Source organism: Mytilus californianus, unplaced genomic scaffold, assembly GCF_021869535.1.
Source record: "Mytilus californianus isolate M0D057914Y unplaced genomic scaffold, xbMytCali1.0.p SCAF_6, whole genome shotgun sequence".
Lineage (NCBI taxonomy): Eukaryota > Metazoa > Mollusca > Bivalvia > Mytilida > Mytilidae > Mytilus > Mytilus californianus.
In genome coordinates this window covers 110,770,325-110,914,503 of record NW_026262712.1, presented here as the reverse complement: position 1 = coordinate 110,914,503, position 144,179 = coordinate 110,770,325, and the positions used below count along the sequence as shown (strand labels likewise).

Sequence of the window (144,179 nt, the reverse complement as noted above, 5' to 3'; positions counted from 1 at the left end):
CGGAAGGGTGTCAGCAAGACTAAAGTTACTCCACAAATATTCATAATTTTGACACCTTTTAAATGAAACGGGTCTCCTAAGTATACTTCTGGTAATTTTGGGCACTACATTTGCACTTAATTTCATTCTAGTCCCATCGGCTAATTTTATCTGAAGTGTGACCTTTTCTGTTTTCACTAATTTCGGCTTATCGGACCCAAAGTTAATAACGGATACTTCTTCGACGGATTCAACTTTCAATTTAAGTTTTCTAGCTAACGTTTCAGAAACATATGTGCGTTGACTTCCGGAGTCCAGCAACAGTCTTATTTCCTCGTTACAAGTGTCTGACGTATTGGTTATTATGGTTTTCGCAGTCTGCATTAACACAATATCGCCCGACGAAAGAAAGGAGGATTCAGTAGTAAGGTTAACGGATTCTGTTGTTTCGGCAGATTCGTCTGCTAAATTAGACATTTCGGTTCTACTCGTGGAAAATTTCTTCAAACACAAACTTCTGTGGTGTTTTTTCGTTTTACCACAATAAACACATTTACGGTCACTAGTACAATCACGTAATCTATGTCCAGACTTCAAACATATATAGCACAATCCATTCAGTTGGGCCTTTCGATCTTCAACGGTTTTGTACATACTGCACTCGTCTGACCAGTGGCTGCCTTTGCAGTATATACACAATTTCTTCACTTCAGTTCGGTTCAATGTAAACGGCCTATCGTTTGTTGCGGAAAATAATGCTTCACCGGAGGTTCTTACATATTGGGGTTTACCATATGACGGTTTATATCTAGGTTGCACGTATGCATTTGACGGCTGTTGCGGTTTAACATCCTTTGTTTTTTCCGTCGACTGACTTTCTGCGGCTTCACGTGCGGCTATGTAGGATTTAAGTAAATCACGCAGTTTTTCAACTGTCCATTTATCAGAACCTTTCTGGATTTCAAGCTGAACTAACACCGGTTCGGGAAGTTTTGTTGTTATCATTGAAATGAAAACATCTTGATCTATATTCTGATTAAGCGCTTCAAGACTTCTCAAGTTACGTTCAATTTTGTCGTAAATAGATCTTAGATCTGATGTACGGTTTGACGCGCATGATAAATTAATAAGTTCAACGTAGTGTGCATTAACTGCATTCTGCACATCACCAAATCTGTCTTTAAGAATGTCTATCGCAACCTCATAGTTTTCATTCGACAACTGTAACCCGGATATTGCACTTTGAGCTGAACCATGTAGTTTACTTTTCAAGTATGTGAATTTTTCAACATTTGACAGTTTAGTGTTTTTGTGAACAGTTACTTCAAATTGGTCCCAAAATTCTTTAAACTTCTGTTTATCTCCATTATAACCCATTATTTCTAGTTTTGGTAATTTTACAGCGGCTTGGTTTTGTTCATCATGTTGAGGTTTAGTATTTTGTAATTGCATTTGTTGCATCATTTGCATTTGAATTTCTATCAATTGTTCAAGTTTGGTATCTGGTACTGGTTTTGAAAAGTTTTTAAATTTTTCTTGTAGGAAATTATCAATTAATTTGAGTTCTTCCTTGCGGGTTGTTACTTCTGTTGTTAAATTAAAGTAGACTTCACTTTCTTTTTGAAATGTTTTCAGATCTTCTTCGGCTTTAGCACTTTCAAGTGCGAGTGATAACCTTTCTATTGTCTCTTCAAATTTTGGGCCAAATTCATCGAATCTGCGATATGATTTGTTAACCTTTCTGATTTGCGATTCAAGATCATAATCGGACACTTCCCTTGTCAATAGTTCCTCAGATTTACCTAGTTCAACGTCTAATAAGTTTTTATATCGTGTTTTTAGACCTTTCAGATATGCGAGAGACATTTTGAATGTTTACGTTTTGTCGTTTGTATGTATCAGGAATTATCGTCAGTTTTTATCACTTACTCCCGGGTTCCGGCACCATTCAATGTGGCGAAAGAATAAACCATTCGTTTCTAATCTATGTTCTATTAATAATATAGATATTACAACAATACAGTCCACATTGATACTGATTTAAAGTTCTATTTGTTTTTGTTCGGCCCACGTTTTCAGGGGAGATAATTTTCAATCTTAAAAAACTTGCTAAAATAAGTATCACAAATATTCGATAATAAATGTAAAGTTAAACTGAATTGAATTATAAAAAAGATTGAAATTGAGTTAATTGTCCATAAAGAAAAATATTGTTCACAGAATGTCAGTTAATAAAATAAACTCGCGTCCTTCGCGACAGGATAAATGTGGTTGTAAGAAGGTTGAACTCGTCACATACTTCTTTGAACAGGCACCACCCTGTCCGATTCTAACGATTTCAGCCTTAAATAGTAGCTACATAATCGGGAATAAGTATAACAAAACTTTGAATGTCAGCAAAAGGTAGAATATAATGAAAATAAGAATAATTTGACCTTACCTGACTTAACAATCGGGGGTACCTATATTCAGTGGTGAAGCTTCACAGTTTCACTTGTTAGCTTTAAATCGCAAAATACTTCTAATACCGGTTTTTCTTTTAAAAAATTTAATGGCTGTCTTTCGAATGTAGCAGAAAAACGAAAGATACCAAAGGGACATTCAAACTCATAAGTCGAAAATAAACTAACAACACCATGGATAAGACAGAAAAAGACCGACAGACAAAAAATAGTACACAAAACACATCATGGAAAACTAAAGACTGAGATACACGAACCACACCAAAAACTGGGGTCCGTATAGGTCCGCTTCGAAAGAGTTAAAAAAAACATCTAAATTTTACTCTTTGTAGAAGGCCATGCAGCGCCCCTAAGTTGATTACATTTAAGTCATTTGATTGTTAGAAGAAAGTTGTCTCATTGGCAATCATTCAACATCTTACATAGAATATGACAAAGTTTCAACTATTTTTAGACTTGAGGTAAAGAATTTACACCATCTGAAATAAAAAAAGGTATTCACAAAAAATGCTGACATTTACGGAAGCGCATAAGCGCCACACAAACTTTTCTTTTGATATTTCTTCATATGTTTGCGTTAACACAAACCTTTGCGAGATCACGCACATTTTTACGTTATAACGCTAACTTTTGCAATATAGCACAAACCTGTACAAGATCACGCAAAACTTTGCGATTTAACACAAGCCTTTGCGAGATAACGCAAACGTTTGCGTTATAAAGTTAACCTTTGCGAGATAATACAACCTATATTTTGCAAACATAGGGAAAAATAAAAAAAAGTGTGTGGCGCTGAAACTCTTTCGTTGACAATCCTGAATAAAATGTGTTTCTAACTTTTTAATTGTCCACGTCTTATATTGTTTGAAGAAGAATTAACACGTAGTTGTATAACATATGAAAAACCCGTCACCGAAACTTTTCATGAAAGTGCTTCTTATGTTTAAAAGGTAATTCTAAAAACATCATCCCGAAATAGTAAGGTACTTTTTATAGAAAGTAGTTTTTGATTGTGTATGCTTCATTAACATCAGATGGTTATTAATATGTCTTAGTATCTATAGTTACATTGCTTTAATGGGAATCAATTTTTAAAAATATAAACCTTATTTTTGTAAATGTTTATGTTTGCAACTTAAAATATATTTCAAATATTATCTTTGGGAACTTGTATTTTTTGCAAAGATTCAGATTTCAAAGATTTTTAAAGTCTCACCTCGTGTTATACATATAATACACAATTATCATAATACATACATTGTTTAAAACAGAATTTGATAAGTTTAAATACAAATGTTATTCTATAAAGAATTATGAGAGACTGTAGAAATTTAATTCAATTAAAACTATATATTTATCATGTCTATAAAGCATTTCAATTCTATAACATTACTTTCAGTCAAGCATATAAAAAACTATTTCTTTTACTTAGAATATTAAAACAGATCTTGGCAACCATATCATAACGCTCGGTATTTTTATTATATCAAAATTCCGTCTTTGGAAATTCATAGTTTTACCATAACAACTAGTTGCTATAGCAAAATTGTGAATTGACAAAGATAAAATTTAAATATTATACTTTTAAAAAGATACATAAACTTCTCATCATCAGATAAAATACAAATATCAGCATTACTTCTTTTAGTTTCATAAAAATAAACTTTTACGTCAATTTGCATACGAAGGGCAATCTTATAATTATATAAAATATGTTTCTCATCTTCAATCTAATCTATACATATAAAGCAATATTTCCATTTACAGTTTTGTTTCATAAAGACCTGTTTATGATCGTCAAGGAGCGACACAACACAAAAAGTTAGCAAATGCACTTCTGTTTCAACTTCAAATGTTCTTACTCATCCAAAAACTTCTCTGTTTCAAAACATCTTTAAACAATTTATAAGTTCGTAATTTCTTCCCACATTTTGGGACAATATTTTATTGCCAATTTATTTTATACTTTACAAACAAAATATCTTCTAACTGTGTTATAACATTTTAATGCAAAATTTTATCTGAAAATCAGCATATATTCTAAATTTTGTCATAAGTCTTTTACAGTAGTTTTTTTATTATTTTGATAGCATATCTTAAAGCCCATTCTTCTTCATATTTTTCTGTGGCATGATTGTAAAGAAAATAAGATTGTGAAGTGACTTTACCATTGACTTGTATTTGTCTTATAATTTCAAAATAATTAACTGATTAATTATGACTTTTTGTTTTTGACTTTTTTACCTTTCATCTTTGTGACTTTCTATCTGACCTACCACTGTCTGTCCCGCCGCTTTACGTTTGCTCGAGAGCAATTTCCACGTTTGTGCGAGCAATTTTCCACTTTTGCGCGACACAATGCTAAAACGTGTTTGTGCGAAATTAACGTGTTGAAAAGTTGCTACGATAGCGCGTATAATTAGAATTTTAAAAAAGTAACTAAAAATTCGTCAGTTGAAATTGAAAATGTTTAGTGTGATTGTCAGTTCTTTCAGCAAGGCTGAGCAGAGAAAGTTGATAGCAGTTGCGCAAAATGAAAGCCGAAAAAACATTTTACCAACTGCTTAATTGAAAATTTCGTCACCAGTGCGTCTATAACAAGAATATGGACGACTGTCCATAATGAAAGCACAAAACGTACCGTTTTATTTTTGAATATGGTTTATAAAACTTAGAATGTTCTTTTTGCATTGTATTTAATTTAAGACTGTTCCTTAAAAGGTTTAGGGGACAACCCTTTTTATATTGAGGGGGGGGGGGGGGGGGGGGGAGCAGGAGGATTTGTTTGGTATTGAATTAATCAGTAGTGTTCATTTTTATCTGTTGCTTCGCATGTTCATTATTTTTTTTCCCACGGCTTCGTGTTGCATAATATTCATTTTTAATCCATTCTTTGTCAAAATTATTATTGTATTCAGTTCTTTCTAGGCCATATTATTCATTTTCAAGATCCTCCTCCTCCTGTCACACACCCTAAAAAATCGTAATTATGGTTATCCTCTGATATAAACGAATAAAGACTTCTTTGATTATATAAATTGTTTATCAATTTCATAAATTTTCAACAAAAGTTCCATGAAGTTCAAGTTATTCTCTGGATAAAAACACAAATAAAAACCCAGATAATATACTTTGTTGATAGTTGATTCGAGCAAAGAATATACCATTTGTTCCCGCAAACGTAATACCTGTCTAAATTCAAATTCGCGCAAACGTAGTAGCCCGTCTGACCGTATATGCGACATAGGTAAACGTAAAAAATTGTCACAGAAAAAAGTCACAACTGTGTTAGGAAAAAGGAACACATTTGATTAATGTAGGGAAAAAGGAACAAATCTGATACAAAAAAAAAAACGGGGAAATTTTTTTTTTTGTCATGTAGTCAAAACGATTTATATGTAAAATTGTAAATTCTATGTCTCTGTAATAAAGCAAAACGTCACAGGACAATTATTTGAAATAAACTGACAATTTGTGTCATATATACGTTAATATGTTTGGACAGCGTAACAAAATTTTTCAACATAGTAAATGAGCAGAAAATTGAAAAAAAAATAAATTGCATTAAATTTATCATAAGTTTTAAGAATCTTATGCTTTTTATACTACATTTAGTTGTAATTAAAGCCCTTTTGTTTCTCTGTATGAACTAATAAAGTGAGAAAAGAGGGATGTACTATTTCAATGTTTGTGATTGATTGATTGGTTGATTGGTGTTTAATGCCACTTTCAACACTATTGTGCTATTTCGTGGCGTTCAGCTTTTATTGGGGAGGAAGCCAGAGTGCCCGTCACAGTATACATATGAATTTACAATTTCTAGCTCCTGGTTGTCAAAGAAAAAGCGGTTATGAACAGGTTGCCAACCATTTCTGAAAACGACTACTTTTGTCTTGTCGGTATTAACAGTAATATTCCACTTTTTACAATAGAATGAAAGTTTTTCTAGTTAGACTTGTAATGTTTCGGCAGATTTTCCGAACAGGACGGTATCGTCTGCAAACAAAATTAAATACATCAGATATCCATTGATATTAAAAACTCCGTTATCATTGTCCATAGGAATATCTTGAATAATGTCATTCACGAAGAATAAAAACAACAGAGGTGATAATGGTTCACCTTGTTTCACTCCCAAGAAATTATCAAAAGCCTCTGAAAATTCACCCACAGTGCGAATTCGTAGACGAACAGTTTCATAGACTGCCTTTATGATTGAAACAAATTTCGTGCTTGTACCACTCTTTAATAGTTTGTACGATAGAATTCTCCTGATAACCTTGTCGAATGCCTTACGAAAATCGACGAATGCGCAATATAATTTTGATTTCTGTTGTAGAATATGTGTTATAATACCATGTAGTACAAATATAGCGTCTACAGTAGATCGGCCAGGTCGAAATCCAAACTGGTTATCGATAAGTTTTTCCTCATCCTCAGCCCAGCTGAGTAATCGTTCGGTTAATATCGATGTAAACAGTTTTGATAAAATACTAACTAAGATGATAGGTCGATAATTATTCGGGTCTGTTAAGTTACCACTTTTTGGAACCGCTATTACAATGCCTTCCGACCACATATCAGGAAAAAAGCCATTTTCAAACATAAAGTTGAAGAGAGTTTTAAAAATAGGAGCGAAGAAAACTGGATTCGATGACAACATTTCGGTGATAATGGAATCATTCCCAGCAGACTTTCCAGATTTAAGTTTATTAATAGCACGTATAATTTCATCTTCCAAGATTTCATTATCTAAAGAGTCTATTGTAATAGTGTCTAAAAATGAGCTATTTTCAATCAGATCAATGACTTCTTCACATATATCTGAAGGGTCTCCCCCTAGCAATTGTTCAAAATGACGCAACAACAAATCACTATCAGCTAAACATTTTGATTTTTTTCGCGGCTTAACTGCAGACCAAAATTTACGTGGGTTCGTTTTAGCTATTTTGCAAAGTTCAAGTCCTTTGGCACGTTTGAAACTGGCTCGGGCTACACGTTTAGCCTTATTGTAACTTTTCCGGGCTAAGATATATAATTGTCGATTTGCGCCCGTAGAATGACGCTGAGACAAATTGCGAGATGAATTAAATTTTCGACGTTCAAGGGCACAGTTTGCATTAAACCATTCGTTGTTATGTCTTTTCACATTTGTAGAATTGTTCACCAATATGGTTTTCCCAAAAACTTTAAATGCATTGTCATATAGAACACAACTTATCTCCCTTACAGCATCGTTGACATCGTCTGCGCTGGATAAGTTATTTACAAGAGTCAACAGTGATTCACTGTGTTGTAAAAGAAGTTGATTATACTCGTGACTCTTACTTGAGTCCCACTTTATAATGTTGTGTGTCTTAGGAAAATTGTTTGTTAGCAAACGGGGGGATAGACGAAGTTCATAAAAAATCGGTGCATGATCGGAAAATGCATTAAATTACAAAACGTTGAAGTCTGCGATTCTATTGTAATTTTCTGGAAAAACAAGAACATAGTCATTAACACTTTGACCTTTAGAAGAGCAAAACGTAAATTTTCCGTCGCCATCGTCACTCAGGCGACCATTCGCAATCGTGAGGCCCGTATTGTAGCACATCTGTAGCAACTTTCGTCCAAATACGTTTGTAACTTTGTCCATAGAGCGCCTATTAGAAATACTGGGGATATCATCGGACTCAACACCATATATTAACCTGTCTAAATTATCAGTTTCTAAAATATCATATAATTCGCCTGTACGGCTGTTCAGATCACAACAAACAATAACTGAACCTTTGCTTTTATACTCAAGGACAAAATTTTCAATAATGTCATGGAAATCATGTTCACAAATTTGGTAAAAATTTGATTTCTCATGTGGAATATAAGCAAAACAAATAAAAGTATCATCAAATGAATTGAAAAATAATTTATCAAGTTTAATAATAACTATACCATATTCAAACTTTTTTTTCTACAAATATACCATCAACTATATAATTTTTACAAAAAACAGCTATACCTCCTTCTGATCTAACACCAATATTTTGTTTACGATTAACACATGATACTTTGGCAAACCCATCAATTTCTATTAAATTGTTGTCTTTTAACCAACTTCCACAAAGAAAAAGAATATCGTATTTACAAACAATATCTAAAAATTCATTGTCATCATAACATGACTCTAGACCATTTACATTCCATGACAAACATTTCAAGCTTTGGGTTTGTTCTCTGGGTAACCTCTATGGTTGAATGTATTCTTTTCCACCAACATAAATTTTGTCTTTCACAAAATAGGCTTTAGTACCTTTATCGCGCAATTCTTTCATAAGGAGAAGTAATTCTTTCCTGCGGTTCTGTATTTCAGTGGGTAGTTGTTCCGAAATGCCAAAATCGGAACCTTTCAGATTTTTTGCGTTTCTACGTACGACTTCACGATGATCGTAACACTGGAACTTTGCTAATACAGGTCTTATTTTAAGACTTTTTTTTCCAAGACGATGAGCATCAATAACATGGATGCGTTCGGGATTTTCAATTTTCATGGTATCTGCACAAAATCGTTGGATAACCTCTGAACATACTTCAGTTTCAGCTTCGGGTATATTATAAAAGATTAAATTGTTACTCGTGGACTTCATTTGGATATCCAAAATACTGTCTTTCAATTTACCACACTCGTTTCGTAAGTCAGAAACAGACGAAGTAAGCTTTTTATCTATTTTATTAACTTCAGAAGTACTAGATTTCATAGCTTTAGAAATATTAATAAGTTCAGATTTCATATCCGCGAACTTCACTTTCTGCCCGTCGTAATCATCGCTAATGAGTTGGGTGCATTTTTCTTTCCTGCGGTTCTGTATTTCAGTGGGTAGTTGTTCCGAAATGCCAAAATCGGAATCTTTCAGATTTTTTGCGTTTCTACGTACGACTTCACGATGATCGTAACACTGGAACTTTGCTAATACAGGTCTTATTTTAAGACTTTTTTTTTCCAAGACGATGAGCATCAATAACATGGATGCGTTCGGGATTTTCAATTTTCATGGTATCTGCACGATATCGTTGGATAACCTCTGAACATACTTCAGTTTCAGCTTCGGGTATATTATAAAAGATTAAATTGTTACTCGTGGACTTCATTTGGATATCCAAAATACTTTCATTCAATTTACCACACTCGTTTCGTAAGTCAGAAACAGACGAAGTAAGCTTTTTATCTATTTTATTAACTTCAGAAGTACTAGATTTCATAGCTTTAGAAATATTAATAAGTTCAGATTTCATATCCGCGAACTTCACTTTCTGCCCGTCGTAATCATCGCTAATGAGTTGGGTGCATTTCTCTACATGCTCTTAACGTTCATCCAGAGAATTTGTACCTTGTTCGAGACGAATAACTTTAGCGTTTATTGTGGTTACTAGATTATCGATTTGGTCAAGTTTATTTAATTTAGATTCAAATTTGTCCATACGTTTGAACATCTCGTCTACCCAAGGTGGTCTTTGTTGTGAATATGTTATGGGCGAAACATGTTGCATTGGAGGAGGATATACTCCAGTCGTCGGGCTAGAACAAAACTGCTGTTGTTGTGGAAATGGAAACATTGGACCTTGTTGGTACATTAATTGTGTATCAGTCTGATTGAACTGCGACTGGTTCATTTTGTTGGTATTGTTATTGTTTATATTTACACCCGTGTTTACTCTACCGGTACAATGTGGAACCGCTGATTTGTTTTCACCTGTATTAATGTCACCTGTATTGTTAGTATTATTGTTATTTTCAGATGAATTTATACTTTTACCCTTCTTCTTAGACTTCTTTTTTGTCGGTTTTTTGCTTTCAGAATCATTTAGTAAACTAATGTCCTTACGTTTAGCACTTTGTCCAGGCATTATAAATCATTATAAATCATATTTTTCCAAGAAAATCACATAAGGTAGCGGACAATCAAAAAATACGTCTGTCACCTGCCATATTGTCTAGTGATTATGGTATTTCAAATTGTTCTGGGTTTTTTTCGTTTGTTTGTTAATGCCGTATTTATTTTGTATTTTTGTCTGTTATATTGTTTTGCTTCTATGTAATAGTGTATTTTCTACCCTTTTTTTTTATTTTTGTTCCTTTTAATTTCGTTTGCTTCTTTGTTAAGTTCATTTTTTGTTGTTCTCTAGTAAATCTATATGAGATATTTTAAAATAGTAAAAAAATGTATATATTTGTTTACCAACACATAAGGATAATAATTTTCAAAATATAATAGTTTATTACATTTTTAAAATATAACAGTTTATTACATTTTTAAAATATAACAGTTTATAACATAGTTTTTAAGTTAATTTATATTGATATACATATATAGATACACCATGTAACAGTAAAGTACAATCATTTGGCAAACCGCGGCATTGTTCTTGCAGCTGCACTTTTTGGTCTATGTCGTTGACCTGGCTTCCGAGCTAGACGCTTCACATTGGGAATGACGAGTTTCCCATTTGATGAGGAAACCATTTTGTCTGTTAAGGTTTTGTTTGCTAGTAGCTTTCTGAACATTTTATCTTTTTCCTCGGTTTTTTTGTGCGTATTACAAGTTCGTTTTTGTTTTTCTTTGTGCTGCCCCCTCTCCAACATCAACTTAATCAACATACATTGTATACTGAATATCATATTTCATTTGATATAATTATACAAAGGTTGACAAGTGTTTTTTGTTTGTTTTGTCAAGTCTAATATCTTGGCGGCCGATATCTATTTGCAAAAAAGGAATCATTTGCGCCACAACTTATTTGCGCCAATGCTACTTCTGCGCCACTTATAATAAAATGAATAAACTATACATTTCATCTGCGCCAATAAAACAATCATACCATTGTTTTTAATTTTATAAATTTATTTATGTTTACTTAAATATATCTACTTAATGATTGACTTTCCTTTTCCTTTACCCGGCTAGGGATCGGCAGTTTATCGACAAAATAGTCATTTTGATATAAAAAAAAAATATGCTGAATTTAAAACTTCACTCATATATACACAGTTACAACTATTATAAGTCTCTGTTCAACATTAAGCCAAATGCTGGTACGTGTATTTGTAACTTAAAAAAGTAACATATGCCTCTCAGTTCACTTTTCCTCACTAGTCTTTGGTACTAGTCTTTTGTACTTTTCTTTAGCAAAATATTTTTTCGCGTCGTTTCGACTTCTCGCAGCTTTTAAGCCAGCACTTCGAATTTCAATAGATGTAAGAAGATGTGGTATAAGTGCCAATGAGACAACTCTCCATCCAAGTAACAATTTGTAAAAGTAAACCATTATAGTCATGGCCTGAACCTTTGTGAGAGTATCCAAAGACACAAACATTGACGGATATAAAGCATAATTTTTTCGTTATAATGAGAGTGAAATGCTTCAGGTCCGTCATTTTTTCTTCTAGAATTTTAGAATTTGAAGGATATCACTACATACTGAAGGCGGAAACAACGCAATACCCTCAATGTATGTTCATAACACGTTGTCAGCAAAGATAGTGCATGATATATCAATGCATTACATTTGCGCGCATTACCATTACATTTGCGCGCATAATATAGGTAAAAATATATACAGGTAATTGTGGTTTATTTGATTCCATTTATTTGCGCAATTTGTACCAACAGAAAAAAAAAGAGTGACGCAATTGACACTTTTTTAAATGATAACACGTAGCCAGCGAAGATAGTACATGTAAATGCATAATATAGATACAAAAAATATATACAGGTAATTGTGGCGCAATTTGATTCCATTTATTTGCACAATTAACATCATAAAATAAAAGAGAGTGGCGCAATTGAGACCTTTTCAAAACTGTAATTAAAACGATTCTGATCATCTTGGTTGAGTACGTGCTGTCCTTGGTCTCTTTCTTTGGTTTGGCTCGGGCAAGTTTATGGGGGTGTATGCACTTTAAATTTCTTTTACATGTAGGCTATCGCAATAAAAATAAAAGCTTAAAAAAGATATTATTTCGCAATTTCACTCGTTCAAGAAATGTATTACTGGACAAAAATGACTTTTATTGGCTAAATCTATCTTTTTTTAAAATAAAAATTTGACAAATTAAAGCTGTCTATGAATAATGTTTTAACTATATGAGAAACTTTAAAAAAAAAAAAAAGGAAAACACCAAACGACAATGTCTTGTATATATGTAGACACACTCTCAATAGACAAAACGTGTTAATTATTGAAATGAATCTTAATAACAAGAAATTAGAACAAAACACTCACATATTTAAATAAATATACAAGTATTTCGGTAAATTGTTTTTTTTTTTTAATGTTTAAGGCGATTTATTGATGTCTTATTCGTTATTCTATTTTTTTATTATTTTAAACAAAATCAATGTTGATAAATGAGGCAACTTTCCATTATATGAATAATAATTTTGCTTATGTTTTTCCCGAATAATTAAAATTAAAACACAATGATACGACGAGAAAATTGAAATATGAAAGTATTCTAAAACTATATATTTTAGTAAGTGAAAAGGTTAAACATCGTTGAAAGCTTCAAAGTAATGATGTTTCGCCGAATTGTTTGATTATAGAACAGTACAATTAAAGACCTATTGTAATATGAAAATATAAAAAAAACGCCACATTTTGCAATGAATATGCTCTACATCCGACTTTACCTGGATGGCTGCACGCGCTTGATGAAGCTATTCTTTTAGCGAAATATTGCGTGAATACATAAAATGTAACAACTATTTTTATAGCACTCATTAGCGTGTTAAAGTAAAATCAATATGCATTTATATATATATATATATAAGTGCCTATAAATAGCAGCACATGACATACAAATCTATGGGAGTGTGGATTAATCAGTACAGAGATTAATTCAATTACACAAATAAAAGTATAGATTGCCTAACAATGTAATTTACATCCGATTTCACCTGGATAGATGCACGCTTGATAAAGCTAGTTAGTTTAGCGAAATATAGCGTTTATTTTCATCATTTTGTAAATATTTTAAACATTCTTATATTTACATACTAAATAGTGTGTTAAAATTACATTGTTAAGCAATCTATATATATAATATATATATATATATAATATAGAATGTCAAAGAAAAGTCCTAAATATCTACTGAGATTTCGACAACTTCCATATATAGACAGTAATGAAATTCAGTCTAGTTGTATTTAAAAAAACTTTCAAGGATAACAGGCTAATAATTTAATAAGTAAGAAACGCGTTTCAATTACAAAAGACTCGTCATTTGCGCTCGAATCAAAACAGTCAGAAGGCTAATCAACGTAAAGTTGATGAACATTAAAAAAAAGTAAAATCCAAAAACAGCTTAGGCGGTAGAAAACCCTTAATATTTTGAATAATTCAACATTTTGTAAATAGTAAATTAACGGATATTGAAAACGATGATATTTCATGTCAACACAAAAGTGCTGGTGTTCGTAGACGAAACGTCGATAATGAAATTTATCTTACTTCGTATACACTTCTAGGAATATCATTGGTTAAAAACGAACACGTAGAGACCCTACATATTTTATATGGCGTTATTGGGCGTGTTTTATCTTGCTATACGGTTAGTAGCACTTGATGTTACGTCCCTTTATAAAATTTATAAAAACAACATGGCATTGAGGAAAAAACTAAAACGTTTCGCCCGGACAATATATGAAGAAATTGATGATGAACGATTGAAAATAAATGCAAAAAACACGTTAAAAGCTAACAAGTTGTTATTGTTGGCATTTGTTTTTTTTTTTTTTTTTTTTCTTTTTTTTTTTTTGTATAGACCAATAGAAGTAGGTTCTTAATATCGAGACTTGACCACTTTGATAGGCAACTAGTCTAAATGCGACATGTTAAGATAGTCGATAAGATAAATTCGTTACACAATAATGACACACATGAATTTTATGATTGGTAAATGTTTCTTAACATACAATAAATACATGAAAATGCCACTTACAGAAGACAATGCTAAACATCGTGCAACCAAATATCACGAACAGTCAAGTTGTACCCATAAACAAGTAAAAATGCAAGTACTTGAATTTAAAACAATGTTTTTATATATTTGAATTCGTTTACAAAAGCATTCTTAGTTGTTCAATTAAAGGTCTAGAGAATTTGTGGGCAGGCGTTTCAAAGATTCTGAAATTAAAAAAAAAATCAGAGAAAAGCGACAAATAAATGTAAGCATAAAATAAATACCTCAACTCTACTCACTAGCGACATGTTTTCACGGCCTAAAACTTTTACATACCTGTACAGTCTTCTAATCTGTATATTTAACAACTGTGCCCTTTTCGCGATTGTGACATTTATCCTGAGTGTGAATTCTTACGGCGAGTGATGCAAACATAGCAAGAAACGCTAAACCTGTAGATTCACCCAGACTCGCGTCTTTTTGGACTTTATACAATTCCCAATTTTGTTTGTTACAAAAATTTGTCTTTCCCTTGCCGACTTACGAGATTTGAACATCGGTACACTACAGTCGCCTACATAAACTTCATAATTGATGCACAATTTACAAAAAGGCAGCGTTATTGTAGGTTATATTTTAAACTACAAAAACATATATAATCACATAAATGTGGCATCTCTTCACCAGAAATCTCGAGCAGAAAATAATTACCTTAATATGTGTGTAAACTCATCACAAATACCAGGATTATAACTTCTTACGCCAGACGAGTTTTGTGTACATACAAGGGCGCTCGAATGAAAACATTTGGAAGACCATATCAAGTATAAAGATGAAAAGATTTACAAACCGACAATATTTGCCTGGGTATATATAGAAAAACTAAAGTGTTTTGAATAATTGAACATTTTTAAAACAGTACATTTAAAGAAAACGAACATAGCCACGTTATATTATGTCATATCAAAAGTGCTGACGACTAATGAATACGGTAGGTATTAATTTTCCTTGGGGAAGAAAGTGTAAACCTGTCAGAAGAACTCGACTGACCGCAATTCAAAAATATTCAACACGTTCACAATAATAATATGTTTCTTTAGATGCGTTTTAACATATGTGAACAAAACTCAGACCAAACGTGAATACGTATGAAGGCGAATCGCAAAATTATGTGCAATAGAAAATAAGACTTCTATTATAATTCATTGTTCTTGACCCCAACCTACATGTTTGACTTCAAATAAATCTATATAAAACATTTATAAGTCTACCAGGATCATGACACTTATTACAAACGCTTCAAAACTTTCAAACGTTTGCATAACGGACGAAAAACCTGAAGACAAAAACATATTTATCTAATTTAAAAAGTTATGCAATACAATTTTACTCTAAAACAATAATATTTAAATTCCTCAAACTCGTAATTGATTTTGCTTTTTAATTGTTTTGATTCGAGCGCCACTGCTGAGTCGGATGTACATGAAACGTGAGTTTGGTGTATAAAATTATAAGACTGGTATATTTGTTGGCTTTTTAAGCGTCTATAATGCGATACTAATGTTTAACGTCTGTGTAGCATATGTTTACCCTTCGTTAAACATCCTGATTGATCCTTCTTTTTTCATCTGTGGTACTAAACATCAGTTTGAAGTAAGTTTAATTACATAAGTGAAATGTCTGTAGCTGTTTTACCTGTGTAGCTTTATACTATTGGTTAAGCTTCAGACAAATACACAGCATTGTTTCAGTTATGGTTTTTGTCATCGCATATTAAAAATAAAAACATCAGAATAAGAAACGTATATATAGATCTTATGATGACATGGTAGTGTATTAAAATGGAATTTTTGGAAGAAATGTTAAGCATATTATTAACACAATTCAAACAATAAAGCACCTATTTGCACATATTTGAATGATATCATTCTTTGCAACATTTTTTGTTCACAATGCACAAAGAATATAGGAGCAGTAAATGTAATCAAACCATTCCATACCTATCACGAGTTTATATTGTAATATGTGACGAACATAATAAAATATCTTACATTAAAAATATGCCAACTATATGTTAAATGCGTTTTACACCAATATTAAAAAAAAAAGAAACATTCAATGTAAGTATCTATAAATATTTCGGATAACAGATATCCTTTATCAGTATGATTATGATGTACAATGAATCCTATCAAACCTATTCTGATTTAACTTTAACAATATTTAAATTTATACAATATTCGAAATTCCGAAATTTCAAAAATGACGTATGTTAAGTATTTACAACAGACTGCATAGATATGCTTCTTACAAAAATAGTAATGTGCGATATGAACTGGTAAATTTCCAAAATTTCACAGGTGACGAAAGTTGAGTTATTACGACTAAGACTGCATAGAAATACATTCCCAGTGAATAGCACTGACCGATTTGAGCTGGTATCATACTCAAATTTCAAATTTGACGAAGGTAAAATAATTACAACAGAGGCTGCGTATTTACACATCCCAAATAAATAGCAGTTTGATCATTTTTAAAATTTTTAATTTTGACAAAGATTAAGTAATTCACCGTGGTTACACAGTCTTTGTTGTTATAACTCAACTTTCGTCACCAGTCTGTTGTAAATACCTAACCAACGTCATTTTTGAAATATTTGAATTGTACAAGCGTTGGTCGGTTTTAATTGTATAAATTTAAAGATTGTTATAGTTAAATCAGAATAGATAGACATAATTCATTTTACATCATAATCATACTGATGAAGGATATCTGTTATCAGAAATATTTACAGATATTTACATTTAATGTTTCCTTTTTTTTAATATTGGTGTTGTTTTTTTACCCTTTTTAGGCGTTTATGGAATTTGTTTATTGTGTACAGGTATCGTTATACGTAACGATCCAGCGCCCTCGTAAGAAAGATCGTTGACTAATATCTAGACGTTTTATAAGGTAACACCCGGCCACCGAAAGCTTTATATTTTATAGAGCCTAGGTGGTCGAGTGGTCTAGCGCGTCGGGCATAGGGCAAGGCGATTTAGTGCCACGATATCTCAGTAGCATGAGTTCGAATCCCGGCCAGGGAAGAACAACAAATTTGCTTCCGCAAATTTACAGATCTAACATTGTTGGGCTGTTGTTTAGACGAATTTTATATACAGAATGTATTTTCAGCCTTGTATCACCATCACTGCTGGTGATCCGATGGATAAAATCTATTGTAGAGTCGTCACTGGTTCAGACGTTCTTATAATATAATTATTTCTGTGACTGCATCTTACATTAATTTGTAGGATCCTTTACAATAGATAATTCAGCTGATCTGTAACAATTCCATCTTCATGCCTTATATCTCATGTACTGTGTTACGACGCTAGATAAAAACTGACGAGGAAAGGTAACACCCGAAAGCTTTATTATTGTGAAGCATAGGTGGTCGTGTGGTCTAGTGCGTCGGATACAGTGCAGGCGATTTGGTGTCACGATATCTCAGTAGCATGAGTTCGAATCCCGGCGAGGATATATACAAGTCTAAATTGAAAACAACGTCCAAACCTATGATTGCGTTGGATAAAAACCGCAATTTTTATACGTGTGCATGTAAAACAAATTGCTTGGTAGAGGGGTCTAAATACAGCACAAACAACATTTTCCAAAAGACCAACAAAGTGAAAAGTATATTTTAACAAATCGCATTTGACTAACAGGTCAAACAAGTGATGTTCTTAAACCCTGCTGACTGCCATTGACGATTGCCAAATAAATTGAGATGTAACATGAATCTTAATTAGTAATTCAATACCAAACAGAAAACAATAAACTTGCGGAGAAGATGGTATACCGCAAACATGAGGTGCAAAAATTGGTACACTATATCCGGATTTCGACAACTAATGTCTCTTCAGTGATGTAAGGGATCGAAACGGTATTTGGAAGGACATATGATTTACCTGAATTAAGGATAGACTCTTGAATTTTAAAGAGTCGAAATAGGATGAACGGATCATATAAACCAGAAGGAAAATATAATACAAGCCCAAACGAAAAATATAAACAAGTCTAAATTGAAAACAACGTTCAAACCTACGATTGTTCTATATATATTTCGACTCTTCAAAATTCAAGAGTCAATCCCAAATTGAGGTAAATTATATGGCCTTCCAAATACCGTTTCGATTCCTAACATCACTGAAGAGACATTAATTGTCGAAATCCGGATATGGTGTACAAATTTTTGCACCTCATGTTTGCGATATACCATCTTTTCCGCAAGTTTATTGTTTTCTGTTTGGTATTAAATTAATATAATTAAGATCCATTGTGTTACATCTGTGATCCGTTTATTTGGCAATCGCCATGGCAGTCAGCAGGGTTTAAAAACATCCGTTGTTCGACCTGCTAGTCAAATGCGTTTTGTTAAAATATACTTTTTCACTTTTTTGGTCTTTTGGAAAATGTTGTTTGTGTTGTATTTAGACCCCTCTACAAAGAAATTTGTTTTGCATGCACACGTATAAAAATTGCGGTTTTTATCCAACGCAATCATAGGTTTGAACGTTGTTTTCAATTTAGACTTGTATATAAATATATATAAACAAATCTGAATTGAAAACAACGTTCAAACATATGATTGCGTTAGGTAAAAACCGCAATTTTTATACGTGTGCATGCAAAACAAATTTTTTGGTAAAGGGGTCTAAATACAGCACAAACAACATTTTTCAAAAGACCAAAAAGGTGACAAAGTATATTTTTACAAAACGCATTTGACCTGTAGGTCGAAAAACGGATGTTCCTAAACCCTGCTGACTGCCATTGGCGATTGCCAAATAAAATGATCACCAGATATAAAAAAAATGGATCTTAAATATTAATTTAATATCAAACAGAAAACAATAAACTTGCGGAAAAGATGGTTAACAAAAGGTACAAAAATTAGTACACCATTTCCGGATTTCGACAATTAATGTCTCTTCAGTGATATAAGGAATCGAAACGGTATTTGGAAAGCCATATAATTTACCTCAATTTAGGATAGACTCTTGAATTTTGAAGAGTCGAAATAGGATGAACGGACCATATAAACCCGAAAGCAAATATAATACAAGCCCAAACGAAAAAATATAAACAAGTCTAAATTGAAAACAACGTTAAAACCTATGATTGCGTTGGATAAAAACCGCAATTTGTATACGTGTGCATGCAAAACAAATTTCTTGGTAGAGGGGTCTAATTATAGCACAAATAACATTTTCCAAAAGACCAAAAAAGTGAAAAAGTATATTTTAACAAAACGCATTTGACTAGCAGGTCGAACACCAGATGTTGTAAAACCCTGCTGACTGCCATGGCGATTGCCAAATAAACGGATCATCAGATGTAACAAAATGAATCTTAATTATTAATTTAATACCAAACCGAAAACAATAAACTTGCGGAAAAGATGGTATACCGCAAACATAAGGTGCAAAAATTAGTACACCATATCCGGATTTAGACAATTAATGTCTCTACAGTGATATTAGGAATCGAAACGGTATTTGGATGGCCATATAAATGACCTCAATTTAGGATTGACTCTTGAATTTTAAAGAGTCGAAATAGGATGAACGGATTATGTAAACCCGAAGGCAAATATAATACATGCCCAAACGAAAAAATATGAACAAGTCTAAATTGAAAACAACGTTGAAACCTATGATTGCGTTTGATAAAAACCGCAATTTTTATACGTGTGCATGCAAAACAAATATATATGCATATTTAATTACAAAACTTTATTAGATATCATGCTTTGACTTCGAACTGGTATTTATCCAAATCAATACAAGAACTGTCGTATTATATGCAGTATTGCAACCTGATACAAATGTTAATATAAAGCTTAATAATTTAATGCAAACAGTTAAATCCATTACAGAGTGATGATTGATAGGAAGAATACAAAGAATAATTTTAATTTCGTTTATAATACACATAAGAGAAGCATTGAGAAGATCAAAAGACAAATGAAACCGAATCGTTTATAATTCATAATATTACAACGGTGGTGAAGAAAATATTTGGTGACAACCGCATTCGTCTGAGTCGTCGGAAATAATGGGATGTTATCATCATTTGACTTTTTCATTTACTCATTTACTAATCTGACTTCTTGTTGCTCCTTAATATGAAGTTCCGCTGATCTACTATTTAAGATTTTGCATTGGGTATCCAAATTACGATTTTTTTTAGAATTATATCTATGCAGTCTCTGTTGTTAATACTTAACCTACGTCATTTATGGAAATTTAGAATTATACAAGAGTTTTTCGGTTTTTAATTGTATAACTGTACAGATTGCTTTAGTTAAATCAGAATAGATTGACATAATTCATTTTACATCATCGTAATCAAACTGATGAAGGATATCTGTTCTCCGAAATATTTATAAATACTTACATTTTTCCTTTTTTTTAATATATGTGTTGTTTTGTACACTTTTTCAGGCGTATATATTAAGATATATATATAAACAAGTCTATATATAAGAAACCCCGTGAAGTCCGTTATAAGTAAATCCTTGTTTGCTCTTAATATACTTATGGTAAATACCTTTTAAAAAGATTTTATTACTGTAATTTAATATTTCATCATATATGATGTCATAGTGTGTCTACACAAGAAATCTATGTAAAGGATAGAACAGCTGTATACTTTAAAAGACTTTTCAAAGCACCACCATTTTGAAAATAATGTTCTCGGTTTCGTAAAATCGATTGGATTATCAGTACATTTCCCCGCTACATCTCCGCCCCTTTTTGGAAAATTCTGTTTAATTTCAAGATTCTATTTTAAGGATGTTGAACAACAATAAGTAGTTAGGGTTTTGATGATTTGTAACGTAAACAGCAGGGCTCAATATGCAATTTAGTGGTCATTATGTTGGTAATAGGGCTGCACATGTTTTTGTGTCGTCATAACTTTGTTCACAAATTCAGACTGTCAATTGATCACCCAGTAACAGTTAATGTTTTATATCTGCAACTACAAGATAACAAAATAAAAATTTAAGACTGGTTGTGTATCCTACTTGTTTTATTGAAATTTTTTATACTTGGTACATTGTATGGATTTTGATAAACAGTTCTAGCGAATCAGCTAGATGATTAATAATGATATTGTTGATTAAAATACATGTAACATCGGTGATCACTCAGCCAATATGCTGTATTGGACGCTCGTTACTCGCCTCATCATCAAGTCGCTCCAGACGAGGTACACGGACAGGAACGCGTGTGATACGATAAAATTCCAGCTTGGGCAGTTAAAAGATACCATGAGTAAAATAACTATAGTCAAAGTGACATAAACCTTACTAACATCATAAATCTGAACAAATGTGACACACATTATGTTATATCAAGCACAACTGCCGATAGAGTCAAAAAGTTATTTCATGACATGAGTTGCTCATAGATCTGTTAGGGCATACAGGGTAATAAATTCTGCTCGCCCGATAACTCTTGCATCCAGGTTTGTTCTAACGTTGATGAAGGTGTTTTTCAAGAGCTATAACCATCCGGATACAGATTTATACATCACAGTCGTAGTGATCGTCGTGGAGGTCGTTTAGCACTTTTTTTCAAAGGGGGTATTGGCATAAAACGATTGAACATCAATGATAATTATTTTACCCACTTTGAGCATATGGTCATCTCCGTACATTCTAGGGATCTACATGTTCGGCTGTGTGTGATATACAAACCCCCACCATCCAAATCTAGTGGTTTGCGCAAAACTGTTTTCTTTGATGAATGGGAACCATACCTTGATCAAAATACTATCCTGGTACCCGCGCATAACATTCTTTTCACTGGAGATTTCAATGTTAACCTAGATAATCTCAACGATCAAGACGCACTGCCCTTCTATCAGGGTCTTGAAGAAAGTAACCTGACACAACATGTCAAAGAAGCCACACACGAACGTGGGCATATCATTAACCTTCTTATAACGAAAAAGGTCAGTCAGATACTATACGGAGTTCCAAACGTTCATCACCCAAACATTAGCTACGCTCAAGGTTACCTAGTGTGTGACCATTTTTCTGTTCATACAACGTTAGCATTTCCAAAACCGAAGAGTATGCGCAATGATATATCTTTGAGAAAATGTAAAGAGATCGACATATTGGAACTTAAGAAGGACATTTCAGAGTCTTTTTCGTGTTCTTAAATTGATAGTTCTGAAGGGCAACTAGTCGAACATTATCAAACTAATTTAACCAATATATTTGATAAACACGCCCCAGTCACGAAAAATCAGTACTAATAAGATTTATTGATTGATTGAATGGTGTTTAACGCCAGTTTCAACATTATTGTGCTATTTCGTGGCGGTCAGATTTATTGGTGGAGGAAGCCCGGAGAGAACAACCGACCTTCGGTAGGAAAACTGGCAATCCTAGTCAATTAAGATTGGAGTCGAGTGCACCTGCCCCGTGCGGGATTCGAACTCACAACATCAGTGTTGACTGGCTAGTAATACAGTAATTGGACTACTTAGACCACTTGGCCACCGAGGCCCCAGTACTAATAAGACCTTATACAGAATGGTATTCATATGATCTTAGAGCTGCCAAAAGGGAAAAGCAAAATGCGGATAGAAAATGGCAGTTTTCGATCTTGGAAGTCCATCGACAAATTTTTAAGGGAAATGTGTAGAACTGTTGTTAAACTGTTGTATATTGCCAAGGAAACTTTCTTTTTTTTTTATTTTATCAGAAAAAACTACAACTATTGAGATACATAGATATATAAATAATTTACGATTTAAGTATTAATATTAAATTTTTTAATAGCAGTCTAAAGCTAAGATGTTAGGTACGCTTATTTTATGCATATATATGGTAATTATCTGCTAGATCATACTCATCTTTTATCACTCTGGAATAAATTACATGAATACGTTGAAAAGGTTAATGATTGAATTGGCCTTCTCCTCTCACAACATGCATCTCTGTCAATACTATGATGTCGAAAATGAGAGGCCACCAGGAGAGGCCACCAGGAGAGGCCACCAGAGATTATTAACATATAAGGGTCAGACATGACATGTTGGACAGAATTACAAAGTAAATAACAAGCAAAGTCAGGAGGAGTCAATTCAAATACAATAAAACAAAATCAAGCATATCTATATATATAACAATATCAATAAACATCATAGATAGCAATTTTCTGATGCACACAACTCACTGTCCAATTGTGATGTACATCAACATCTTATTTATTCTACATGAATTATTATAAAGCCTTAAATGAGTACAAAAAAGATAGATCTCCCCTCACATATACACTAAGTTTTTAATCAATTCCCATTTACTATCAAATTTCTCTCTAGCTTTAGGCGAACTGTAAAAGGAGGTAGATATATTTTCTATTTGGTAGGTATTTTTAATCATAGCTATCGCACCTATAAGAGTTGGTAATGAAGTGTTAAAGCGACATGTATATATGTAATACTTAATCAGAACAGTGAATAAGTTTAGGGAAACATCCCATGACTCTGACCACGAACAATATTGTTTGCATTTAATATTAAAGTTAAATTACATTTAAGTTGAAAAACAGCTGAAATTACTATCCATAAATTTCTAACTTGAGTACATTCAAAGAAAAGATGACTTATAGTCTCTTTAGTTTCATTAAAGAAACTACATAAATTGGTTTCTGTTAACCCATATTTCTGCCATTATGCATTTATAGCGAGAGTTCTATGCAAAATCTTAAACTGGAACATACTAATTTTTTTGTTTTGTTTTTAGTACAACAAAAGGATAAACTATAAATGAAATCCAAATTTTCTATATGAGTGCACAGATTTTTACACATTTTGTCTTCTTGTTTTGTAGGACGTTCTGTATACCTTGACAAGATTTTTTTATAAAAGAATTGACATGATTTTTTATTGTTTTTAAAAAATAAAATTTTTCATTTGATATGCACATTATTTTCTCTGAGGCAGTGATTAGATCTTTCCAAGCTTTTGGTATCATATGAAGTATAGAATGTTATTCCAGGAAATTAGTATTAAGATTATATTTTCTGAGGAATTTCTTCAAAGTAAAAAATGCACTGTTCTAATCAAGTAAATCACCTACAAAGAAAACTCCTGATTCGCACCAACTCTGGTAAAAGACAGTTTTATTATTTATCGTCAAACTTTTGTTTAGACATATGGATTGTTTCATGATCCCTTCAGCAGTGTCATTAGTGATAGTGTTTAGGATATTCCAAAAATTTTTAAAATTGGTTGAAATCTTTTGGATACCATCACGGGTCATCAGCCACATTTTGTCTGCTCCAAATCTGTTGTATTGATCTATTATCAGTGTTTTCCATGGATGGGGATATATTCAAGGAGTCTAAAAGTTCATTTATCCATGTCATCTTTAGTCAAAAAAAAAAATTCTATATCTGGCATTTTCAACAGCCCCCCCCCCCTTTTCATACAACCTTAACATAACTTTTCTTTTAATCTTATCTGGTTTTCCTGACCACAGGAAACTAAAGAAAATATTTTTAACTAGTTTTATTTTATCCGCAGGTGGGTTTGGCAAAACTGTCAATGACTGAATAAGAAAAGGTAGAGCTAATGATTTAATAACAGTTATCTTTCCCGTATAGGTTAAATCTCTATATACCCAGGAATTAAGTAAGCTCTGTATTTTTTTTATTTTTTCCTCAAAATTAACAAGCGTTTTATTTTCACTGAACAGATCAAATTTTGTTCATAAAAGTTAAAATTTTCCTGAATAATTCTAGTTCAAGTTTCTTGTAGTTGTTAGTTTATCCCTCGAGTGAATCTTTGAACCAATCCATATGGCTTCAGTTTATCAAAATTAGCCCTTAGTCCCCCACACTCAGAGAATTTTTCTAAAGTATATAAGCATTTTTCTACAGATTGTTCATTCTCATCTAATAAAAGACACGAGTCATCTGCATACTGGCTTAGTAGATATTCAGAGTCATGTATTTTCATACCATTTATCTCTGGGTTGTTTTTAAGTGCAGCACTCAGTTCTAACGATAATATAAAGAGATAAGGAGATCCTTGTCTAACACCACGACCAATATTAAAAAATTGAGAGCAGTGTCCATTGTTTATAATACAGCTTTGAGAATCTGAATATAAGGTCTTGACCCATTCACAAAAAATAGGACCAAAACCCAAAAAAGACAAAGCCAAGTCAATAAATGACCATTCAAGAGTATCAAATGCTTTCTCAAAGTCGAATAAAAGTAAAAGACCTGGAAAATTATCTTCTTCTGCCTTTTCCATAATGTAAAAAATAAGCTTAGTACATTCTCCAATATACCTTCCCTTTATGAAACCTTGTTGTGTTTCACTGATTATATCCCCAAGAAAAGGTTTTATTCTATTTGCTAAAGCAGCTGATGCAATTTTTGTATCAATATTTAATAAAGTGATTTGTCTCCAGTTTTTAAATTGAAATTTTGATTTGCCTTCTTTTGGGATGCAGGTTATTACTCCTTGTTTCTGACATACAGAAAATGTTCCAGTTTCTAAGCTATAATTAAAAGATTTTATAATAAATTCATGGAGGTCTATCCAAAAGAATTTATAAAATTCAGTTGTAAATCCATCCATCCCTGGAGATTTAACATTTTTCATATTTTTCAATGTATTTAAGCATTCATTGGCATTCAAGTTACCCTCTGCTTGTAACCACTGTTCATCAGAGAATTTCGGATGAAAGGATTATTTTCATCAAAAAATAGATTTTTATGTTCTTGATGTAAAATAGGATTTGTTGAAGTGTACAATTTTTCATAAAATGATTTTTGTTCTCCTAAAATTTCATCTTGATTAAGAATTTCCTCTACATTATCCTTAATTAATTTTGTTAGTATTTTCTCATTATAATTTCTTTTTTTCTAGATTACAAAAATAGTTTGTACATTTTTCACCTTCTGCTACCCATCTTGTCTTTGCTCTTGCCATTATACCTGTTGTTTTTTCTCTCTGTGTTGAACAAGTTCATCTTCTAAAATATTAATTTCTGTATTTAATAATTCAGAGGGAACTATATCATAATTTTCACGTAATCCAGCTAACTTAAGTTCTAAATCATTTTCAGCTTTTGTGTTTTTCTTTTTTATATAACTGACATATGATATTGTTTTTCCTCTTATCATACATTTCAAGAGTTCCCAAAACATTGTGGGTTTACTGATAATTCCGTTTCTAGTTCATTTCTAGGCAGAGAGTATTGATTTATAGTTTCCCTAATGCAATTATTTACTTCAGTTACATAGACCATATCATGTAGTAAGCTATTATCAAATTTCCATGTGCCTTTACCTTTAATTTGATTGTAAAACTGTAAGGTCAGGTGCACTGGAGAATGATCAGACCTATAACTTATATCCATGTCTATATTTTTTACAAATGGTTCAAGGTCAGAAGAAATCAAAGAGTAATCCAATCGGCTTTGCCTAAGCCCAGGTCCACGCCATGTAAATCTTTTAGTGTCCGGATTTTGAACTCTCCATATATCAACAAGGTCCAGGGACTCTTATCATATCTAAAATTTTTATCATGTACTTTTATATTGTTTTTAGCACTTTAGTTTGAGGTGTAACTTTTAATATCTTGCACCACATTCCAGTCTCCAGCCATTATTATGAAGCTATTTTTTATATTAGATATTAGACTTTTTATATTTTCAAAAAAAGTTGGAGAGTCCCCATTAGGACCATATAATGCCACAAGAGACATTCGATAATCTTGAATGGTCATATCTAGAATGATAAAATTGCCTTCCTGGTCCTTTTTTTCTTGATGAATAATAAATGTAAAACTATTTTTTATTAAGATTGCTACCCTTCTTGTGTGGCTGGAGCAAGAGCTAAAATATGCCTTATACACCCACTCATGTGCCCACTGTTTTTCTTTATCTTTAGTACAATGTGTATCTGTTAATATAATTATATCATATTTCTTCCTATATCTTGAATAAAAATCTCTTCTTTTAATATCCTCTGACAGACCCCTACCGGTAAGAGCACCTATTTTCAAACTAGTCATTTATCTGAAATGTTCAATAGATGTATTATGTAATTCTATTCAACAGTCAAACGTTTTCAAAAGTATATCATGATGGTATGTTATCCTTGACTTTTTTAAAATACTGACAAATATATAAATTATCATACCTTTCGACATCTGTTAAAAATATATAGAGTATATAAGATCACACTGGGCTTGGTAGCAATTCAGGATTTTCAATACAATATTTCCCAACCCTTTTGAATTCCCTCCCTTTTCAATCCCCCTTTTCCGAGTCAAACTATGTAGTAACCAAATTTGGAAGACCACGAATAAGATGTTTAAATTTGTTGAATTGTTTGGTCCTGGTATGATAAAAATTTGAAAACAGATCTGCAAATAAATCATTTTCTCCTCATAAACTATAGAAAACTTTAACCAAAATTACATACAATTTCCCTGAATCCCAAATATTGTGGGTACAACATGGTACAAAATTCTCTTTAAATGTGCAAAGTTTACAAGCCACTAAACTCTGAGGAGCATTTGAAATACTTATAACTATACAGTGCATTTTAGACAAAACAATACATGTAAAACACGGACTATACATGTGCACACATACAAACCTTTACTACTACACATGCATGAGTGACAATAAAAAAAAGAAAAGAAAAAGAAATAAATAATTATAAGCATAATAGTGCAGCAAGCGAGTAAACATATCAAGCAGAATGCTGTCACAACATTAAAGCTTACAATAAATCATCAAAAACATAATGCAGTAAGCAGATCAGCATTTCAATCAACATGATAACACAAAATAAATAATGCAATTAAGCACCAAAACTATCAGCATGCACAACTTTGGCCTAAGCTGCCATACAATGTAGGAATTAATTTTGAAAAAGTTCTAAATGTTTCTAGTTACTTATCTTTAATGGTTTGGCAGCTCACTCCAAAATCGGAGGCGTAATGTGTAAATAAATAAAGATCATACCTTGTAAGTCTAAATTAAGTTATATCCACAGTATGATTGTATCTAGAAGAATAGATATTTGTCCATAATATTTACTTTGATTCTTGTTAACTCAAATCTACCTACTGCTACTTTCTATTTTTCCAAGTATTTGAAACATAAATAAATAAATATATACTATGACGAGGCTTATGATTAACTGCATGTGTTTTTAAACGGAGGCTTTCATTTTCTTATGTTTGTAGCAGAAAAAAACTCTAGATAGATTCCGAGTATCTCAATGTTTACATTATGGATACACAAGACTCCGTCTACAGGAATGTGAAATATACAGATATGCCACACCTACTATTCACGTTAAGAAAAACAACAAATGAGAGGAGAACTCACGAATAACACAAATATTGTTATATAAAACTTAATCAGACGAAATACGAAATAGAGTTACGAGAAAATATACATTTAGATAAGTATACAAACAAACAAACAAAAAAGTAAATGAAGGAGAAAAAATGTAAAAGATTTGTATTTCAATGTTCGTGTAAATCAAGCGAAAATTAATTCGATTTTCACAGCGATCGCTGTAATGCACATAGGTTTAGGATCTTTTCTTTACAAGTTGGACAAAAGGTGGCTCTCTCAAATACACTAGTCGGCATCTTTTTTTCTCGTCACTAGACATCTTACTCTTTTCTGCTAGAAGTTCACCGCGACGAACTGCAAGTGATGGTGGAAGGTCCGGGACTACGCCTAGGCAGCTTTGTGGCAGCAGTAAGGATGTCATCTCGATCTATCAAGTTTGATAGCCTTAGGATAATATTGCGTTTCTGTTCAGGACCATTTGGCAGTATATGAACTGCTGTAAATAGCATACCTATCACCAGCTCAGAATCAATCCCAAGCCCCTTTTTAGTCATTCCATTTTCTTCCCACACCTCCTATTGAAGACGTTCATTTGCCTCCTCGGCTATTTTTTCCTCTATGTTATGGATTTGAGAGTTATGAATGTCATGCAGCTCTCCGTTAGCCAACTCAAGTTTTCAAGTATTTTGACGCGATCGTCAATTTGTTTTTGTTTTACTTTAAGTTTTTCAACTTCAGTGTTTATATATACATGTAATTTCTGAAAACATTTTCCAATGTCGGCAAAATCTTTACACTCGTAGTCAGCCATTGTTATTGTTTGACACCAGGTATAGACCCAGGCGGGAATCGCCGATTGAAGACTGGTTAATACAAGAGAAAATTAAATGAAAGTCACCTCATTCAGTATATAAATGTAATACTAGATGATCCTGACCCTTGTTGTACTACTCTGTTTAAGTGAAATGTTAGATATTAAGCAGATATAATCAATTTACCAGGACCAATTTTCTTCACCTTTTTCACAACATGGCTGTCAACAAGGAAACTTTCTACTCTTCTTAGATTGTGAATTGTGGAAACCACCACAAAAAGTTATCTAAACTAACAAAACATCGTATGGGTCAACAAAAACAAACCCCATTGCCAACTTAATCCTCGGATGTTGAACTGTCAAAATCATTTGCTGGCTTTTTCGTCAATAAAGTTGTAACAAAAAGAGATAGGATAAGAGACCAAAATGAAGTGAATGCTGACAATATCGCATTTCTACATGATAATCTTGAATTCACTGCCACACCTTTGTTGTCATTTAAACACAAAACCAATGATGAGATACGAACTATCATTCAAAAGGAACCGAGCAAGTACTGCGAGTTTGATCCCATTCCGAACCTATTGAAGCAGTGTTCTGATTTTGTCGTGCCATTACTTTCAGATATGTGACCAGTGTCAAATTTACCTTTCATTTCAAAAGTTCACGAAAAGGTAGTTGATAAGATACTCGATGTTCATTTGGACTCTTAACTCATTGTGTGATCCACTTCAGTCTTTGCATTAGCTAGAGTACTTCGCGATAAAAATGCGACTTAGATAAACAGTCATCAGCGGTATTGGTACTCTTGGACGTTTCTGTTGCATTCGATGTCATAGATCGCAGAATTCTTCTGGAACGTCTGTCATTTGCGTATGCCATAACTGGTTGTGCTCTTTAGTGGACTAAGTCGTATTTTACGGATAGATATCACCATGTAGCGATTGGAGCAACTACATATAGGAAATGTCATATGACGTTCGGTGTTCGGTTAAATGAACTGCTCAAAGGTTCCGTGCTCAAAGTCGGCAATACTGTGATAAGCAGTGTATCCTGCGTGAAAAAACCTATAAGTATACTTGATAAACATCTTACGATGAAACGGCAAGTATCTGACATAGTATAATTTTGAAATTTCCACGTAAGTAATATTGGACGCTTTCGCAGCTTTATAACAACAGCCGCATGTATGACACTCGTGAACTGTCTTGTAACATCCAAACTTGATTACGGGGATATTCTGCTGTACAGTATAACAAAGAATACAATGACCAGATTAAACGAGTACAAAATACAGCAGCTCGTCTTATCACCAAGACAAGGAAACATGAACGCCGATACTTGCCGATTTTAATTGGATACCCGTCCAATACAGACAACAATACAAAATACTCATTTATGTGTACTGTGTATGATTTTTAGACGACATGACTGTTAAATTCTATAATTTTGTTTTAATATGTATTTCCGTATTGACCTTCTGCATAGTAGAAATGTTTGTTGTATTTTTATTTCAGTAGTTGCAACTGATATATATATATATATATATATATATATATCAGTTGCGAATACTGAAGAAAAAATACAACATAAATAAATATATATATTGTATGTTTTGTGTTTTTGTATTTGATTTGTTATAATTACCAGGCTGCATGTACAGCGCCTTACGGTAATTTTTCTTCTTTATATATGGCACATTATAAATTTTTATCATTATTAATTTAAATCATTACATATATAATCATTTGTAATCATACACTGTATTCTCTAAACCACTCTTATCTTCATTGTCATTTGACAATTTTACGACAGTATTGAGATTTATTTGGACCATTGTAGCACAGTGACACCTTGAGAAGGAAGTTTTTCTAAGATCGCATGAACGAAAGCTTTTGTACTTGGTAGGAATGTTTCTCATCGTGTGCAGTTGACCATACTTTGCGATTATTTTGATATAAAATTGAGAATGGAAATGGGGAATGTGTCAAATAGACAACAACCAGACCAAAGAGCAGAAAACAGCCAAAGGCCACTAATAGGTCTTTAACACAGCGGGACAATCCCGCACCCGGAGGCGGGCTTCAGCTGGCCCCTAAACAAAAAAGTGTACTAGTTCAGTGAAAATGGACGTCACACTAAACTCCAAAACATATGAATGAACTAAAATGACAAAACATACCAGACTAACAAAGGGTAGACGCTCCTGACTTGGGACAGGCGCACAAATGCGGCTGGGTTGTTTTGTGAGATCTCAACCCTCCCCCTATACCTCTAGCCAATGTAGAATAAACAAACACATAGCAATACGCACAGTAAAACTCAGTTTAAAAGAAGTCCGAGTCCAATGTCAGAATAGGTAACAAAAAGAAACTAAGAAAAATGACAATGATACATAAATTAACAAAGGACTACTAGCAGTTACTGACATGTCAGCTCAAGACCTCAATTAAACTGATTGAAAGATTATGTCTTCATCATATGCAAATCAAGCACAATCCCTCCAGTTAGGAGTTTAGTATCGTACAATCATAAAATATATGAGAAGAGCATAACCCGTATCATGCCAACAACTGGTTTTAGAATGAATGTGTTTATTTCCGATGCAAAGACCCTATGAGTGAATCAATATTAATACCAAAATATGCCATCTTTAATGACATGACAACAGTATCGTAACTATATCCCTTCTGAATAAGTCTGTTTAAAGGGTTGGTTAGCTTTTGAGGTGAATGCCGACATGTTTGTGCTTTGTATAGAATATTACCATAAAAGATTAGATGTGAACGTATAAGATGTCTGCATGTTGATTTATATTTACGAATGATGTCCTTGTACCGATGATAAAATTTAGTAAATGGTTTGACAAGTTTGTGATATCGAAAACCCTGGTGTAATAATTTTTCAGTAATACAGAGATTTCTTTCGTTAAAATCAAATACGTTGTTACATACACGAGAGAATCGAACAAGTTGAGATATATAAACACCATAAGATGGTGACAAGGGAACGTCACCATCTAAAAATGGATAATTAACAATGAGAAATAAAAAATCATCTCTTTTATCATAAATGTTGGTATTAAACTTCCCTTTAAAGATATAAATATCAGGATCCAGAAAAAGGCAGTGTTCATTGTTAGTATTAGCTTTGTTTAAAGTCAGTTCAGCAGGATAAATGAATTTTTACCATAGTTATTTGACTCTGAAATTTTGTAGTTAAACATTGATATCTTGTGAATGCAACTCCTTTAGCAAAGCCTACATACTTACTAGACTTGTTTGTTTACATGTCCCAAAACGACAATTCGGTTTGCAATTTTCTTCATGAGTTATTGCACTTTGTCTATGCTAAACATATTGAAACATTCTCACACCTAGTGACTGTATTCCATAGTACACAACAAAGACGAAAATTTCGTTAAAACGTAGCAATCTTGGTAGGACTATGATCTGAAATCTTTAACAAGTGCAAGGCAATGCGGTTACTATTCTGCTAGCTGTTAGGTTTCGTGTATTAATGCTATTTTTATGCTGTAACATTCGGACTTTTTTGTCAGAAAAAAGACTAACTTCGATCATCTCCTTGTTAAACCATGTGTGAATATATCTTTTGATCAAAAGAATAACAAAACCAAATAGGGCGAAGACACAATAAAACCACCAATAAAATAATGAGGTTTCAATTTGGGGTAAAACTTTAATATATGACAAACTTTTACACATATTTATGTAATGAAACAGGCATAATGATGAACAGTTTCCATATTCATGTTTTCCACACCCTTTAGACAATCAGGGTTATTATGGTTGATATTGTAAGATGTTTTTTATTACTTATTACCAGAACGTTATTTTTCAAGTAATTTACAATACTTGAAAGTCTTCCGGTGCCATTACTCATCAAGTCTCATACCAGCAACTTGGACATCTAAACTTAAAACAATATGATGGGTAGGGTCCTTTCAATATTTGTGACATGGGTTTAGAACAACAAAAAGGCAAAACTGAAGGTATCTGATAACCTACAATATAAAACAGTTACAAGCATGTTTCACTTCCCTACATTTTTAATGTACTTTGAACTAGATAATTGTACTTCTGTTATTGTCCCGTTGACTTCTGTAATAATTTTTGTTTTGTTTGATGTCAGTTTGACTTAAAAAGTGCCATTTGATGTTTTTGTTTTTACTATTGTTATACTTTCATTTTCCGTTTTGAATTTCAATGGTGTTCGATATTTTAGTTATTTAACTTTTTTCATACTGGATAATAAAATACGTTTCATGGACCTTTTCTTGATCAGTGGTCCTCAATTCTTTCATAAATACATAGAATTGGTTAAAAAGATCGGCTGTGAAAAAACGGAATATCTCATCCTAATATTTACAGTTATGTTGTTTTCAGGGGCCGTTAATTTAGATATGAACCAAGTAAACTAATTGATCCTTTGAAGAAATATATTCTTAAAAGTTATTAATAAAACACAGTAGTAAAATCTTTAAATATTGTTTTATCGGTACTAACATTGATTTTGTTTTTCAAAAATTAAAACATATATAAATTATACTGCTGTGTATGTACAGTTATGAGAACTCATGATCCTACATCCTGTCGATGCTGTTACAAAATTATAGAATTTTTTGTAAATTAAGGAATATATCTCCCTCAATCAACCCTCTCATTCCCACTGATATTTATTGTCGAAATGCGCATCTTGTGCAGCAAATGTGGTACCGTTAATGTTGTTACTACCACTGGGTCGATCCCTTTGCTGGTGGACTGTTAGTCACCGAGGGTATTACGAGCCCAGTAGCCAGCACTTCGGTACTGGTATGAAAATACGGATATTGTGTTAAAATATGCACTGTTACAAAATTTTTGAAATTATTTAAAATTAGAGAATGTATCTCCCTCATCCGTAGCTCTGATTACTTGTCCGGCTTGGCAATACTTTTGGTCCTTTTTCGGTTTATAAGATCTTCATTTTTTAATACGTTTTGGATTTTCAAATATTTTGGCATCGAACATCACTTAAGAGACTTGTACTGTCAAAATTCGCATCTGGTGCAGTAAATTCTGTACCCCGTAAATGTTATTATTTACTTATATTTTGGCATTGCTGAAGTTCATGCGTTCCTCAGACTGTTCATGACGTCTTTACACTAAATCTGTGGGATGTGAAGTGATTGATTCTTCAGTCTGGGAGAACATGATTTATTGATTAGTTGTAATTGGCTTTAAACTAGCTTTCAGTAACTGCGAGTACTCATCTATCGGTGCTTTGTGTCAATTGTTTTTAAGTTAGTTGTTTTTGTTTCGCGAACCAATCTTTCAAGTCGGAAGCCTGTAGTTTATTGGTTGTCTTGCTTCATGTCTGTCATATTTATTTTTTCGTAAATTGTTTTGTTATATAATAGGCCGTTAATTTTCTCGTTTGAATTGTTTCACATTTTTTCATGTCGGGGCTTTTTATAGCCGACTATACGGTATGTGTTTTTCTCATTTTTGAAGGCTGTACGGCGGCAATTAATTGCTTATATGAACTTCCTTTGAACTCTGGTGGATAGTTGTCTCATTGGGAATCATACCACATCTCCTTATATTTTTTTTTAATTGATTGTTATACCTTTACTCTTCGATTAGAAGGTTCTCCTTAATAATGATAACACATTCGTATTTGTATTGGCAAAAAGAACAAACTGTTCGAATTAACCTTAGGAGAATAGAATTGGCAATTGTAAGTACAATATGCCTCAGATATTTTGATAGTATGTATGAATCGCATTTTTTTTATTTACTAGTCTGAGACTTCATTGAACATTCCTTTCAAATATGGTCCGTGAGGAATTTAAAGACACAACATTTTTGACTACAGTTTTATGTTTTATGAAATGAAAACTGACTGGTTACTCTAAACAAGAATCTATGAAATCCAGATTGATTTAGTTATCGAAGCATCTGGTCTGGCTTTGCTTGGGGCTCATATGGTAAAGTTTTGTCTGTTTTATAACTAGACATCAGTCAACCCATATGCATATATAGCCTTACCTAGATTTGGTTTTAGAACATGGAATTTATTAGTGTCATTTGTGACTTCTTATATTTATTTCTTAAAACACTTCTTGGATAAGAATTTCGAAGAAGAAAAGAATGACCATATACCGAACATATTTTTTTGTAACAGCTGACAGGGAAAACCATGTAAACAAACGTTTAATAATATTCAATATTGCAGGGAATGAAAATAACACTTTATAAATGTCGTTCGTCCGAAGCGCTTTATTTCTGGATTAAACTACATCAGGAACGCTCAAACCCAAACAACCACTTGAAAGTTAGGGATGTATAGTTAGGATCACCCCCAGTTTTTGGTGGGGTTCGTGTTGCTCAGTCTTCAGTTTACTCTGTTGTGTTTTGTGTACTGTTGTTTGTCTGTTGGTCTTTTGCTTTTTTAACCATGGCGTTGTCAGTTTATTTTCGACTTATGAGTTTGAATGTTCCTTTAGTATCGCCTCTCTTTTGTGAGATATATGACGAAAAGGAACCTAAACCGAATACCCAAATTGAGCTGAGGTCAACTTTACCTGAAGGAGTTGGAATCTTAGTTTCTCAGTAATTTCTTAGTTTATCAACGAGGAATTTGTGAAAAAAAATAAATGAATTATGTCAGAACCTGTGCATCTACTGAGAACGAGAAACACTTCATACTCAAAGAACTGAGACGCCTCAAGATTAGCGAAAATAATATTTAAAAAACCTTGTTGTTCTACATACTATTGCATTGGATTGTTTATGTTAAAAAAATATTTAAACGTAAAACATATATTTATATAAATATAATTATGATTGACATGGAGACATTTGATAAAAATATATGTATCGGCACTAAAATTTAATAAATCTATGTAACAATGTCAGTAATCCGGTGATAGTGTACGTAGTGAAGTAATACGATCCAATAGCTGCCACAGTCTTTGATTAGGATTGATATAATATCTGGTTGTCAACATCCGCAGACAGTTTACACAAAACCACTGCATTTTTTCTACCTCTTCTGGATCACACAAATCTACTCGGTCTATTCAACAAAAAAAGATAATTTTAAACAATATATCACGTACAATATTCAGGTTGTATCTGCAATTTCAATTATAAGTGACCCTATATTGTCGGTTGGCATTTTTATTTAAGTCAGCAAGGTTTATGTAAAGATTTATAACTAATTGATCTTTTGGAACTTTTCATTTCATTAAAAAAATCATAAGAATATATCTTTTTGGGAGCCATTTTTATTACAAAAACAACAAATATTTTGATTGGTTTCAATTTTTCAAAAATATACTGTATGAAAGAAGATACCATCCTTATTGGACATGCTGAATTGCGTTATAGATTTTACAATGTGCTCTTGTGTTTCAAACTAGAATAGCATGTACAAGTTTGGATTTACATTCAACATAGTATATCGTATTATAGTGTTATACATTACAACCAGTAATCACACCGTTATATATCTGGTATATTTCCGTAGTTCTTTTAATAATTAGCAATATAATTATTACTATACCTGTTGATAGCACTGCAATAGCACGTAGTAACGTTGATTCTTCCTTTGAAATTGAAAGTTCTTGAGATTTTGAAATGAATTTATAAACATCTTGAAGTTTCGACTTTGAATATAAATGTTGAACAGGCCATTTAGAGATGTTGTGTATTCCTTTGTGCTCTCGATTAAACATTGGATTATATATTTCTCCTAAAAGGAAAAAGTCCGAATGACTGCCTGTAGAAAAGAAGAAAAGAATTTCATCTATGTATTGAACATATATTGAAGTATAAATACATAGCGAGTACATTTTCTAAAATAATAACAGGCATGATGCCACCAGGTCAACGTTTACAAACATATTCAAGATATGTGTCAAGCAAACAGATGTCAAACTTTGAGGTGCAACTGAATAATTGGTTATGCAGCTATCCTCCAAGAACGTTTTAACTTTCGAAATTATTTTGTGAAAAAGCAATATAAAAATGCTACATGATAGAGCTTTAAAAGAGTTTTGATAGGTTATGATAGGATGTGACATACCTTTCAAAAGCTCTGATTGGTCATTTATTTGAAGCTGGGGAAATCCTGAAATACACCTCATGAATTCTACCATCAAAGTTACAGAAGATTCAAACGTATCCACAATACTGTAACCAACCCTGTCTTTGTATAAAGCAGGACTTGAAACTTCGTTGTTATGATTCACATCCAATCGGTCATACTAAAAAGACATACTAAACATTAATTTGTTATTGTTGGTAAAAGACTGCACATTTCTTCAACACACGTTTCACAAACGTAAGGTAAATCCAGAAAAGCGCTTCGAACGCATTAGATTATTTAACGTGTTTTTCTCATTTTTTACAGCACTGGGTCGATACCTCTGCTGGCGGACTATCAGTCCCCGAAGGTATCATCAGCTCAGTAGTCAGTACTTCGGTATTGACATGATTTATAACTTTTCAAAAATTGTCCGTTCATAAATTTTGAAATTACATAGAAACTAAGGTTTCAACTCTCTCAGGCAAAGTTGACCTTAGATGAATTTGCCTATTTCATATAGCTCTTCAACTGTTTCGGTCCTTATACATCCCTCTGGTTTCAAATATTCGGCTTTGAGCGTTCATGATGAAGGTAAATCCAGAAAAGCGCTTCGGACGAATGAAATTATTTAATGTTCTCATTTTTTTTACTTGTGTATCATCACTGCATCGATAAAAAGTTGTAGACTATAAGCTCTATGGCTTATTTTCTCTTTATGATTTGCAACAGGTACACACATAACAGTAATTGGGTGCTAACCAAATGCATGCAGGATTCGATTATCCTGCCGATGCACCGGTCTCTCTCCTTTTGGAGCTCTTGCGATCCTCTCAGTTTTTGTTTACTATCTAGATATGTTTCTTCCTATTCAATTAACGAGATTTGAACATCGGTAACTACTGTTGTTTTAATTTATAAGACATACAATGAACTATGAATGGCCTGACAACTAGGTCACGACAATGTGCAAGTATTTAGGCTGATGATGTCCTAATTTGGAGAGATTAAAATTATCAGAGCTTATAATGCGACTTTTAAGTTTTATTTTCCTTTGGTACGAAGAGAAGCTGTATTCGTCTCGAATCTGAGGGTTGGTGTAAAATTTAAAAACACACATCTGAACAGAAATAAAGTTACTTGAACATCACATAAGGTTGAACATATTTATTTTAAAAGATGAGCATGTTAACACAAATTCACCCATTATACAGCAGAAGTAACATGCTCACTTTGTTGCAGTGATAATGCGGACGTAATACATTTCCTGTCCAATATTAAGTACAACAAGAGAAAAGTATTCACAGAAATAAGAGAAGTCATTACCAATGAGATTACTGGTGAAAAATGGAAAAACTTTTTTAAAGACAAGACAGCAATTTCACGGCTAATAATAGACTGTACAAAATTTAAAGAAGTTTTCAACAACTCTAGCAAATTAGTGGACAGTATTGAGAACAAAACCAGAAAACTGATTTTTCCAGCTACATATGGACAGATTGAAAACTCTGGAAAAAAGTCAATGTATAAATATAAATAGACAGACATATATCTAAAGGACTTTATAGTAGTGAACATAATTCTTGTCAACAGAAGGACAGAATACAGTGTTTTAATTTAATAAAGGGCATATAACCGAACAGCGAGTCTGAAATATAATGTGTATATCTGTACAAACAAAAACAAAAAAGAACCTAAAATTCAGTAAATCTAATAAATATTTTTTAATCTCATTTAAAACTTATTATTGATGCCAAATTATTTTATGATTAAAGCAACAATTAAATAATGTGAACCTTTACTTTTACTCGACAAAAAAATTTCACATTTAACACCAGAAACCACTTTTTATAATTTTACTCCATCAAGAGTATATAGGATAAACCCAGCTTATTTCTATTTTATTTTTTTTATTTTTGTTATGATGAACTCGCTAATTTCAATTTGTTATAGCGGATATAAACTTCATATTTTATCATATCTTACCTTAGTTTATCTGTTAACAAAATTTTGTTTGCTTTTAATAAGATTTTAAACAATATTAATTAAGAAATAATTCATGGCAGCCGTAGATGATTTGTTTTCATTTAGCCATCTAATTTGATTATTTTATCCCGAGCGATAGCATATCAATGATGTATGTAGTATGTACTTACACATTTGTGTGAATGCTTGTCCTGCACAGCTATGAGACTATCGATAAAGTTCAATGCTTCATTATTGTCAATAGGAATTGTTTCTCTGAGATCTGGTTCTGTTTTAATATCATGATGTTTCACTTCATTGATATACTGAGTTCGTCTAGCATGAGTATATCTGCCTTGTTTTATAGCTATAAATAGAATAAAACATTATGAGTTCGTCTATCATGTGTATAGCTGCCTTGTTGTATAACTATAAACAGTATAACACTGCGTACCCTCTGTTGAATTTCTGGCTAATTTATTTCATACTGAAATGTTTTCAAATGTCAATTGCACATAGTCCTTACACATACGTTTATTATCCATTTAGACACATTATAGTGTTAATTCAACTTTCCTATTGGTTATACCTCCTCTGATATTTATTCATACTACATTGTTTCTAGTATGACCTGGTCTTTGTTCATACTGTCTCGTTTGGCTAGATCTGTTTTTTCACTTTTTTTATTTCTGTTCAGTACTTTCTAAGGGATTTTCTAAATATATGTACGTGTTTTCTGGGTTTTTTTCTCTCTACTTTTTGTATGCAAAGGGATCTATCTGCATGCTGATATTTCTTCTTGTATTTTGTATTCTACTTGTATTTTAATTTACTTGCTCGTATTTCTTCTATAATTGACAAATAAGATGTTAAACAAAGACATACCACGTTTAGACATGCCAATCGTCAAACATTTTTGATACCGACAATATGCACAAAGTCTTAATTTCCCAGCAGTTAGAACACACTTTTTATCATTGATACATCGATATTCAAAATCTTCGTCTTTCTGTTCTCGTACAATACTACGACGAAAAAATCCCTGAAATTGTAAACAAAAAAATATTTATTAGTGTCATAATTGAGACTATGCAAAGCGAATGAATCAAAACAAATATAATCAAACTATTCTACTGGAAATTAATTATGCACTTTATATATAGAGGGTAGGTATTAATATATATGTTGTCCCAACGTTCTGGTGATTATACAGCCATTATATGAATAAAATCTGATCACAATCATACCTTACAAGCTTCACAAGTATTGGCGCCATAATGAAACCCTGATGCTTTGTCACCACATATTCTGCAAGGTGGAAGAAAGGAAGTCATCTGACCTCTTGAATTTGCACTGTTTTTCCTAGAATTCACATCAAGAGTTATATCCTCGGTTTTGACTGGATGATAGGTCGTATCTAGTGAGAAGTCTGTTTCCATCGAGTAATTCTGTGGTAAATTTGAAAGTGATGTTTGATGATGCAATAGTTCTTGACCCAGGGGGAGGTAATTCATTGTGATCTGTTTCTACAATATAAAGAAGGTGTCATGTACTTCGAAATAAATAATGCTCGTTTGATTCAAAATTAATTATATCATATGCCTTCGCACAAATAAAGACTACATGTTTTTCTTCTGTCGCTTCTTGCCATATGAACATAAATGTTACTTCAGACGTCACAGGTAAGATAGTAGTGAAATTGGTGGGATTCGCATGATCTCAGAATGAATAATAGTATTTCACGGGGATAAATCGTGCAACTTTTATTTAAAAACAATGAACAAAGCATGACATAGGTATAAAGCAAATATCTAGAATGCACTATGAAAAGATCGAAGATCAAAACTATCTATATATCTAAGAGATATTTATAACAAAATATAAAAAGAAGATATATATATATGTGTTATGTGTATGAAAAAAGAGAGACATGAAGGTTGTTTTCTGTATCTTAATAAAAAAAAATAAACAGGTCAAGATATGGACGATGTACATAAAAACATTATTATGATAGTTACGTGCATGAAACAATAGATACGATGGAAATGTACATTCTAGAGAAAAAGATACAAGGAAGGTACACCAAATAGGATAAAATGACTGAAAGTTTCATAAACAGCAGTAATGAACGGACATTTAGATATCAAATACAGACTCCAATAGCAAAACCCCTCAATTCAAAGGCAACAAAACAAAAACACATCACACATACAATTGATCTTATACTTAAAACGAATAAATAGATGATACTACAGCTTATACAACGAATACGAACTCTTTGAGATTTTGTGTCGTTTAATTGCTGTCTCGTAGATTGATTGATTGGTGTTTAACGCCACTTTCAACACTCTTGTGCTATTTCGTGGCGGTCAGTTATTACTGGTGGAGGAATCCGGAGTTCCCGGAGAGAACCACCGACCTTCGGTAGGAAAACTGACAATCCTAGTCAATTAAGATTGGAGTCGAGTGCACCTGCCCCGTGCGAGATTCGAACTCACAACCTCAGTGTTGACTGGCTAGTGATACAGTAGTTCGACTACTTAGACCACTCGGCCACCGAGGCCCCGCTGTCTCATAGAGGTATACCTTCAAGTTTCATTCATTCAACCAAAAAAGGTGCTACTGAATCAGTAATATATTTGACTTTGCTTTCGACCTATATTAGAATAAGAACATGTGGCATGATTGCCAATGAGACAACTCTCTACTAGAGACCAAATGACATAGAAGTTGACAACTATGGGTAACCGTACGACCTTCAAAAAATGAGCAAAACTCATTCTGCATACATAAGTAAGCTATATTAGGCCCCAAAATGACAAATGTAAAACAATTCAAACGAGAAAACTAACAGTCTGATTTGTTTACAAAGCAATAAACGAAAAATAAATATGATATACAGCAACAAACTACAACCACTGAATTACAGGCCCCTGACTTAGGACAGGCACATACAGAATGTGGCGGGGTTAATCATGTTTGCGGCGCTCCTACCCTCCCCTATCCTTGGACAGTTGTGTGACCACTTGTGGTAAATTAATCAAAGTCCACGCGTGCAATGAGTTGCATAGTGAAACATTCATCTAAATATTTGATTTAACCATTAGAATATGTGTTGTCTGTTCTCTGGTCGGGTTGTTGTCTCTTTGACACATTCCTCATTTCCATTCTCAATTTTTCGCAAAGGAAACAATGAGCATATATATATACATGTATAACTGAACAACTATTTTTTTCTTAAATTTCTTTAATTTCTGAATGCCAATTCAGTGTTTCAAAAAGAGAAGCTATACACTCAGATCAATTGTATATATTTATAAATATAAAACGACACGTGTATGCATTAAATACGATATGTATTAAAATACAAAAGCCGATGATCCATTTCTATATTTAAAAGTTCGAGTTTGATTTTAGTTCATATCGTCTTTGTTCAATGAGCATATATATACATGTATAACTGAACAACTATTTTTTTCTTAAATTTCTTTAATTTCTGAATGCCAATTCAGTGTTTCAAAAAGAGAAGCTATACACTCAGATCAATTGTATATTTTTATAAATATAAAACGACACGTGTATGCATGAAATACGATATGTATTAAAATACAAAAGCCGATGATCCATTTCTATATTTAAAAGTTCGAGTTTGATTTTAGTTCATATCGTCTTTGTTCTTGTTTTTTTTTTTTAAATACGATATTGCACTTTTATATAAGCGGCTTTGTTCCTTACAAGTTCAAAACGGTTATTGTGTTTCCCTTCAAGTCATGTGATAACACAAATTAAAAAAGAAATGTTGACCTTGAATATGTTTTCTATACTTGAATGGCTAATTTTTACTATAAAGCAAGTGTACGTGGACTCGAAAGTTAATTAGTTTGCGATCAATAATCACTAAAAGAAATATCAATTGTCGATAACATAATAACGTGCAAAGAGGACTTGGTTAAGTATATATGCATGCATTTGTTCAATAATTTCCACAACATTATAATAACAAGAAACTCGTTTCATATGACTTCAAGTACGTTTTAACATCAGTCGTGTTCCACATACATTAGTACCCTTTTAAGGTGCCCATGATGTATGTGTGGTTCATTGTATTTTTCTGCATGTCGATATCATAATAATTCTCTTTTTCGGTGATCGGTCAAATATATATGCTCCTATTCAACAACTCGAAAAGAGGTAGGGGTCATTTTCCCTAAATTTGGTTTTCAGTCACAGATCAAACCCCGAAATTGTTTAAATCATACTGGATTTTGAATATCGATGAATTTAAATAATTCACCATGTTCACATTAAAGATTTAACAACAAAGTTACACATATCCATATAATAAAATGTTATCCAGTGTAATACATTGTTTTGTAAATATTAGACACGGAGGGCATCCTTGACTAACATGAACTAATATTATTTGACACAAAAAGAAGGACTTTCTTCCAAAATATTGATTAATTGATGTTTGCGTTACGCCGCCTCATCGCAAAAGGCTATGTCGTGGTGAGATTGTCTTCACACGGAATCTTTATTTTTAGTGAACATGGTGAAGATTTCGCTTCTTATTTATTTTTGCGATGATTATTCAAAACTTGGCAAACTTGAAGTTTTGAGCCGTCTTAAGCATCTGTAATTTAATTACATGTTCATTCATACGCCACAATCAAAGAACAACCATAAAGCTGTAGAGGGGCTGAATTTTAAGTAAAGATTTTAGACAACTTTGTCCTAGTGTGAAATAATTTCAGCGGATTATTAGTATAGTTTCCTTTAATGAACTTGATTGCAGCTGTAATCAATTAAAGTTTAGTTTTAGGGTCGATGATGTTAATGGATAATTTGTTTTGGGGTAGAATTCAAAAGTGCTTACATTTCTCCGTTTCTCCGAACTGAGTATGGACATAAATAGTTGTACTTATATAGTTTGCGACAGTTTAAACTGTTTGTTGTATTGGGATAAATAAACATAAGAAACATGTATTGGATATCGGTGACCGTCTTTTCAGTCTATATTTAAATGGGTTTGATGATTATCTTCAAGTGTATTTAAAGTCGTCAAGGAAGAACATTTTAATCTGTTATTGACCGAACAATAAAAAGCAAAATAAATGTAAAAAATTCGTAAGGGTTCCGCGGAACCCAGTGTCTCGCCTACTTTTGCTGTTAGTCGCAGGCTAAATAAAAAAGGGGAAAACATTATTAAAAATTTTTCCTCTAGATACTATCTTTTGATTGTAAGAAGTTCTGTTCAAGTTTGGTAAAAATCCAAGAACGTTTATGAATCAAATAAATGTTTTAAAAACTTTAATTGCAGACTGTACGCAATGTTAACTGGAATAAAACTAATGTTAACTGGAATAAAACTAAGTCCATCTATAAGTAATATACGGAAAAACAGGAAATAAATTTTTACAAAATTTCCTTCTAGATACTAGCTTTTGTTCATAAAGAAGCTTCTGTCCAAGTGTGGTACAAATCCAGGATAGTTTAAGAAAGTTATTAAAATTTTGAAAGCTTTAACCACAGAGTGAATGTAATGTTAACTGGCAGAAAAACTAAGTCCATATATGAGTAAAATACGGATAAACAGGATTTTTTTTTTACAAAATTTTCTTCTGGATACTATCTTATGATCATAAACAAGCTTCTGTCCAAGTTTGGTTGAAATGCAGGAGAGTTTAAGAAAGTTATTAAAATTTCAAAAACTTTAACCACAGGGTGAATATTTGTGGACGCCGCCGACGACGACGACGACGACGACGGAATGTAGGATCGCTATGTCTCGCTTTTGCGACAAAAGTCGCAGGCTCGACAATGAACAAACGAAAATACGTATTATATAACATCAAACAGTATTTTGTTAATTATAGAAAATATTTCCAAATTTTACAATAAATTTAGCTACCACCAATAACTGCAATAAAATTATACAATAACTGTCATTTGATGAGGTAAATATGTGGTTTTATCACATATTTGTTACGAATACATCGGGTTTTGCATATGTAATAAACGCTGATTTGCCCAAGTCATATTGCTGCCCGGGTCAAATAACCGGGGCCAATATGGGATTCCAATGCAATTGACCTTTGAAAAACTGATATTCACTAAGGCGAACGGCCGAAGTGAATATCGACCGAAATGAATATCATTGTTTTAAAAATCAAATCAACAACATATTTACCAAATCAAAACACAAGGGTGGATATACTGGTTTTTTCAAATCCAATTCATCAAGAGAAATCTAGTTAAAAAAAGCAATATAGAAGAAGGTGCAATTTAGCGTTTAACTATAAATATATATATATATATATAGCATATAGATGTACTAAAAAAAATGATGATACAACCGTGCACACTATAAAAATGATTTCCAATGATACAACTAGCCACCAAAGTTAAAATGAAGTGGATGTGAGCAATAATAGGCAACCGTACGGCCTTCAACAATGAGAAAAATCCTTACCGTATAATCGGCTATAAAAGGCCGTGACATTACAAATATGAAACAATTTAATTGCGAAAACTAACGGCCTAATTTATAACAAAGTAATTTACGAAAAACAAATATGACCGACAAGAACCAACGACAACCACTGAACTACAGACTACTGACTTGGGACAGGCACATAAAAATGTGTTGAGGTTAAATATGTTTGAAGGTGCCAACCTTCCCCTAACCCTGGACAGTAGTGTAGCAGTACAATATAAGATCAAACTATAAAACCAATTGAAAGGGTATAACTCATCAGATGGATATCAAGCAGAAAAACATCCAACAATAAAACAGACTGGACGTGGCAGGGTATTTATACGTCCCTCAAAACAAAATAGACACAAAGTACAGATCTGAGAGTAATCGCAGTTATTGACAGCTAGTTCGAAGCCAATAACAGCTAATAAAAAACCATGTATCTAAGACTAAAATATCAAGCAGTACACATCCAACATTCAATAGATTTAGTGTGAAGACGCCATTATCAATCAGAAAAAAACATGACCTTGCGCAATGCCAAACTATAGGTATCTACAGATTGTAGAACCGTGAAAGTACATATGTGTATAACAATGATATTTAGTATGTAATTTACTGATAACAAAATCAATATTCATACCAATAAAAACAATATTCGAAGATTTAATTACAGTGTTGAATTAGTAACCTTTCAATATAAGTTTATTTAAAGGATGGATAAGTTTACCCGGATTGTATCAAAATTTCCGGACTCGGTAAACAACATCACCGTTAAAATTAGGATGTGCTATTCCGTTTGAAATAAGTTGTCTACAAGAACGGCAAAACTTCCAAACCAAATCTTTGGAAGAATTTAGTAAAGGTTTTAAGTAATTTGTAGTAACGAAATCCCTGACTTAAAAATTTACCAGTAATACATAGATTACGCTCATTGAATTTATAATAAATAATAATAAATAAATAATAAATAAGCTTTATTTAGAGTCGGCAAGGTATACAAACAGAGACAACATAAGCTCTAATGAGCTTATAACCGACATTAAATGCGTCACAAAACGACACAGGCATAGCGAACGAGTTTGGGATATATAAACACCGTAAGACGGTGCCAAAGGAACACCACCGTCCAAAAAAGGAAAATTAACAATAGGAAAAATAATAGTCCCTTTTGTCGTAATTTTTGTGTAATTTATTCTCGTCTCACAAGCTTGATAAGAAGGGAATCAAAATGGAAATTCTGAGGACAAACAGGGAAAACTTTTTGGAACATTTGGTGTTGATGGAAGATCTTTAATTGTGTTCCGAAAAAGTAAAAACCGGGGTCGACACCATGTATGTAGTTGAACTTTTATAACTGCTAAACATTTAAGTATATTTCACAGTCTTTATTGCTACCGTATAGGTGCGTGTACATGTAGTTTAGGCAATATGGCGGAATCTTCAGTGTTACCGTATTAGTACGTTAACATGTAAGTGAGGCAGTATGGAATCTTCAGTCTTATCGTATTGGTACGTGTACATGTAAATGAGGCAGTGAAGAATCTTCAGTGTTATCGTATAGGTACGTATACATGTACGTATGGCAATGGGGTAGAATCTTCAGTGTTACCGTATAGGTACGTATACATGTGACGGAGGCATTGTTGAATCTTCAGTGTTACCGTATAGGTACGTATACATGTGACGGAGGCATTGTTGAATCTTCAGTGTTACCGTATATGTACGTATACTTGTGTTCTGTGTATAGTTTTGTGAGTTGTTGTTAAAATTTTGATTGCCTCTCTGATTTCTTCTTACATTTTTTTAAAAACTGATGCTTCGAGTTTGAACCACTTGCTTTTAATTACGTTCTGGTTTCATGAATCTAGGTACACAGTGATAATATGGTGGCCTTTGTACGAATAACGTTACAGCTAACAGTTTTGAGACAGACAGTGGTCGAGAAATTATAAAATGAATTTATTTATTAACGATGGACAAGCATTGTATTACTACTGTAATTAACATTTAGATCTTAAATCAAATCAAATCAAATCAAAGTTTTATTTATTGTCGATACATTGCAAACAAAGTATATGTAGCTAATAGTCCGAATTTACGAAGATTTTTCGAACAAAGTCTATGTTTTAAAACTACATGGTACACATATTCTTCAGCTTATAACGTGGTTATATTTAATCTTTTTTAACAGGAATTACCGGGTATATACAGTCCAGTAGATAGGTCAAGTTTAACAACCTTTAAATACATATATCCATTTCATTTATCAAGAATTTCAAAAGAAATAATCATTTGCTTGAAGTCAACCTAATTTTTGGACAAAGGGTGAAAACAATAACTAGAACTACAGTATGTAATCATAAGTGAGTCCAAACAAACCTATAACCATAAACAGGATAAATGTTATTGTCCGAAATTTGGTTTGACTTTAACTGACCTGTATTATAAACTCATGAAGTAATATTCCATAAACACATTAATGTGTTGCTTAGAGCCAAATGGTGGACTGGTGAATAGAAATATGGTCACCTAGATTTCCACTGTCAATCAATAAGTCCCATGTCGAGTGTGTCAGTTTAGTTTTGCGGGATGCATGAATACTTAGACACGTTCGGTTGGGTAGTGCCTCGCAATCTTCAGGCGTCCGCATGTGGCCTGTTTGAAGGCTTACTATTTGCCCTATAAACAATTGCATCCGGGAAGACATGTTTATCTTTTAAAAAAATGTTATTAAAAACTTATATTTAAAAATCAGACAAACAAATAACATTCAATTGTTTTTAAGAAACTAAAACTTAACTCAATAATATTAACTTTACCGAATCAACAATTCAAAAACTACATAAGGAAAATCATTTTTAAAATTCATTTAATTTTAAAAAAGAGAGATAGTCAGTGCCAATAAACTAGTAACCACAAAAGTTAGCAAAAAAGGGATATTATACTGCATGAACCTCCAACAGTGAAACCATATGGAAATTTCCATACAATATCAGGAGGTCTTTTGGTCGCTTTTCGTTTTTTGCCATGGCATTGTCAGTTTGATTCCGACTTATGAGTTTTAATATCCAATTAGTATCCTTTGCCTTTTGATTAACAAAAAGACGGAACATGACTTATTCTGACTTTTCAGATGATATTAAGATCAAAACTGGCGACATAGCATTTTGTGCTGATGCGACGTAAAGCCATCACCAATCAATCAATGAATCAATCAAAACTGGCCTCGTGAGACTAAAATTCATTTACTAGTGGATATTTCAGTTGCATTCTGAATTTTCCGCCTTCTTCTCTGTCATCAACTGCATAACCTAATTATTTGACACAATAATTAATTTGTTCTCGTCCTGAATATGCCTTAAATTTAAAACTCGACGATCAACAAAATACATTCAATCAAACAGACAGAATAGCAAGTACATAATTAACCAAAATCAAAAAGTCGATTTAGTGTACCTGTGTATCGTTTTTCATCTACAAATAAATATTCGTAATGTTTTGGATGTTCTTCGATATATATTTTTTTTTAATATAATTATAACGAGATGTGGTTTGATTGCCAATGAGACAACTATCCACCAGAGTTCAAATGAAGTGGATGTAAGCCGTTATAGTTCACCGTACGGACTTCAACAATGAGGAAAACCCATACCATATAGTCGGCTTTAAAAGACCCCGACCTGAAAAATATGAATCAATTCAAACGAGAAAACTAACGGCCTAATTCATAGCAAAATCAATTTACGAAAAACAAATATGACAGACATGAACCGACGACAACCACTCGACAAAGGATATAGGGAAAATGTTGTACAGTTTTAAAATTATTATAAACCTATCTTAAAGAGTACAATTCTTTGACTTATGAGTTTGTACATCCCTTCGGTATGATCCGCCTCTTTTTTTTATAATACTCTCTTATATAAAAATAAGGAGATGTGGTATGATTCCCAATGAGACAACTATCCGACAAAGTTCAAATGAAGTGGATGTTAGCAATTATAGGCAACCGTACGGCCTTCAACAATGAGAAAAACCCGGTGTCGACTTGTTTTTATGTTTTCAGTGAATCAAATACAAGGGAAAAGTGTTCATATGTCTATAAATATATGAAACAAAATAAAGATGTTAAATAAAAATACCTGCATTCATCTGTATCCATAAAAATCCGATAGTCTATATAAAACTACAAATTACTATTTAATATTATTTATAAAAGAAAGATTTTACTTACTATATTATACCATTACCTTCCTGTACTAGAAATAAATTAAATATTCTTTAAAATAGATTTAAACTTTTGTGTTTATGGGAACACGCGAGACTATTTAAAACCTTTGTTAAACGATGAACAGTTTAGATTACATCTTGTACTAGTTACTGACATAAAGGATCTTACCTGCGATACGAGTCCTCGATTAGGATCCTCCCTCCGCCTGAATCCCGATTCCCTCACCCTGGATCCCCGTTCCCTCACTCCGGAATATTCCGGACACTACGGAATATTCCGGAGTCGACGTGGATCCCGGTTCCCTCACTCCGGAATATTCCGGACCACTCCGGAATATTCCGGAGTCGACCTGAATCCCGGTTCCCTCACTCCGGAATATTCCGGAGACACCTTGGATCCGGACTCCGACCACTCCGGAATATTCCGGAGTCACTTACCATGTCCATAATTAAAATTTCCGTCCTCTCCGGAATATTCCGGAGTACCTGTTTATGACCCTTTTATGTTACATAAGAACGTTGAAATCAAAATGAAGGACGAAATTCCTTAAAATCACTGAATGAAGTCACAAATTTCTAGATATTAAATATGCATCCAATACCCAGGATTAATGACAGGAGGTTTGTTCGTGCATGACTTATATATGAAGTAGCTACATGAAATGAGAAGAATTTGAAGGAACAATTCAAGTCAAAAATTGTTAAAAAAAGAAATAAGAAAAAGAAAATAAAGAAGAGATAGATGACTATTCGACTTGCCGTGCATTTAATATACTGTTTAGTTTGGAATGCAAATTCGAGTGCTCTTTCTGGAATTGGTATACTTCAAATGCCTTTAACATGTTGCTGCTTTTTATAGGAAGCCCTTCTTTCGCTTTATATTTCACTTTCAATAAAATATTTTCTGTTTTCATGAAAATATAGGGTACTTTAGAAATGAAACTTGAAACATCAGCTTGATCTTAAACGACGCTTGGGATCAAAATTTACATTTTGTGGGTGTTGTTTTCCATAATATCTTTTAAAAATGATATATGTACTCACTGTGAAGCATCACCGCCAGATAAAGGTACCCCCAAAGTGGTGGAAAGCAAAAAAATATCTACACACCGTACAGTAAAAAACCATTCGACGTTCAATTTATCCGCTTTATTTACATGAATTTCTCCGTGAAAACAAAAGTTTATTTCGAAATACAGTGTTGTTCGTTATATATGATATAACTTTGTTCTACTAAAACGTAAAATAAATAGTTGAAGGATAAATGTGGTTGTAAGAAGGTTGAACTCGTCACATACTTCTTTGAACAGGCACCACCCTGTCCGATTCTAACGATTTCAGCCTTAAATAGTAGCTACATAATCGAGAATCAGTATAACAAAACTTTGAATGTCAGCAAAAGGTAGAATATAATGAAAATAAGAATAATTTGACCTTACCTGACTTAACAATCGGGGGTACCTATATTCAGTGGTGAAGCTTCACAGTTTCACTTGTTAGCTTTAAATCGCAAAATACTTCTAATACCGGTTTTGCTTTGAAAAATTTAATGGCTGTCTTTCGAATGTAGCAGAAAAGCGAAAGATACCAAAGGGACATGCAAACTCATAAGTCGAAAATAAACTAACAACACCATAGATAAGACAGAAAAAGACCGACAGACAAAAATAGTACACAAAACACATCATGGAAAACTAAAGACTGAGATACACGAAACACACCAAAAAATGGGGGGCCGTATAGGTCCGCTTCGAAAGAGTTAAAAAACATCTAAATTTTACTCTTTGTAGAAGGCCATGCAGCGCCCCTAAGTTGCTTACATTTAAGTCATTTGATTTTTAGAAGAAAGTTGTCTCATTGGCAATCAATCAACATCTTACATATAATATGACAAAGTTTAAACTATTTTTAGACTTGAGGTAAAAAATTTACACCATCTGAAATAAAAAAAGGTATTCACAAAAAATGCTGACATTTACGGAAGCGTATAAGCGCCACACAAACTTTTCTTTTTGATATTTCTTCATATGTTTGCGTTAACACAAACCTTTGCGAGATCACGCAAATTTTTACGTTATAACGCAAACTTTTGCAATATAGCACAAACCTGTACAAGATCACGCAAAACTTTGCGATTTAACACAAGCCTTTGCGAGATAACGCAAACTTTTGCGTTATAAAGTTAACCTTTGCGAGATAATACAACCTATATTTTGCAAACATAGGGAAAAATAAAAAAAGTGTGTGGCGCTGAAACTCTTTCGTAGACAATCCTGAATAAAATGTGTTTCTAACTTTTTAATTGTCCACGTCTTATATTGTTTGAAGAAGAACAAACACGTAGTTGTATAACATATGAAAAACCCGTGACCGAAAGTTTTCAGGAAAGTGCCTCTTATGTTTAAAAGGTAATTCTAAAAAGATCATCCCGAAATAGTAAGATACTTTTTATAGAAAGTAGTTTTTGATTGTGTATGCTTCATTAACATCAGATGGTTATTAATATGTCTTAGTATCTATAGTTACATTGCTTTAATGGGAATCAATTTTTAAAAATATGAACCTTATTTTTGTAAATGTTTATGTTTGCAACTTAAAATATATGTCAAATATTATCTTTGGGAACTTGTATTTTTTGCAAAGATTCAGATTTCAAAGATTTTTAAAGTCTCACCTCGTGTTATACATATAATACACAATTATCATAATACATACATTGTTTAAAACAGAATTTGATAAGTTTAAATACAAATGTAATTCTATAAAGAATTATGAGAGACTGTAGAAATTTGATTCAATTAAAACTATATATTTATCATGTCTATAAAGCATTTCAATTCTATAACATTACTTTCAGTCAAGCATATAAAAAAACTATTTCTTTTACTTAGAATATTAAAACAGATCTTGGCAACCATATCATAACGCTCGGTATTTTTATTATATCAAAATTCCGTCTTTGGAAATTCATAGTTTTACCATAACAACTAGTTGCTATAGCAAAATTGTGAATTGACAAAGATAAAATTTAAATATTATACTTTTAAAAAGATACATAAACTTATCATCATCAGATAAAATAAAAATATCAGCATTACTTCTTTTAGTTTCATAAAAATAAACTTTTACGTCAAATGGCATACAAAGGGCAATCTTATAATTATATAAAACATGTTTCTCATCTTTAATCTAATCTATACATATAAAGCAATATTTCCATTTACAGTTTTGTTTCATAAAGACCTGTTTATGATCGTCAAGGAGCGACACAACACAAAAAGTTAGCAAATACACTTCTGTTTCAACTTCAAATGTTCTTACTCATCCAAACACTTCTCTGTTTCAAAACATCTTTAATCAATTTATAAGTTCGTAATTTTTTTCCCACATTTTGGGACAATATTTTATTGCAAATTTATTTTATACTTAACAAATAAAATATCTTCTAACTGTGTTATAACATTTTAATGCAAAATTTTATCTGAAAATCAGCATATATTCTAAATTTTGTCATAAGTCTTTTACAGTAGTTTTTCATTATTTTGATAGCATATCTTAAAGCCCATTCTTCTTCATATTTTTCTGTGGCATGATTGTAAAGAAAATAAGATTGTGAAGTGACTTTATCATTGACTTGTATTTGTCTTATAATTTCAAAATAATTAACTGATTAATTATGACTTTTTGTTTTTGACTTTTTTTACCTTTCATCTTTGTGACTTTCTATCTGACCTATCACTGTCTGTCCCGCCGCTTTACGTTTGCTCGAGAGCAATTTCCACGTTTGTGCGAGCAATTTTCCACTTTTGCGCGACACAATGCTAAAACGCGTTTGTGCGAAATTGACGTGTTGAAAAGTTGCTACGATAGCGCGTATAATTAGAATTTTAAAACAGTAACTAAAAATTCGTCAATTGAAATTGAAAATGTTTAGTGTGATTGTCAGTTCTTTCAGCAAGGCTGAGCAGAGAAAGTTGATAGCAGTTGCGCAAAATGAGAGCAGGAGGATTTGTTTGGTATTGAATTAATCAGAAGTGTTCATTTTTATCTGTTGCTTCGCATGTTCATTATTTTTTTCCCACGGCTTCGTGTTGCATAATATTCATTTTTAGTCCATTCTTTGTCAAAATTATCATTGTATTCAGTTCTTTCTAGGCCATATTATTCATTTTCAAGATCCTCCTCCTCCTGTCACACACCCCAAAAAAATCGTAATTATGGTTATCCTCTTATATAAACGAATAAAGACTTCTTTGATTATATAAATTGTTTATCAATTTCATAAATTTTCAACAAAAGTTCCATGAAGTTCAAGTTATTCTCTGGATAAAGTCACAAATAAAAACCCAGGTAATATACTTTGTTGATAGTTGATTCGAGCAAAGAATATACCATTTGTTCCCGCAAACGTAATACCTGTCTAAATTCAAATTCGCGCAAACGTAGTAGCCCGTCTGACCGTATATGCGACATAGGTAAAAGTAAAAAATTGTCACAGAAAAAAGTCACAACTGTGTTAGGAAAAAAGAACACATTTGATTAATGTAGGGAAAAAGGAACAAATCTGATACAAAAAAAAAAACGGGGAATTTTTTTTTTTGTAATGTAGTCAAAACGATTTATATGTAAAATTGTAAATTCTATGTCTCTGTAATAAAGCAAAACGTCACAGGACAATTATATGAAATAAACTGACAATTTGTGTCATATATACGTTAATATGTTTGGACAGCGTAACAAAATTTTTCAACATAGAAAATGAGCAGAAAATTGAAAAAAAAATAAATTGCATTAAATTTATCATAAGTTTTAAGAATCTTATGCTTTTTATACTACATATAGTTGTAATTAAAGCCCTTTTGTTTCTCTGTATGAACTAATAAAGTGAGAAAAGAGGGATGTACTATTTCAATGTTTGTGATTGATTGATTGGTTGATTGGTGTTTAATGCCACTTTCAACACTATTGTGCTATTTCGTGGCGTTCAGCTTTTATTGGGGAGGAAGCCAGAGTGCCCGGAGAGAACCTGACAATCCTAGTCAATTAAGATTAATTAAGATTGGAGTCGAGTGCACCTGCCCCGTGCGGGATTCGAACTCACAACATCAGTGTAGGACTACTTAGACCACTCGGCCACCGAGGCCCCTTCCAATGATTGTGTTTATTGCAATTAAATAAATTTTCCAAGCTTATAAACGGTTTATTACTTGAATGCAAACAGCCTTTGATATGCCGACAAAATACAGCTAAAAATATGTTGGCATTAAAGGAACAGTGTCTCGTTAAAATTAAATGAGGAATTTTAAGGGGGGAGGGGAGATTGATAAAAAACGTTTAGCTCTTGTTAACCACTCAGTGGAAGCATATTAAAGATAACTAGAATAAGGAGTTTTAAAAAAAATATTGATTTCAAAATGCAAGGATCTCATTATACAAATCCTTGCATAAAGTAAGAAACTTCGATAGATACTTTGATTTTGTCCATAACAAAATTTGGTAAAACAAAGTAAAAGTATGTATTGGCATTTCTGAAATACGAGTTAAAAAATATATTAATTTCATTGCTTTAGAAGTTCTACCACACCGATCCTCTATGCGTTTTGTGAAAGATCTTCATATCAATTATGAATCGTAAAGCAAGAACATTTCAACATAGATACAATGTTTTTGTGCAGAATAAATTTTGATAAAACAAAGTCTATATTGTAATATATTCATTACTATCGACAACAGGATATTATATCCAAAGAAACGAAATTACTACCATACCGACGCTTTTTGTTTCTTGTGAAACATTTTTCTCATAGTAATTATGATTCATAAAGCAAAATAAAAATTTGATAGATACTTTGTTTTTGTCTAGAATAAAATTTGATAACACAAATAGACTATTGACATTTTATAAAATACGGACCATCAAAATTCATATGTCTAGCTTCCGACACCACTATTCAAAGACACCCAGTTACTGGAACACCAGTTTCATTTTGCGTCTTGTGAAACATTTTCTTCATAGCATATAAATTTGAAAAAGCAAAGTTTTTTTGAGTCATTGAAAAAATCAAAATGAATGTAATCATAGCAAAATACTAGTATTTGAGACAGCTTGTTTAATGGCCAGTGACAAACATTTCAGACATATTCAGAACGATTTTAAATATATGTTTAATCTAACTCATTCTAGTTTGTATTAGATTGGTGTTTCTTTTGCGTCCCTTCTGGGACTAATTACATTTATATATTGGTCATAGGTTCAGTGGCAAATATTGCATGCATGTTTAGGACGAGTAATAGGTAAATGGGGTTACTGTCTGTGTACTCTTCTACAGTCAAACCTTGCCAAAAAGTTAGTAATTTTAAATAATAAATTGTAGTTAATTTCTCTGATCATGGTTTGAGGATAGGGACTAAAACCGCTATTTGTATATTTAAAAATCCAAGAGAAGAGAAACTTTCTAAAAAATCAATAATATTCACTACCTTCTAAAGATAAACGATCAGAGTATATCGTGTTACATTACATGATCATTTACCTGTATATGTTAATAGTACAATATTCGGAAATGTCAAGTCTTCCTGGTGTGGATTGCAAATGTGGATTGAATATTAAAATCCAAACAGTTTTATTCTATTAGTATTGAAACTTTTTTTTCGGAACTATGTTTTTTTTAAGAGAAGGAAAAAAATTAACTCGATAATTTACTTATTTCATAAGAAAAAGTCACATAACTGTTTTTTTTTTTTTTTTTTCATTTTATTTAAACATAAAATATAATTATAAATTGTTTACCATTTAATTGGAAAAAAACTGTCTGTTTCGAAAGGAAAGTGACAAAATATATTTTGCTTCTATTTAAATTAGGGAAACAATGAACATGATATTGATTTTTAAGTAAAATATTATTTTTCTTTATGTTATTAAAAAGAAACGGTTTGAATTAAATCGTAATTTTTTCATCAAGGGTAAAAATCTCCGTAAAAACCAATGACCCCACACAATTTGGGAGGTTGAGGCGGGTACGTCTTAACAGGACATCCTGAGTGCACTCAGAACATAAAAAAGTGCACTCAGGACTCTTTTAAGTCATCGTATATGCTCACAGGACGAATGTATATATTCGTTGCACGCTGCTTATTTTAGTAGTAAATTTTTGTAGATTTTGAAAACGAACTTAAATATATATTTATTATTTTTTTCATAAAATAAAGAGTGCACGTGTCACTGATTACACAACTCCTCAGCGGTAAATTATCGAATCAACAAAATTGAGTGGATTATCCTTATTGCCTATGAATGTCATGTTATTAGAACAGTGTTTTCATTAATTAAAATTGAACTATACGATGTTTTTAAGTTGTTTAGGAATTGTTTTATGTAATTAAATTTACTTTATGCATAGTGAACTTTTACGATTATGGAGAAAAAAATCAGACTCCCATTTAATGTTTTTTACGTTCTGCAGTTCATAAATAAAGGAAATGACAATTGATATTGTTTTATAGTTGTCTGTTTGGGGTCCGTAGAAATACCGCAAAGGATCTCCTTAGTGCACTAAGAACAAAAATTTGCACTAAGGACCTGATGGAATGAAATAATTGTCACAAAGAACATGGCATATAGAAGTAGACTTTGTAAAAATACGTAGTTTCAAATATTATAATCATATCTTTTGTAATAAGAAAGTTATTTAATGTTTTATCGACACGCGCCACACTCAGTTGATTGTCACCTGTGTAATCGATAGAAATTCATGATCGTTCAACCTTGACCCGTTTAGAATCCACTTGTATACTGATTAAACATGTATATGGTATTTCAAATTGTTCTGGGTTTTTTTCGTTTGTTTGTTAATGCCGTATTTATTTTGTATTTTTGTCTGTTATATTGTTTTGCTTCTATGTAATAGTGTATTTTCTACCCTTTTTTTAAATTGTTGTTCCTTTTTATTTCGTTTGCTTCTTTTTTAAGTTCATTTTTTGTTGTTCTCTAGTAAATCTATATGAGATATTTTAAAATAGTAAAAAAATGTATATATTTGTTTACCAACACATAAGGATAATCATTTTCAAAATATAATAGTTTATTACATTATTAAAATATAACAGTTTATTACATTTTAAAAATATAACAGTTTATTACATTTTTAAAATATAACAGTTTATTACATTTTTAAAATATAACAGTTTATAACATAGTTTTTAAGTTAATTTATATTGATATACATATATAGATACACCATGTAACAGTAAAGTACAATCATTTGGCAAAACGCGGCATTGTTCTTGCAGCTGCACTTTTTGGTCTATGTCGTTGACCTGGCTTTCGAGCTAGACGCTTCACATTGGGAAGGACGAGTTTGTCGCGAATTGCGATTAACATTATTATTGTTTAAACATATTTCTCCTTTGACATTTTTGTTTTACATGAAACATGCTCCTTTTATCATATATTTTGTCTCCGTTAATTAGCTCCTTTAATTGTAATAATTTTTATGTTTCCCCGTTATTTATATTTGAGTATCTCCGTTAATTGTTATAGAAAACTTTATATTCACTAATATCTCGTGCTTTATGCTTTATTTGTCCCTATAAATAAGAATGGAAAATATGATTTGGATAACTGTTAGAATTGAACTGGAATATGTGAACTGTATGTATGATGAATTATAAATGATAGAATAAATGTTAAAACGCTGATGTGTTTTTCATTATAAAATGTGGAATTAGTGGTGAACCTCTCAACCAAGACAAACAAAAAAATACAGTGTTCGTTAACAATTACCTACGCAACATTGTTTGGTGTCGGAACCCGGGATTTGAATAAATTGAAAAAAGAAAGAAAGTGAACAATTTATTCGATAAAAATGTCAGGCATAAGTCATTTAAAAGGTGTAAGAACACAATACAGGAAAACTCTTTTGGCGGAGATTCAAACTGGTGTTACAATTATGTCTACTCAAGTTAACCCAACAGAAGAACAACAATATTAGTCTAGTCAAAATAGCATTTGACCTCAAAAAAATTGCAACAAAATTTTTTTTTTCGCCATTCTTTATGGACATGCCATAAATAAAACATACCAAAAGTCTACCAAAATCAACCCATGGGAAAGTTGTCATTTTTATGATATAAGATCGCGCATTTTTTCGCGGATTTTACGTTACAGGTGGGATGCCGTACACAGACGATTTATTAAAGGGAGACAATATAAGTTCATTCCCGCTATGCATTCAAATATAAAAACAAACAGATGATGTAATAATTATGAATCTGAAGATATATGAACAAAAAGATCTCTAGTAGTTGTTTCTGAAAAAGTTTTATTTTGTCGTCTGCTATGGCTGGAAAATATGAGCATATACTCTTATTTCATTGTTCCATGATCTTTGATACATTAGATTCACATTACAGTTGAAAAAAGAAACATTTTCAGACTGTTACGCACCATTAAAAATTATAAAAACTATTTATAAAAAATAAGGAAACACTACGTCCGATTTTTTTTTCTCTGGAACGCCTGTTTAACAAAAGAAATATCAACATTGAACGTAATTAATTACAATATGCATATTTCAAGGGTTAACAAGTGGTACACTATATTGCATTCGAAAAGATTAGATGTAAAGAAAGTTTTCATCAAATAAAGGAGGCCTTGTGTCTATGGAACACCCTTTTTACCACAATTGCTGCATTTTTTATTTAATTTAAAATACACGAAATTTCAATCCTATGAAAACCATTATACATATATGTTAACAAAATATTACAGATATATTTCGGTAAAATATTTAAAAAAAATATTACTAACAATCAAACATAAATACCCTGAAATTTGTATGCAATAAATAAAAATAATATGTTAATATTCCTGTAATAATTATTAATTTATTTTCATTTCAGGAAACTTGCTTAAAAGAGGAAATATGTGTGATTTGTCAAAACTCCATTTCACACGAAAACACTATAGTAGTACTAGGTGAAAAGGGCAGCCAGAGTGTCAATAAAGCAAGTAAAAGCCGTCAAGACAATGTAGTTACCAGCGTAGGACAGAAGTTACATCAAAATTGTAGAAAATCATATACAAATCCAAAATACATTGCTTTAGCCAATAGAGAAATTAAACATGAAACCACTAATGTGCCAAAACTGCGGTCGAAAGTTGAATTTGACTTTAAGAAACATTGTTTGTTCTGTGGACAGCTTGCAGATGCGACCATAGCGAGGAAGAGAAAAAGTGACGTGTATCCTGTACGCACATCAGAGTTTCAATGCAAGATTGAAGATTGTAAACAACGTGAAGATGAATGGGCACTTGAGGTTCGGGGAAGATTGGAATTTGTTCAGGATCTCCACGCTGCAGATGCTTTGTACCACCAGACATGCAGTGTAAATTTCCAGACGTTAAAGCAGACTCCATTAGCATTTTCTCCACCAGCGAAAAAAGGCAAAAACGCAAGCAGGAAGAAAATCTTCTTTATCAGAGAGTTTTTTGTTTGCTGCAAAATACCTTCAGCAAAATGAAGATGAACAAATAACAGTTACAGATCTTGTGAAAAAAATGTCAAAACACTGTGGAATTGATGATGCGTATGGTGTACAACATATGAAGAATAAATTACAAGAACATTTTGGTGATAAAATAATCATTTCTGAAATAAACGGACAGCAAAATGTTGTCACATTTCGAAACACAGTTCGGTCAATTTTGCATGAGTTCTATGAACAAACAAACACAAATCGTAGTATTGATGAAGAAAAAAGTCCATTATCCAGGCAGCTGCTAAGATACTTAAATCTGAAATCCTTTCTTCAGAAACATCCATCAAGGCACTATATCCTTCACCTGATGAACTATCTGCACAAAATAACATGAAGTATGTGCCCGAATCCTTACAGACTCTTCATCAAACTATATTCAGTGGAAAGGATACACATTTAAAAATCATGTCAATAGGTCAATCCATAGTCCAAGCTGCAGCACCAAGAATGTTTATGTTACCTCTACAACTAGCACTAGGAGTTCAGTTACATCACAATTTTTCGTCCAGATTTCTGATTGATACTTTGAATAGCCTAGGATTTTGTTCTTCATATACTGAAATTCAAAAATTTGAATGTTGTGCAGCTGCAGAAAAAGGAAATGACATTCCTAATTTCGTTGCCGAGAGCTTTTTGCAGTATGTAGCGGACAATGTAGACCACAACTCAGAACTCTAGATGGAAATAATAATTTTCATGGAATGGGAATTATGGCAGCAGTTACCCCAGGGTCTTTCGGTACAAAACCTATTCCGAGAATAGACGTGACGTCAGAGCAAATAGCACTGCTGGCCAAAATCAACATTTTTTACTACAAACCATCAGAATCAAATCGAATGGCATCATGTGTGTATAGTAATCTGAGAAAAATGAACTATAAAGATGTGGACTGTTCATTTATGGTCAATTTATTGTGGAAAGTGTCATGGCATTTGCGTTCTCCTATGCCGGGGTGGTCAGGATATATGCAAATGGTTCAGGAAGGAACATATCCTGGTAAATCATCATTCGTATTTCTACCTATGATCGACTTAAATCCTAGTGATTTATCTTGCATTTATTCCACTTTGAAATTCATTTGCAAAGAGGCTCACAGATACCAAAATCCACCTGTTGTCACGTTTGATCAGCCTCTGTACTGGAAAGCTTTGTGTATAGTCACAAATGAAAAAACCGAGAGTGACCTTAAACAGATCATCCTTCATCTAGGAGGATTTCACACTGAAATGAGCTTCCTTGGAAGTATTGGTCGTCTTATGGCTGGTTCTGGTCTGCATGAAGTATTACAAACTGTATATGCATCAAATGCGGTAAATCATATACTAAGTGGCAAAGCAGTATCTAGAGCTGTTCGTGGGTTTATGATGGTGGAAAACGCACTTCATATACTTCTCATGAAGGAATCATTCAGAGTCAGTCTGCCTAGTGCACATGAATCTGATATAATTGAAGCCGATTCCAGTGAAAGCAATGAAATTGTTGAAAAAGCATGCGAGCTATACGACCGATTTGTTGCTGGTGAAGAAACTACTGAATCTGTCGAACAAAGTTCAATTCTTTCCGAGATAAATACTAAACTGGTAGCAACAAAAGAAAAATTGTGTAAATCAAGAACATCGTCTTTGTGGTTGAACTTTTGCCGCATGACAAACATTCTTAGCAAATTTATTATAGCTGAACGAACAGGAAACTGGGATCTTCACTTAAGTAGCATACAAGAAATGTTACCGTTCTTTGTAGCAGCTGGTCACAATCTATATGCCAAATCGTACTTAGGAGGACAGACCGTTTTTGGAGTGGTCTTTCTACAGATCTGACAATAGAACAAATATTGATGAGAAGTGTCAAATCTTCTGGAGGTCTAACCAGGGGCAGAGGAATGGGTGAATCCCAACGAGCACAATGGATACTATCTATGCCAGCTTGTGCAGACTACATCAGTGCCATCTCACTGGTGTTGGATACTGTACTAGTGATCAGCACAAAGAAGCTACTCGTGCAAGGAAAGAACGAGATAGGGTAGACACTCTTGCGATTCTTGAGTACCTTAGTGAAAGAAATCCTTTTACTAATGATGTTTCACTTAGAAATATTGAAACAGGTGTTGAGGCAGAGCCTGATGTTAACGTTGATAAAGCGGAAAGTATTGGAAATAAAACGTTAGAACTGATGAAAGGCCAAAAAGGTTTGAGTTATAGCTTCAAGAAGTCAAACCAATCAATAACATTGGCAGCAAAACCTAAGTCAAAGTCAGATTCAGACTTTCTAAATACTGATATAGATCCTCAATTGATGTTCCAACGCCTGACCACAGCAGCAAATGGTCTCTTTGAAAACACATCTGAGGTATTCAAGTATGAATTGTCTAGCGTTCCTTCTTCTATGTTTGATTGCAACCGACTACCTCGAGAGGCATGCAAGTCAAACTTATCTGATGCGATATGGGTATGTGGAAGTGATTGCATACATGAAATAGATGGTGAGGGTTTTCAGTATGTCCTTGATGGTGGATCACTATTGCAACGACTTCCTTGGACACGTGGTGATTCATTTGGAGACATTACACAAATGTATGTTGATCATGTAATCAGAAAGTACAAAGACCCTGTAATTGTTTTTGACAGTTATCCAGAACTTCCTTCAATTAAAGATATAACACATTTGCGTAGAACAAAAGGCATCATTTCGCCGAACATCAATTTCACCTCTTCTATGCCTTGCAAAACTAAAAAAGAACTTTTCATGTCAAACAGTCATAACAAACAAGCTCTTATTAACATGCTTTGTGACAAGCTTAAGGATAATGATATTAGATGTAAAAATGCAACTGATGATGCAGATCTTCTTATTGCGCAAACTGCAGTGGATTGTGCTTTGTCTTCAGAAGTCGTAGTAATTGGTGAAGATACGGATCTATTGGTGTTACTTTTTCATCATGTTAATCAGCAGTGCAAAAGGGTTATTTTCAAATCTGATAAAATGGCAATCAACAAAAAAATTAAAATATGGAACATACAACAGACTAAATGATTTCTTGGGGAGGATGTTTGTAATTTATTGCCTTTTTTGCATTCTTTAACAGGTTGTGACTCAACATCCAGGCTTTTTGGAATAGGCAAAGGACTCGCATTGAAAAAACTTAATCAAGAATATCTGAAAATGCAAGGTAAAGTTTTCATGAATAACAATTCAATTAAAGCAGATATCATCAAAGCAGGAGAAGAAGTGCTCACGTGTTTATATGGAGGACTTTCTCTTGAAGGACTTAACATTCTTCGCTGGAGAAAATTCACATCCAGAGTAATAACTGGAAACACATAAGTTCAGGAGAAAAGTTTACCACCAACATCCGATTCAGGGCAATTTCATAGTCTTAGAGTGTATCATCAGTGCCAAAAATGGATGTCAGAAGAAGTTGACATGGATCCTACAGACTATGGTTGGGAAATCAAACGTGGAAAACTTTGTCCAATTTTGATGGAACTTCCTCCTGCACCTGATAAACTTCTTAACATTATTAGATGCAACTGTAAGCAAAATTGCGACACCAAACGATGTGTCTGTAGAAAAAATGGTCTTCAGTGGTCGGTAGGATGCGGTGAATGTCGTGGTTTGAATTGTTCTAATTCTGTTCCCATTGCCGAATCTGACTTTACTGATGAATAGATATTTGTTGTATACAGAAAACTATGGAATAATCTAAAAAAAAATATTTCCTATGTATTTTGCCATTTACTTTTTTAAATTAACATCCCTTTTTGTGAATTATACTTTTTACGTCTCATTAAGGTCAACAAATCTTTGATTTTCGCTTAAAATCTCTTCTTGGTTAATATGGTATGAATTAAAGCATTGCACTTTTTCACATAAAGAATATAAATTGATTTTCACTAAAATCTTAATTGATTTCTGAAAAAACTATGAATTTTATCAGTTTTTTCCAGTTTTCGGCGATTTTTGGCGATTTTTGCTTTTTTCACCCAAAATTAGTTATTTTCGTAATTGTTTAATAATGAATTTTGTTTGATCTGATTATCATTATATTAAGATTTGCATTTTTCTATTTTGGAATGATTTAAAAACAGTTAAAACTCGAAATGTGTGTTTTTCCAGTTTTTAACGATTTTTGGATGATTTTGCTATATTTTACCCAAAATCATCATTTATTCAATTAAGAATGGCTGTAAAGTTTTGAAATGATGATAATAAAGGTTTTTGTCTTTTTTTGAAATATCAAATGAACTTCTATTACCATTTTTATATTTTTCCTGTCTGTTTTTGTAATCAATTCGCGCTTTGTGAATCTCAAATTCCAACAAAAATCTAATGTTTTAACCTAAAATTTCATGTTTGTAAAAAAAAAAAAACATTTTTTTTATTTCATTTCATAAACACTGTACATACTGTTGTAAAACTTTTGGTTTGTAATGATTATCTTCCAAAATAAATGTTTAACAAGCTTTTCCCAGTTTTTCACTATTTTTGACAAATTTTGCTATTTTTCACCCAAAAAATCCATGTTCCCACTCAGATATCTTGGTAGACTTTTAGTATGTTACAAAGAAAGCCTGTTAGAATTGAAACATATCAAAAATAATTCTGTTGCAATTTTTTTGAGGTTGGCCACAAATTTCATCTATTTTGACTAGACTATATTTGTCAAAGGCTTCAAAGTGTGCCGATAAAATAAAAATGTATGTAGAAAAATTGGAATTCCAAAGTGCTAAAGTAACAAGTGCTATGGAAGAACAAAGTAGATGATGTGATCGAAGAGGATTGCAATCTGTGTTCCAACGCTATGGATTATTATCTGGATTTAAACCAATTCAAAGAGAGGTTAGTAGAATTTACTAAGAAAGAAGTTGGAAATGTTACAGAAAGTGATATTCCAAGTAATATTGTTGATCTTCAAAGAGAAATGAAAGATATATTAAAATTTCAAATAGAACAGAAAGCAAAAGAAAGTGCTATACCAAGTGAAATTGTTGATCTTCAAAGAGAAATGAAAGACATATTAAGATTCCAAATTGAACATAAAGAAAAAGAGTATGCAAAGAAAGATGAGGAAACAACTTCCGTTAAGTTACCTAAATTGGATTTGACATCATTCTCTGGCGACAAAGCTAAGTGGATTGAGTTTTGGGACTCTTTCGAATCATCAATTCACAAAAATAAACATCTATCAAATATTGAGAAATTTAATCACTTAAGAGGCAAATTGCAAGGACAAGCAAAGCTTGCAATAGCTGGGTTAACACTGTCGAACGATAATTATGATCTGGCTGTTGGTATTTTGAGAGAGAGATTCGGAAACAAACAAGATGTAATTGATTTACACTACAACCAAATGATTAATTTGCTTTCTGCTACGCTTAGAACAACAAGCCTTAGAGATTTTCTTGATAAAGTAAAAATACACCTAAGAAGTTTGGAAGTGTTAAAACAAAATGTGGATCAAGATGTGTTAATTTCAATTGTGAAATCAAAACTACCTGAAGACGCGATGCTACAGCTAGAAATTCAAAAGGGCTCCATAGAAAAGTGGACCATTTCCAGTTTATGTGACAAGTTGAATGATTACGTCATAGCCAGAGAGAAATCAGGAATATCAGACACCCAAAAAGATAGCAGACAACAAACGAAAAATGTGAATAAAGGAGATTCAAACACTTGGCGTAATAAACCATTTAAGAAGAACGGAAATTATTCCAAACCTGCACCAAGTTCAGCAGAAGCTTTAGTAGTTACAGCAAAAACTAACATTGGGACGACATTTTTTTGACAAATGACGATACTGTGGTGAGAAACATTGGAGTGATGAGTGTCTAAGGTACCAGAGCATTGATGAAAGAAAGACAAAACTCAAAGGGAGTTGTTTCAAGTGTCTTAGAGAAGGTCATAAGTCAATGGACTGTAAACGGAGCAACGATCAGTTGGAAAATTCAGATGATGAAAAGGCAATGCAATTGTTCAGGGAAAAACTGAAATTCCAAAACGGAAGATACCAAGTAACTTGGCCTTGGAAACAAGATGATCCGGATTTACCTGTTAATAGATCTCTAGCTTTTGGAAGATTAAAGTCTTGTATCGGCCGGATGAAGAAAAAACAATAGATACTAAAACAGTATGATTCTGTCATACAGGAACAATTAAAACGGGAGACAATAGAGAAAGTTGAAGAAACAACCAACAGTTTGATCCACTATATTCCTCATCATGCAGTGGTTACACCACAGAAATCAACCACCAAGTTACGTATAGTGTATGATGCCTCATCGAAAACAAACAAGGACGTAAAAAGTTTAAATGAATGTCTGTATAGTGGACCAGTAATGTTGAAAAATTTGTGTGGTATGCTAATGAGATTCAGGCTTCACAAAGTGGGACTTGTGGCTGATATTGAAAAAGCTTTCCTTCAAATAGGTCTACAGCAAAGTGAAAGAGATGTTACAAGATTTCTCTGGATTAAAGATACAGACAACCCAAGTTTGACCAGTGAAAACATAATAGAATATCGTTTTTGTCGTGTCCCATTTGGGGTGATTTCTAGTCCGTTTCTTCTAGGGGCTACTATCGATTGTCATTTAAGTGCGTGTGAACAATCGATCGCGGGAAAAATAAGAAATGACATCTATGTAGACAACCTGATCACCAGAGCAAATTCTGTGACGGAGGCGATAAGTATTTATTCAGATTCAAAGAAGATTTTCAGAGAAGCCTCTATGAACCTCAGAGAATGAATTTCAAATGACAAAACCGTGAATGCCTTTATTCCAGAGAGCGATAAGGAGGGTGTGTGTTCAACGAAAGTTCTTGGTCATGTGTGGAATGTTGATACAGATACGTTGAGTTTGAAGTCAACTCGTTCGTGTGTAATAGGTGGGAATCCAACAAAAAGAACCACTCTGAAGGAAGTAGCTGAAGTGTTTGATCCACTTGGACTCTTTTCACCTGTTACTATTCAAGGAAAGGTGTTTCTCCAATATCTATGGAAGAAAAGATTAAATTGGGACGATGCATTAGATAAAGAAGATTACGTCAGATGGAAAGAGATACATTCACAGTTACTTAAGATAACAGATTGTGAGATTCCTAGAAGTATTGTAATGGATAGCTTGCCACAATTAAGGAAGTATAAATTACTTTGTTTTTGTGACGCCTCTGCAAGTGCGTATGCTGCCGCTATTTATCATCATCAAATTAGTAATGGAGTTTCAAAGTGCAATCTTGTGTTTTCTAAGACTAGACTTATGCCGGTAAAAGAAATGACAATTCCAAGACTAGAATAAATGGCAGTTCTTATTGGAGTTAGGTGTCTGAAATTCGTTGTAAGTGAAATAAAAATACCAATTGAAAAGAAATTCTTGTGGTCGGATTCACAATGTGTGTTAAAGTGGATTTCATCAAACAAAGATCTAACTGTGTTCGTAAGAAACAGGGTATCAGAAATAAAGAAACAAGAAGATATAAAGTTTGAGTACATTCCAATCAATGAAAACCCTGCTGATGTTGCTACAAGAGGAACTTCGACAAACAAACTTACCATCAACAGATTGTGGTGGCATGGCCCTGTCTGGCTTAACTGTGCTGAAGGATCATGGAAGTTGTACTCTTATAGCGAGAATGAAACTGTCAATAAAAATTATCAGTCTGAAGTCAAAAAGAATGTCAAAGAAAGCAGTTCTCATTATAGTGCAAATGATGGTACAATTGATATATCTGATAAAACACCTTATGGGATTCAAAGTGATAAATTCTCTTCCTTTATACGATTAATTCGTATTACAGCATGGATTACACGTTTTATAGATCGATTAAGAAAAACGTCAACAGAGTCAAGACAAGAATAAACTAGTGCAGAATTACAGTGTGCAACAAAGCAATGGATCAAATGTATTCAAAAGAAACATTACTCAGATGTTTTCAGTGCCCTTTCCTCAAGAAAGAAAAGCAATTTCCAAAATCAACTTGGTGTTTTCTTAGGTGATGATGGTATTTTGAGATGTAGAGGAAGATTAGAGAATACAGATCTGTCAGAAGGAGCAAAATATCCTATACTACTTCCTAGAGGGGAGATGTTCACAGATCTTATGATACAACATACTCACGGTGAACAACTTCATTGTGGCGTTTCACAAACATTATCCCAGATCAGGTACAATTACTGGATACCGCAAGGTCGTGCTGCTGTAAGACAAGTTCTACGAAATTGCTTAGTTTGTAGAAGTCATGAAGGAGGACCATACAAGATGCCAGTGATGGCTCCTTTTCCTAAGTCAAGAGTGGCTCAAGCAGTTCCCTTTTCAGGAACGGGGCTCGATTATTTAGGTCCAATTCTAGTGAAATATTCTGGAGAAACAAGGAAAAGATGGATTTGTCTTTTCACGTGTGTTGTTACACGCGCTGTTCACCTAGAATTGTTACAAGATATGACGACAGAGGAGTTTTTATATGGATTCCGAAGATTCATCTTAACCAGAGATACTCCTAAACAAATTATCAGTGATAATGCCACTCAGTTCAAACTTGGAGGTGAAATTGTGAATGCAGTGTGGAAACAAGTGATTACTAGTGAAAATGTGCAAAGTTATATTTCAAATTCAGAAATTCATTGGAAGTTTATTACAGAATTAGCACCATGGATGGGAGGTTTCTATGAACGACTAGTTGGCCTTGTCAAACGTTCATTGAGTAAAACTTTAAACAAAAAATTACTTTCTGAAGTTCAATTACTAACTACAGTGAAGGAGATAGAAGCAGTTGTAAATTCTCGTCCCCTTGTATATGTTGGGGATGATGTCAATTCCAAAATAACATTAACCCCTAGTTATTTCTTATCCCTTAATCCAAATATTGGTGTTCCTGAAATTGATTGTGATTTGAGTGATCCAACATTCATTCCATTTGCAAGCAACAGAGATAAATTACTAAAGATTTGGAAGAAAGGACAAAGGTTATTAGATTCGTTTTGGAAGATGTGGCGAGAAGACTATTTGATGAACCTTCGTGAACGAATGCAGAGGTCTTTAAAATGTGGAAGAGTTCGGTCTCCTTTTTCCCCTAAGGTCGGAGATGTTGTTCATTTAAAAAATAACGTTCCTAGGGGATTATGGAAACTCGGAAAACTTGTTACTTTGATTCCAAGTAGCGATAGACAAATAAGATCTGTCAAAGTCCAACTATCTTCAGGAAAAGTGGTTGGTAGACCGCTGAATGTACTATATCCTATTGAGATTGGAGTTGACTCAAATGAAACAGAAACCACCGGTTCTATTAAGGAACCAAGTTTTAACACAAGATGTAAGAGAAAGTCTGCTGAAATAGCGAAACAAAAGATCAAGGAATTGTATGGAGAACAAGTCTAATTAAAGTGATTTGTATTTTAGGGAATAATTATTATGCTACCAGGATAACAGTGAACTTTTTGGATAAATTGCTGTTTGGGAGTGTCGCGAATTGCGATTAACATTATTATTGTTTAAACATATTTCTCCTTTGACATTTTTGTTTTACATGAAACATGCTCCTTTTATCATATATTTTGTCTCCGTTAATTAGCTCCTTTAATTGTAATAATTTTTATGTTTCCCCGTTATTTATATTTGAGTATCTCCGTTAATTGTTATAGAAAACTTTATATTCACTAATATCTCGTGCTTTATGCTTTATTTGTCCCTATAAATAAGAATGGAAAATATGATTTGGATAACTGTTAGAATTGAACTGGAATATGTGAACTGTATGTATGATGTATTATAAATGATAGAATAAATGTTAAAACGCTGATGTGTTTTTCATTATAAAATGTGGAATTAGTGGTGAACCTCTCAACCAAGACAAACAAAAAAATACAGTGTTCGTTAACAATTACCTACGCAACAGAGTTAAATGAGGAAACCATTTTGTCTGTTAAGGTTTTGTTTGCTAGTAGCTTTCTGAACAGTTTATCTTTTTCCTCGGTTTTTTTTGTGCGTATTACAAGTTCGTTTTTGTTTTTCTTTGTGCTGCCCCCCTCTCCAACATCAACTTAATAAACATACATTGTATACTGAATATCATATTTCATTTGATATAATTATACAAAGGTTGACAAGTGTTTTTTGTTTGTTTTGTCAAGTCTAATATCTTGGCGGCCGATATCTATTTGCAAAAAAGGAATCATTTGCGCCACAACTTATTTGCGCCAATGCTACTTCTGCGCCACTTATAATAAAATGAATAAACTATACATTTCATCTGCGCCAATAAAACAATCATACCATTGTTCTAATTTTATAAATTTATTTATGTTTACTTGAATATATCTACTTAATGATTGACTTTCCTTTTTCTTTACCCGGGCTAGGGATCGGCAGTTTATCGACAAAATAGTCATTTTGATATAAAAAAAAAAGATGCTGAATTTAAACGTTCACTCATATATACACAGTTACAACTATTATTAGTCTCTGTTCAACATTAAGCCAAATGCTGGTACATGTATTTGTAACTTAAAAAAGTAACATATGCCTCTCAGTTCACTTTTCCTCACTAGTCTTTGGTACTAGTCTTTGGTACTTTTCTTTAGAAAAATATTTTTTCGCGTCGTTTCGACTTCTCGCAGCTTTTAAGCCAGCACTTCGAATTTCAATAGATGTAAGAAGATGTGGTATAAGTGCCAATGAGACAACTCTCCATCCAAGTAACAATTTGTAAAAGTAAACCATTATAGTCATGGCCTGAACCTTTGTGAGAGTATCCAAAGACACAAACATTGACGGATAAAAAGCATAATTTTTTCGTTATAATGAGAGTGAAATGCTTCAGGTCCGTTATTTTTTTCTCCTAGAATTTTAGAATTTGAAGGATATCACTACATACTGAAGGCGGAAACAACGCAATACCCTAAATGTATGTTCATAACAGGTTGTCAGCAAAGATAGTACATGATATATCAATGCATTACATTTGCGCGCATTACCATTACATTTGCGCGCAGCTTTTGATTACACTTGCGCGCATAATATAGGTAAAAATATATACAGGTAATTGTGGTTTATTTAATTCCATTTTATTGGTACAACAGAAAAAAAGAGAGTGACGCAATTGACACTTTTTTAAATGATAACACGTAGCCAGCGAAGATAGTACATGTAAATGCATAATATAGGTAACAAAATATATACAGGTAATTGTGGCGCAATTTGATTCCTTTTATTTGCACAATTAATATCATAAAATAAAAGAGAGTGGCGCAAATGAGACCTTTCCAAAACTGTAATTAAAACGATTCTGATCATCTTGGTTGAGTACGTGCTGTCCTTGGTCTCTTTCTTTGGTTTGGCTCGGGCAAGTTTATGGGGGCGTATGCACTTTAAATTTCTTTTACATGTAGGCTATCGCAATAAAAATAAAAGCTTAAAAAAGATATTATTTCGCAATTTCACTCGTTCAAGAAATGTATTACTGGACAAAAATGACTTTTATTGGCTAAATCTATCTTTTTTTAAAATAAAAATTTGACAAATGAAAGCTGTCTATGAATAATGTTTTAACTATATGAGAAACTTTAAAAAAAAAAAAGGAAAACACCAAACGACAATGTCTTGTATATATGTAGACACACTCTCAATAGACAAAACGTGTTAATTATTTAAATGAATCTTAATAACAAGAAATTAGAACAAAACACTCACATATTTATATAAATATACAAGTATTTCGGTAAATTGTTTTTTTTTAAATGTTTAAGGCGATTTATTGAGGTCTTATTCGTTATTCTATTTTTTATTATTTTAAACAAAATCAATGTTGATAAATGAGGCAACTTTCCATTATATGAATAATAATTTTGCTTATGTTTTTCCCGAATAATTAAAATTAAAACACAATGATACGACGAGAAAATTGAAATATGAAAATATTCTAAAGCTATATATTTTAGTAAGTGAAAAGGTTAAACGTCGTTGAAAGCTTCAAAGTAATGATGTTTCGCCGAATTGTTTGATTATAGAACAGTACAATTAAAGACCTATTGTAATATGAAAATATAAAAAAAACGCCACATTTTGCAATGAATATGCTCTACATCCGATTTTACCTGGATGGCTGCACGTTCTTGATGAATCTATTTTTTTAGCGAAATATTGCGTGAATACATAAAATATAACAACTATTTTTATAACACTCATTAGCGTGTTAAAGTAAAATCATTATGCATTTATATATATATATAAGTGCCTATAAATAGCAGCACATGACATACAAATCTATGGGAGTGTGAATTAATCAGTACAGAGATTAATTCAATTACACAAATAAAATTATAGATTGCCTAACAATGTAATTTACATCCGATTTCACCTGGATAGATGCACGCTTGATAAAGCTAGTTAGTCTAGCGAAATATAGCGTTTATTTTCATCATTTTGTAAATATTTTAAACATTCTTATATTTACTTACTAAATAGTGTGTTAAAATTACATTGTTAGGCAATCTATATATATAATATATATATATATATATATATATATATATAATATAGAATGTCAAAGAAAAGTCCTAAATATCGAGATTTCGACAACTTTCATATATAGACAGTAATGAAATTCAGTCTAGTTGTATTTAAAAAAACTTTCAAGGATAACAGGCTTATAACTTGATAAGTAAGAAACGCGTTTCAATTACAAAAGACTCGTCATTTGCGCTCGAATCAAAACAGTCAGAAGGCTAATCAACGTAAAGTTGATGAACATTAAAAAAAAGTAAAATCCGAAAAAGTTGTACCAAAAACAGCTTAGGCGGTAGAAAACCCTTAATATTTTGAATAATTCAACATTTTGTAAATAGTAAATTAACGGATATTGAAAACGATGAAATATCATGTCAACACAAAAGTGCTGGTGTTCGTAGACGAAACGTCGATAATGAAATTTATCTTACTTCGTAAACACTTCTAGGAATATCATTGGTTAAAAACGAACACGTAGAGACCCTACATATTTTATATGGCGTTATTGGGCGTGTTTTATCTTGCTATACGGTTAGTAGTGATGTTACGTCCCTTTATAAAATTTATAAAAACAACATGGCATTGAGGAAAAAACTGAAACGTTTCGCCCGGACAATATATGAAGAAATTGATGATGAACGATTGAAAATAAATGCAAAAAACACGTTAAAAGCTAACACGTTGTTATTGTTGGCATTTGTTTTTTGTTTTTTTGTTTTTTGTTTTTTTTTGTATAGACCAATAGAAGTAGGTTCTTAATATCGAGACTTGATCACTTTGATAGGCAACTAGTCTAAATGCGACATGTTAAGATAGTCGGTAAGATAAATTCGTTACACAATAAAGACACACTTGCATTTCATGATTGGTAAATGTCTCTTAACATACAATAAATACATGAAAATGCCACTTACAGAAGACAATGCTAAACATCGTGCAACCAAATATCATGAACAGTCAAGTTGTACACATAAACAAGTAAAAATGCAAGTACTTGAATTTAAAACAATAATTTTATATATTTGAATTCGTTTACAAAAGCATTCTTAGTTGTTCAATTAAAAAAAAAGAGAATTTGTGGGCAGGCGTTTGAAAGATTCTGAAATTAAAAAAAAATCAGAGAAAAGCGACAAATAAATGTAAGCATAAAATAAATACCTCAACTCTACTCACTAGCGACATGTTTTCACGGCCTAAAACTTTTACATACCTGTACAGTCTTCTAATCTGTAAATTTAACACCTGAGCCCTTTTCGCGATTGTGACATTTATCCTGAGTGTGAATTCTTACGGCGGGTGATGCAAACATAACAAGAAACGCTAAACCTGTAGATTCACCCAGACTCGCGTCTTTTTGGACTTTATACAATTCCCAATTTTGTTTGTTACAAAAATTTGTCTTTCCCTTGCCGACTTACGAGATTTGAACATCGGTACACTACAGTCGCCTACATAAACTTCATAATTGATGCACAATTTACAAAAAGGCAGCGTTATTGTAGGTTATATTTTAAACTACAAAAACATATATAATCACATAAATGTGGCATCTCTTCACCAGAAATCTCGAGCAGAAAATAATTACCTTAATATGTGTGTAAACTCATCACAAATACCAGGATTATAACTTCTTACGCCAGACGAGTTTTGTGTACATACAAGGGCGCTCGAATGAAAACATTTGGAAGACCATATCAAGTATAAAGATGAAAAGATTTACAAACCGACAATATTTGCCTAGGTATATATAGAAAAACTAAAGTGTTTTGAATAATTCAACATTTTCAAAACAGTACATTTAAAGAAAACGAACATAGCCACGTTATATTATGTCATATCAAAAGTGCTGACGACTAATGAATACGGTAGGTATTAGTTTTCCTTGGGGAAGAAAGTGTAAACCTGTCAGAAGAACTCGACTGACCGCAATTCAAAAATATTCAACACGTTCACAATAATAATATGTTTCTTTAGATGCGTTTTAACATATGTGAACAAAACTCAGACCAAACGTGAATACGTATGAAGGCGAATCGCAAAATTATGTGCAATAGAAAATAAGACTTCTATTATAATTCATTGTTCTTGACCCCAACCTACATGTTTGACTTCAAATAAATCTATATAAAAATATTTATAAGTCTACCAGGATCATGACACTTATTACAAACGCTTCAAAACTTTCAAACGTGTGCATAACGGACGAAAAACATGAAGACAAAAACATATTTATCTAATTTAAAAAGCAATACAATTTTACTCTAAAACAATAATATTTAAATTCCTCAAACTCGTAATTGATTTTGCTTTTTAATTGTTTTGATTCGAGCGCCACTGCTGAGTCGGATGTACATGAAACGTGAGTTTGGTGTATAAAATTATAAGACTGGTATATTTGTTGGCTTTTTAAGCGTCTATAATGCGATACTTATGTTTAACGTCTGTGTAGCATATGTTTACCATTCGTTAAACATCCTGACTGATCCTTCTTTTTTCATCTGTGGTACTAAACATCAGTTTGAAGTAAGTTTAATTACATAAGTGAAATGTCTGTAGCAGTTTTACCTGTGTAGCTTTATATTATTGGTTAAGCTTCAGACAAATACACAGCATTGTGTCAGTTATGGTTTTTGTCATCGCATATTAAAAATAAAAACATCAGAATAAGAAACGTATATATAGATCTTATGATGACATGGTAGTGTATTATAATGGAATTTTTGGAAGAAATGTTAAGCATATTATTAACACAATTCAAACAATAAAGCACCTATTTGCACATATTTGAATGATATCATTCTTTGCAACATTTTTTGTTCACAATGCACAAAGAATATAGGAGCAGTAAATGTAATCAAACCATTCCATACCAATCACGAGTTTATATTGTAATATGTGACGAGCATAATAAAATATCTTACATTAAAAATATGCCAACTATATGTTAAATGCGTTTTACACCAATATTAAAAAAAAAAGAAACATTCAATGTAAGTATCTATAAATATTTCGGATAACACATATCCTTTATCAGTATGATTATGATGTAAAATGAATCAAAGCAATCTATTCTGATTTAACTATAACAATATTTAAATTTATACAATTAAAACCGAACAACGCTTGTACAATTCCGAAATTTCAAAAATGACGTAGGTTAAGTATTTACAACAGACTGCATAGATATGCTTCTTACAAAAATAGTAATGTGCGATATGAACTGGTAAATTTCAAAAATTTCACAGGTGACGAAAGTTGAGTTATTCAACTAAGACTGCATAGAACTACATTCCCAGTGAATAGCACTGACCGATTCGAGCTGGTATCATACTCAAATTTCAAATTTGACGAAGGTAAAATAATTACAACAGAGGCTGCGTATTTACACATCCCAAATAAAAAGCAGTTTGATCATTTTTAAAATTTTTAATTTTGACAAAGGTTAAGTAATTCACCGTGGTTACACAGTCTTTGTTGTAATAACTCAACTTTCGTCACCAGTCTGTTGTAAATACCTAACCAACGTCATTTTTGAAATTTTTGAATTGTACAAGCGTTGGTCGGTTTTAATTGTATGAATTTAAAGATTGTTATAGTTAAATCAGAATAGATAGATATAATTCATTTTACATCATAATCATACTGATGAAGGATATCTGTTATCAGAAATATTTATAGATATTTACATTTAATGTTTCCTTTTTTTGATATTGGTGTTGTTTTTTTACCCTTTTTAGGCGTTTATGGAATTTGTTTATTGTGTACAGGTATCGTTATACGTAACGATCCAGCGCCCTCGTAAGAAAGATCGTTGACTAATATCTAGACGTTTTATAAGGTAACACCCGGCCACCGAAAGCTTTATATTTTATAGAGCCTAGGTGGTCGAGTGGTCTAGCGCGTCGGGCATAGTGCAAGGCGATTTAGTGCCACGATATCTCAGTAGCATGAGTTCGAATCCCGGCCAGGGAAGAACAAAAAATTTGCTTCCGCAAATTTACAGATCTAACATTGTTGGGCTGTTGTTTAGACGAATTATATATACAGAATGTATTTTCAGCCTTGTATCACCATCACTGCTGGTGATCCGATGGATAAAATCTATTGTAGAGTCGTCACTGGTTCAGACGTTCTTATAATATAATCATTTCTGTGACTGCATCTTACATTAATTTGTAGGATCCTTTACAATAGATAATTCAGCTGATCTGTAACAATTCCATCTTCATGCCTTATATATCATGTACTGTGTAACGACGCTAGATAAAAACTGACGAGAAAAGGTAACACCCGGCCACCGAAAGTTTTATTATTGTGAAGCATAGGTGGTCGTGTGGTCTAGTGCGTCGGATACAGTGCAGTCGATTTGGTGTCACGATATCTCAGTAGCATGAGTTCGAATCCCGGCGAGGATATATACAAGTCTAAATTGAAAACAACGTCCAAACCTATGATTGCGTTGGATAAAAACCGCAATTTTTATACGTGTGCATGTAAAACAAATTTTTTGGTAGAGGGATCTAAATACAGCACAAACATCATTTTCCAAAAGACCAAAAAAGTGAAAAGTATATTTTAACAAATCGCATTTGACTAACAGGTCAAACAACTGATGTTCTTAAACCCTGCTGACTGCCATTGACGATTGCCAAATAAACATGAGGTGCAAAAATTGGTACACTATATCCGGATTTCGACAATTAATGTCTCTTCAGTGATGTAAGGGATCGAAACGGTATTTGGAAGGACATATGATTTACCTGAATTTAGGATAGACTCTTGAATTTTAAAGAGTCGAAATAGAATGAACGGATCATATAAACCCGAAGGAAAATATAATACAAGCCCAAACGAAAAATATAAACAAGTCTAAATTGAAAACAACGTTCAAACCTATGATTGTTCTATATATATATATATATATATATATATATATATAAGTCTAGAGATTTGCTCAACGATACTAATATAAGATGGTATTATACGAAGATGTTGTTAATAAATCGTGTTGACAAATATTTCGGCTTAACAAATAGCCTTCTTCAGTGTCAATTATTTTAACAATACTGATTATATGTATAAAAATAGCTCAATAATACAGGTAAGTTTTGGTCTATTGATTTAATCCAAAATCCTGAACATCATAATATAAAACAAAACTCAATACTCAAATATACGTGATTGTGTATATTTACATCCCAAAATGAGTGAAAAATAAAACTTAGTATTTTTTATTGATGCCGTTTGGATGATGTACATTTAGTTCCTTTATCCAAAAGCTTTCCCGAACCTGTCGCTGGGCATCACTCCAGTGAATGTTCTGTTCAATCACTAGGATCTTCATGCGGTTAAAGTCATCAAGTGTGTGACCAAACTGTCTGAAATGCTGAGAAACTGGGAGAAGTGGCTTCTTAGAGATATCACTCCTATGGCCATTGAGGCGTTTGTGGAAAGGCTGCTTTGACTCACCAACATATTGGAGGCCACAAACCGAACATTCTAGAATGTAAATAACATTCATGCTTTTGCAGTTAACATTGCAAAATATCTTATAGTTATTTTCGGTTGCCTTACTGTGAAAAGTTGATGAGTGATGCATCTGTAGGCAGCATTTGCAGCGTTTGTCATCACACGAACGACATTCTCCAGAAGTACTTCTATTATCAGACACTTCAGCCCGCACCAGTAGGTTACGCAGACTATTGGGTTGCCTGAAAGCTATCATGGGAGGCTCGGGAAAAATCTTGGATAGTTTGGAATTCTTTTCAACTGTTTTCCCATGCTCACGAATGACACAGAAGCTGTTTTTGAGAGATGGGTGGTAAGTAAGAACACATGGAGTCCTTTTATTTTTCTTTTTATTCCAAGGAGTAAACTGTTAGAATACAAATATAAAAAGAAAAATAAAAGGACTCCATGTGTTCTTACTTACCACCCATCTCTCAAAAACAGCTTCGGTGTCATTCGTGAGCATGGGAAAACAGTTGAAAAGAATTCCAAACTATCCAAGATTTTTCCCGAGCCTCCCATGATAGCTTTCAGGCAACCCAATAGTCTGCGTAACCTGCTGGTGCGGGCTGAAGTGTCTGATAATAGAAGTACTTCTGGAGAATGTCGTTCGTGTGATGAAAAACGCTGCAAATGCTGCCTACAGATGCATCACTCAACAACTTTTCACAGTAAGGCAACCGAAAATAACTATTAGATATTTTGCAATGTTAACTGCAAAAGTATGAATGTTATTTACATTCTAGAATGTTCGGTTTGTGGCCTCCAATATGTTGGTGAGTCAAAGCAGACTTTCCACAAACGCCTCAAAGGCCATAGGAGTGATATCTCTAAGAAGCCACTTCTCCCAGTTTCTCAGCATTTCAGACAGTCTGGTCACACACTTGATGACTTTAACCGCATGATAATCCTAGTGATTGAACAGAACATTCACTGGAGTGATGCCCAGCGACAGGTTCGGGAAAGCTTTTGGATAAAGGAACTAAATGTACATCATCCAAACGGCATCAATAAAAAATACTAAGTTTTATTTTTCACTCATTTTGGGATGTAAATATACACAGTCACGTATATTTGAGTATTGAGTTTTGTTTTATATTATGATGTTCAGGATTTTGGATTAAATCAATAGACCAAAACTTACCTGTATTATTGAGCTATTTTTATACATATAATCAGTATTGTTAAAATAATTGACACTGAAGAAGGCTATTTGTTAAGCCGAAATATTTGTCAACACGATTTATTAACAACATCTTCGTATAATACCATCTTATATTTGTATCGTTGAGCAAATCTCTAGACTTATATAATTTTTTTCCTTATCTGCACAGTATCGTCTATTCTAGACGATCCGGTACATAGTAAATTTGCTGGTTGGTCCTTTTTATAGACTTCTATACATATATATATATATATATATATATATATATATAAACAAATCTGAATTGAAAACAACGTTAAAACATATGATTGCGTTAGGTAAAAACCGCGATTTTTATACGTGTGCATGCAAAACAAATTTCTTGGTAAAGGGGTCTAAATACAGCACAAATAACATTTTTCAAAAGACCAAAAAGGTGATAAAATATATTTTAACAAAACGCATTTGACCTGTAGGTCGAAAAACGGATGTTCCTAAACCCTGCTGACTGCCATTGGCAATTGCCAAATAAAATGATCACCAGATATAACAAAATGGATCTTAAATATTAATTTAATATCAAACAGAAAACAATAAACTTGCGGAAAAGATGGTATACCGCAAACAAAAGGTACAAAAATTAGTATACCATATATGGATTTCGACAATTAATGTCTCTTCAGTGATATAAGGAATCGAAACGGTATTTGGAAAGCCATTTAATTTACCTCAATTTAGGATAGACTCTTGAATTTGAAGAACGGACCATATAAACCCGAAAGCAAATATAATACAAGCCCAAACGAAAAAATATAAACAAGTCTAAATTGAAAACAACGTTCAAACCTATGATTGCGTTGGATAAAAACTGCAATTTGTATACGTGTGCATGCAAAACAAATTTCTTGGTAGAGGGGTCTAATTATAGCACAAACAACATTTTCCAAAAGACCAAAAAAGTGAAAAAGTATATTTTAACAAAACGCATTTGACTAGCAGGTCGAACAACAGATGTTCTAAAACCCTGCTGACTGCCATGGCGATTGCCAAATAAACGGATCACCAGATGTAACAAAATGAATCTTAATTATTAATTTAATACCAAACAGAAAACAATAAACTTGCGGAAAAGATGGTATACCGCAAACATAAGGTGCAAAAATTGGTACACCATATCCGGATTTAGACAATTAATGTCTCTACAGTGATATTAGGAATCGAAACGGTATTTGGATGGCCATATAAATAACCTCAATTTAGGATTGATTCTTGAATTTTAATGAGTCGAAATAGGATGAACGGATTATATAAACCCGAAGGCAAATATAATACATGCCCAAACGAAAAAAATATGAACAAGTCTAAATTGAAAACAAGATGAACGGATTATATACACCCGAAGGCAAATATAATACATGCCCAAACGAAAAAATATGAACAAGTCTAAATTGAAAACAAGATGAACGGATTATATACACCCGAAGGCAAATATAATACATGCCCAAACGAAAAAATATGAACAAGTCTAAATTGAAAACAACGTTGAAACCTATGATTGCATTTGATAAAAACCGCAATTTTTATACGTGTGCATGCAAAACAAATACATATGCATATTTAATTACAAAAATGTATTAGATATCATGCTTTGACTTCGAACTGGTATTTATCCAATTCAATACAAGAACTGTCGTATTATATGCAGTATTGTAACTTGAAACAAATGTTAATATAAAGCTTAATAATTTAATGCAAACAGTTAAATCTATTACAGAATGATAATTGAAAGGAAGAATACAAAGAATAATTTCAATTTCGTTTATAATACACATAAGAGAAGCATTGAGAAGATCAAAAGACAAATGAGACCGAATCGTTTATAATTCATAATATTACAACGGTGGTGAAGAAAATATTTGGTGACAACCGCATTCGTCTGAGTCGTCGGAAATAATGGGATGTTATCATCATTTGACTTTTTCATTTACTCATTTACTAATCTGACTTCTTGTTGCTCCTTAATATGAAGTTCCGCTGATCTACTATTTAAGATTTTGCATTGGGTATCCAAATTACGATTCTTTTTAGAATTATATCTATGCAGTCTCTGTTGTTAATACTTAACCGACGTCATTAATGAAATTTAGAATTATACAAGAGTTTTTCGATTTTTAATTGTATAACTGTAAAGATTGCTTTAGTTAAATCAGAATAGATTGACATAATTCATTTTACATCATCGTAATCAAACTGATGAAGGATATCTGTTATCCGAAATATTTATAGATACTTACATTTTTCCTTTTTTTTTAATATATGTGTTGTTTTGTACACTTTTTCGGGCGTATATATTAAGATATATATATATAAACAAGTCTATATATAAGAAACCCCGTGAAGTCCGTTATAAGTAAATCCTTGTTTGCTCTTAATATACTTATGGTAAATACCTTTTTAAAAAGATTTTATTACTGCAATTTAATATTCCATCATATATGATGTCATAGTGTGTCTACACAAGAAATCTATGTAAAGGATAGAACAGCTGTATACTTTAAAAGACTTTTCAAAGCACCACCATTTTGAAAATAATGTTCTCGGTTTCGTAAAATCGATTGGATTGTCATACATTTCCCCGCTACATCTCTGCCCCTTTTTGGAAAATTCTGTTTAATTTCAAGATTCTATTTTTAGGCTGTTGAACAACAATAAGTAGTTAGGGTTTTGATGATTTGTAACGTAAACAGCAGGGCTCAATATGCAATTTAGTGGTCATTATGTTGTTAATAGGGCTGCACATGTTTTTGTGTCGTCATAACTTTGTTCACACATTCAGACTGTCAATTGATCACCCAGTAATAGTTAATGTTTTATATCTGCAACTACAAGATAACAAAATAAAAATTTCAGACTGGTTGTGTATCCTTCTTGTTTTATTGAAATTTTTTATACTTGGTACATTGTATGGATTTTGATAAACAGTTCTAGCGAATCAGCTAGATGATTAATAATGATATTGTTGATTAAAATAACATCGGTGATCACTCAGCCAATATGCTGTATTGGACGCTCGTTACTCGCCTCATCATCAAGTCGCTTCAGACGAGGTACACGGACAGGACCGCGTGTGATACGATAAAATTCCAGCTTTGACAGTTAAAAGTGACATAAACCTTACTAACATCATAAATCTGAACAAATGTGACACACATTATGTTATATCAAGCACAACTGCCGATAGAGTCAAAAAGTTATTTCATGACATGAGTTGCTCATAGATTTGTTGGGGCATACAGGGTAATAAATTCTGCTCGCCCGATAACTCTTGCATCCTGGTTTGTTCTAACGTTGATAAAGGAGTTTTTCAAGAGCTATAACCATCCGGATACAGATTTATACATCACAGTCGTAGTGATCGTCGTGGAGGTCGTTTAGCATTTTTTTTCAAAGGGGGTATTGGCATAAAACGATTGAACATCAATGATAATTATTTTACCCATTTTGAGCATATGGTCATCTCCGTACATTCTAGGGATCTACATGTTCGACTGTGTGTGATATACAAACCCCCACCATCCAAATCTAGTGGTTTGCGCAAAACTGTTTTCTTTGATGAATGGGAACCATACCTTGATCAAAATACTATCCTGGTACCCGCGCATAACATTCTTTTCACTGGAGATTTCAATTTTAACCTAGATAATCTCAACGATCAAGACGCACTGCCCTTCTATCAGGGTCTTGAAGAACGTAACCTGACACAACATGTCAAAGATGCCACACACGAACGAACGTGGGCATATCGTTAACCTTCTTATAACGAAAAAGGTCAGTCAGATACTATACGGAGTTCCACACGTTCATCACCCAAACATTAGCTACGCTCAAGGTTACCTAGTGTGTGACCATTTTTCTGTTCATACAACGTTAGCATTTCAGATACCGAAGAGGAGTATGCGCAATGATATATCTTTGCGAAAATGTAAAGAGATCGACATATTGGAACTTAAGAAGGACATTTCAGAGTCTTTTTCGTGTTCTTAAATTGATAGTTCTGAAGGGCAACTAGTCGAACATTATCAAAGTAATTTAACCAATATATTTGATAAACACGCCCCAGTCACGAAAAATCAGTACTAATAAGATTTATTGATTGATTGAATGGTGTTTAACGCCACTTTCAACACTAGTGTGCTATTTCGTGGCGGTCAGATTTATTGGTGGAGCAAGCCCGGAAAGAACAACCGACCTTCGGTAGGAAAAATGGCAATCCTAGTCAATTAAGATTGGGATCGAGTGCACCTGTCCCGTGCGGGATTCGAACTCACAACCTCAGTGTTGACTGGCTAGTAATACAGTAGTTGGACTACTTAGACCACTCGGCCACCGAGGCCCCAGTACTAATAAGACCTTATGCAGAATGGTATTCATATGATCTTAGAGCTGCCAGAAGGGAAAAGCAAAATGCGGATAGAAAATGGCAGTTTTCGAGCTTGGAAGTCCATCGACAAATTTTTAAGGAAAAGTGTAGAACTGTTGTTAAACTGTTGTATAGTGCCAAGGAAACTTTCTTTTTTTATTTTATCAGAAAAAACTACAAGCATTGAGATACATAGATATATAAATAATTTATGATATAAGTATTAATATTAAATTTTTCAATAGCAGTCTAAAGCTAAAATGTTAGGTACGCTTATTTTATGCATATATATGGTAATTATCTGCTAGATCCTACTCATCTTTTATCACTCTGGAATAAATTACATGAATACGTTGAAAAAGTTAACGATTGCATTGGCCTTCTCCTCTCACCACATGCATCTCTGTCAATACTATGATGTCGAAAATGAGAGGCCACCAGGAGAGGCCACCAGAGATTATTAACATATAAGGGTCAAACATGACATGTTGGACAGAATTACAAAGTAAATAACAAGCAAAGTCAAGAGGAGTCAATTCAAGTACAATAAAACAAAATCAAGCATATCTATATATATATAACAATATCAATAAACATCATAGATAGCAATTTTCTGATGCACACAACTCACTGTCAAATTGTGATGTACATCAACATTTTATTTATTCTATATGAATTATTATCAAGCCTTAAATGAGTACAAAAAAGATAGATCTCCTCTCACATATACACTAAGTTTTTAATCAATTCCCATTTACTATCAAATTTCTCTCTAGCTTTAGGCGATCTGTAAAGGGAGGTAGATATATTTTCTATTTGGTAGGTATTTTTAATCATAGCTATCGCACCTATAAGAGTTGGTAATGAAGTGTTAAAGCGACATGTATATATGTAATACTTAACCAGAACAGTGAATAAGTTTAGGGAAATATCCCATGACTCTGACCACGAACAATATTGTTTGCATTTAATATTAAAGTTAAATTACATTTAAGTTGAAAAACAGCTGAAATTACTATCCATAAATTTCTAACTCGAGTACATTCAAAGAAAAGATGACTTATAGTCTCTTTAGTTTCATTAAAGAAACTACATAAATTGGTTTCTGTTAACCCATATTTCTGCCATTATGCATTTATAGCGAGAGTTCTATGCAAAATCTTAAACTGGAACATACTATTTTTTTTTGTTTTTTGTACAACAAAAGGGTAAACTATAAATAAAATCCAAATTTTCTATATAAGTGCTCAGGTTTTTACACATTTTGTCTTCCTTGTTTTGTAGGACGTTCTGTATACCTTGACAAGATTTTTTTATAAAAGAATTGACATGATTTTTTATTGTTTTTAAAAAATTAAATTGTTCATTTAATATGCACATTGTTTTCTCTGAGGCAGTGATTAGATCTTTCCAAGCTTTTGGTATCATATGAAGTATAGAATGTTATTCCAGGAAATTAATATTAAGATTATATTTTCTGCGGAATTACTTCAAAGTAAAAAATGCACTGTTCTAATCAAGTAAATCACCTACAAAGAAAACTCCTGATTCGCACCAACTCGGGTAAAAGACAGTTTTATTATTTATCGTCAAACTTTTGTTTAGCCATATGGATTGTTTCATGATCCCTTCAGCAGTGTCATTAGTGACAGTGTTTAGGATATTCCAAAAATTATTAAAATTTGTTGAAATCTTTTGGATACCATCAGGGGTCATCAACCACATTGTGTCTGCTCCGAATCTGTTGTATTGATCTATTATCAGTGTTTTCCATGGAGATTTATTCAAGGGGTCTAAAAGTTTATTTATCCATGTCATCTTTAGTGAATAAAAAAAAGATTCTATATCTGGCATTTTCAACAGCCCCCCCCCCCCCTTTTCATACAACCTTTTCTTTTAATCTTATCTGGTTTTCCTGACCACAGGAAACTAAAGAAAATATTTTGAACTTGTTTTATTTTATCCACAGGTGGGTTTGGTAAATTGTCAATGACTGAATAAGAATAGGTAGAGCTAATGATTTAATAACAGTAATCTTTCCCGTATAGGTTAAATCTCTATATACCCAGGAATTAAGTAAGCTCTGTATTTTTTTTATTTTTTCCTCAAAATTAACAAGCGTTTTATTTTTACTGAACAGATCAAATTTTGTTCCTAAAAGTTTAAATTTTCCTGAATAATTCCAGTTCAAGTTTCTTGTAGTTGTTAGTTTATCCCTCGAGTGAATCTTTGAACCAATCCATATGGCTTCAGTTTTATCAAAATTAGCCCTTAGTCCAGCACACTCAGAGAATTTTTCTAAAGTATATAAGCATTTTTCTACAGATTGTTCATTCTCATCTAATAAAAGACACGAGTCATCTGCATACTGGCTTAGTAGATATTCAGAGTCATGTATTTTCATACCATTTATTTCTGGTTTTTTTTTAAGTGCAGCACTCAATTCTAACGATAATATAAAGAGATAAGGAGATCCTTGTCTAACACCACGACCAATATTAAAAAATTGAGAGAAGTGTCCATTGTTTATAATACAGCTTTGAGATTCTGAATATAAGGTCTTGACCCATTTACAAAAAATAGGACCAAAACCCAAAAAAGACAAAGCCAAGTCAATAAATGACCATTCAAGAGTATCAAATGCTTTCTCAAAGTCGAATAAAAGTAAAAGACCTGGAAAATTAAAATTGAGAATGGAAATGGGGAATGTATCAAAGAGACAACAACCCGACCATAGAACAGACAACAGCAGAAGGTCACCAACAGGTCTTCAATGCAGCGAGAAATTCCCGCACCCGGAGGCGTCCTTCAGTTGGCCCCTAAACAAATATATATACTAGTTCAGTGATAATGAACGCCATACTAAACTCCAAATTGTACACAAGAAACTAAAATTAAAATTATCTTCTTCTGCCTTTTCCATAATGTAAAAAATAAACCTAGTACATTCTCCAATGTACCTTCCCTTTATGAAACCTTGTTGTGTTTCACTGATTATATCCCCAAGAAAAGGTTTTATTCTATTTGCTAAAGCAGCTGATGCAATTTTTGTATCAATATTTAATAAAGTGATTGGTCTGCAGTTTTTAAATTGAAATTTTGATTTGCCTTCTTTTGGGAAGCAGGTTATTACTCCTTGTTTCTGACATACAGAAAATGTTCCAGTTTCTAATCTATAATTAAAAGATTTTATAATAAATTCATGGAGGTCTATCCAAAAGAATTTTTAAAATTCAGTTGTAAATCCATCCATCCCTGGAGATTTAACATTTTTCATATTTTTCAATGTATTTAAGCATTCATTGGCATTCAGGTTACCCTCTGCTTGTAACCACTGTTCATCAGAGAATTTCGGATGAAAGGATTATTTTCATCAAAAAATAGATTTTTATGTTCTTGATGTAAAATAGGATTTGTTGAAGTGTACAATTTTTCATAAAATGATTTTTGTTCTCCTAAAATTTCATCTTGATTAAGAATTTCCTCTACATTATCCTTAATTAATTTTGTTAGTATTTTCTCATTATAATTTCTTTTTTTCTAGATTACAAAAATAGTTTGTACATTTTTCACCTTCTGCTACCCATCTTGTCTTTGCTCTTGCCATTATACCTGTTGTTTTTTCTCTCTGTGTTGAACAAGTTCATCTTCTAAAATATTAATTTCTGTATTTAATAATTCAGAAAGAACTATATCATAATTTTCACGTAATCCAGCTAACTTAAGTTCTAAATCATTTTCAGTTTTTGTGTTTTTCTTTTTTATATAACTGACATATGATATTGTTTTTCCTCTTATCATACATTTCAAGAGTTCCCAAAACATTGTGGGTTTATGTAAAGAATGAAGTTCTTTGGATTGTCAAGTGGCCAATGTTATACAAAACTAAATTTAAATATAAATTTAATAAACAAAACAAAAGTAAAGTAAATTCAACATAAATGAAATAATGAAATGAATACATGCAAATGTAACTAAATAAACACACACAAAACAGAACTAAATATAATGTTATGAAATAAACAAAATGAAATTAAACAATTATAGTCCGCACACCTCCATCCACTCTGCACACTTCCCGGTAAAGGCTGAACGTTGCACGTACTGTAGAATAACTTTGGGTTGTTCCCCTTGAATTTCTTTTAATATAAAACGGACAGAAAATAACTATTTTCACACATTTTTGGTTGATTCTAAATTGATGAAAAGAACACTAGATTTTATACTTTTACTGCAATGATAACTTCAATAAGCAATGACGACTTGAAACTGCATAACACTGCACGGACTGCTCGATTCGTTTAACATATATTTAAACGGACTTCTTTGTATATTTATAACGGATATTTTCACCGACTCCAGGCGTTGTAATTGATATCAGCAAACATCGAGTTGTAACCATATTACTAGTAATACCCTTTGTATCTCCGACACCATATATCACCGACCAGTCGACGGTATTTACTACGTGCCGTACGCACACCAAAACCGGGCCTAAAAACCCCTGCAAAATAAATATTGAACCCAAAAATTACTTACTTTATCTATACATGCATGATACAGCAATTATTCCGACATTCTGGACCGCGAGTAAGACATATCATCTCGACAGCAAAATAGACCTCAATGAACGATATAAATAAGTAAAAATGTCTTACCTGAGTGTTGTAATAATAAGCCTTGGGATATCCATGTCCTAAACTGACAATTATAATACCCAACTGCTACTTTTACCAACTATAGACTCCGCACAAGCGTGTGCTTTATTCAATGGCCATGTGTCGACTGATTGTTTCTAACCTACATAAATGACATGCCAGAAACATCAACGTCATCTGAAACAAAACTTTTTGCAGACGATAGCCTACTTTTTAGAACAATAAACAACCAGGCAGACAGCGACCTTTTGCAAAAAGACTTAACATCATTGGAAGAATGGGAGAATAAATGGCAAATGAGTTTTAACGCCAAAAAATGCATAGTTATCAGAATAACGCAGAAGAACAAAGAAGTGAGAGATACATCATATAAACTCCACGGACACACACTAGACAATGTTGATGCAAGCAAATACTTAGGCGTAACTATCAGCAACAACCTATCCTGGGATAGACACATTGATAATATTGTAGGCAAAGGAAATAAAACATTGGGATTTATCCGAAGAAATCTGAAAGACTGCACAAAACCAGTAAAAGCAGCAGCATATACAGCCATGGTAAGACCTTCAGTGGAATATGCCTGCACAGTTTGGGATCCATCGAGCCAAAAAAAGATCAAATCATTAGAACAAGTTCAAAAAAGAGCAGCAAGATTTGTTCATAATAACTACTCAGACCGAACACCTGGCTGTGTAACACACATGGTTAAACAATTACAGTGGGAAAGCCTGGAAGAACGTAGGAAAACCAACAGACTATGTATGCTATTTAAAATCCAGCACGGGCTAATCGATATAGATAGACAACAATATCTAATACCCAACGACAGCCGGACCAGAGGTATAGGCCGCTTCTACCAAGAGAGAACAAAAACCGACACCTATGGACAGTCATTCTTCCCAAAGAACATCAGGGATTGGAATCAACTTCCAGCTAAAACAACATCGACTGACTCGATAGAGGGATTCAGAGCTGCTCTGAAAGCAGGATCTGGAAGGAAGTAAACAGCATAGCGTGTACATAATTTTAATTGTAAATTGGCGAACGTTTTTGTTTGTTACAAACGTCCCTTTCCTGAAGACTAAAGCACATTTTAGTCCAACCAGACTAACAAACTCCAAAACAAATCTGAAATAAACTATATCAGGTATATATGACAATATATGTACCTATCAACCTATATAAAATTAAAAAAAACGTAAAACTTTAGTAGCATTCTAGTAACAGTCAGGGGTCATCTAAATATCATCACATCTAGATAATACATCTGCAACAATGTTCGTCCTGCCTGCTATGTAACAAATAGTAAAATTAAAGTTCTGAAGTATTAAACTCCAACGGAGTAACCGTTGGTGACTGGTTTTCATCCTCTGTAACCACTGTAAAGGAGCATGATCAGTACAAATAGTAAACTCTTTACCCTCAAGATAATTCCTTAACATCTTTACCGCCCAAACTATGGCAAAACACTCTTTTTCTACCACTGCATAGTTACACTCAGTTCCAGAAAGTTTCTTGCTGATAAACATGATTGGACGCCTTCCGTTGTCAAACTCCTGTTCTAATACAGCACCTAGACCCTTCCCTGACGCATCAGTCTGCAAAATAAACTTTTTAGAAAAATCTGGACTCCTTAAAACAGAGTCACTACAAATACAATCTTTAAGTTTATCAAAAGATTTTTGTGTTGTATCTGACCACTTAACTTTATTTGGTGCATTTTTCTTTGTTAGGTAAGTTAACGGGACGGATATGTCTGAAAACTGTGGTATAAATTTTCGGTAAAAACCTATCAGTCCGAGAAATTATCTAACCTGTTTCTTAGTTGCAGGTTCTGGAAACTTCCGTATAGCAGAAACCTTGTCCTGGACAGGTTTGATATTGCCACTTCCTGCAATATGACCTAAAAATTCTAGCTCACCATAGCCGAATGAACACTTGCTCGGTTTGGCAACGAGCCTTGCCTGTCTCAACGAATCAAATACTGCTCTCAAATGCCCAATATGATACTCCCAAGTATCGCTAAATATACCAATATCGTCAATGAACGAATCAGCGAAATCTTCGTATCCTGCAAGGACTTTGTCCATCATACGGACGAAAGTAGCACCTGAATTCATCATTCCAAACGGAGTGACGGTAAATTGATAATGTCCGAACGGTGTAATGAATGCACTCTTCTGTCGGCTTTCTTTGTCGAGCGGTACTTGCCAGTAGCCCTTGGTCAAATCAATTTTACTTATATACTTTGCTCTGCTGACTTTATTCAATACTTCGTCCATTCTCGGCATTAAAATCGGGTCGAAAATTGTCTCTTTGTTTAAATCTCGATAATCGACACAAAAACGAAGTGTGTTGTCTTTTTTCTTAATAAGTACTATCGGAAATGCATATGGACTATCAGACGGCTCAACTATACCGGCATCTAACATATCATCAATCTCTTGTTTGACTTTATCTCTGAGTGCGTATGGTAACGGATATGAACGCTTGTATATCGGTTCATCTGTCTTTGTAACTACTCTATGTTCTATAATAGTTGTTACCTTAGGTACGTCACTAAAGATGTCATCGTATTCATTCAGTAGTTCTTTTAACTGTTGGTTTTCTTCGTCTGTTAACTCTGGTGATATTTTGACGTCATCTGCACTTTCTTTTCTTTTTAACACAGGAGTTATAGCTGTAGACATCTCATTATCATCTGTACTGTCATCTGTGCTAAGACCTGAAATTAAATTTAAGCACGCAGCATGTTGGAACACTATTATCAATATTATTATCTACCCTTTCATGCCATAACTTCAACATATTCACATGAAATACTTTGTCCTTTCCTCTGACCCTAATTTTATAGTCAACAGGACTAACTTTGTCAGTTACTACAAACGGTCCTTTCCAACTTGCTATCAGTTTTGATGTATGTGTAGGTAGTAATATTAGCACCTTCTGGCCAACTTCTAACTTTCTGTCTCTAGATTTTCGGTCATAGTACAATTTTTGTCTCTGTTTTGCTTTCTTTTCATTTTCATTTGCATACTCAGCCATTGTTCTCATCTTTTTTCTTGTTTCTAACAAATAACTCAATACAGAGTTTTGACATGTACTTGGCTCTTCCCATTCCTCTTTAAGTACTGCAAGAGGACCTCTAATGTGTCGACCGTATAACAATTCAAATGGTGAAAAACCAGTGCTCTCATTTGGCACCTCTCTGTATGCAAATAATAAGTAGGGGATATATTCATCCCATGTTTGTGGCTTTAATCGTGCATATGCTTTCAGCATTTTCTTCAAAACGCCATTGAACTTTTCACAAAGTCCATTACACAATGCATGATAAGGACTAGTACGTAACTTACTTATTTGTAATAGTCTACATACCTCAACCATCAGTTCTGACATAAAGTTACTGCCTTGGTCTGTTAACAGCTCCTTTGGTATGCCAACCCTAGAAAATAAACTTATAAGAGCATTTGCAACTGTACCAGCTTCCTGGTCTTTCAAAGGAATCGCCTCTGGATATTTAGTGGCGTAATCAACGCAAACTAAAGCATAACGGTTCTTGCTATCAGTCATAGGTAAAGGGCCAATAAAATCATGAGCAATGCGCTGGAATGGCTCATCAATAGGTGGTATGCTTATCAAAGGAGCTCTTGGTACTCTACCTTTAGATGTACCTATCTGACAATTAGGACAAGACCTGCAGTACTCTGAAATATCATTAAAAATACCTGGCCAGAAAAAGTGTTGCATGATTCTGTCTCTTGTCTTCTTGTTCCCCAGATGACCTGCTAATGGTATGTCGTGTCCCAATGAAAGAACAGTCTCTCTCAGCTGTCGTGGTAATACAATCTGATGGATAACTTCTCCGCTTGGCTTCGTATACACTCTATAAAGTAAATCTGAATAATACATAAAATACGATTCATGATTTTGATGGTCTTCACCTACATATGATCGTACCTTATTCAAGGCCTCGTCTGTCTTCTGTAACTCTATAAGCTGCTTCCTGTCACAAATCTTAAATTCACTAGTAATCTCTGAAAAATCTATAGAATGAGATATAGGTGTATCGCAACTACGCTGAACTGCTGTCCTGTCTATCATCCTATCTTCTACGTCTTGCTTCTTTCTTTGAGATCTAGTCTCAATTGCATGACAAGGGACAGCATCATCTGAAACAAAAATATCTTCACTTCGTGTCACATGTACTTCATCCATACTATGTGGTACTGATGTGTTCACATAGTTTCCAACTATAAGATCTGCGAACGGTGTATCTAAAATCAATGCAATAATATCCCCTGAAATATAAGGAGTAGAAACATTAATGTACACCTCTTGACACTGCTTCACCGTACCGTCTGCTAAGCAAATATCTCTAGTCTGACCTGTTAAGAAATCTGCATTAGTAAACCTGCTATGAACATGCACAGTAGAACAACCTGTATCTCTCAAAACAGAGACTTTGTCACTGTTAATCTCACCTTCAACTATATCAAGTCCATGTACCTGTACCTTGTTGCCATTGCATAAAACTCCAGGCAATTTAACAGTCACGCCACTAATATAATCATCCACTTTATGGTCCTGCTGAGCCTGTATGCACAAACCAAACTTACCTGTCTTAAACGTTCCCCTGTTGATCGGTTTGTCCTTGCAGGACAATTTGTTGCTATATGGCCTATGTTTTTACAAATAAAACAAGTCCTAGTCTCTGTGTTTGCTTTCTTTTGGGAATTCTTACCTTGATGTTTAGACTGCTCTGTATAATCTGAATGTTGTTTGGAACTTACCTGTTCACTCTTGTGAGCTTGTTGAAAGGCCTCTGCTTTATCTACCAATTCGTCGACCGTTTTTGGTTTTTGTTCCTTGATCCAAAGTTTCAGCTCTTTACTACAACTTACCATCAACTGTTCTCTAGTAACTAAATCAACAAATTTATCAAAATCAGTGCCTATCGCTTCACGCTCTATCCAATGCGTAAGAAACCCTACCAGTCTTACTGCAAATTCCTTAAATGAATCATCAGAAAATTGACCAGCACTTCTGAACTTTTCTCTGTATGCCTCGGCAGTAAGCTCATATCTAGATAAGATAGCAGTTTTAATTTTATCATAATCTCTACTGTCCTCTTCTGACAATCTAGAAAATGCCTCTAAAGCTTTCCCACAAAGTAAAGGGACTAATCTGAGGGCCCACTCTGGCTTGGGTATTTTATGTAAACCCACTAACTTCTCAAATGACCTTAAAAAAACATCCGGGTCGTCACCTTCCTTAAACTTGGGAAGTTTTGACTTCAAATTTGACTTGCCCTGGGGTTGCACTACCCCCTGTGTCAGCTCATTGTCCCTAAGCTCTAACTCTTTTAATCGTACCTCTCTTTCCATCTCTACCTTTCTCATCTCTCTCTCTGCCGCTCGCTCTTCCCTCTCTGTAGCCTGCATGTTTCTTAACAGTTCCAAACATGTCTCCACCTTCCCTCCCTTCTCTAGTAAATCTGCAACCCAAGCCGGTAATCCACTTGTCATGCTGCACAATACAAATATTAAGAAATCAAAGTAAATGTAAATGATAACAAAAATAATAATCACAAAATTCAAATAAAATGTTCAACAAAAATGTTCCCTCTTGTATGTTTGACAATGTTCCTAATAAAACAATTGGCACAGTGACAATCCCACCGCTGCCACCATTGTAAAGAATGAAGTTCTTTGGATTGTCAAGTGGCCAATGTTATACAAAACTAAATTTAAATATAAATTTAATAAACAAAACAAAAGTAAAGTAAATTCAACATAAATGAAATAATGAAATGAATACATGCAAATGTAACTAAATAAACACACACAAAACAGAACTAATATAATGTTATGAAATAAACAAAATGAAATTAAACAATTATACAGTAGTCCGCACACCTCCATCCACTCTGCACACTTCCCGGTAAAGGTTGAACGTTGCACGTACTGTAGAATAACTTTGGGTTGTTCCCCTTGAATTTCTTTTAATATAAAACGGACAGAAAATAACTATTTTCACACATTTTTGGTTGATTCTTAATTGATGAAAAGAACACTAGATTTTATACTTTTACTGCAATGATAACTTCAATGAGCAATGACGACTTGAAACTGCATAACACTGCACGGACTGCTCGATTCGTTTATTATACATTTAAACGGACTTCTTTGTATATTTATAACGGATATTTTCACCGACTCCAGGCGTTGTAATTGATATCAGCAAACATCGAGTTGTAACCATATTACTAGTAATACCCTTTGTATCTCCGACACCATATAGGTGTAATACCACCAAATCATAGTACGTCATATCCGGTTGCATACGAAAATAGGTCGAAAAAAAATATTCCCTTGAATTTGACAGTTGTAGGTAATTGATCCTACATTTCATTGCAGTAAAACATTTCTGGGTCATAAACATATATCTTGGGTATTTCAAAGCACCATTATTTTTTTATTTGGGGTTTCTATAGAATATTTTGGAAACTTGAGGTTACATGGTTACTAAAGCTTGTACACAGGTTAAAAAAGGGGGAAAATTTGATTGGTTAACTTCCAGTGATGGTTATTTTCTTATATGCAATGAAATGTTATGTGAATTTTTTTCTATAGTACTGGACAGGATAACACTTTATTCATGCCAAGTATTTCTTTATTTGAAACAAAGATAAATTCTGCACAATTTTTTGAAAAGTGCAAATTTAACAAAGACTAATAGGGGAAAATCAATGGTGGTATTACACCTAATATGGGAAGCTGTACATGAACCTTTGACCTTGTGAGTACTCTCATGTGTTAAAATTTCTTGCTATTTAAGTGAAATATTACAAATAATGAAATATTCTGAGTGGATTGAGTCTCCAAAACACATTTTATGAGAAAATTTCCTTGAAATAGGACTTTACCATGAATATTAGTTGACAGAACAAGCCATACTTAGAGCTTTGGGGAGCTTTTTCTCCTTATTTCTTATATTCTGCTATACTAGAAAATTTTTCCTAAGAAATACTTTAATAAATATATAGTTTTAAGTAAATGAAATTATTTTTAAAGCAGTAACAACAAATTATTCACCAAAAGAGAAGCTTTTTATGTCCCTCTCTGGAACGCGGCGTAAATTTAAGTTTTACGCAAGGACTTATTGAAACCTCCTTGGAGACAGTAAACTTTTATACGGATAGTTCATTCAGCTTGAATACTTCAATTAATCATTTATTATAACATTTCTATCATAAATGAGTGAAAGTTACCCTAAAATTTTTATTTATTGGCCTAAAAAGTAGAAATTTTGAGGAAATGAGAGATATAAATGGACCAAAAGAGACCTTATAAGGAAGACAAAGAGGTCCATTAGTAGTATTTATCATCCTAAAGTCATCTTTTGTATCATATTCAACTGTTTGTAGGCAGATGAGATAGATATTTGATCATTTATTGGTCCACACTATATTCTATCATGATGCAGCTTGGTTTGGATTTTTCGAAGAAATTTTGCTCGAAACGCTGTAGATGTCATCTTACATTATGCTAGATTTTTCTCAAACTATTGAACTGATTATGACAAAACTTGACAGGAATGCTTGAAATAACCAGTATTACAAAGGAAAAAAGTCACATTCAGTTTATTTAACAAAAAAGTCTTCTTTAGGTGTAATACCACCAAATCATAGTACGTCATATCCGGTTGCATACGAAAATAGGTCGAAAAAAAATATTCCCTTGAATTTGACAGTTGTAGTTAATTGATCCTACATTTCATTGCAGTAAAACATTTCTGGTTCATAAACATATATCTTGGGTATTTCAAAGCACCATTATTTTTTTATTTGGGGTTTCTATAGAATATTTTGGAAACTTGAGGTTACATGGTTACTAAAGCTTGTACACAGGTTAAAAAAGGGGGAAAATTTGATTGGTTAACTTCCAGTGGTGGTTATTTTCTTATATGCAATGAAATGTTATGTGAATTTTTTTCTATAGTACTGGACAGGATAACACTTTACTCATGCCAAGTATTTCTTTATTTGAAACAGAGATAAATTCTGCACAATTTTTTGAAAAGTGCAAATTTAACAAAGACTAATAGGGGAAAATCAATGGTGGTATTACACCTATATCACCGACCAGTCGACGGTATTTACTACGTGCCGTACGCACACCAAAACCGGGCCTAAAAAACCCTGCAAAATAAATATTGAACCCAAAAATTACTTACTTTATCTATACATTTGCATAATACAGCAATTATTCCGACATTCTGGACCGCGAGTAAGAAATATCATCTCGACAGCAAAATAGACCTCAATGAACGATATAAATAAGTAAAAATGTCTTACCTGAGTGTTGTAATAATAAGCTTTGGGATATCCATGTCCTAAACTGACAATTATAATACCCAATTGCTACTTTTACCAACTATAGACTCCGCACAAGCGTGTGCTTTATTCAATGGCCATGTGTCGACTGATTTCAAACTCACCTGTGAAATTTCAATAGGTGCCTAATCACGTGATACACATGAAAGGTCTGCTTGACTATATAAGCCCTAACATAAAATATAGTCCTAAGTGAAATAGATATATATAAATAAATAAATGGAGTTTGTTACAGTTTACTGATAATTCCGTTTCTAGTTCATTTCTAGGCAGAGAGTATTGATTTATAGTTTCCCTAATGCAATTATTTACTTCAGTTACATAGACCATATCATGTAGTAAGCTATTATCAAATTTCCATGTGCCTTTACCTTTAATTTGATTGTAAAACTGTAAGGTCAGGTGCACTGGAGAATGATCAGACCTATAACTTATATCCATGTCTACATTTTTTACAAATGGTTCAAGGTCAGAAGAAATCAAAGAGTAATCCAAACGGCTTTGCCTAAGCCCAGGTCCACGCCATGTAAATCTTTTAGTATCCGGATTTTAAGCTCTCCATATATCAACAAGGTTCAGGGACTCTTATCATATCTAAAATTTGTATCATGTACTTTTATATTGTTTTTAGCACTTTAGTTTGAGGTGTCACTATCAAAATCTTGCACCACATTCCAGTCTCCAGCCATTATTATGAAGCTATTTTTTATATTAGATACTAGACTTTTTATATTTTCAAAAAAAGTTGGAGAGTCCCCATTAGGACCATATAATGCCACAAGAGACATTCGATAATCTTGAATGGTCATATCTAGAATGATAAAATTGTCTTCCTGGTCCTTTTTTTCTTGATGAATAATAAATGTAAAACTATTTTTTATTAAGATTGCTACCCTTCTTGTGTGGCTGGAGCAAGAGCTAAAATATGCCTTATACCCCCACTCATGTACCCACTGTTTTTCTTTATCTTTAGTACAATGTGTATCTGTTAATATAATTATATCATATTTCTTCCTATATCTTGAAAAAAAAATCTCTTCTTTTAATATCCTCTGACAGACCCCTACCGGTAAGAGCACCTATTTTCAAACTAGTCATTTATCTGAAATGTTCAATAGATGTATTATGTAATTCTATCCAACAGTCAAACGTTTTCAAAAGTATATCATGGTATGTTATCCTTGACTTTTTTAACATACTGACAAATATTTAAATTATCATACCTTTCGACATCTGTTAAAAATATATAGAGAATATAAGATCACACTGGGCTTGGCAGCAATTCAGGATTTTCAATATAATATATCTCAATCCTTTTGAATTCCCTCCCTTTTCAATCCCCCTTTTCCGAGTCAAACTATGTAGTAACCAAATTTGGAAGACCACGAATAAGATGTTTAAATTTGTTGAATTGTTTGGTCCTGGTATGATAAAAATTTGAAAACAGATCTGCAAATAAATCATTTTCTCCTCATAAACTATAGAAAACTTTAACCAAAATTACATACAATTTCCCTGAATCCCAAATATTGTGGGTACAACATGGTACAAAATTCTCTTTAAATGTGCAAAGTTTACAAGCCACTAATCTCTGAGGAGCATTTGAAATACTTTTTAGACAAAACAATACATGTAAAACAGGGACTATACATGTGCACACATACAAACCTTTACTACTACACATGCATGAGTGACAATAAAAAAAAGAAAAGAAAAAGAAATAAATAATTATAAGCATAATAGTGCAGCAAGCGAATAAACATATCAAGCAGAATGCTGTCACAACATTAAAGCCTACAATAAATCAGCAAAAACATAATGCAGTAAGCAGATCAGCATTTCAATCAACATGATAACACAAAATAAATACTGCAATTAAGCACCAAAACTATCAGCATGCACAACTTTGGCCTAAGCTGCCATACAATGTAGGAATTAATTTTGAAAAAGTTCTAAATGTTTCTAGTTACTTAACTTTAATGGTTTGGCAGCTCACTCCAAAATCGAAGGCGTAATGTGTAAATAAATAAAGACCATACCTTGTAATTCTAAATTAAGTTATATCCACAGTATGATTGTATCTAGAAGAATAGATATTTGTCCATAATATTTACTTTGATTCTTGTTAACTCAAATCTACCTACTGCTACTTTCTATTTTTCCAAGTATTTGAAACATAAATAAATAAATATATACTATGACGAGGCTTATGATTAACTGCGTGTGTTTTTAAACGGAGGCTTTCATTTTCTTATGTTTGTAGCAGAAAAAATCTCTAGATAGATTCCGAGTATCTCAATGTTTACATTATGGATACACAAGACTCCGTCTACAGGAATGTGAAATATACAGATATGCCACACCTACTATTCACGTTAAGAAAAACAACTAATGAGAGGAGAACTCACGAATAACACAAATATTGTTATATAAAACTTAATCAGACGAAATACGAAATAGAGTTACGAGAAAATATACATTTAGATGAGTATACAAACAAACAAACAAAAAAGTAAATGAAGGAGAAAAAATGTAAAAGGTTTTTATTTCAATGTTCGTGTAAATCAAGCGAAAATTAATTCGATTTTCACAGCGATCGCTGTAATGCACATAGGTTTAGGATCTTTTCTTTACAAGTTGGACAAAAGGTGGTTCTCTCAAATACACTAGTCGGCATTTTTTTTCTCGTCACTAGACATCTTACTCTTTTCTGCTAGAAGTTCACCGCGACGAACTGCAAGTGATGGTGGAAGGTCCGGGACTACGCCTAGGCAGCTTTGTGGCAGCAGTAAGGGTATCATCTCGATCTATCAAGTTTGATAGCCTTAGGATAATATTGCGTTTCTGTTCAGGACCATTTGGCAGTCTATGAACTGCTGTAAATAGCATACCTATCACCAGCTCAGAATCAATCCCAAGCCCCTTTTTAGTCATTCCATTTTCTTCTCACACCTCCTATTGAAGACGTTCATTTGCCTCCTCGGCTATTTTTTCCTCTATGTTAGGGATTTGAAAGTTATGAATGTCATGCAGCTCTCCGTTAGCCAACTCAAGTTTTCAAGTATTTTGACGCGATCGTCAATTTGTTCTTGTTTTACTTTAAGTTTTTCAACTTCAGTGTTTATATATACATGTAATTTCTGAAAACATTTTCCAATGTCGGCAACATCTTTACACTCGTAGTCAGCCATTGTTATTGTTTAACACCAGGTATAGACCCAGGCGGGAATCGCCGATTGAAGACTGGTTAATACAAGAGAAAATTAAATGAAAGTCACCTCATTCAGTATATAAATGTAATACTAGATGATCCTGACCCTTGTTATACTACTCTGTTTAAGTGAAATGTTAGATATTAAGCAGATATAATCAATTTACCAGGACCAATTTTCCTCACGTTTATCACAACATGGCTGTCAACAAGGAAACTTTCTACTCTTCTTAGATTGTGAATTGTGGAAACCACCACAAAAAGTTATCTAAACTAACAAAACATCGTATGGGTCAACAAAAACAAACCCCATTGCCAACTTAATCCTCGGATGTTGAACTGTCAAAATCATTTGCTGGTTTTTTCGTCAATAAAGTTGTAACAAAAAGAGATAGGATAAGAGACCAAAATGAAGTGAATGCTGACAATATCGCATTTCTACATGATAATCTTGAATTCACTGCCACACCTTTGTTGTCATTTAAACACAAAACCAATGATGAGATACGAACTATCATTCAAAAGGTACCGAGCAAGTACTGCGAGTTTGATCCCATTCCGAACCTATTGAAGCAGTGTTCTGATTTTGTCGTGCCATTACTTTCAGATATCGTCAATGCATCATTTGACGAGAAAATCGTGCCTTCAGACTTCAAACAGGCTCTTGTGAGACCTCTTTTGAAAAAAAAACCGGACTTGATTCCAGAAATTTTTAAAAACTACAGACCAGTGTCAAATTTACCTTTCATTTCAAAAGTTCACGAAAAGGTAGTTGATAAGATACTCGATGTTCATTTGGACTCTTAACTCATTGTGTGATCCACTTCAGTCTTTGCATTAGCTAGAGTACTTCGCGATAAAAATGCGACTTAGATAAACAGTCATCAGCGGTATTGGTACTCTTGGACGTTTCTGTTGCATTCGATGTCATAGATCGCAGAATTCTTCTGGAACGTCCGTCATTTGCGTATGCCATAACTGGTTGTGCTCTTTAGTGGACTAAGTCGTATTTTACGGATAGATATCACCATGTAGCGATTGGAGCAACTACATATAGGAAATGTCATATGACATTCGGTGTTCAACAAGGTTCCGTGCTCAAAGTTGGCAATACTGTGATAAGCAGTGTATCCTGCGTGCAAAAACCTATGAGTATGCTTGATAAACATCTTACGATGAAACGGCAAGTATCTGACATAGTATAATTTTGAAATTTCCACGTAAGTAATATTGGACGCATTCGCAGCTTTATAACAACAGCCGCATGTATGACACTCGTGAACTGTCTTGTAACATCCAAACTTGATTACGGGGATATTCTGCTGTACAGTATAACAAAGAATACAATGACCAGATTAAACGAGTACAAAATACAGCAGCTCGTCTTATCACCAAGACAAGGAAACATGAACGCCGATACTTGCCGATTTTAATTGGATACCCGTCCAATACAGACAACAATACAAAATACTCATTTATGTGTACTGTGCATGATTTTTAGACGACATGACTGTTAATTTTGTTTTAATATGTATTTCCGTATTGACCTTCTGCATAGTAGAAATGTTTGTTGTATTTTTATTTCAGTAGTTGCAACTGATATATATATTGTATGTTTTGTGTTTTTGTCTTTGATTTGTTATAATTACCAGGCTGCATGTACAGCGCCTTACGGTAATTTTTCTTCTTTATATGTGGCACATTATAAATTTTTATCATTATTAATTTAAATCATTACATATATAATCATTTGTAATCATACACTGTATTCTCTAAACCACTCTTATCTTCATTGTCATTTGACAATTTTACGACAGTATTGAGATTTATTTGGACCATTGTAGCACAGTGACACCTTGAGAAGGAAGTTTTTCTGAGATCGCATGAACGAAAGTTTTTGTACTTGGTAGGAATTTTTCTCATCGTGTGCAGTTGACCATACTTTGCGATTATTTTGATATAAAATTGAGAATGGAAATGGGGAATGTGTCAAATAGACAACAACCAGACCAAAGAGCAGAAAACAGCCAAAGGCCACTAATAGGTCTTCAACACAGCGGGACAATCCCGCACCCGGAGGCGGGCTTCAGCTGGCCCCTAAACAAAAAAGTGTACTAATTCAGTGAAAATGGACGTCACACTAAACTCCAAAACATATGAATGAACTAAAATGAAAAAACATACCAGACTAACAAAGGGTAGACGCTCCTGACTTGGGACAGGCGCACAAATGCGGCTGGGTTGTTTTGTGAGATCTCAACCCTCCCCCTATACCTCTAGCCAATGTAGAATAAACAAACACATAGCAATACGCACAGTAAAACTCAGTTTAAAAGAAGTTCGAGTCCAATGTCAGAATAGGTAACAAAAAGAAACTAAGAAAAATGACAATGATACATAAATTAACAAAGGACTACTAGCAGTTACTGACATGTCAGCTCAAGACCTCAATTAAACTGATTGAAAGATTATGTCTTCATCATATGCAAATCAAGCACAATCCCTCCAGTTAGGAGTTTAGTATCGTACAATCATAAAATATATGAGAAGAGCATAACCCGTATCATGCCAACAACTGGTTTTCGAATGAATGTGTTTATTTCCGATGCAAAGACCCTATGAGTGAATCAATATTAATACCAAAATATGCCATCTTTAATGACATGACAACAGTATCGTAACTATATCCCTTCTGAATAAGTCTGTTTAAAGGGTTGGTTAGCTTTTGAGGTGAATGCCGACATGTTTGTGCTTTGTATAGAATATTACCATAAAAGATTAGATGTGAACGTATAAGATGTCTGCATGTTGATTTATATTTACAAATGATGTCCTTGTAACGATGATAAAATTTAGTAAATGGTTTGACAAGTTTGTGATATCGAAAACCCTGGTGTAATAATTTTTCAGTAATACAGAGATTTCTTTCGTTAAAATCAAATACGTTGTTACATACACGAGAGAATCGAACAAGTTGAGATATATAAACACCATAAGATGGTGACAAGGGAACGTCACCATCTAAAAATGGATAATTAACAATGGGAAATAAAAAATCATCTCTTTTATCATAAATGTTGGTATTAAGCTTCCCGTTAAAGATATAGATATCAGGATCCAGAAAAAGGCAGTGTTCATTGTTAGTATTAGCTTTGTTTAAAGTCAGTTCAGCAGGATAAATGAATTTTTACCATAGTTATTTGACTCTGAAAGTTTGTAGTTAAACATTGATATCTTGTGAATGCAACTCCTTTAGCATTGTTTGCTAAAAAGCCTACATACTTACTAGACTTGTTTGTTTACATGTCCCAAAACGACAATTCGGTTTGAAATTTTCTTCATGAGTTATTGCACTTTGTCTATGCTAAACATATTTAAACATTCTCACACCTAGTGACTGTATTCCATAGTACACAACAAAGACGAAAATTTCGTTAACACGTAGCAATCTTGGTAGGACTATGATCTGAAATCTTTAACAAGTGCAAGGCAATGCGGTTACTATTCTGCTAGCTGTTAGGTTTCGTGTATTAATGCTATTTTTATGCTGTAATATTCGGACTTTTTTGTCAGAAAAAAGACTAACTTCGATCATCTTCTTGTTAAACCATGTGTGAATATATCTTTTGATCAAAAGAATAACAAAACCAAATAGGGCGAAGACACAAGAAAACCACCAATAAAATAATGAGGTTTCAATTTGGGGTAAAACTTTAATATATGACAAACTTTTATACATATTTATGTAATGAAACAGGCATAATGATGAACAGTTTCCATATTCATGTTTTCCACACCCTTTAGACAATCAGGGTTATTATGGTTGATATTGTAAGATTTTTTTTATTACTTATTACCAGAACGTTATTTTTCAAGTAATTTACAATACTTGAAAGTCTTCCGGTGCCATTACTCATCAAGTCTCATACCAGCAACTTGGACATCTAAACTTAAAACAATATGATGGGTAGGGTCCTTTCAATATTTGTGACAAGGGTTTAGAACAACAAAAAGGCAAAACTGAAGGTATCTGATAACCTACAATATAAAACAGTTACAAGCATGTTTCACTTCCCTACATTTTTGATGTACTTTGAACTAGATAATTGTACTTCTGTTATTGTCCCGTTGACTTCTGTAATAATTTTTGTTTTGTTTGATGTCAGTTCGACTTAAAAAGTGCCATTTGATGTTTTTGTTTTTACTTTTGTTATACTTTCATTTTCCGTTTTGAATTTCAATGGTGTTCGATATTCTAGTTATTTAACTTTTTTCATACCGGATAATAAAATACGTTTCATGGACCTTTTCTTGATCAGTGGTCCTCAATTCTTTCATAAATACATAGAATTGGTTAAAAAGATCGGCTGTGAAAAAACGGAATATCTCATCCTAATATTTACAGTTATGTTGTTTTCAGGGGCCGTTAATTTAGATATGATCCATGTAAACTAATTGATCCTTTGAAGAAATATATTCTTAAAAGTTATTAATAAAACACAGTAGTAAAATCTTTTAATATTGTTTTATCGGTACTAACATTGATTTTGTTTTTCAAAAATTAAAACATATATAAATTATACTGCTGTGTATGTACAGTTATGAGAACTCATGATCCTACATCCTGTCGATGCTGTTACAAAATTATAGAGTGTTTTGTAAATTAAGGAATATATCTCCCTCAATCAACCCTCTGATTCCCACTGATATTTATTGTCGAAATGCGCATCTTGTGCAGCAAATGTGGTACCGTTAATGTTGTTACTACCACTGGGTCGATCCCTTTGCTGGTGGACTGTTAGTCACCGAGGGTATTACGAGCCCAGTAGCGAGCACTTCGGTACTGGTATGAAAATACGGATATTGTGTTAAAATATGCACTGTTACAAAATTTTTGAAATTATTTAAAATTAGAGAATGTATCTCCCTCATCCATAGCTCTGATTACTTGTCCGGCTTGGCAATACTTTTGGTCCTTTTTCGGTTTATAAGATCTTCATTTTTTAATACGTTTTGGATTTTCAAATATTTTGGCATCGAACATCACTTAAGAGACTTGTACTGTCAAAATTCGCATCTGGTGCAGTAAATTCTGTACCCCGTAAATGTTATTATTTACTTATATTTTGGCATTGCTGAAGTTCATGCGTTCCTCAGACTGTTCATGACGTCTTTACACTAAATCTGTGGGATGTGAACTGATTGATTCTTCAGTCTGGGAGATCATGATTTATTGATTAGTTGTAATTGGCTTTAAACTAGCTTTCAGTAACTGCGAGTACTCATCTATCGGTGCTTTGTGTCAATTGTTTTAAGTTAGTTGTTTTTGTTTCGCGTACCAATCTTTCAAGTCGGAAGCCTGTAGTTTATTGGTTGTCTTGCTTCATGTCTGTCATATTTATTTTTTCGTAAATTGTTTTGTTATATAATAGGCCGTTAATTTTCTCGTTTGAATTGTTTCACATTTTTTCATGTCGGGGCTTTTTATAGCCGACTATACGGTATGTGTTTTTCTCATTTTTGAAGGCTGAACGGCGGCAACTAATTGCTTATATGAACTTCCTTTGAACTCTGGTGGATAGTTGTCTCCTTGGGAATCATACCACATCTCCTTATATTTTTTTTTAATTGATTGTTATACCTTTACTCTTCGATTAGAAGGTTCTCCTTAATAATGATAACACATTCGTATTGGTATTGGCAAAAAGAACAAACTGTTCGAATTAACCTTAGGAGAATAGAATTGGCAATTGTAAGTACAATATGCCTCAGATATTTTGATAGTATGTATGAATCGCATTTTTTTTATTTACTAGTCTGAGAATTCATTGAACATTCCTTTCAAATATGGTCCGTGAGGAATTTAAAGACACAACATTTTTGACTACAGTTTTATGTTTTATGAAATGAAAACTGACTGGTTACTCTAAACAAGAATCTATGAAATCCAGATTGATTTAGTTATCGAAGCATCTGGTCTGGCTTTGCTTGGGGCTCATATGGTAAAGTTTTGTCTGTTTTATAACTAGACATCAGTCAATCCATATGCATATATAGCCTCACCTAGATTTGGTTTTAGAACATGGAATTTATTAGTGTCATTTGTGACTTCTTATATTTATTTCTTAAAACACTTGTTGGATAAGAATTTCGAAGAAGAAAAGAATGACCATATACCGAACATATTTTTGGAAACAGCTGACAGGGAAAACCATGTAAACAAACGTTTAATAATATTCAATATTGCAGGGAATGAAAATAACACTTTATAAATGTCGTTCGTCCGAAGCGCTTTATTTCTAGATTAACCTACATCAGGAACGCTCAAACCCAAACAACCACTTGAAAGTTAGGGATGTATAGTTAGGATCACCCCCAGTTTTTGGTGGGGTTCGTGTTGCTCAGTCTTCAGTTTTCTATGTTGTGTTTTGTGTACTGTTGTTTGTCTGCTGGTCTTTTGCTTTTTTAACCATGGCGTTGTCAGTTTATTTTCGACTTATGAGTTTGAATGTTCCTTTAGTATCGCCTCTCTTTTGTGAGATATATGACGAAAAGGAACCTAAACCGAATACCCAAATTGAGCTGAGGTCAACTTTACCTGAAGGAGTTGGAACCTTAGTTTCTCAGTAATTCCTTAGTTTATCAACAAGGAATTTGTGAAAAAATAAATGAATTATGTCTGAACCTGTGTATCTACTGAGAACGGGAAACACTTCATACTCAAAGAACTGAGACGCCTCAGGATTAGCGAAAATAATATTTAAAAAACATTGTTGTTCTACATACTTTTGCATTGGATTGTTTATGTTAAAAAAATATTTAAACGTAAAACATATATTTATATAAATATCATTATGATTGACATGGAGACATTTGATAAAAATATATGTATCAACACTAAAATTTAATAAATCTATGAAACAATGTCAGTAATCCGGTGATAGTGTACGTAGTGTAGTAATACGATCCAATAGCTGCCACAGTCTTTGATTAGGATTGATATAATATCTGGTTGTCAACATCCGCAGACAGTTTACACAAAACCACTGCATTTTTTCTACCTCTTCTGGATCACACAAATCTACTCGGTCTATTCAACAAAAAAAGATAATTTTAAACAATATATCACGTACAATATTCAGGTTGTATCTGCAATTTCAATTATAAGTGACCCTATATTGTCGGTTGGCATTTTTATTTAAGTCAGCAAGGTTTATGTAAAGATTTATAACTAATTGATCTTTTGGAACTTTTCATTTCATTAAAAAAATCATAAGAATATATCTTTTTGGGAGCCATTTTTATTACAAAAACAACAAATATTTTGATTGGTTTCAATTTTTCAAAAATATACTGTATGAAAGAAGATACCATCCTTATTGGACATGCTGAATTGCGTTATAGATTTTACAATGTGCTCTTGTGTTTCAAACTAGAATAGCATGTACAAGTTTGGATTTACATTCAACATAGTATATCGTATTATAGTGTTATACATTACAACCAGTAATCACACCGTTATATATCTGGTATATTTCCGTAGTTCTTTCAATAATTAGCAATATAATTATTACTATACCTGTTGATAGCACTGCAATAGCACGTAGTAACGTTGATTCTTCCTTTGAAATTGAAAGTTCTTGAGATTTTGAAATGAATTTATAAACATCTTGAAGTTTCGACTTTGAATATAAATGTTGAACAGGCCATTTAGAGATGTTGTGTATTCCTTTGTGCTCTCGATTAAACATTGGATTATATATTTCTCCTAAAAGGAAAAAGTCCGAATGACTGCCTGTAGAAAAGAAGAACATATATTGAAGTATAAATACATAGCGAGTACATTTCCTAAAATAATAACAGGCATGATGCCACCAGGTCAACGTTTACAAACATATTCAAGATATGTGTCATGCAAACAGATGTCAAACTTTGAGGTGCAACTGAATAATTGGTTATGCAGCTATCCTCCAAGAACGTTTTAACTTTCGAAATTATTTTGTGAAAAAGCAATATAAAAATGCTACATGATAGAGCTTTAAAAGAGTTTTGATTGGTTATGATAGGATGTGACATACCTTTCAAAAGCTCTGATTGGTCATTTATTTGAAGCTGGGGAAATCCTGAAATACACCTCATGAATTCTACCATCAAAGTTACAGAAGATTCAAACGTATCCACAATACTGTAACCAACCCTGTCTTTGTATAAAGCAGGACTTGAAACTTCGTTGTTATGATTCACATCCAATCGGTCATACTAAAAAGACATACTAAACATTAATATGTTATTGTTTGTAAAAGACTGTACATTTCTTCAACACACGTTTCACAAACGTAAGGTAAATCCAGAAAAGCGCTTCGAACGCATTAGATTATTTAACGTGTTTTTCTCATTTTTTTACAGCACTGGGTCGATACCTCTGCTGGCGGACTATCAGTCCCCGAAGGTATCATCAGCTCAGTAGTCAGTACTTCGGTATTGACATGATTTATAACTTTTCAAAAATTGTCCGTTCATATATTTTGAAATTACATAGAAACTAAGGTTTCAACTCTCTCAGGCAAAGTTGACCTTAGATGAATTTGCCTATTTCATATAGCTCTTCAACTGTTTCGGTCCTTATACATCCCTCTGGTTTCAAATATTCGGCTTTGAGCGTTCATGATGAAGGTAAATCCAGAAAAGCGCTTCGGACGAATGAAATTATTTAATGTTCTCATTTTTTTTACTTGTGTATCATCACTGCATCGATAAAAAGTTGTAGACTATGAGCTCTATGGCTTATTTTCTCTTTATGATTTGCAACAGGTACACACATAACAGTAATTGGGTGCTAACCAAATGCATGCAGGAGTCGATTATCCTGCCGATGCACCAGTCTCTCTCCTTTTGGAGCTCTTGCGATCCTCTCAGTTTTTGTTTACTATCTAGATATGTTTCTTCCTATTCAATTAACGAGATTTGAACATCGGTAACTACTGTTGTTTTAATTTATAAGACATACAATGAACTATGAATGGCCTGACAACTAGGTCACGACAATGTGCAAGTATTTAAGCTGATGATGGCTTAATTTGGAGAGATTAAAATTATCAGAGCTTATAATGCGACTTTTAAGTGTTATTTTCCTTTGGTACGAAGAGAAGCTGTATTCGTCTCGAATCTGAGGGTTGGTGTAAAATTTCAAAACACACATCTAAACAGAAATAAAGTTACTTGAACATCACATAAGGTTGAACATATTTATTTTAAAAGATGAGCATGTTAACACAAATTCACCCATTATACAGCAGAAGTAACATGCTCACTTTGTTGCAGTGATAATGCGGACGTAATAGATTTCCTGTCCAATATTAAGTACAACAAGAGAAAAGTATTCACAGAAATAAGAGAAGTCATTACCAATGAGATTACTGGTGAAAAATGGAATAACGTTTTTAAAGACAAGACAGCAATTTCACGGCTAATAATAGACTGTTCAAAATTTAAAGAAGTTTTCAACAACTCTAGCAAATTAGTGGACAGTATTGAGAACAAAATCAGAAAACTGATTTTCCAGCTACATATGGACAGATTGAAAACTCTGGAAAAAAATCAATGTATAAGCATAAATACACATATATGTAAAGGACTTTATAATAGTGAACATAATTCATGTCAACAGAAGGACAGAATACAGTGTTTCAATTTAGTAAAGGGCACATAACCGAACAGCGAGTATATCTGTACAAACAAAAACAAAAAAGAACCTAAAATTCAGTAAATCTATTAACTATTTTTAATCTCATTTAAAACTTATTATTGATGCCAAATTATTTTATGATTAAAGCAACAATTAAATAATGTGAACCTTTACTTTATTCGACAAAAAAATTTCACATTTAACGTCAGAAACCACTTTTAATAATTTTAAAGCGTACTATTTTACTCCATCAAGAGTATGTAGGATAAACCCAACTTATTTCTATTTTTTTTAATTTTTTTTATTATGAACTCGCTAATTTTAATTTGTTATAGGGGATATAAACTTCATATTTTATCATATCTTACCTTAGTTTATCTGTTAACAAAATTTTGTTTGCTTTTAATAAGATTTTAAACAATATTAATTAAGAAATAATTCAAGGCAGCCGTAGATGATTTGTTTTCATTTAGCCATCTAATTTGATTATTTTATCCCGAGCGATAGCATATCAATGATGTATGTAGTATGTACTTACACATTTGTGTGAATGCTTGTCCTGCACAGCTATGAGACTATCGATAAAGTTCAATGCTTCATTATTGTCAATAGGAATTGTTTCTCTGAGATCTGGTTCTGTTTTAATATCATGATGTTTCACTTCATTGATATACTGAGTTCGTCTAGCATGAGTATATCTGCCTTGTTTTATAGCTATAAATAGAATAAAACATTATGAGTTCGTCTATCATGTGTATAGCTGCCTTGTTGTATAACTATAAACAGTATAACACTGCGTACCCTCTGTTGAATTTCTGGCTAATTTATTTCATACTGAAATGTTTTCAAATGTCAATTGCACATAATCCTTACACATACGTTTATTATCCATTTAGACACATTATAGTGTTAATTCAACTTTTCTATTGGATGTACCTCCTCTGATATTTATTCATACTACATTGTTTCTGGTATGACCTGGTCTTTGTTCATACTGTCTCGTTTGGCTAGATCTGTTTTTTCACTTTTTTTATTTCTGTTCAGTACTTTCTAAGGGATTTTCTAAATATATGTACGTGTTTTCTGGGTTTTTTTTCTCTCTACTTTTTGTATGCAAAGGGATCTATCTGCATGCTGATATTTCTTCTTGTATTTTGTATTCTACTTGTATTTTAATTTACTTGCTCGTATTTCTTCTATAATTGACAAATAAGATGTTAAACAAAGACATACCACGTTTAGACATGCCAATCGTCAAACATTTTTGATACCGACAATATGCACAAAGTCTTAATTTCCCAGCAGTTAGAACACACTTTTTATCATTGATACATCGATATTCAAAATCTTCGTCTTTCTGTTCTCGTACAATACTACGACGAAAAAATCCCTGAAATTGTAAACAAAAAAATATTTATTAGTGTCATAATTGAGACTATGCAAAGCGAATGAATCAAAACAAATATAATCAAACTATTCTACTGGAAATTAATTATGCACTTTATATATAGAGGGTAAGTATTAATATATATGTTGTCCCAACGTTCTGGTGATTATACAGCCATTATATGAATAAAATCTGATCACAATCATACCTTACAAGCTTCACAAGTATTGGCGCCATAATGAAACCCTGATGCTTTGTCACCACATATTCTGCAAGGTGGAAGAAAGGAAGTCATCTGACCTCTTGAATTTGCACTGTTTTTCCTAGAATTCACATCAAGAGTTATATCCTCGGTTTTGACTGGATGATAGGTCGTATCTAGTGAGAAGTCTGTTTCCATCGAGTAATTCTGTGGTAAATTTGAAAGTGATGTTTGATGATGCAATAGTTCTTGACCCAGGGGGAGGTAATTCATTGTGATCTGTTTCTACAATATAAAGAAGGTGTCATGTACTTCGAAATAAATAATGCTCGTTTGATTCAAAATTAATTATATCATATGCCTTCGCACAAATAAAGACTACATGTTTTTCTTCTGTCGCTTCTTGCCATATGAACATAAATGTTACTTCAGACGTCACAGGTAAGATAGTAGTGAAATTGGTGGGATTCGCATGATCTCAGAATGAATAATAGTATTTCACGGGGATAAATCGTGCAACTTTTATTTAAAAACAATGAACAAAGCATGACATAGGTATAAAGCAAATATCTAGAATGCACTATGAAAAGATCGAAGATCAAAACTATCTATATATCTACGAGATATTTATAACAAAATATAAAAAGAAGATATATATATATGTGTGTTATGTGTATGAAAAAGAGAGACATGGAGGTTGTTTTCTGTATCTTAATAAAAAAAATAAACAGGTCAAGATATGGACGATGTACATAAAAACATTATTATGATAGTTACGTGCATGAAACAATAGATACGATGGAAATGTACATTCTAGAGAAAAAGATACAAGGAAGGTACACCAAAATGACTGAAAGTTTCATAACCAGCAGTAATGAACGGACATTTAGATATCAAATACAGACTCCAATAGCAAAACCCCTCAATTCAAAGGCAACAAAACAAAAACACATCACACATACAATTGATCTTATACTTAAAACGAATAAATAGATGATACTACAGCTTATACAACGAATACGAACTCTTTGAGATTTTGTGTCGTTTAATTGCTGTCTCGTAGATTGATTGATTGGTGTTTAACGCCACTTTCAACACTCTTGTGCTATTTCGTGGCGGTCAGTTATTACTGGTGGAGGAATCCGGAGTTCCCGGAGAGAACCACCGACCTTCGGTAGGAAAACTAACAATCCTAGTCAATTAAGATTGGAGTCGAGTGCACCTGCCCCGTGCGAGATTCGAACTCACAACCTCAGTGTTGACTGGCTAGTGATACAGTAGTTCGACTACTTAGACCACTCGGCCACCGAGGCCCCGCTGTCTCATAGAGGTATACCTTCAAGTTTCATTCATTCAACCAAAAAAGGTGCTACTGAATCAGTAATATATTTGACTTTGCTTTCGACCTATATTAGAATAAGAACATGTGGCATTATTGCCAATGAGACAACTCTCTACTAGAGACCAAATGACATAGAAGTTGACAACTATGGGTAACCTACGACCTTAAAAAAATGAGCAAAACTCATTCTGCATACATAAGTAAGCTATATTAGGCCCCAAAATGACAAATGTAAAACAATTCAAACGAGAAAACTAACAGTCTGATTTGTTTACAAAGCTATAAACGAAAAATAAATATGATATACAGCAACAAACTACAACCACTGAATTACAGGCTCCTGACTTGGGACAGACACATACAGAATGTGGCGGGGTTAATCATGTTTGCGGCGCTCCTACCCTCCCCTATCCTTGGATAGTTGTGTGACCACTTGTGGTAAATTAATCAAAGTCCACGCGTGCAATGAGTTGCATAGTGAAACATTCATCTAAATATCTGATTTAACCATTAGAATATATGTTGTCTGTTCTCTGGTCGGGTTGTTGTCTCTTTGACACATTCCTCATTTCCATTCTCAATTTTACGCAAAGGAAACAATGAGCATATATATACATGTATAACTGAACAACTATTTTTTTCTTAAATTTCTTTAATTTCTGAATGCCAATTCAGTGTTTCAAAAAGAGAAGCTATACACTCAGATCAATTGTATATTTTTATAAATATAAAACGACACGTGTATGCATGAAATACGATATGTATTAAAATACAAAAGCCGATGATCCATTTCTATATTTAAAAGTTCGAGTTTGATTTTAGTTCATATCGTCTTTGTTCTTGTTTTTTTTTTAAATACGATATTGCACTTTTATATAAGCGGCTTTGTTCCTTACAAGTTCAAAACGGTTATTGTGTTTCCCTTCAAGTCATGTGATACTACAAATTAAAAAAGAAATGTTGACCTTGAATATGTTTTCTATACTTGAATGGCTAATTTTTACTATAAAGCAAGTGTACGTGGACTCGAAAGTTAATTAGTTTGCGATCAATAATCACTAAAAGAAATATCAATTGTCGATAACATAATAACGTGCAAAGAAGACTTGGTTAAGTATATATGCATGCATTTGTTCAATAATTTCCACAACATTATAATAACAAGAAACTCGTTTCATATGACTTCAAGTACGTTTTAACATCAGTCGTGTTCCACATACATTAGTACCCTTTTAAGATGCCCATGATCTATGTGTGGTTCATTGTATTTTTCTGCATGTCGATATCATAATAATTCTCTTTTTCGGTGATCGGTCAAATATATATGCTCCTATTCAACAACTCGAAAAGAGGTAGGGGTCATTTTCCCTAAATTTGGTTTTCAGTCACAGATCAAAACCCGAAATTGTTTAAATCATACTGGATTTGGAATATCGATGAATTTAAATAATTCACCGTGTTCATATTAAAGATTTAACTACAAAGTTACACATATCCATATCATAAAATGTTATCCAGTGTAATACATTGTTTTGTAAATATTGGAAACGGAGGGCATCCTTAACTAACATGAACTAATATTATTTGACACAAAAAGAAGGATTTTCTTACAAAATATTGATTAATTGATGTTTGCGTTACGCCACCTCATCGCAAAAGGCTATGTCGTGGTGAGATTGTCTTCACACGGAATTTTTATTTTTAATGACCATGGTGAAGATTTCGCTTCTCATTTATTTTTTCGATGATTATTCTAAACTTGGCAAACTTGAAGTTTTGAGCCGTCTTAAGCATCTATAGTTTAGTTACATGTTTATACATACGCCACAATAAAAAAAAAACACTCATAAAGCTGTCGAGGGGCCGAATTTTAAGTAAAGATTAGACAACTTTGTCCTAGTGTGAAATAATTGGGGTAGAATTCAAAAGTGCTTACATTTCCCCGTTTCTAAGAACTGAGTATGAACATAAATAGTAGTACTTATATAGTTTGAATAGTTTAAACTGTTCGTTGTATTGGGATAAATAAACAAAAGAAACCTGTATTGGATATCGGTGACCGTCTTTTCAGTCTATATTTAAATGGATTTGATGATTATCTTCAAGTGTATTTAAAGTCGTCAAGGAAGAACATTTTAATCTGTTATTGACCGAACAATAAAAAGCATAATAAATGTAAATAAACAAACTATAAATGACTTAACATCCAACAGTATTTTGTTATTTATAAAAAATAATTCAAAATTTTACAATAAATATAGCTACCAATAACTGCAATAATATTATACAATAACTGTCATTTGATGAGATAAATATGTGGTTTTATCACATATTTATTACGAATACATCGGGTTTTGCATATGTGATAAATTGACCTTTGAAAAACTTATATTCACTAAGGCTATATATTTAAAGCATATAGATGTACACAAAAAATGATGATACAACCGTGCACACTATAAAATGATTTCCAATGATACAACTAGCCATCAAAGTAAAACTGAAGTGGATGTGAGCTATAACAGGCACATAAAAATGTGGTGGGGTTAAACATGTTTGAAGGTGCAAACCCTCCCCCAAACCTTGGACAGTAGTGTAACAGTACAAGGTGAAAGGGTGTAACTCATCAGATCGATACAAAGCATAAAAAACATCCAACATTAAAACAAACTGGACGTGGCAGGGTATTTTTACGTCCCTCACAACAAAATAGACACAAAGTACAGATCTGAGAGTAATCAAAGTTACTGACAGCTAGTTCAAAGCCAATAACAACTAATAAAACATCATGTATCTAAGACTAAAATATCAAGCAGTACACATCCAACATTCAATAGATTTAGTGTGAAGACGCCATTAACAGTCAGAAAAAAACATGACCTTGTGCAATGCCAAAATATAGGTATCTACAGATTGTAGTACCGTGAATGTGCATATGTGTACAACAATAATATTTAGTATGGATTTAATTTACTGATCATAACAAAATCAATACTTATACCAATAAAAACAATATTCGAAGATTTAATTACAGTGTTGAATTAATAACCTTTCAATATGGATGGATAAGTTTACCCGGATTGTATCGAAATTTCCGGACTCTGTAAACAATATCACCGTAAAAATTAGGATGTGCTATTCCGTTTGAAATCAGTTTTCTACAAGAATGGCCCAACTTCCAAACCAAATCTTTGGAAGAATTTAGTAAAGGTTTTAAGTAATTTGTGGTGACGAAATCCCTGACTTAATAATTTACCAGTAATACATAGATTACGCTCATTGAATTTAAAACGTCACAAAACGACACGGGCATAGCGAACGAGTTTGGGATATATAAACATCGTAAGACGGTGCCAAAGGAACACCACCGTCCAAAAAAGGAAAATTAACAATAGGAAAAATAATAGTTCCTTTTGTCGTAATTTTTGTGTAATTTATTCTCGTCTCACAAGCTTGTTAAGAAGGGAATCAAAAATGGAAATTCTGAGGACAAACAGGGAAAACTTTTTGGAACATTTGGTGTTGATGGAAGATCTTTAATTGTGCTCCGAAAAAGTAAAAACCGGGGTCGACACCATGTATGTAGTTGAATTTTTATAACTGCTAAACATTAAGTATATTTCACAATCTTTATTGCTACCGTATAGGTGCGTGTACATGTAGTTTAGGCAGTATGGCGGAATCTTCAGTGTTACCATATTAGTACGTTAACATGTAAGTGAGGCAGTATGGAATCTTCAGTCTTATCGTATTGGTATGTATACATGTAAATGAGGCAGTGAAGAATCTTCAGTGTTATCGCATAGGTACGTATACATGTGACGGAGGCATTGTTGAATCTTCAGTGTTACCGTATAGGTACGTATACATGTAAGTGAGGCAGTGTAGTGGAATCTTCAGTGTTACCGTATAGGTACGTATATGTATACATGTGACTATGGAAGTATTATATTGACAATATAATACTTCCATGATGTGACGGAGGCATTGTTGAATCTTCAGTGTTATCGTATAGGTACGTATACATGTAAGTATGGCAATGGGGTGGCATCTTCAGTGTTACCGTATAGGTACGTACATGTATACATGTAAGTGAGTCAGTTTGGATTCTTTAGTGTTATCGCATAGGTGCGTATACATGTAAGTGAGTCAGTTTGGAATCTTCAGTGTTACCGTATAGGTACGTATACATGTAAGTGAGTCAGTTTGGAATCTTCAGTGTTACCGTATAGGTACATATACATGTAAGTGAGGCAGTGTAGTGGAATCTTCAGAGTTACCGTATAGGTACGTATACATGTAAGTGAGGCAGTGTAATGGAATCTTCAGTGTTACCGTATAGGTACGTATACATGTAAGTGAGGCAGTGTAGTGGAATCTTCAGTGTTACCGTATAGGTACGTATACATGTAAGTGATTCAGTTTGGAATCTTCAGTGTTGCCATATTGGTACGTATACATGTAAGTGAGGCAGTGTGGAATCTTCATTGTTACCATATTGGTATGTATACATGTAAGTGAGGCAGTTTGGAATCTTCATTGTTACCATATTGGTATGTATACATGTAGGTGAGGCAGTTTGGAATCTTCATTGTTACCATATTGGTATGTTTACATTTAAGTGAGGCAGTTTGGAATCTTCAGTGTTGCCATATTGGTACGTATACATGTAAGTGAGTCAGTGTGGAATCTTCATTGTAACCGTATAGGTACGTATACATGTAAGTGAGTCAGTGTAGAATCTTCATTGTAACCGTATTGGTACGTATACATGTAAGTGAGTCAGTGTGGAATCTTCATTGTAACCGTATTGGTACGTATACATGTAAGTGAGGCAGTGTGGAATCTTCATTGTTACCGTACAGGTACGATTACATGTAAGTGAGGCAGTGTGGAATCTTCATTGTTACCGTATAGGTACGTTTACATGTAAGTGAGGCAGTGTGGAATCTTCATTGTTACCGTATAGGTACGTTTACATGTAAGTGAGGCAGTGTGGAATCTTCATTGTTACCGTATAGGTACGTATACATGTAAGTGAGGCAGTGTGGAATCTTCAGTGTTACCGTGTTGGTACGTATATATGTAAGTAAGGCAGTGTGGAATCTTCAGTGTTACCGTATAGGTACGTATACATGTAAGTGAGGCAGCGTGGAATCTTCAGTGTTACCGTTTTGGTACGTATACATGTAAGTACGGCAGTGTGGAATCTTCAGTGTTACCGTATAGGTACGTATACATGTAGGTAAGGCAGTGTGGAATCTTCAGTGTTATCGTGTTGGTACGTATACATGTAAGTAAGGCAGTGTGGAATCTTCAGTGTTATCGTATTGGTACGTATACATGTAAGTAAGGCAGTGTGGAATCTTCAGTGTTATCGTGTTGGTACGTATACATGTAAGTAAGGCAGTGTGGAATCTGCAGTGTTATCGTGTTGGTACGTATACATATAAGTAAGGCAGTGTGGAATCTTCAGTGTTATCGTGTTGATACGTATACATGTAAGTAAGGCAGTGTGGAATCTTCAGTGTTATCGTATTGGTACGTATACATGTAAGTGAGGCAGTATGGAATCTTCAGTGTTATCGTATTGGTACCTATGTTTTTTATTTCTTTGTCAATCATAATCAATTACGAAACAATGCGGACCAGAAACACACAAAAATGGCAATAGGAGTGTAACACAATATTCAGTTGACAACGAAATGAGTTATTAAAGACATGTTTGCCTGTAATGGACATCACAACTGTGCCAGTATTGAGAAAACATCGCTTAACCTTTTTGATAAACTGTTCATCCCAAGTTTTATTACGCTACTTGCCACTCAATCTTGATGTGTTCTGTGTATAGTTTTATGGGTTGTTGTTAAAATTTTGATTGCCACTCGAATTTCTTCTTCCATTATTTTAAAAGCTGATGCTTCGAGTTGGAACCACGTGCTTTCAATTAAGTTCTAGTTTCATGAATCTAGGTACACAGAGATAATATGGAGGCCTTTGTACGAATAATGTTACAGTTAACAGTTTTGTACAAAATTCAATGAGACAGACAGCGGTCGAGAAATTATTAAATAAATTTATTTATTAACGATGGACAAACATTGTATTACTACTGTAATTAACATTTAGATCTTAAACAAAATATAAGTAGCTAATAGTCAGAATTTATCAAGATTTTTCGAATAAAGTCTCTTTTTTAAAACTATATGGTACGCATATTCTTGAGCATATAAAGTGGTTATATTTAATCTTTTTTAACAGGAATTACCGGGTATATATATACAGTCCAGTAGATAGGTCAAGTTTAACAACCTTTAAATACATATTATCCATTTCATTTATCAAGAATTTCAAAAGAAATAATCATTTGCTTGAAGTCAACCGAGTTTTTGGACAAAGGGTGAAATCAATAACTAGAACTACAGTATGTAATCATAAGTGAGTCCAAACAAACCTATAACCATAAACAGGATAAATGTTATTGTCCGAAATTTGGTTTGACTTTAACTGACCTGTATTATAAACTCATGAAGTAATATTCTATAAACACATTAATGTGTTGCTTAGAGCCAAATGGTGGACTGGTGAATAGAAATATGGTCACCTGGATTTCCACTGTCAATAAATAAGTCCCATGTCGAGTGTGTCAGTTTGATTTTGCGGGATTCATGAATACTCAGACACGTTCGGTTGGGTAGTGCCTCGCAATCTTGAGGCGTCCGCAGGTGGTCTGTTTAAAGGCTTACTATTTGCCCCTATAAACAATTGCATCCGGGAAGACATGTTTATCTTTAAAAAAAAATGTTAGTAAAAACTGATATTTAAAAATCAGAAAAACAAATAACATTCAATTGTTTTTAAGAGACTAAAAACTTTACTCAATAATATCAACATTACTGAATCAACAATTCAAAAACTACATAAAGAAAATCATTTTTAAAATTCATTTAATTTATATAAAAAAAATAGTCAGTGCCAATAAACCAGTAACCACAAAAGTTAGCAAAAAGGGATATTATACTGCATGAACCTCCAAAAGTGAAACAATATGGAGATTTCCATACAATATCAGGAGGTCTTTTGGTCGCTTTTCGTTTTTTGCCATGACATTGTAAGTTTGTTTTCGACTTATGAGTTTTAATATCCCTTTAGTATCCTTTGCCTTTTAATTAACAAAAAGACTGAACATGACTTGTTCTGACTTTTCAGATGGTGTTAAGATCTAAATTTGGCGACATATGCGGCGTAAAGCCATCACCAATCAATCAATTAATCAATCAAAATTGGCCTCATAAGACTAAAATTCGTTTACTAGTGGATATTTCAGTTGCATTCTGAATTTTCCACCTTCATCTCTGTCATCAACTGCATAACCTAATTATTTGACACAATAATTAATTTGTTCTCGTCCTGAATATGCCTTAAATTCAAAACTCGACGATCAACAAAAATACATTCAATCAAACAGACAGAATAGCAAGGACATAATAAACCAAAAACAAAAAGTTGAATTAGTGTATCGTCTTTCATCTAAAAATAAATATTCGTAATGTTTTGGATGTCCTTCGATGTATTTTTTTTTTTTAATATAATTAAAACGAGATGTGGTCAATGAGACAACTATCCACCAGAATTCAAATGAATTGGATGTAAGCCGTTATAGTTCACCGTACGGCCTTCACCAATGAGAATAACCCTTACCGTATAGTTGGCTATAAAAGGCCCCGACCTGAAAAATATGAATCAATTCAAACGAGAAAACTAACGGCTTAATTAAAAGCAAAATCAATTTACGAGAAAACAAATATGACAGACATGAACCGACGACAATCACTCGACTAAATATATAGGGAAAATGTTGTACAGTTTTTAAATTATTATAAACCTATCTTAAAGAATACAATTCTTCTGCTTATGAGTTTGTACATCACTTTGTTATCATCCGCCTCTTTTATTGATAATACTCTCTTATATAAAAAATAAGGAGATGTGGTATGATTCCCAATGAGACAACTATCCACCAATGTTCAAATGAAGTGGATGATAGCAATTATAGGCAGTCGTACGGCCTTCAACAATGAGACTTGTTTTTATGTTTTCAGTGAATCAAATAAAGGGAAAAGTGTTCATATATAGATATAAGAAGATGTGGTATGAGTGCCAATGAGACAACTCTCCATCCAAGTCAAAATTTATAAAAGTAAACCATTTTAGGTCAAAGTACGGTCTTCAACACGGAGCCTTGGCTCACACCGAACAGCAAGCTATAAAGGGCCCCAAAAATTACTAGTGTAAAACCATTCAAACGGGAAAACCAACGGTCTAATCTATATAAAAAACGAGAACGAGAAACACATATGAACCACATCAACAAACGACAACTACTGAACATCAGATTCCTGACTTAGGACCAGTGCAAACAATTGCAGCGGGTTTAAGCGTTTTAGAAAGACACACTTTAAAAAATCAATTGAAATGGCTTAACTAAATCAAAAGACATATTAACACCAGTGAACATACACTGAACAAATAAATTTGATCTATGATACAATGTAAATACAAAATAAATAAACTAAGGGAAAAATAATTATATAATAATATGTCTATAAATATATGAAACAAAATAAAGATGTTAAATAAAAATACCAACATTCATCTGTATCCATAAAAATCCGATAGTCTATATAAACTACAAATTACTATTTAACATTATTTATAAAAGAAAGATTTTACTTACTATATTATATCATTACCTTCCTGTACTAGAAATAAATTAAATATTCTTAAAAATAGGTTTAAACTTTTGTGTTTATGGGACAAACACGCGAGACTATTTAAAACCTTTGTTAAACGATGAACAGTTTAGATTACATCTTGTACTAGTTACTGACATAAAGGATCTTACCTGCGATACGAGTCCTCGATTGGGACCTGGCTAATATCAAGAACACTTTTTGTTAAATGTCTCCAGGTAGAATGAGCGTCATACGGAAATCCTGTATCTGATTAAAGTAAATTTCTTACTTCAGTTGCAGGTTCAATAATTCGTTCGTTAAAAGATCATTAAGTGAAATAAAAAAAAGTAAAATGTTTCATTTTAATATTTCTATGGTCATTGTGGTATGGCGAACATTTTAAAGACAACTAAAAATTAAACCCGTGTGGGTGACTATTTATATTACATACATAGTATAACTTCAACTATCTAAACAAAAGACAGGGGCTCTTTTCACAAAAAATCGTACGACAATAATTGATCGTAGGTTATACTGAAATGTTCATGACTTACGAGTGTTTTTTTCTCGTAAGATTTTTTTGGAAATTAGTCGCAGAAGTAAGAGGTTATAAACAAGGATATATAAACAAGGTACTGCTCTGCAACAATGAACAAAACCTGTACCGTGTACTATGCTTCAGTAAGCTATTAAATTTGCCATGAAAAATGTAACACAATAAAAGAGAAAAATAACTAACGGCTTGCATTATGTACCGATCTGAGATTAATCCTAGTAACTAAAACCTAGTTCAAAGCCCAATTTCAATCAATTAATAAACCTTTTTTTCCAAGACAAAGTTTTTTTGATTCTAAAGAAATTCAATTCAAAAGACATTGATACATAAGAATGAGAGTTGTTGTCACTATTTTTACGTTATAAGAAAACTTTAAATAAAGCAACAGATTATCACAAGAAGGTATCACTAGTGGAGCAAGATCTGTTGACCCTTCCGGAGCACCTGAGATCCCCCGCTTCTTTTTCGTGCATGTTTTTCATTTGCTTTACCAAAAACACAAGTATGAAACAAGAAATGCGGGGTAAACGCCAATTAGAGAACAACCCAAAGTGTATATTTGCAAGTTTTGTATTAATAAAAAGCATCGGGGTAAACAACAGGCAACACCATAAACACCATAAAAGAATTGTTCGCGCTTCGTCTTCTTTTTTTTCATTTCTTCGTCAGTGAAATTACATACACTCCATAGAAGATCGAACAATAAATAAGTTCAGAAGCACTTGTCTCTACAATACCGGTATTATAGACAACACAAACACACGTACTAAGGTACCAATAATAACTAATATTGTAAAATAAGAACTGTCGTAGTTATTTAAAGCAAGTTAAAAAATATTTAATATGCAGATAAGAAAATCATGTCTTCCTACTCTTTGTTTTTCTTTTTACCCTTTTTAAACATTTTGTCTTTCACTGAGATATAGTCATTAGTACTCATTGTACTGGTCTTAAACAATAATATTGTTGTTGGTATTAAGTTAGGGATCGTACCATACAGTAATGTCTACTTTACAGTAGTGAAACAAAGAGTGGTCATTGGATATTGTATTATTGCCAAAACCACATGTTAAGCAATAAAACAGAGATTAATAGAATTAATGAAAAGAGATCAGGTATTCCTTGAATGATTTTATACACATGTCAAAGATAATTTCATGGTAGTTGAATGAATTGCTGATGATCATCTGGAGAGAACGAAATTACATAATCGGGAACTATATGAAAAAATAAAAGAAAATGTGGTATGATTTACAAAACTATAGCATTTCCAAATCTTGTCTGATTTCTGAAGTCACCCTACTTCCTAGCGCATGATTCCTTCTAATATATAGCTTTTTTCTAAAGCATTGCTTTTATCAGTTCTAAAACTTATTGAGCTTATGGATAATCATTTGCTGTTTGTTAATTAATTCTCAATCTAAAAATGTAAATGAAGATACTGTGTATAAATTTCTACACGCCTGTACACAACCAGCACTTGAAGGACTACATATACGATATAGTAAGAAACATTCGGTTTTCCTGTCTGTACGTCTGTCTATCCGCTAGTCCGTCTGTCCGCTTGTCCGTCTATTCGGCCTTTCCGTATCCTGTTAAAGTTTAAGTTTCAGGTAGTTTACCGTGACGTTGTGGTCACATCAACTAAAAACTTGGAACATTTGCACGTACAGAATGTTCATTATCATGTGAACTTGTTAAGATAAGTAAAGATTTTGACTGAAATTTCGCAATATATTAAACAATTGACAGAGATTCTTGTGCTTTAATGTTTAATTCTCCCTTTGATAACCTTCTCGGTAGTCTTGTGTGCTCGCCTAGAGTGCGGAAGGTCGTGTGATCGATCCCTTGCCGGTTCGAACCAAAGGCATGAACATTGGTATTTCCTGCTTCTCAAATAAGAACGCAGCATTAAGGAGTATAGAGACTGGTCGGCTCAGAGTCAGAAGAATGTGTCAGGGTAGTCGGTGTCTCGGCCTATACAAAGCATATCACATTAACATATTCGCGTCATAAATATGCATTTAATTTGCTACTAGACTTTAAACAGCCCCATCCATCATCATAATTTTTTTTACTTGTTTTATCATTCACCGGCAGTTTACTTTAAGTAAGTGAAATGAGATAAAAAGGGTAAATGCTAAAGAATGTCCGAACTCTATATTTGGATTGTAACAGCATATAATTAATGGGGAAAAAGATGGAAACATATCCCTAGAGATCTTACTGTCTTATTGACGTATGCCCAAGATCTCCTTTAATTTAATATGTCTGAATCATCATGACATTCAGAACAACGACTAAAACAGAACCTGCAATATATTCTGTTAAAATACTTCGGAAATTCATATAATAGAAAAACAAAGGATATGGGATATCCATCCATGACACAAAATCAGTACATGCACAGCAAAATAAACACACAAACAGCAAAAGAACAGCGCTTTTACTGCTTTTCTTCATCTCAAAGTTACATTGAGGCCTTCAACGCGGAGCAAACAAAATCTCGCCTCACAGCAAGTTTAATACAGTTTGAATAGGAATAATACGAAATATAGGTATTTAAAGGCATTTAAAGGTATATTATTGAAACATGCTTGGTTCCGAAGTACATTCGACATCATGACCAAATAAATTCAGTTGATACTAAAAAAAAAATACCCCACGTCACCTATTTATTCATATAGACCGACAAATTATGTCACGTAACTATTGATAACACAGCACTTGATAACGCCCCCAATAATTGATAACTCTTACAACTAATCATGTCATGGGGAGTATGAACTTAATTTGACTTGTGTAAACCATGGTCTTCCTGAAAGAATTAGGTTATATCAAATACCGGTCATACATGGTAATTCTATATTTTCTCTAATGTTAATGATTTGATATTCCGTTTATACAAAATGGGAGGGGGTTGATACATCGAAGGAGAACAGAAAACACAGTGACATATTGATTGAGTGTTGTTTTGCATGGACGAGTATAAATTTACAATAAATACAATAGGTAGGTCCTACAATAGGGGATCAACCGGGATAATAGGCGGGAAATTTGGAATGCCAGTGGAAAAATAATTAAGGTATCACCATTTGATAGGGATGGAAACTTACTTTGCAACAGGTCAACTACGGATCCAAGAAGAGCTGTTGTAAGGCACTCTCTCTACACGAAGCATTGGATTTAACGTCACTATTCTGACTAAAGGTGGCTTTAACTAAACATCACACACAGAAAAACGAACGCCCCACTTTTACTGCTGGTCGGTAAAATACCAAGAGATGACCATATTCCTATATCCGAGTAACCCTTGGGTTTGTGACAAAAAGAAAAAAGACAAAGAACAAGTGACAACACACTACACAGAAATTAAAGAGAAAGACAATACCCAAAAACAACGTATGATGATCACATGAGCTCCGGTTATGTAAGCACAATCACTTGACGTGATAACAAGTGCTCCGGTTAGATACGTACAACAACGTCAGGTGATAACAAGTGCTCCGGTTAGGTACGCACAATCGCGTGAGGTGATTACAAGTGCTCCGGTTAGGTATGCACAAAAACGTGGGGTGATTACAAGTGCTCTCTTTTAGAACGCACACCAACGTGAGGTGATTACAAGTGCTCCGGTTAGGTACGCACAACAACGTGTGGTAATAACAAGTGCTCCGTTTAGGTATGCACAACAACGTGAGGTGATTACAAGTGCTCCGGTTAGGTACGCACAATCACGGGAGGTGATAACAAGTGCTCCGGTTAGGTACGCACATTAACGTGAGGTGATAACAAGTACTCAGATTAGGTACGCACAATCACGTGAGGTGAAAACAAGTGCTCCGGTTATGTACGTACTACAACGTGAGGTGATTACAGGTGCTCTGGTTAGGTACGCACAACAACGTGAGGTAATTACTAGTGCTCCGGCTAGGTACACACAATCACGTGAGGTGATAACAAGTGCTCCGGTTAGGTACGCACAAGAACGTGAGGTGATAACAAGTGCTCTGTCAGGTACGCACAACAACATGAGGTGATTACAAGTGCTCCGGTTTGGTATGCATAGCTTCTCCACACTTGTCACCTTGCGAACAATCGTTCTTTTTTTCAATTAAGGCTTCTCTTGTGTTATTCAAGTCATTCAGCTGATGATCATTCAAGAGAGGCGAACGATACCAAAGGAAGATCCAAATCATAAATCGAAAACAAACTGACAACGCCATCGCAAAAATCGAAAAGCGACCAAAAGACAAACAACAGTATAAGAAAACACAACATAGAAAATTAAAGACTAGGCAACACGAACCCCAGCAAAAACTGGGGTAGATATCAAGTGCTCTGGAAGGGTACGCAGATCCTGCTCCATATGTGACACTCGTCATGGTGCTCAAGTACAAACCCGGCGATAAGTCTAATTCTGTAGGTCACATTCAAGGAAAAGAGAACGGAATTGTGGTTACGACAATTTGGACATATCCGTCGTCATCTGTGAAACGGATATTCCATAACGGTCAAACAACATGACTGTTTAATGCTCGCAGGTAGTTCATGGTTGTACTTTTCGTTACTATGTTTCCCCCGTTTTACTTCGGAAGTCATAAATTGCTACTTTTTTCCGTAGTTGTCGTTTGTTGTTGTCTGTAATATTTGTTTTTCGTTTATTGTTTTATCATACATCAGGCCGTTGGATTTCTTGTTTGAATTGTTTCACATTTTGACATGTGGGGGCATTTTATAGCTGACAATACGGCAAATGGGTACCTTCTATTGAAACAATTACTGCAATATGACGAAGTTTCTTAGTATAGCAACAAAAGAAATATAGATACTAGCTATTTTTGAAGACAACACTCATGATATTGATTGAAATGTGTAGCCTATTTAACTTCCCCTCTAGCCCATGTGCCATTCGAAGAATAGAATTTGCAACCCAGTAAAAAACCTAATCCTGTACATCATGAGGTTTAAATTCTTTTATACAATATCAACTCAACAAGCTTTTATGTTATACGTGATTAAGGATTATTAATAAACGACCTTTCCAAAACTGTAAAGTTGCATTAGTTTTTTACTCTATTTAATTTCCTAGCCATACAAGACTACATCATATAGAATTATAATTCTTCGTGTCTTCTGACGACACCTGACAGTAATGTTCGCCCAATGGCATACTCAAGTTTCGTCTGACGACATTTTACGTCAAAGGGTTTTCTTTTAAAATAATATTTATATACTGTCGGTATACTAAATGACCCAACAGATATATTCGAAATACAAATTGACCCTGATATTATCTGTAAAAAAACAAGTTAAAATATGATACCTCAGTACATGACCTTGAATGTCAGCAATTAGGACGATTTATCTTAAGATTATGTTGAAGGAAACGAGAAACACGTGTACTACAAACAATGAGAGTATGATCACTGGCACACTACCAAGAATTTGAATCGTGTCGTAATAGCTGATTTTGATTTTTTTTAATGTCTTTATGCGTCAAACCGAGTATTTTAACTGCTTTCACAATAATCTATTACCTTTTCATTATTCATACAAAAAAAAAAAATGTAAAATAATTATCATATATTCGACTGAAATTATACGAGTTATTCCCCTTCGCCTCTACACCACGTTATATTTAATCATGAAATAATATAGTTTATTATTTTAAAATATTGTTTAAGTACTACATTGAAAATATTTCTAAAAGACAAAGGATCAGCAAAAAAATCAGTTGATCACCTAGAACGTGTACTTTAAATAATTTAATTACGCCAACTAACGAAAAGACGCCTACTTGTGTACCCATATTTGTGGGGTATTTATGGGAAAACCAGTTACTGTAACAGTTTTTTTTTGTGAATCTATTTAAAGTAAGGAATTGCTGCTGTGAATCAAGAAAAGATGGAACATTGAATCAAACATAATTATCATGTCAAAATACAAGATTTTGATTGGTTAATACGAGCGAGATAATTTACTCTGTCTCATGGCACATACTCTTTTACCTTTCACAGAGACGTTTGATCAAGTGTTCGCTTTATCAAATTCGGATGGTTGTTATGTACAAGACGTCATAGTTTATTACTTTGAGTTTGAAATTTAATAGACAGTAATAACAGAACATTCAGTATAATAAATTGAATAACACATAGCTGAGAGGGTGATAGAGCAGATTGTAACTCCTCGAAAAGACATTGTCAACCTTGGCTTCGCCTCGGTTGACAATTTTTTCTCGGAGTAAAATCTGCTCTAGCAACCACTTAACTATAAAAACAAAATCAATGGAAAAGATTCGGGTGTGCTGGATAGACCTCCCTGATCTGATCTTCCAATCGTAATCAAATTACTCTTTGTGTCTATATGTTAGCTTACTCTTTGCCTACTTTTAGGAAAATAGCAGGATCATAAAGGTCAACCAAATGTCAAGTGCCCTTTTTCGACAATTGTTTATCAAAAAGTAACACTTTAAGCCATTCTTACATTTCGAAGATGAAATATTTCTGGGAAATGATTTTTATATTATCTGTATCTATACCTATGCCATACGCAAAATTGCGCACAATATGTAGATCATGCATAATTTCAAAATTAAAATTAACATAATAAATTAATAAAAATCGAATTCCTGATAATATGCAAACCTTCAGTATATGGACTAGCATCCTGCATAATATAAAAGTTCTAACTTGAAAATAAAAGGAGTTAGGTAGTTAGTCCGTTTATAAGACGGACTAAAGAACAAACAGTCGGACGGAAAAGTGTAAAACAATAATCCGTGCCATTTTGCTGACATTTAAAGCTTTATTTCCAAATATTTGTAATTGTATTAAACCTTTATTAAGATCTGTTTCCTTTATTTAGTCTTATTCAATATTTGATTCGTTTACCTAGTGTCAATTTAGATTTGTTTTGTTTACTATAAATAGTACTTGGTTTCAATTAAGATTTGTTACGTCTACTACATCTCAATTAAAGTTAGCTGCTTTTTACCTATACTCATTTAAACTTATGAAACCTAGTGTTTTTTATACAACTCTGCACAGTGTAATAGAGAGACTACATTTAATGTTATTGAAGAAACTTTTAAGAGCACCATCAAAGAAAAGAAGACTGTACCACTGTCAAACTATAACCGTCTAAAGAATAAACAATTCTATGATCCCAAAATTCCAATCAGAATTGAAAAAAAGACATTCGAAAGCGGGATACACTCTTACATCATTTATATGGTCCTTGACAATTGGATATCATTTAAACTCCATATAGATGTTTAATGTTATTCTTGAACTATGAATTATTCAGGGCTTAAATTAAATCTGATCCAGCTTGTCGGTATTGGTCGAATATCAAGGATATACGCCATTACATTTTTCACTGTCCCTTTTTATATTAATGAAGGGCTATCATGTTAAATAGTCTCAGTACGCGTCCCGAAGGATGCAATTTGGACATAGACCTCTTGATTTAGGTAAAAGACACCCTTTCCTATGACCAAAATGTTCAAGTTGTCAAGCAAGTTTATAACTATCATCTTCGCTAGGCATGGGTTACGATTCAGTCCCCTCCTCTCCACCCCTGGCGGATTGAAATAGAATTTTGGATCCACGAGCAACTTATTTCCATTGGTCGCAGTTGTAAATGGCTGCATCCAATCAAAGAGCGCCTTTAAGATAATCACGTGTAAATGTAGAAAATGTAAATAGACAATTGCCACGTGCTGATTGTGCAACTAATCTTTACCACCAAAACATAGGAGGGTATTTAGTAACAATTTAAAAGTTCTTAACCAACTAATTAAAGTTCCTGGGTATATTTCTCGCGCATTTGTTACAATGTCAACGTATATTTTCGGTTCCTGCTTCACAAAATTTGTAAACACTAGACACAACCATTTTACACCTCCACATTGAAGAGAGTTCAAGTGCTGTCATTGGTCAAAAATAATGCAGTCGGATTGGGCGTGGCTTTTATCTACCGATAGATGGCGCAGTATTGTACTCACAAATCTGGTTTAATCTGCCAAGGTGTAGAGGGGACTGGATCGTAATTCTTGGCTAGCAAGGATGAGATAAAAACGATTTCTGGTGAACTAATCTAAACATAGATAAATGGATAGCGTCATCATCATAGCTGTCGTTCTTTCTTATTACTTTTCCTATATTCAGTTTAGTGTCGTTATATTAATGTTGTTTATATTATGTAAGGCATGCACACTTTAATTTTTCATTTAGAGTGTACAGTGGAGAATCCATTTTTGCTTTTAACAAATAAAATATGTTTGAACTAGCTCCTAGCGTTATGTTTAATATGATTAATTTCTGTAAGCTAATTGCTTAATACCTTACAAGATTTAAAAGCTCTAATTATAATGTTTCTGTTCAAATATATTTGATCTTATTTTACCCATACAGTGACCGTTTTAGTGGCTAGTGACCGTTTGAGTGGCTGAAATAAGTAAACATATTTAACTTATGAATAATCATTCTATAAAAGTATAAACGGTAGAGATTTGGATGGGTATCAATAACCTGAGACTACCTGACGGAATTTGTGAAATTATTCAGTTTTTTTTATATTTTTTATCTCGCCTCGATGAAGTCACGGAGACGAGATGTAGGCGTGCTGTTGTTGGTGGCATTGTCAGCGGTTACGTCTCAATTATAAATAGATATAAGAAGATATATATAAAGTTCACTTTGAGGGGAACCACTAATGGTAAGTCAATGGTTGTTATAGCAGGCAGTTGGATTACCATTGTCAATTCTTATATCCATTGATATTATTTGGTTCCGCCCAATCAATCATGGTCCATTGAAAGTTTCGCAAAGTTTACATGTTTGAATTTGTTATTAGGACAGTTTAAGAGGAAACACGAATGGTATTTCAATAATGTTTGGTATAAAATTGTACCAGCATTAATGTCACATATTATTCTATGGAGATTTGTTGGTGCTGCCGCCTCACTCATGGTCCATTAACTTTGAAACTTTCGCATAGTTTTCATGTTAATGTGTGACCGTTAAAAAGTTAACATTAGCATTACACTAGAAAAATTACACGTGTGCAACATGTTGTTGTGTCGACAGTTTATACTTAATAGAATAATCATTAAACAGATATTTCAAATATGGGTCAAACGACTCGTGGAGTCGTCCATAATATTTTCGATGGAATTATTTCAACCTCACTACTTGGAACTCTTGGTTTTGAAACTTTTTGTAAGCAGCAACCCTCTATCAAGAAAATGCTGGAATGTTGCATCATAAAAATGGAATTTTCACAATTGTGAAGCTGAAATCATCTTTTTGTCATTAAGTTTAGTTTTCAGTATCAATTTCTAGATGAAAGCCAAGATATGAGACAGCCATCTATGTCATTTTGTCTCTGTTTGAGTGTTGTCTCAATGGCAAATATATCACATCTTCTTATTTTTATATTAACTGTATCAGTTGTAATGGAATAGATGCGTTCAATATAGTCACCAAATTATTTAGTGAGACGACATCATCTTTAGCGGAACGTGAAGTTAAGGGATAATGCCAGCTTCTTTTAATTCTTCTGAAGAAGCTCCTGTATGAATTCAGTATAATATGCATAAAGACAAGATACTTGTATCTACGTTGGCCATTCTTTCTTATGAAACAGAGAAGTGCCAATTCTTTTAATTTGTCTTTTATTGTTTTAACCTAACATAATATAACGTATATTGTTTACCTCTTATGTTGTCACAATGAATCTTTAATGAAGTTAAATAGCGAAAGCAGTAAAGACAGTATATATATATACTAGTTTTAAATCTTAAGAATCAATTTTGACACACATTGTCATCATTCAATTACATGTACTTTAAAATTGAAAGGCTCAATAGCTCGCTCCAATTGTTTCACATGGCATGTGAAGGAATGTAACCTTTGATTTTAATACAGTATTGGTATTGTATTATATATAGTGAACCCATTAGTTAAATGAGGTCAGGTTTACTAAATACAACTGTACTAATCAAATCCGTTATAAAACAATTATTCACTTATTTACATTTCATTCATAACTTATTACGGACGAATCTTGCAGCAACACATTTTATGTTAGTGATTTAGATATGTATTTTGCTTAATATGTATATTATGTACGCTATTTCCACATTTCAGGTAGTATACATTTTTCAACGTTTTTCTCACTTGTTAATTTATTGGCAATTGATATATTATATAAAAATATATAAAAGAAATATTTACAATGACTTCCAAGTAACCACACATTATGTATTCAATCAATAAATGAATCCAATGACATACCAAGTTGTACTTACGAAGAGCATTACATAAGATAAACAGCAGGGTTTTATCAGGTCTCCGGTTGTCATTTTACGCAATCATTTAACTATATTAATTATGTTCTCCCTATGACAGTGTCTTCTTTGTAGTGTCCTGTCTTTTCCAAGAATCATGTTCTCCAAATGGCAGTGTCTAGGTAGTGTCTTGTCTTCTTTTCAAGAATCATAATGAATTAAACAATCACTGAATACTTTTATACCTTTATACATCAAACTTTAAACTTTGTGACATCTGTCTAGTAATAATTGCCAGTTTAAATGTATTTGCATTGAAGCATGCTTAATCAAATCAATCATGGTCAGTTAATCAAGACAATTATTTACTGTACTTCATTTTTACCACTTTTGAATCGTGTTACATGACAAACAAAAGTCAATATGATTAAAATAATACTTATACCTCCAACTTCACTGTTAAGATACGCATTTCTAAATAAATACTTTTGAATAACAAGAAGAAACGACATGCACATGTTAAACCTATACGTACTGTATTTATGTTTAACAGTCAGTTAGTCTCTGTATACAATCAATTACCATCGTCACCTTCTTGATTAACTAGCTTTGTATGTCAATGTAAAAAATTTAAATATATATCAGCAATTATTTTGTCTTTGTTAATTTTTTTAAATGCATACCATGAGATATCATGCTAATATTGCAAAGGCACGAACATTCGTTTGATTTTGATAACAGTTTGCTACACCTTAATAAAGGTCGCCTCAGTTAATTGATAGCGAACGGTTGCCATTCCTTCATGAGCACCTGAGTCTTGGATCCTAATATGTATATACTAAGATACAACCATTAATATTTTTATTTTCTATTTTTTTTATGAAGATTCTGCTTAAACTTAGTTAACCGTATCGTCATTTATACGTTTTAATCTCTTTGATTCGTAGCTTTTTTTCAGATTGAACAAAAACAGTTTCGAATGTAATTTTCCCAAATTTGCGGTTCCAATTTCCTTCTTCATTTTGTAATTGTTACCTAAGCTTGATTTTTCTCATCTTCATCGATTTTCGAGATTTGAACATCAGTAAACTAATGTAGCCTTAGTTTAAATCATGCACATTTTCTGATAACAACAATTTACTAATTATTCATAGATCATTGTCTGGTTTTGAATTAAGGAAATTCTAAAGGGATATTATCCAGTTAGAACATAGAATTCAAGATAAAACATAAAACAAATATTTTTTGAGGAAATCGTTAGAACATCATGCAAAGCGGGACCATGAATTTTGATCGGCTTTAGCATTGAACAAAAACCTATACCGCATAGCACGGTATGTAAAGCCCCGACATACCAAAATGCATGCATCTGCCGCCTTCTAATTGATAATATACTACATATAGTAAATGGTTGGGTAAATGACTTCACATTTATATACCAATCTCGGAATATGAAACTGAGGAATGAAAATAAAGCTAAGAAAATGATTAATAAACCAGGGAAATAATTTTGCACACCAGGAAAAGGGACATACAAAGTCCTGGAAACATAGATAGCAAACATGTTCGATATTTACATCCTGCTCATTTGTAAATATACAATCGTCGTATTTAGAAGAAAAATTATAGGTAAGAATTTAACATTTTCAGTTTATTCCTATATGAAGTTTCATATTTGTTATAATTTGTTAATTGTCAATGTTGATTACGGAAATACATTTGCCAAACAATAGCCCTAATTTACGATATTTATTATAATTCTAGTGATGACTGATATTTCTAAACAGATCTATCAATACATGTGTGATGAAATTGTCGGATCAGAGAAAGTTGTGAAATACAGAAGACTTTTCTTTAAGGTATACGAGTATGTTCAAAATAATTTCTTAGCACCCTCAAAATATATTATACCAAGCGGAAGTAAAGCTGAAGGACTAAACCTCCCTGGTAGTGACATTGATATAATGTTGATTTCGAAAAAGTACATTGTCTATGAATCAAAATTAGAAACAGAGACTACAAGAAGCACAATCAATACACACATTTTAGTTATTGATACTGATAATGCTCAGCCTGGATTTGCTCTTCTTCGTGTACAGAATGAACTATTTTGCGAGCAACATTTTGTTGAAAGAAATGAAGATGGTATATATCTCTCCAGTAAACTGTATCTATTAAACTTCGCGACGAAGTATACTTACCACAAAATAAATGGACCATGTATATCGAATAGAGATGGGAAATTGGATGCGGCTCATTCGCTAAAATGTCCTCAATGGCCTTCCGTAGCAAAGGACTGGGCAACTAGAAAGCGGTCGTCAGGATGGCCTTCAGTCTTTCTTGTGTCTGATATAGTACAATTAGGGGTGCTTTTTGTTCCAATAGGTAGTAAATCACATTCGGAAGATGTTCATCCACTGGAATGGAGAATCTCTTTCTCTGTTCCGGAAAAAATACTCATTTATACATGGAATCATACTCAACTGTTATGTTATGCCATTCTTAAAATATTACTTGTAGAAGTAATTAGGAAATCTAAAGGTATCGATTGTTTAATGTGTTCATATTTTCTTAAAACTGTATTATTTTGGTTGTTAGAAGAGGTCGATACTAGAAAGTGGACACCAGAGAGCCTATTGGACTGTGTTGTTATGTGTCTTGGCCGTTTGACCTATTTAATAACACATAAATATATCCCAAATTATTTTATACCAGAACACAATATGATTGACAGACAATTCAGTCAACTGTCATGGGATGAGTTGCTGGCATTGATCAGTTATCTACATGACGTCGGTTGGCAAAGTATATTTCTATGTGATTCATTTCAACTAAGTACAAATCTTTTCAGATGCAAGGATAACCGAATTAGAGCCGTAACTGGAAATTCTGATTATGTTAAAGCGATAATTCCATTAATGAATATTCTATTCCAAAATTACCGTTTTCTGGATGTTACTTATTGCACGAAAACTGGAGCTTTTACAAAATGTTTTGATTACATTATGAAAACAATATTACCATATAAATATAAAGTTTTACATTTTATCATGTTATCTAGCCTTTCATATAACATGGCAGAAGACTTGCTTTGTAAACAACAATGTAATAAACAATCTTATATAGAACACAAACAATTGATATCATGCAATCTTATTTGTGCACAGACTTGTGTTGTTAGTGGATGGACTTTACAAGCTCTAAATTTCTATTTATGTGGACAGTATCATATTGCATTGAGAATAATTGAATTTGCTATGTCTCTATCCTCTAGTGAACAGTTAATCATTTCACCATTCTATGACATATATATAAATGATTTAAAGGAACGATAATTTCTTTCAAATAAATATGTTTCGTGTCTGCGAAAATTAAAATATTATACGAGATTGGACATATTTCTCCATGATATTTACACTTTCGATTATTTGCTACAAATGGATCCTTATCAAAACGATATATTTCTGGATACAACATTTTTCCTGTATTATCTCCGATTCGCATGTTGTCATCGTTTACATGATATTGATGCTGTACAACAAAGTCTTCTGGATCTCGAACCATTTAGAGATGACGAGCTTGCAGAAACGTATATAAAGAATGCATATGACATTACATTTGACAGATATCGGGAGCACATTCTTTGTTGGAGGTATAATAATGAAAAAAGACAACTGTCCACACATGTAAACCATTTGTAAGAGGATGAAGTATCAAGTTCTGAAATATGCATTTGTTTCCCTATAATGATTAAGGTAGATGGGGTGTCTAAATTATAATCCATAGAATTTTTTAATAATTTGCCAAAATGTAGTTTATTTCATGCTATTTTTTTTAAAATAATAAAAAGAATGGGTCACGGGGCTTATTTTCACGCTACAGGTTGTGCAAAATTTACAGGTTTTTGTATAGATTATGCATGCAAAACCCAATTTTCTGCCATAAAACAAAAACTACACCATAGAATTTTGAGATAAAATATGAGAAGATAGCTCTAATATTATGCTTTCAGATAGGAAAAAGAAAAAATGGGGTCACGGGACCCGTTTTCTTGCTATATAATAAAATAGGTAAATTCCTAACACATTCTATTGTAAAAGTAACTTTATCTGAATTATCTGCCCTTACATTTGAGTTGCCTCCCCTTATGTGACAAAATTGGAAAAAATTAAATCAAACAAAAGTATTCTGTTTTTTGTAAAATACAACCATAAATATGATAAAACATGTCATTTTCTATATTGAAATGAAAATTCTTACACATGAATTACCGACTACTCTCAAAATTTGCACATTTTATTAAAGATCTAGACCGATTGTTTTCTGGTATTTCAAAATCCAAGATGGAGGAAGACACCCTATCTACCTTAAACGATTAGGTTTATTCCAATTTACAAATCAGGACGACCATTAACATTGTTGTATACAAAATTAAAGTACTTACAGACAAAGCTACGTTTCTGTTCGATTTACAAAGACGATAACAAAGACTTATTTCCAAAAATATATGTAATAATTTTTCTCTTCTTATGTCGAACTATCCCACTAGTCGTGATTTTACTTTTGTGTATAAGTGGAAAGCTTATGTTAATTTCTTTCTATCTCTTTTTAAAAGGTACGTGTAACAAGTATCTGCTTCTATCAATATCAATCATAGACCGACTATTTTATAGTTTTTTCTTGTTTTTTTACATCATAGTTTTGGAAACGCAATGTGCTTTGGATAGACAATTTGTTTTTATATATTTTTTATTGAAGAACATTAATATGGTTTCATCCTGAAATTCCTATATGAAGCTGTTATTACAGATTTCATTAAAACCTGAAAATCTGTCTGTCAAGAATGATATTGAAAAGAAGCATTTTTAGGTCGTTGAAAATACAAAACTTGCATAATTCTTCAATTTTTTTTAATATATTAATTTCATTTTTAACAATCAATAGTATAAAATTGCAAAATGTCATTGGTGATATGTCTGCAACGCCAAAAATTCTGCAGAGTCACATTCCTGACCTTAAAATGTCATTTCGATCCTTTAAATAATATAGATACGATCTGGGTAAACTTATCGATCCATTGACTAAACTTTTTCTAAAAGGTTACCAATTCAACACTGTAATTAGATCTTTGAATAATGTTTTCATTGGTACTAATATTGAATTTGTTATCAGTAAATTTAAATCAAACTACATATAATTTTTAAATACATATGTACATTCATGGCTCTACAATCTGTCGATACCTGTATCTTAGCATTGCACAAGGTCATCTTTTCTACGACTGTTAATGGCGACTTTACACTAAATCCATTGGATGTTGGATGTGTACTGATTGATATTTTAGTCTTGGATGCATGATTTTTTTCATTAGTTGTAATTGGCTTTGACCTAGCTGCGAGTACTCTCAGATCTGTACTTAGTGTCTTTTTGTTGTGGTGATGTATAAGTATGTACCCTGCCACATCCACTCTGTGTTTTTGTTAGATGTATTTCTATTTGTATCCATCTGATGAGTTAAGCCCTTTTCAACTGATTTTTATAGTTTATTCTTATGGTGTACTGTTACACCACTGTTCAAAGTTAGAAGGAGGGTTGGCGCCTTCAAACTAGTTTAACCCCGCCACATTCTATATGTGCCTGTCCCTAGTCAGGAGACTGTAATTTAGTGGTTGCCTTTTAATGCTGTTTCTTATATTTGTATTTCGTTTATTGTTTTGTACAGTTTGTTCTTGTGTTGTGCTGTTGCACCATTATCCCAGGTTAGTGGGAGGGTTAGGCGCCAGCAAACTAGTTTAACCCCGCTACATTTTGTATGTGCCTGTCCCAAGTCAGGAGCCTGTAGTTCAGTGGTTGTCGTTTGTTGCTGTGTATCTAATTTGTTTTTCGTTCATTATTTTTTACATAAATTAGGCCGTTAGTTTTCTCGTTTGAATTGTTTTACATTTGTCATTTCGGGGCCTTTTATAGCTGACTATGCGGTATGGGTTTAGCTCATTGTTGAAGGCCGTACGGTGACCTATAGTTGTTAATTTCTGTGTCATTTAGTCTCTTGTTGAGAGTTGAACCCTCGAAACTGACCAGCGATGTCGGAATCCTTTATCATTATATTTACAACGTTAACTTTTAAACTTTTCAAATTTGTTTTCTTAAAAATGAAATAAGGGATCCAAGTCAAGATCCAAAATGAAAAAAAAAACAGATCTGGAAGATTTGTCTGTCGGCTTGAATACCACACAGGCCACTAGCGCTCAAAGCATGATACGCATTGTCAAAATAGAATAAACGATTTAAATCCAATTCTATTTTGGTAAAAGAAGTGTTCACGAAGCAATAAAATGAACAACAAACAAATATTCTAACCTAACAGCTGATTGTTGTTTTTAATTTAAATGGTTCAATGTTCATATAGATATTTCATTTTGTGTTCTATTGAATTTTATTATACTTTTCTAAATGCATTTTTCTAAGTCATATGAAGTTTATTTTTATTAAAAAAAGTATTTCAGAGGAAACTAACGTAATTTGTTCAAAATTAATATTTACAAAATTGTATTACAAATTTAGGATGTATTCTTTAAATATCGTACATAGAAGAACTTATTATCACATTGTATTTCACGTCGGGTGATGGAAACTGATCTCTGACCAATAGCAATGTACTAATAAAACTTGTTTGGTTAGAAATATACATATTTCAAAACCTTATATAGTTCCTGTATACAGAAAATACAATATTATCAATTATCCAACATTACTAAAAACAATAGCGACGACGTATTTCTTCCTAGAAGTTGAAATCATGGATCATATTTATCCGTCTTATGATATGTGTTTCGACGTATTATTAATTTTCTGATATATCGGGCAATCCCTTTTGTATCTAATACCTCACATACCTGTTTTTGGTAGTTTTTGTATTGCAGAATGCTCTGATATGTGGTCTGAAATCTTATTGTCAAAAGTTGTATTGGCAAAACTTTTCAGAATTTTGGGTCCTCAATGTTCTTTAACTATGTACTTTATTAGGTTTTTATCAACTTCTTTTATTCGACCGTCAATGATGACAACGCGCGTCTGGCGTACAAAATTTTAAGCCTGGTATCTATGATGAGATTATTTACAACACATAGGTCGATGCCACTGCTGGTGGAGGTGTCCTCCTGAGGGTATCACCAGGTCAGTAGTTAGCATTTCTGTGTTGACATGAATTACCAGTGCTTTGCTCATAATTATAAATTAACTATTTTTAAAAATTATTTTTTTTCAAAATACTAAAGTTTCTACTCCAGGTATGGATTACCTTAGATGTATTTGCCAAAACCTTTCGGACTCTTGAGTCCTCAGTGCTCTTCAACTTCGTGCTTTATTTGGCCCTTTTAACTTTTTGATTCGAGTGTCACTGATGAGTCTTTTGAAAGCCTGGTTATTTGGTGAGATTATTGTACATTATATCAAACTCTGAAATCGTCCAGATTCTATTAAAAATGTGAATAATTTAAACATCAAAACACCTTCAAATAACATAAACAAATGAAATAACACTTAAGACAGCCACTGTATTTGAACTTTGGTGGATAGTTGTCTCATTGGCAATCATACCTTATCTCCTTATTTTCATATACAAGATCATACAATAAAGGCTATTATAAGAAAAGCGCTTACACACTATAATAACGGTATAATAAATACAAAAACACAAAATGAATAACAATTTTATAAACCATATGAAAGAATGCTCGCAGTAAAAGAAAGCAAGTATATCAAAGTCGTCAACCTGCTAATAAAACATTACACCGTCCTACACTCTAAAGTCAGCTCCTGCAATTCATAGAAGATTCCCCAAAGCAAAGTCATGAACAGTGCAGGAAGACACGATCTTCTGTTTTTCTACTTCAAAATGGTCAATAGCTTATTTTTGATATGCTTAAATTAAAACATTTATAACGTTTTGTTACACCTTGATGAATTTATTACTCTTGATAACATTTCATTACACCTTGATAACATTTTGTTACACCTTGATAACAATTTGTTACACCTTGATACCATTTTGTTATACCTTGGTACCATTTCGTTAGACCTTGATAACCTTTCGTTACATCTTGAAAATATTTCATATCACTTTAATATCAAGTGTTCTTTTGAATAAATTTGTGTTTGTTTAATTTTAATAAGCAGGCGTGGATTTATTAGGATAGCTGTTAAAAATCTATACAGGCCTATGCTTAAAAATCAGTTAAACATGTTACATTTTAAATGTTTTTTTAAAACTTGTCTTACAATGAACTTTAATCATAACAAAATAAATCTGTTCAATGTTAACAGACAAAATTCTGAGACAAATGTGTGTTCATATATATAAAATATTTACATATCCCTTTATTTTGTATTTCCCAATATCTGTTTCGTAGAAATTTCCAGTTTAAACCAAAATCAAAGTTTCCAATGTATTTTTTCTAATATTTTCGGATCTGATTTCCTCTTAATGCATTTAAATCTTACACTAATAACAGCGATAATTTTATAGTTTGTTATTGTAATTAGGATGTTTGCTATTACAAAACTCAAAAATAACATAATTTTTCTATATGAGAATGTATAAAAAAAGTATTAACAAAAATCTGAAATCCAAAGAAATTCAAAAAGGGGGAAGTCCATATAATCTGACAAAATCAAACGTAAGACTATATCAACAAATGGAACGATTGGAATACATTGAATTGATTGTTTTTTCCATATTTTATTACATACAAGCATATGAACAACTAGAATATAAGAAAAGAGATATCTCTATATGTTTTCTTATGAAATATAATGGAGAAAATGAATCTTGAATAATATGAAAAACAATATTGAAATGCACTGCATCACGAATATGAAAATATTTATATACATTCTATGTTTTATAACGTTTTTGACTCATATCAAAACAAGTGACGATACAATGTTTTAATATGTTTGTAAGTGTCAACATAGTGACTTAATAAATCAACTATGTCACAAGAAATACAAAAATTTAGAAAATACATAAAGCATTACAAAACTGACATATCGTTTCAAAAATACACAGACAAAACATTTACACAGGCCATAAAAAAGAAAGGACAGAAAACAGACCAACTTTCATTTAATCTAAAAGTACATAATGTGCAAGTTTATAGTAAATTTATACTAAATTTTCTATTTCACAGCTGTTGGTAAAATTGTCGTTTGTAAAAACAAAGTCAGTGACCCTATCATTATCTAATATCATTTAAACTGAAACTCAAGTCTCAACAACATCAATTTTTAAAGGGAATTCTATGGATTTGTAATTTGAGATTGAATGATTTTCAGACAAATTTGAAAATATTTTGGCCGATCTTATTTGCTTTCTATACAAATGTTCACATATTTTGAAAACTTCAGAAAAATAACAGAGATAAATGCATTATTTGTTTTAGGGGGGATTAGGGGGGGAGAGATTTTCAGTTTAAGTTCTACGAGCCAAAGTTGTATGCAAATCTTTACCAAAATCGGTGACATAGCCCATTTACTTAAAATGCGATCAACATCGAATTACAAAATTTTACAGGACGAAGTTCAATTAACATGTTTTCATACCTAAAAATGGGCAAAAGTAAAATAACAAGAATACCGAACTCCAGTAAAAACTCAAAACGGAAGTCTCTTATCAAATGGCAAAACCAAAAGCTCAAACACATCGAACGAATGTAAGGTATCTAGCAGCTGTATGTGAAAGCCGATACAAATGTCCATTTAAACGTTTTCAGTTCGAATATATTCCAAATACAGATTACTAAATGTACTAATTTCAGCATCCGTTCATGAACATTGGCACATCTTTTGGGGTTCATTTGTAAAGCACGGTCTTATTCATAATTAAGGATGACTGTGAAAGGAATGAGTCAGTAAGCAATGTTAAGGGTAGAAAAATATCAGTCTTGAAATAAGACTCTAAGTTTTAATATTTATTTGGAATCCGAAACATTGTTGAAATTTTAATAATACAATAATTTAAAACAGGAAAGGGACATACACAGTTTCGGAGAGTTTGCATTCTTAAACTACAGATATTTTCATCCTGCTCATTTGTAAAAATACAACTGTTGAATAAAGCAGAAAAAACGGTAAGAATTTCACATCTTCAGAATATGCTAAGATGTAGGTTAATGTTTTATTATAATAAGTTAATTGTCAATAGACTGAACAAACGATTAAACGGTTTCGATACATTTTGCAATTTGCCTAATTTGGTAGCAACATGTTTTATCTATAAACCAGTGGTCATTTGTTAAATCGTGGCCATGCTATCTACTTTAGATATTTGAAAGCCTGCTTTTACACAATGTTTACTGTAATAAAAGATAAAGAACTAAACAGCATTTGTATTTTCACTAATCATGTGCTATTTCATTATACGAACTTATACTCATCAATAATGGGACAACGTAATTATATATAAATATTATTTCGTACGTTCCCAATTATTGTAATTTAAGTGTTCCAATAAAAGAACAAATCTACGAATATAATTACCATGTGAGCAGTACACATTTTGAGGTATCAATCAGCTAACACAGCAGTTGCATCTTTATGCATTAAATTATGTTTACTACCGGTTGACAACTGATATAGTACTTAATAAATATCATTGATATGTTCATTTTTTTGTATATTTACTTTTTATTAAACGTTGAAGTATTCGAAACACTAAGATTATTTTTGTCCAAGACAAAGATAGTCTTGGTTGTTTGGGGCACATCGTTTCGAAATTTCCAGTTTTTAATGCTCGTCAACTTCGTATTCGATTAGGTCCTCCAACTGTTTTGATTCAAGGGTCCAAGTGATTCTTATATAGATGAAACACGCTTCTGGCGTACAAAATTATAATCCTTGTATCTTTAATTTGTTTATACATGTGCCTTGAATGTATAAAACTTATCGGCATTGAATCACATATTAATATACTAAAAGAGTAATTGCAAAAGGTTTTTTTTATTATTTTAGTGATGACAGATATCTCTAGATATATATACCAGTACATGTGTGATGAAATTGTCGGATCAAAGAATGTTGTTAAATACAGAAGACGTTTCCTAAAAGTATTCGAGTTTGTACATAATAATTGCTTATCGCCTTCAAAATACTTAGTTGTTAGCGGAAGTAAAGCTGAAGGATTGGACCTTTCTGGAAGTGACCTTGATATTATGCTTATTTCGAACAAATATAGTGTATACGA

The 144,179-nt window shown here is 32.9% G+C and overlaps 1 protein-coding gene across 8 annotated transcripts; it reads right to left on the bottom strand.

The window, feature by feature from the left end:
- Positions 1 to 36,420: 36,420 nt before the first annotated feature.
- Positions 36,421 to 133,193, bottom strand: LOC127704637 (retinoic acid receptor gamma-like). Of its 8 annotated transcripts, none has more exons than XM_052208770.1 (7): positions 132,959 to 133,193; positions 40,901 to 41,179; positions 40,539 to 40,695; positions 39,845 to 40,020; positions 37,689 to 37,869; positions 37,167 to 37,382; positions 36,421 to 36,677 (listed from the first exon to the last, which is right to left on the bottom strand). In XM_052208770.1, the coding sequence occupies exons 1-7, from the start codon at positions 133,010 to 133,012 to the stop codon at positions 36,514 to 36,516; spliced, it is 1,227 nt and encodes a 408-aa protein (XP_052064730.1). In that variant the 5' UTR covers positions 133,013 to 133,193; the 3' UTR covers positions 36,421 to 36,513. The 8 variants fall into 8 exon arrangements, with proteins under 8 accessions (XP_052064730.1, XP_052064736.1, XP_052064734.1 ...); XM_052208776.1 differs by lacking the exon at positions 132,959 to 133,193 and adding an exon at positions 122,258 to 122,347; XM_052208774.1 differs by lacking the exon at positions 132,959 to 133,193 and adding an exon at positions 122,090 to 122,177.
- Positions 133,194 to 144,179: the final 10,986 nt, after the last annotated feature.

Bases quoted from the DNA above. Each gene is read 5' to 3' on its own strand.
- LOC127704637 (XM_052208770.1), bottom strand. From the start codon at position 133,012: ATGACAACCGGAGACCTGATAAAACCCTGCTGTTTATCTTATGTAATG. The intron at 40,696-40,900 runs GTATGATTGTGA...TTACAATTTCAG, and splicing joins ATACTTGTGAAGCTTGTAAG to GGATTTTTTCGTCGTAGTAT. The intron at 37,383-37,688 runs GTATGTCACATC...TCTTTTCTACAG, and splicing joins CCAATCAGAGCTTTTGAAAG to GCAGTCATTCGGACTTTTTC.